The 127546-nt window shown below is 36.9% G+C and overlaps 6 protein-coding genes and 3 long non-coding RNA genes across 11 annotated transcripts; 1 reads left to right on the top strand and 8 right to left on the bottom strand.

Moving 5' to 3' along the window:
- Positions 1 to 1456: 1456 nt before the first annotated feature.
- LOC135779103 (galactose-specific lectin nattectin-like) lies at positions 1457 to 3135 on the bottom strand. Its single transcript, XM_065289760.2, has 5 exons — positions 3075 to 3135; positions 2771 to 2856; positions 2555 to 2677; positions 2258 to 2369; positions 1457 to 1664 (listed from the first exon to the last, which is right to left on the bottom strand). Exons 1-5 carry the CDS (start codon positions 3133 to 3135, stop codon positions 1597 to 1599), a joined length of 450 nt encoding a protein of 149 aa, XP_065145832.1. The 3' UTR covers positions 1457 to 1596.
- Positions 3136 to 9208: 6073 nt separating this feature from the next.
- Positions 9209 to 11085, bottom strand: LOC135779104 (ladderlectin-like). Its single transcript, XM_065289762.2, has 5 exons — positions 11025 to 11085; positions 10765 to 10850; positions 10539 to 10661; positions 10261 to 10375; positions 9209 to 9685 (listed from the first exon to the last, which is right to left on the bottom strand). The coding sequence occupies exons 1-5, from the start codon at positions 11083 to 11085 to the stop codon at positions 9627 to 9629; spliced, it is 444 nt and encodes a 147-aa protein (XP_065145834.1). The 3' UTR covers positions 9209 to 9626.
- A 16854-nt stretch (positions 11086 to 27939) lies between these two features.
- On the bottom strand, positions 27940 to 29442 carry LOC135779388 (ladderlectin-like). The gene is made up of 6 exons (XM_065290111.2): positions 29388 to 29442; positions 29248 to 29315; positions 28984 to 29069; positions 28760 to 28885; positions 28478 to 28583; positions 27940 to 28134 (listed from the first exon to the last, which is right to left on the bottom strand). The coding sequence occupies exons 2-6, from the start codon at positions 29306 to 29308 to the stop codon at positions 28061 to 28063; spliced, it is 453 nt and encodes a 150-aa protein (XP_065146183.1). The 5' UTR covers positions 29309 to 29315; positions 29388 to 29442; the 3' UTR covers positions 27940 to 28060.
- A 4941-nt stretch (positions 29443 to 34383) lies between these two features.
- LOC135779389 (ladderlectin-like) lies at positions 34384 to 70548 on the bottom strand. Of its 2 annotated transcripts, XM_065290112.2 has the most exons (6): positions 37345 to 37444; positions 37198 to 37265; positions 36902 to 36990; positions 36662 to 36784; positions 35012 to 35126; positions 34384 to 34606 (listed from the first exon to the last, which is right to left on the bottom strand). In XM_065290112.2, the coding sequence occupies exons 2-6, from the start codon at positions 37256 to 37258 to the stop codon at positions 34539 to 34541; spliced, it is 456 nt and encodes a 151-aa protein (XP_065146184.1). In that variant the 5' UTR covers positions 37259 to 37265; positions 37345 to 37444; the 3' UTR covers positions 34384 to 34538. The 2 variants fall into 2 exon arrangements, with proteins under 2 accessions (XP_065146184.1, XP_065146185.1); XM_065290113.1 differs by lacking the exons at positions 37198 to 37265; positions 37345 to 37444 and adding an exon at positions 70485 to 70548.
- On the bottom strand, positions 68321 to 70300 carry LOC135779374 (ladderlectin-like; the record flags this gene model as incomplete). The annotated part of the gene is made up of 4 exons (XM_065290101.2): positions 68321 to 68504; positions 69075 to 69186; positions 69969 to 70094; positions 70208 to 70300. Coding segments are annotated over 4 exons (405 nt in total), but the record flags the coding sequence as incomplete, so codon positions are not given.
- A 9552-nt stretch (positions 70549 to 80100) lies between the features above and the next one.
- Positions 80101 to 81969, top strand: LOC135779386 (uncharacterized). Its single transcript, XR_012337830.1, has 3 exons — positions 80101 to 80613; positions 81467 to 81603; positions 81830 to 81969. It is a non-coding gene; the product is annotated as an uncharacterized lncRNA (long non-coding RNA).
- Positions 81970 to 81985: 16 nt separating this feature from the next.
- Positions 81986 to 83470, bottom strand: LOC135779387 (uncharacterized). Of its 2 annotated transcripts, none has more exons than XR_012337831.1 (4): positions 83281 to 83470; positions 82418 to 82742; positions 82232 to 82335; positions 81986 to 82121 (listed from the first exon to the last, which is right to left on the bottom strand). It is a non-coding gene; the product is annotated as an uncharacterized lncRNA (long non-coding RNA). The 2 variants fall into 2 exon arrangements; XR_010544785.2 differs by lacking the exon at positions 83281 to 83470 and having other exon boundaries at positions 82418 to 82550; positions 82649 to 82836.
- A 7430-nt stretch (positions 83471 to 90900) lies between these two features.
- LOC135778970 (galactose-specific lectin nattectin-like) lies at positions 90901 to 94470 on the bottom strand. Its single transcript, XM_065289605.1, has 6 exons — positions 94418 to 94470; positions 92382 to 92449; positions 92105 to 92187; positions 91891 to 92016; positions 91594 to 91705; positions 90901 to 90968 (listed from the first exon to the last, which is right to left on the bottom strand). The coding sequence occupies exons 1-6, from the start codon at positions 94468 to 94470 to the stop codon at positions 90901 to 90903; spliced, it is 510 nt and encodes a 169-aa protein (XP_065145677.1).
- A 22542-nt stretch (positions 94471 to 117012) lies between these two features.
- On the bottom strand, positions 117013 to 117571 carry LOC135779089 (uncharacterized). Its single transcript, XR_010544686.2, has 3 exons — positions 117511 to 117571; positions 117242 to 117330; positions 117013 to 117136 (listed from the first exon to the last, which is right to left on the bottom strand). It is a non-coding gene; the product is annotated as an uncharacterized lncRNA (long non-coding RNA).
- Positions 117572 to 127546: the final 9975 nt, after the last annotated feature.

The raw sequence follows: 127546 nt of genomic DNA on the forward strand, positions 1-127546 counted from the left end.
ATTGAAGCTGTTTGCAAGAAGCCCCTGTAAAGCAGCGTTGTTAAAGAAAGGTATGTGCAGAATCACATCAACACATCAACTGGACCAAAGAAACATGACAGAATATTTTGTGTTCTGATGAGAGTAAAATAAATTTTTTGATGTCTAGTGGTTATCGACAGAACCTCGTTGACCCCCGGGTGCTGAAGTCAAGCCACAGTACACTGTAAAGACAGTTAAGCATGGTGGTGCAAAAATCATGTATTGGGATGTCTTCATACTACCGTGTTGGGCCCATTTATATGTATACAAGGAACATGGATCAGTTTGAATACATCAGAATATTGAAAAGATTATGTTGCCCTTTGCAGAAGAGGAAATGTGTCTAAAAGGGTGTTTCAACAAGACAACAACCCCAAACACACAAGTAAGAGGAAAATCTTGGTTCCAGACAAAAAGAATTGAGGTATGGAGTGTCCAGCTCAATCCTTTGATCTCTTCCCCAAATGCAGTTCTTGAAACAAAACCTAAAAATTAGCAGGAACTGTGGATCCTGGGCTGAAATACCTGTTAGGCGCCAGAAGTAGGTTGACTTGATTTGACACAGATGTGCAGCAGTTATCCACGGTTATAACAAGGCTTACTGAACTAAATTGGTAAATTAGTAATTTAATAGTTTAAAGTGAACTAAAATCTTAAGAAATTTCTTCAATTTATAAGTGTGAGTAAAATAGTTGACACTGCTATTTTTTTTTAACAGCTTAATATTCAATTATTCTTTTTAAAAGAACAAGATATTGTAAAGTTGGCTAATGCTTTGATTTGGAATTGAATGTGTAATGTTTTTAATACATTTTCATGAACTATTGGAAATACTTCTAAAGTCAAAAAAGTTTGCCCTCATAGTTTTTCTGCCGAGTGCCCTGCACTAGGTTTGCATTTCTCACAGTGTCTATGAATGTGTCTTTGTAATGTGTTAAGACCCAAGTTCAAAACCTGACCATGTGCAACACTGCTTGTTTGTAATGCCCTTAACTGTGAGCAGTTTCATATACTGTATGTAGATATAGTATATATATATATATATATATATATATATATATATATATATATATATATATATATATATATATATATATATATATATATATATATATATATAGTAATCAGTGTACTTTGGAAGCAGAATGATTTGACTCATGATCTCAAACTTCACACGTGCATCTTGTGGAATTTAACCAATTATAATTTTTGTTTTACAGTTTACTTAGCATATTTCTCTTTGTTTCTCTACTGTTGTTTTGTTTGTAAGCTGGCTAACAAGTATGATCAGATATTAGTGCCATAGGGTAAAATTTTTAAACATAGGTATGAATAAATAGTTTTTTGATATAGTTTAATTGTAAAAACAACCACTATTTTTTACATGACTAAATTGTAACTCCACAATGCTTTATAAATGCTTTTATTGATTTAAGAAGTTTTCAGAAAGGTGCAGTAATGTTTAAAGATAATTTCAGAGATATTTTAAAGATTTAAAAGATAAGATTAGAGAAAAAAAATGTATAGGCATGTAGTACAATCATAATATTTCTGAAACAGATAGATTTTTCCTGATCACAGAGGTTTGGCACAAATGTAGCCCATTGTGTATGTACAGGACTCATCATTCCAGCAATGGTTATCTGTCGGATAAGATGAAAATAAAATCAGTACTGATCATTAGGTGTACTTTAAATATAATCATAAAACAGTAATGAAAAATATACAGTGCATTCAGAAAGTTTTCAGACCCTTTTCACTTGATTTTTGCTCTGATATGCATTGTCAGGACTTTTATAAAGAGGTGTATGTATTCACAAATCATGTTCAATCAATTTAATTTACCACACTGGTGGATAAACGAGGCGTTTCATTTCAGTAATGATCAAGAGCAATGGGAGGCATCTGAGCAAAATTTCATGTGTTGTTGTTTCAAAGGGCCTAAATACTTAAATGTAAATGAGATATTTATAATTTATAATAATTATAATTATTATAATTTATAATAATTTATAAATTTACAGATATTTCTAAAATGTCTGTTTTCACTTTTTCATTATGGATACTGAGTGTAGATTAATGAGATAAAAATGGATTTAAACAATTGTCCTATCAGGCTGCAACATAACAACATTTTCAAAAACATTTTCTGATAACTAAACTAACCTATTTTGTACTAAATGCTATAAAATGTGTAGATTTAAATAAAAACAATAATTATAGAAGACATTCTTACTGGTATGGTTTATCTCCAGGCAGTTCTCAGGTCTACCAGCATTGTTAGGTTCTTTGGAGCACCAGTGGGTAAAGACAAATCGAGATCCATCAGTCCACAGCCATTGTCCATCCTTATGAGGAGAGTCAGTAGAAAGGGTTTACTAATATATTCACATGCCATTAATGATATAATTCTCTCATTTATATTGTAACAATAAAGCATGAGATATTGTATCTATAGAACCAAAAATCAGTTTTATATTAAAACCATTTCTTTTAGACTAAGGAGTATGCATTTTAGAGCAAAATGACTTACAATTTCACCATCATGGCCACCAATCCAAGTGCGTCTGTTAGCAGGCACAATACTCAGGAGAAAGTTGTTTTGCGCTGTATTGTGCACAGATGCAAGATTTCCACCAATAGAATGACAGTTTTTCTAAAGAGAGAAAGATTATTTTATTGCAAATATAAAATCTTATCTGTTTTAGCTTGGATCATGACAGGACACAAAATAACTCGATAACTGTACCTCAGCTCTGACCCAGTTAACTGACTCAGAGAAGAATTTGTAGCAATGCCTTCCAAAATGTTGCCATCCATGATGGCAGTGATGAGCTATACAGTGAATAAAATATTAGTAATATAATATTAAGTCACATTATCAGTTCCTGTGTATGAGTCCCTTAAATGTCGCTACCATTATCCTTTTATTTAAAGTTACAAATTTAATACTCCTTCAAAGTATTATGGGAACATTTAATAGGAATTTTATTAGAATTTAATCTGGAATATTGGTTACAGGGTTTGGTAAATCTGGTAAACGTCTTGGTTACCTGCTGCACTCTCAAAAGAAAAGACCAAGAAAAGAAGCACAAGAGCTCTCATGACTGCCATGATGAATCTGAAAATGAATTAACAGGAAAAGTGACACATCTGCACTCATATGTACACGGCTGAAGTTAATGTTACAAAAACTCACCTTTTGTCAAATCTTCACTTTTAGGACTTCGGTGTAGATTGTGTGATGGTCAATGAGGAGTCCTGTCTTTTATACTTTACTTTAGAGGGAGGGACTCAATAACGCAAGATGACTGAATATAAGAAAGGTATACATCTTAATATCATGAACTTACATGTACTTTAATAAAATGTGATGGTAATCAAAATAAACATGAACATTTTTCTGTTTGATCACCTATGCTACCATTTCTTTCAGTATATTTTAGATATTACAGTAATTAAGTAATTAGAGTAATGTTTTACGTATTTTGATTGTATAACAATGCATTTACTGTCAATATTATTGTTATTTTACATTGCATTTATTACAAATATTTTATACTTATATATTGCATATATTTATTTGTCTATTTAAAATTTTTCTGAATGTTTCTTATACAAATGTACACTAGGAAAAGTCCAAAAGTTGTCACTGGGACAGTACCCTTTCAAAAAGGCACATCTTTGTACCCAAAGAGTGCATAATAGTACTTTGAACTGCCAATATATACCTATTTTTATGTAAATGGTACATATTAGGACCTTTTTTAAAGGGTGCTGCCCCAGTGACAGCTTTGTACCTTTATTTTTGACAGTGTGTGTGATCATGTGAAAAGCTTACATGTAAGAATTTTATTGCAGTCTGCTTGATATAAACTGTAAAAAGAGATTAGTTGGCTCAACCTAAAAAGTAAGTTACCTGGTTGCCTAAAAAAATTATTCAAGTTAAATATTAGTTGACTCAAAAATAAAAATTGTGTAAAACGGTTAATGCTGACTATTATTTTTAAATAATTTTTAATTAATTGTAAGGCAACAAATAAACTTACTTTTTTAAGTTGAACCAACTTATTTACAGTGTACAGAAAAACAGACCTTTTGCCTAAAAAATATGTTTGCATGATATTTTTTCCAAAATAAATGCCACTTGGTTGGATGTGCACTCACATGAATATGTTAATGCAAGGACTTTTTTATTTATACTGAACACTGTAAAATTAAAAAGTAGGATCAAGTTAAAAAAATACTCAATTACATCTAATAAATGTTTTTTTTTCAATGTAAATTGTTTACATAAACATATGTTTAAAAAAATAAATTTTTTAAGTGTTACCAATTGAAGTATTTTTTACATTGATACAACTTTTCACTATGTACAGTGTGTGTGTTGATAACAAACCAATATATCTTTAAAATCGTCCAAATTATTAACTAAATACAAGTAAATACCTTAATAGGGCTCTTTCTCTAAAATTGTGTTGTGGGCTGAAAAGAAGAAAGTGATCAAATCATCATGAACGTGAGTATGTGGGCTACATTTCAAAGAGGTAAAAACTACACTTTTAAAAATATATTTTATTATTTATGTCATTTTATTTCAAGATTGGAAAAGGGACAACAGACTGTTTGGGGTTTTCTTAAAAAAGTATTCTATCTTATATTTTGATAATGATCGCTGTTTAGAAACATAGTTTGTCACTTCAAGAAGTTAGAAGTGCATCAAATTATTTCCAACATTATTTGTGACTGTACGGTAAAAAGAAGGAAGTGATCAAAATAAGCCCATATCCAGATAAGTAGTTACTTAGAAAACATGTGTTATCTTATGAAAAGTGAATTTTCACTGTGCTAGCCTGTAGACATTGATATACTTCTTGAGAAATTATCATCTAAGCATGTGGTCTACATACAGGGCCACTGCTGGTCAAATGGGTGCCCTAAGCAGACTTTTACAGTGGTGACCCCTTTAGTTAAAAAACAAAAACAAAATCAACTATAGTATGTGTGAGAATACAACTTTATTAAAAATGCTATTGTTATCATTTATAATTGTATTTTGACAGCAACACAAACTACAATTATACAAATATGCAATTATATATTATAGCCTATTATATGTAGCTAATGGACTTTAGCTTAATCTACTGTGACAAAGCTAATCTTACATGTCAGTATAAGTCCAAGCAATTTTGCAGAATTACTAAATGTCTTTCTTGTAAATTAAAAGTCAGATTTAAGAAAACAGCAGATGTCTATTAACAAAAGCTGCATACTCTGCTTATAGGGAGCTGCACTACTGTCTACATGCTTCTAGATTAATGTTTACAGATTAATCTTTTGTTAAAAAAGGTTTTAATTTAAGAAGACTTTTGTAGACCAGAATGTAGACTTTAAACATTTAAAACCAAAGAAAAGCTGTTTTAAGCTGCACCCTAAAGAGAAATAATTAGAAATATAGCTTTAATTAAAATGGACTTCACATGCTGACACTGTGCATAGAACGTCAATAACAGGCTGTTTTGAACAGATGCTGTATTGACATCTAGATAATTGCACTGATCCTGATATCTGTTGGTATTAATTCAAGAATAGTTAAACATGGTAAGTGTATTTATTTATAGTAAAAGTAAATATAACTTAGTTATATAAAGCTGTAATATAGCATGGGTCTTCAACGGGCATTGTGGGCCTCTTTGAGGTCTGAGGTGGTATTACCAAGGGTCCTCAAAATATTTTAATTCAAAATAATATTTTTGGAAAAATGCATTAATAGGGTAATAATAAAAATTACAATGTGATGTTAACATTTATTTAGTAAATGTAAAATATGTTGTTAACAGTGACTGTTTATACCTGTTATGGTACACAGAAGACTAGAACAACAACGTAAGACCAAATGGATGTTTATTAAAACATGTAACATAAAACCACCAGACAGGAAGGATATGGTTGGTAAGCAGATGGTATGGTGATGATAATAATGATGATCACAGATAGCAACTCCAACACAAACACTCTTGACAGTCACAAATAACAACAACAGACTTTACTTAACTTCCACAAAGATCAACAACGAATGAAGAGAACAGTCCAAAAGAGTATAGGGGAGAGTCAGGTAGTTTGGGACAGTGCATTCAAAGAGATGAGACCGGACAGTGACTGAGGCTGGGTCCAAAAACATAGGGTGCTGACTTGTTGCCTTGCTGCCTCATGAGGCAATGACTTCGGAGGCATGAAGGTTGCTCAGTGAAACGTTTTCGGACGCACTTCATAGGCAGCGTGTTTGAAATATGAACAGAGAGCGCCATTTTGATAACTAATTACATATTTAAAACTGCAATACTAATTTCCGTAAAAAGTGAAAATATGTATTTTTTACACTAAATTTGTGCTCCAGCCGCTTTCTTGACCAACATCTTATTTTATCGAACTCGACCAGGCTTGACCAATCTCATTCTCCATGCGCTGATTATTTTAATATCTTATTAACATAACCATCATAACAAAGCATCTAGTCTAAATTTGATACATGTCCTAGGGGTCCCTGCACATCCTTTCTATCTATTAAGGGGTCCTTGGCCTGAAAAAGGTTGAAGACTGTGATATTTGCACAAGCTGCTTTAGTGATGCAATGTTAAAACAACATATAGGCAGAGGTGTAAAGTACTTGAGTAAATGTACTTCGTTACTGTACTTAAGTATTTTTTGGGCTACTTTGTACTTGTACTGAGTATTAAAAATATAGGCTACTTTTACTCTCTACTCAATTACATTTTTGATTGGGTATTTGTACTCTTTACTCCACTACATTTGAAATGACACTTAACGTTACTCGCTACATTGTTTATTCGTCAAATAAAAACGAGACGAAAGTGTCAGAGGGTGATGATGGATAGAATCTGTGGTCGCGAGGTTACACGCACACACACAACTGATGGACTTCATTTGGCGCTGCGCAGAGCAATCGTATGAAATCAAAGTACTGCGAGAGCGAATCAAATGCATATGGAGAAGTCTGGAAGTCTCGCGGTACTTTGATGTCAAACGCTGAATGGCTTGCGTTAGCCACCGTAGCGGGACATCTGCGTGCTGCGTATGTCATAAACTGTAGAGAAAAGTTCGCGTCTGGTCTGAGAGAAGAGATAAAGAGCAAACATATGGATGCATATCACATTTGCTTCAGTCAAGGGACCCTTTGTTAAACATGTGATGCTACAATCAAAACAAAAGTGATGCGCGATTGCAGGATGGTCATCCCGCAACTCAAGTCAGGCACAGTCAGGTTGGAACCCAAACCCCAAACTGTTCCCACAAAGTAAATTGTCTAAAATGTCTTGGTATGATGAAGCATTAAGAGTTCCTTTCAATGAGAGTGATTGGAACACCTGAATTCAATGATTTGGAGGGGTGTCCCAAAACTTTTGGCAATATAATACTGTATATATAAAGTCATAACACATAAAGTGTGTTTGATATAAGGGGGTTTATGTTTCTCTGCAGAGACAGCAATGGCCTAATGCTTTGTGTGAGGCTGATATTTTAGTTTAATTCTGTAAATACTGTATAAAGACTTAATTGTTAATGTTTAATGTTCATTTATCTTTGAACAAACTGTTGCCAGTAAATCACATAAATTAAAATCTACAGTAAGTTACTGGCAAACAGCTGCTAGTAATACTGTCATTTCAAATGATTAACTTACAGATGTAGTAATAGAAAAACAATTGACCCATTTGTAATGATATCCACACTACTGTTCTGAGTTTTAGGCTAATTTATTGAAAGTGGCATGATCAAAATAATAGCACTGTGAAGTTTATTTAGAAAATGATTTCATTCTGTAAAAAAACTGCTCAATTTTGCCCTTTATTTAGAAAAACGGGAAGCAAATGTTTCACTCATTATGAAATATATCTGCTGATGAATTTCCAAGTAAAATGGACAATTTCATCATTGTTTAGACGAAGGACGCAATTTGATAAAAAAGTTGATTTAAGAAGGGGGAAAATAAATATATTAAAATGCACAATGCAGCAATGTTTAGGATGATACAATTATCTCAAATGTTAAAAAATTTCAACAAAAACCCAAAGCACATTCTTTGCTTTCTTTTAAAGGAAAAGACTTGTACATTTTGTTAATGTTTTGATTAGGAATTTAATTGTATGTTTTCAGTACATTTGAAATAAAGAAATAAGCTTTATTTTAAACTTTGTACTTTATTTACTTTTATTAGTACACTGCTATTATTTTGAACACAACTGCATACTATTAGCAAGTATTGACCTGTGTTTATGTGTTGCATTAGCAGTGCAATAGGTTGTGGGTTTGATCCCAGGGGGAACACACATACTAAATATATAGATTGTAATGCACTGTATTATTGAAAGATATAAACCTGACATGACATAACAAGAGCTGCATTTGTTCTTGGCTGTTTTTAGTTTAATTGCGCCCTCTAGTGTCTGTTATTTGTTAGTTTATTTCACAATGTACCATACCCGACCCCATGAGTATTAGGTTAAAGGGTATTTTTCTCATAAAGCCGTTTATATTCATTACTAATAGACATTCAAAGTTTTAGACATTCAGAAATTATTCGTCCATTACAGGCACATGGCAAAGTTACAGAAATGCTCAAACAGCTCAATGAAGCATTACAGAGATGATCTTGAGCTACAAAATCTCATTGACTATGGTAAAACAAAGGTAAGACGTGTAAATCCATGTGATTAAACACATGATTTTCCACATACATTTTTGTAGCTTCAGATTTCACTCTCTTCCTGAAACGCACGTATTTGAAAAGCTTTGTGTCCCTGATTGGCCACCTAATCTGTTTGATTGATGTGATTGGTCTGAATACCTCTGACATCAGCAGGAAATGTGATGCTCCTTACCATGTTTGAAAGATTCGGTTGCTAACAGGAATTAACTTACAGGCTGTGAGTCCGTAGCGGGAGGAATTAATGTCGGTCTTTTCTACATCACCAATCCCAGGAAGTAAACTGTTGCCTACAATTCGTGTTTGTTGTTGTCCGAGAAAAGAGATTTACTTTGGAGACGATAACTCGAGTCAATGTTTTCTTTGGGGTTTGTACCTTTTGCATATTGTTAGCATGTACTACTACACACTTACACACCAAAGAAAAACATGAATTGGACAATAGGTGCTCTTTAAATTATATTTAGTTTATTTCTCTATATTTCTCTTCTGTTGTTTTAATTTGATAATATTTTTTTCTGTTGAAATAATTATGTGGGGAAAAATCCTAATGAAAGCATGATAGCAAGTTTAAACTGTAAGACTAGGTGTCTAAGTATAATCAGATATTAGTGCCATAAGGTAACATTAACCAGATATGAAGAAATAGTTTTTTTATATATATACTTTGATGTATAACAACAACCATTACTTTTTACATGACTAAAGTTTGACTCCAAAATATACAAATTTTGCTTTATAAATGCTTTTATTGATTTGAGAAATCTTCAGATTTTTTTTTAAAGATAATTTCAGAGATATTTTAAACATTTTAAAGATCAGAAAATAATTATAGGTATGTAGTACGATCATTGAAACAGATTTTTCATGATCTCAGAGGTTAGGCACAAATGTAGCCCATTTTTGTTGAACAGGACTCATCATTCCAGCAACGCTTAGCTGTGGGATAAGATGAAAACAAAAATCAGTACTGATCATTACCGATGTAGTTTTTAAAAAATCAGTAAAATTAAATACAATGCATCCAAAAAGTATTCAGACCCCCTTCGAATTGGTTTTTGCTCTGATATGCATTGTCAGCTGTGAGGACTTTAATGACATGTGTGTGTTCACAAATTGCGTCCAATCAATTTATTTTACCACAGGTGGATAAATGAGGTGTAGAAACATTTCAGCAATGATCAAGAGAAGCATCTGAGCTAAATTTCAAGTGTTGTTGTAAAGGATCTAAACACTTACATTTTCTTTTTAAATCCCTGTAAAGTCAATCTTACAAATTTCTAAATTCAGGATTTTTAGGCAGCCTTTAAACAGTGGCTCAATTGATGGCACAGCCTTTAACAAATGCGCACACCCCCAGTGTTTGTGGGGTACTTAGTGTAGATTAATGAGATAAAATAATTTAAAACAATTCAACCATCAGGCGGCAAAATGACAAAATTAAATCGGATTTCTAAATGCTGTAAAATGTTAAGATTGTAAATTAAAACAATAATGATAGGATTCCTTCTTACTGGAATGGTTTATCTCCAGGCAGTTCTCAGGTTTACCCTGGTCATTGTTAGGTTCTTTAGGGCACCAGTTGTTAAAGTCAAATTGAGATCCATCAGCCCACAGCCATTGTCCATCCTAATGAGTGAGGAGAGTCAGTAGAAAGTATTACTAATAATGCATTCATACTCATTAATGATATAATTCAGTTTATTATATTGTAACAATACAATTGTATCTATAGAAACAAAAATCAGTTTTATATTAAAAGCATTTCAGCATTTTAGAGCAAAATATTTACCACTTCACCATCATGGCCACCAATCCAAGCACTTGTTTCAGCAGGCAACAGACTCAGGAGAAAGTCGTTTTCCACTGTACTGCGCACAGATACAAGATTTGCATCAACAGATTGACAGTTTTTCTAAGGAAAGAGAGATTATTTTAATGCAAAGAATTTTTTTTATCTGTTTGACAATGACTTGGATCATGACTTGAACAATTTCTGAATAACTGAATAAAAGTACCTCAGCTGTGATCCAGTCAACTGACTGAGAGAAGAACTTGTAGCAATGCATACCAAAAGGTGTCCATCCATGATGACATTCATGAGCTATACAGTGAATAAAATATTAGTAATATAATATTAATAAAGTCACATTATCAGTTGTATATCCTGTTATCATTTTACATAAAGCTACACTCCTTTAAAGTTTTATGAGAACATGGGAATTTAATCTTGAATATTAGTTGTAGGGTTTGGTAAATCTTGTAATGTCTTTGTTACCTGGTGCACTCTCAACAGAAAAGACCAAGAAAAGAAGCACAAGAGCTCTCATGACTGCCATGATGAATCTGAAAATGAATTAACAGGAAAAGTGACACATCTGCACTCATATGTACACTGCTGAAGTTAATGTTACAAAAACTCACCTTTTGTCAAATATTCACTTTCAGAACTTAGAGAGTCAATGAGGAGTCCTATCTTTTATACTTTACTTCACAGAGAGGGATTCAATAAAAACAAGGTATATTTGAATATAAGAAAGGTAAATTTGAATATCATGAACGTGTACTTGCATGTACTTTGATGAAATGTGATAGTTACCAAAACAAACAATCTGATCTGACACATTAACACTTTTCTGTTTAATCGCTTATGCAACCATTTTCTTTAGTACATTTAATACATTCATTTTTGTTTTTACATAATTTTTTACAACTCTGTCTTTAGATTAAAGTTATTTTACATTATAATATTTTACATTGCATTTATTGCAAATATGTTGTACTTATATATTGCATTTATTGATTTAGGTTTATATGAATATCTTTAGTGTGTTTCTTATGCACAGAACAAATGTATGTGATCATGTGAAGCTTGATATAAAGACAGACATTTTGCCCAAAAAGTGTGTTTGGATGATATTTTATCAAAATAAATGCAACTTAATTGGATACGTTATGTAATAATCATGTGAACGATTAACTAAAAATTACAACAAAACACCTTAGGGCTCTTCCAGGCTGAAAATAATGATAATGTGAGGCACTTCTAACTTCTTAACCCTTTGCATTCAATGTTGTTCTGTGTAACTGAAAACACATTTCCCAATTGTTGTTACAAATGAAATGACAAATTAAAAGGTTAAATGGCAATCATTATCATGTCACAAACTGAAGTTAAAATATAGGCTAGAATAGTAAGTAAACCCAAAAAGAAATCAAATTTTGTTATGAAAATAAAAGAAATAGTAAATATATCTTAAACTCAAAGTTTAAATTTAAAAGTGCAGTTTTTACTTCTTTAAAATTATTTGTATAACAGTTTATTTTGCTGGCCGTGTTTGCTTTTTTATACTAGTGAGGGAACATGGAACACCACCGGTTTCCACAGCCTTTACCAAGGCAGCTATTAAACACCAGGCATCCGAGCGACACCTCACAGCGGTTGTACATTTGAAGACTTTTGGTGAGTCCAGGGTGGATTTGCAACTGGATGAGCAGCGGAGACGAGAGACAAGCCTTCACAACGAGAGAGTGAGAAAAAAACGGGAAATACTGAAGCGCCTCGTTGATTGTGTCATCTTTTTAGGACAACAAGAATTGTCTTTCAGGGGACATGACGAGGGGAAACAGTCCCTGAATCGAGGTAATTATTTGGAGTTATTATCTCTGCTATGAGAATATGATGCTGACCTGCGACACCAACTTGCCACGGCCACTGTTTTTACGGGAACATCTGGGAAAATTACAAATGATCTCATAAATGCTGTTGCTGATGTGCTAAATGATGACATAAGAAAAGAGATTAACAACACCAAGTTTGTCGCAGTTATGGTGGATGAGACCACAGATTTCAGCAACACTGCACAGCTGTCATTTGTACTTCAGTACGTTACTGACACCGGAGTAAAAGAGAGATTTTTAACGTTTGAGGATGTCACAGAAAGAAAACGAGCTAATGATCTAGCAGCTTCAGTACTTGAAGTGTTGGGCAGTTATGATTGCAAAACAAAGTTAGTGGCACAGTGTTATGACGGAGCCGCTGTAATGGCATCGGGACTTAATGGCGTACAAGTGCACGTCAAAGAAGAAATCCCTCAGGCTCTGTTTGTGCACTGTTATGCACACACATTAAATCTGGTGATGTCTCAGGGAGCATCAAAAATAAAAGAATGCAAGATTTTTTTTGCGAATCTGGGAGGATTGTCTGCATTTTTTACACGTTCTCCTAAGCGAACAAAACTGCTGGATGATTTTTGCGAAAGGCGGCTGCCGCGGTTTTCTCAGGTGAGATGGAACTTTAACTCCAGATTGGTGGGCACGGTCCATGACAAAAGAGCTGAGCTGGTTGAGCTTTTCCAGCACATCCTCGATCATGTGGAGGATTTTGACATTGAAACGGTACATTGTGCATCGGGACACTTGTCACAGTTGAAAAGCTTTGAGTTCTGTTTTTTTCTCTTTGCTTTCATTGGCATTTTTGACTATGCTGATGTGCTCTTCGGAATACTGCAAAATACGAGTGTAGAAGTGCAGTTCCCTTTCAGTCAGTCACTACGACGTCACGTCGTGACCGACGAATTGGGAACTCGCTTAGAGAGACCAATCTGCTTCGTATACTACTAAAATGCCAAGAACTTGGCCTTGAGATATTTGCATAATGCTGGCGCCACCCCGCCAGGTGCCTATATAAGCAGCAGGTGCAAATATGGAAATTAGCTTTTTAGCTTCGAAAGCCGGCATTATCTGCTACTGAGAAGCTACTCTCTGCTCTTCTGGGAACGGTTGCTGAAGTTGATTGACAAGCAGTACTAACACAGCGGACGCTCGCAGTATTCCACTGCTCTGCATATTTTTTGTTTTGAGTTTTGTGTGTGCGTTGCCTCTCCCTGTGCGCATCATCAGCTGAGCACCTAAAGAGTGATTTCCCTAAAGAGTGATACGTGAGAGCTCTGTGTCTTTTTAAAGACAGCCACTCTCTCGTATATTTGGAGATCAGCGTCCTTTTCAGGATTGCTTTTCGTCCGTGCGATCTTGGATGCGAGAGGTATAAGGGTTCGAGTGACGGTCACGAGCGCTGTCCTCGTGCTTAGGCATCAAGCACTCCGAGGCTGCGTTCGTGGAGAGTTTTTGTTCTCTCTGTGAGAGCATAACCCTCTTGGATTGCGGAGACGACTGACGTTCTACGGGAATGCTGTCCGCGCCTTTGCAGTGCTGGCGCCGCCAGGGTGCAGCTGTCAAGCGCTCGCAGGATGCTCTTCGATCACTACGCTGAGTAGGACGGAGGATACGTCCTCCACCTACCGGCCTTCTCATCCTCAGCCGGTTGAGACTGCAGAGTCGTGTTCTACGATTTCTGCCGAATCCATTGGACCTCCTTCTGGTCCCGTCACTTCTGCAGCATCAGAGGGGTGTCCATCTTTTCCTCCGAGGCGGAGTCGTCCCGGAGATGGCTGCCGTGCCCGCTCGAGCGGCGGAAACGGTAGAGTTGGAGAGGTTAACCCCTCTCCGCCCGAACCGTACTGCCCACATGATTGGTACTCGGAGCTGTTCGGGCCTCTCGGTCCTCCCTCCTGTGCCTTTCTTCCCGACGGCACGAAGAGCTGACGTGATTTGCGGCCGTCTCGGCCGTTCAGCTTTCACCCCTCACCTCCCTCACCAACGGAGCCGCTAAGGGCGGGGACCCCTTCGTGGAGTGGTGGGTTGCGATGCAGCTGCGTTCCTGGAGGGACCACCCAACCCTTCCCTCCCGTGTTTATAGACAGTCGTCCGGTTACGGGCGCTGCCCATCAGGCATGCGGAGAGGCGGCTTCAGCCCTGCACGCAATAACGTTGCTACAGGTTCAAAGACAAGGATTTACGAGGGAGGCCGCGACCTTCAGTCGTGCGATGTCCACCACAGTGGTTCAAGATCGCCACCTTCGGCTGTGTCTGGCTGACATGACGGACGCAGACGAGAACAACTTCCTGAGTGCTCCTGTCTCACAGACCGGCCTCTTCGGCGAGCCCGAGGAGGCGATCTCCTAGGTCATGCCCCGGCGAAAGAGAGCTGCCCTTGGTCCACCACGCCGGCTCCTCAGTCTGCTGCTCGCCGTTGGCGTCCTGCGGCGGCCACCTCCGTTCCCCTCCTCGGACCCCATCTCGGCAGCGCAGGGGAACCGGTCGTCAGCAGCTCGCCCCGCCCGCTTAGCCGCTTCCCGTGAAGATCGGGAGTTTAAGTGGCCAGTGACGGGCGACCCGGATTGGCAGAGGATCACTCTTCAGGAGATGGAGCTCCTTCCCCCGATAGAGGGTCGGGTGGAAAATCCTTGGTTTGCATATGTTCCACCGGCTTTCGGCCGGTACCCACTTAACCACACATAAGAGTGCATTCCTCTTCCCTCTCTAGGTCTCCGGAGGATCGAGAGAGCCGTGAGCGGGTACACACCAGCTCCCCTACCTCTCCTCTATCGCCAGCGGATGACCTGAGGAGTCCGAGCTCTCCGCTGAGGAGACCGGACCACCAGCACCCTCATCGGAGTCTGCGCTCTCCGTAGAGGAGACCAGACGACCGTCACCCTCAGCGGGCTCAGGTCAGTGTCACACACACATACTGTAGATGTTTATGCTGTCACAGCAGACGCACCGGCAGTCCCACCTGTCTCGCTTCGCTGCCCCACCGCGGGTACTTCGGTAGTGTCGTTAATTCTCCTCGTACGGTGCCTGGGTGCTTGGCTTCAGTTCCCAGCCCGTTTCGTTGGGTTTTACGCACGATCCGCCTCAGTTACAAATCCGGCACACCCCAAAATTCTCGGGCTTTCGTTTCACTGTGGTGAAAGCGTCCGATGCACATGTACTGCGTGCAAAAGTCGATGTCCTGTTGGCGAAGGATGTTTCGAGCCGGTCCCTCTTACCGAGATGATGATGATAGGGTTTTCCAGCCTTTATCTCATAGTACCCAAAATACGCGGCGGGTTACGATCGATTTGATTTACGCACCGGCTCTACAAAGGTGTTCTTTTTGGATGATAACGCCGAGGCTCGTATTTCAATATTCAGATCGGTTTGCAGCCTTAGACCTGTAAGACGTGTACTTTATGTGTCCATCTCCCCTCGCTTTAGACCGTGTTTTCGCTCGGCGTCGTGGGGTGGGCATATTAATACTAAGTAAACCATTCGAGCTGTCTCTCTCTCTCCGTGTCTCCATGTGCTAGTCACGGCATTAAAGTATCAGAGAGAGAGCGTTGTTCGAATTCTGCTTATATTTACGTCGACTTGTAATAGCCCGTTCTTGGCAGACGTGCGCGAACACAGAGTTAATGCTTCGGCATCTCGCTCGCTTAAGTCATCAGGTCAACTGGGAAAGAGCAACTTTGCCCCGTGCAGAGGATCCTTTTTCTCAGTATGGAAATAGACTCGATCGACTAATTGGTGTGTTTTGCAAGAGCGCGCAACCAGCCAGTTCTGACTTGCCTCGGTTTAATTCGAGGGAAGGATGCGGTCCCTCTGAAACAATTTCAGAAGCTCCTGGACATATGACAGCATGCTGCGGCTGTGACACCGCCCGAGCTGCTTCATATGAGACCGCTTCAGCGTTGGCTTACGATCGAGTCTCGAGGAGAGCGTGGCGCACCGGCATACACCGTGTAAACATTACATCTGCGTGTCATTTCAACTTTTCCCCGTGGTAGACCCGGCATTTCCGATAGAAGATATGCCCCTGAGGGGTCTCCTGGCATTCTGTAGCATGCAATGCCCTTAGCACGGGATGATCGCCACGTATGACGGGCTTGCAGTCTCAGGGGTGTGCATAGCACCCCAACTGCCGCGAGCGGTGCGCTGTATAATTTGGAAGAAGTTCGGTCATGTGTAGATGGATCTGTTTGCGTCGCCGGACGATACCCACTGTCGCCTATTTTATTCACTAACCGAGGGCAGCCTCGGCGTGGATACGTTGGCACACAGCTGGCCGCGGGGGATGCGTAAATACGCATTCCTTTCAGTGAGCTTTATCGCACAGACACTGTGCGAAGTCAGGCAGGACGAGGAGAGCCTTTTTATTAATCGTCCGTACTGGACGACCAGGAATTGGTTTTCATAGTTAATGCTCCTCGCGACAGCCCTCCCTGGCGGATTCCCCTGAGGAAGGACTTTCTTTCTCTAGGAAGGGGCACATTTGGCACTCGCGCCCCGACCTGTGGGATCTCCATGTATGGTCGTTGAGCGCGTGCAAGGTTTAGGTGATTTACCACAAGCAGTATCCAACACAATCGACGCGGCACGAGCTCCGTCCACAAGACGGGCTTACGCGTTTAAATGGAACCTTTTCGTCACCTGGTGCTCTTCGCAACGCGAGGACCCCAGAGAATGCCCTATTAACATTGTGCTTATATCTTCTACATAGGTTAGATGGTAGGCTGTCCCTCTGCCATTAAAGTTGATATCGCCGCTATTTCTGCTCGTCACTCACTCACTTATCTAGGGCTGCACGATTAATCGTATTTTTATCATGATAACGATATGCGTGCCCCACGATTAATTAATGACAATCGTCGCAATTAATGAGCAAAGACCAAGCACAAAACACACGGTCTAGAATCAAGCAAAGTGTTTGTTATTGGCGGAGTCAGAGTAAACGGAGTGTTTCTTTGCAAGTGAAGTCTGTGTTAAGGTAGAAATACATTAGCATCACGAGATTTACAGTCATTCGAACATAATGGCAGAGCAACAAGAAGAAAGTGCAGAAATAGGTATGTTTAATTCCCAAAAAAGGTCATATAGGCCTACTCCATTGTTTGGATATTTTGGATTTGAGGAAAGTGATGTTGATCAGGTAAGTCACGAGTCTTGTGCAAACTGTGCTCCTGTTCCGTCCAAACGTGAAATATCAAGAGTTTCAAAAGCTGAAGACACAAGCCGCAACCAAAAAAAATCCCCGACCATCCACGACACAAACAACAATAACGGATCACGTATCATGTAAGTTAGCCAAGGATATGTGTCCAATAAGCACCGTGAGCAGCAAGGGGTTTAAAAAAATATTGCCACATAAAAGGAATATCTTTGTTTTTATTTTAGTTTAATTCTAATTTGAAATAAATATATATAAGAGCCCTGCATTTCAGCCTTTTTACGCCCATTGGGTCGGGTTTCGGACCAATTTTAACATCACAGTTGATATGCGGCCAGGCCTCTGGATTTTTTAGGCTTCTCCACCTTTATATATATAATAATTTAATTAAAAGAAACGTTGAGACATTGATAAATTGTAAAAGAAAGACGTTTAACAATCGCACGAGTCCACTACGCACATTCACAATGCACCTGTTGCAACGGTGTTTAGCGTCTCCACCAGCAGCAGGACCTTCAGTGCATCGGGGAATATGGAGAACTGAATAAAAACCTTAAATACTGTGCATAATCTATAAAAGACTTCTTTCGGTAGTCATGTAAAAATGCGGTATAAAGCCTTGAATTTTAATTGATGCATAGCGAATGTGTAAGGTAAAGCAACCTGCATGTTTATTTCGTTTCATGTTTATTTCTTTTGATTCATTATTTTTCTGCACCCCGCCGTCTGCGAGCAACAAAGCAGCCCCCCTCCGCTTTTAAAAAAATAGTGTGTTGATAATAAACATTTAAACTAACATTGTTATATGCTGAAAATATATATATTATATAGATGTTACTATAGGCAAGTGAATTGTTCATTTGAGAGGCTCATTTGATCAAACAAGTCGTCAACATGACGTTAGCTGTCGGCCGCTAACCGCTTGGTCAGTATCAAAAACCTTAATGTAACAAACAAAAAAGGTTCTAAAATAAATAAAAGATATTTTATAATTTTGCCAGTTAAAACTGAACTGCTTTAATTGCTGCAATAGTCGTACCGCTGTAAGGAATCTGTGTAAGGAGTTATTTTTGTTATTTCTGCGGATTTCTTTTGCAAAATCTATGTGGAATTTTGCGGAATTATTTTAAATGTTTTAAAAAGATCTAAGAGAATGGGAGCTGTGGATATTACAAAACAATAAAATATTTTATAATATTGGCCTATAAAATGTATATAATTTTATATACATGGCTGTAAAGTGTAATAAAATACTGAAGTAAACAGAAGTTCTTCACTAAAAGAATGATCGTATTTTTAATCGTGATCAAAAGTTTGAGCAAAACAATCGTGATCATCATTTTTCCTGTGATCGTGCAGCCCTACACTTATCAATGGCAGATCAGTTGGCCACCATGATTGGTTATTACATTTTGAGAGGCGCTTGCAGGCTAAACCCCTCGCGCCCTCCCTCTATTCCTCCTGAGACCTGTCCATGGTGCTGAAGCCCTTCAGGTCCCCCATTTCAGCCTTTGCAGTCTGCGAGTCTGAAGTTTCTTCAATGAAACTCTGACCCTGCTAGCATTGGCCTCCGTGAAGAGAGTAGGGAATTAACATGCATTCTCTGTTGACGATTTGTGCCTTTAGTTTGGTCCTGCTGTCTCACTGAGACCCAGACCAGGCTACGTGCCCAAAGTTCCCACCACTCCCTTCAGAGATCAGGTGGTGAGCTTGCAAGCGCTGCCCCCGGAGGAGGCAGACCCAACCGTGGCTTTGTTGTGCCCCGTACGCGTACTGCGACTCTACGTGGTTTGCACGCAAAGCCTCAGGACCTCAGACCAGCTCTTTGTTTGTTTTGGTGGCCAGCAGAAAGGGAAAGCTGTCACTAAGCAGAGGAAGTCTCTTTGGATAGTTGATACTATCGCCCTGGCTTATCTTCAGGGTATTCCTTGCCCCTTTAATTTGAGAGCGCACTCCACACAGAGTGTTGCCTCATCTTGGGCTCTCACTCGTGGTTCCTCGCTAACAGACATCTGCAGAGCTGCTGGTTGGGCGACACCTAATACGTTCATTAGATTCTACAGTGTTCGTATCGAGCCTGTATCCTCTCGTGTTCTTTCCTCATCAGGGGGAGCACGGAGAGCAGTCTCGCAGGTCGGCTTGCAGCCTCCAACTGATGCTTCATAACTGTGTCAGTATGGAAGGCCTTCAGAGCAAAAATGCGTAATGGTTTGATTTGTTCTTCCTCCGCTGCCTTGGCAGCCTTTGTTGCGGAGCATTGGCTGTCAGCCTTTCACTAGCTGTATCCTCGCGAACCTACGTGTCTGGCTCGGGCTCCACATTGTGTCCCACCGGGTTCCTTTGTGAGTATTTTTCCGTGGGGTTAATCCTACCAGCCCACGTTTCCCTTAGCAGAGCACTGCTTTGCTTACACAGCCACGGCTGTCTTTTTCCTCAACTACGGTTGACTTTCGCCCACCATTAGCCCTTAACAGGGTGGTGGCTTCCGCAGCGTTCCTATACCGCTCAGATAGGGCGCTTCCCAGTCGCTGGCACTACTGTGGGGTTAAGGAACATCTAGTGCCCGGCCTTCTGCCTTAAAACCTATTCTCCTTCTCCTTAAGTGGAACCGGAGGTCTTTACGCAGTCACTGGAAGAGGTCAGCCCTCAGTGGCGTTTTGGTAGGGATTCCCAATTCGTCGGTCACGACGTGACGTCGTAGTGACCAACTGAAAGGGAACGTCTCGGTTACGGATGTAACCCTCGTTCCCTGAAGGAGGGAACGGAGACGTCACGTCCCGTCGCCACAGGGCTGCCCCCTGCTGTTTATCGGCCGGTCTCTTTCTCCCGGCTTTCTCAGCGAAAAGAAGCTAATTTCCATATTTGCACCTGCTGCTTATAAAGGCACCTGGCGGGGCGGCGCCAGCATTATGCAAATATATCAAGGCCAAGTTCATTGGCGTTTTAGTAGGATACGAAGCAGATTGGTCTCTCTAAGCGAGTTCCCAATTCGTCGGTCCCGACGTGACGTCTCCGTTCCCTCCTTCAGGGAACGAGGGTTACATCCGTAACCGAGACGTTCAGTTTGGCCAGAATTGGGGATTTTTGCCAGAGTCTTGAAGGTGAGCGTGGAAAATTTGATGCTATCTATGATGGACCGGGGAGGTCGCGGGACAGCCGAGCGCAGCGAGAGGCCAAACAGACCCGCGCGCGCACTACAGACAGTTACACACAGCGCTAATCGACAGCATCATCACGGAAATCAGGAATCGATTGGAGGATCACAAGTGACTACTGTTTTATTCATTGCTGGACGCACAGCAGTTTACCAAGTTCAAGCAGACATTTCCAGAAACAGAGCTGAGGAGCCTGGATGAGAGCTACGGCGCAGATTTTGATTTGGGCAGACTCAGAGCAGAGCTCAAAGTGATGTACAGCATGACAAACTTTCAGGGAAAGAGTCCAAGTGACCTACTGACATTTCTGAGGAGCACGGGGCTTGCAGTCAGCATGTCACAGCTTTATGCCCTCACATGCTTGATCATGACAATACCAGTGTCCACCGCTTCAGTTGAGCGATCTTTCTCAGCTCTCAAGCGCATCAAAACGTATTCACGCAATGCAACAGGACAAACACGACTCTCTGAGTCGTGTAGAGAAGGAGCTGCTCATTCATCTTAAGCGGGACGCGCAACTGCATGAGGAGTTCATTGAACGTTTCATCAGAAAGGATCGGACGATGGATTTCATTTACAAGTAATGGGTAAGTGTTACTTCTCACTGTTTAGAGATGCAGTTATTGCCGTATTTTATTTATATACATTTGCATTGGGGGGGGGGGGGATTGGTCGTTACAGAAGGCCCTGACTGAAAGCCCACGGTACCCCACTGCATAAATATGTACTTGTAAAAGTTTGCATTATATAAAGAAAGTGTAGCTTCTCCTCATGTGCCCAGTGACATTTAAACTCTGTAATGTTTTTTTTGTTTAGCAGGAATATAAGAATACATGTTTATGTACAAGACACAGATACATTTGTTAAAATTTGTGTTGCAAATCATGAACAATCCGCCTTTTACTAAAAATGTATTTATGTTGTGTGCTTGGATCTTATTCCAGTAGGATTTATTGGTCCCCATCAGCAGGGGCGTCATGCACCAATTTTTTTTAAGGGGGCACAGTGTCAACAGCTCACAGAAATGTGTGCATACACAGACATCAAACGAAATATTATAGAGCTTTCAGTCTTTTCCATGGCACTTACATTTCTAACAATCTGAAAACCCCTGCTTCCATGCAAAAACATAAAAGTGATGACTAACATTAATATCAAATACTATTCAATCGGAATAATGACACATTTGCATCATATTTACATCTGAAACGGCATGTTTTATTTATTTAAATCTTAATGGCTTGTTTAATTGTGTCATTAATGCATTTTGCACAACAACTGCATTATCATATCAAATTAATGTAATTTTAAATCCATAAAGTTTATAAACAACGAAAATGACATAAGCTATAGCCACGTGATTTATTTTAATGTTCAATAATGATTTAAAAAAATATATGTTTAGATAAAATTATTAGAGGAACGGATTTTTGCATTAAATTTTACCTCATATGTGAGCATGTGAGATTCCGCGCCCGCGTGAACTTTGGCGTTGTGCCAAGAATATGAATCTCTACTAATATAACGTTGAGACGGTCACATTTAAAACCATACAATTTCTACACAGAGGAGGTTAACTGCACATTACCGTACTGGGGTTTGGAAATGTTGTGAGCGTTTCTAACACGTTTTAATTCCTCAGATAGCCAAATGCAGCAGCAAGCCAGCAACAGGAGAGAGCTCGTGAGCGCGCCCAGACACTGATGACGTCTGCGACTGCGCTGACTGCAGCTCCAGCTGCCGCCAGAATAAAAGTAATGTAACGTGATCAAAACACTATCAAAACGGCGAAAATCTCCGACAAGTGACAAGGATGCAGCACAGAATGTATAATAGTGTGCATATTAAATTGATTAAAAGTCAAATAACAGATTAATGGACGCTTATTTGATTTTGAGGTTGGATGCAAAATCCATTGGCTCAAAAAAACCAAGGGGGCACGTGCCCCCTTAGTTTGAATGGGCATGACGCCTCTGCCCATCAGCATGTTGATCCAGGATCACATCCTACTTGGTGAAATCACGTTCACCCTCAATACATCACCAGTACAGACCCACAGAGACCATTATAATTTCCTTTAAAACCAAAACGATAACCATTAAATTCTTAATGATGACTTCTATAATTTTTATAAAGTAGGTATCCAACAAGAACTCAAAAGCCGCCTGACCTACTTTTATTCTAAAATGTGTCTCAACATATTCCTTAACCACAGGGTAGATTCTTAGCAATGCCATGCATAACATTTCTTCCTACAAAGTGCAACATCTGAACCTGTCTGATCTTGACATAAACTCCCATTACACTCATTATTATAATAACCTTTTGTAATGTTTTGCACATTGCTGTAGGACTCTGTTGATAACATTAGGTTGGTTTTGGAAATGCACTTTTTTGTTTGATAATATGCACATATAGCCTGGGGTTCCCCATGCTGCCTTGCGTGCAAATTTATTCACGCTGCAAGTCTAGCATGGAAACTTTGCCTTTTGCCCCCTGAAATAGGGAACCAATCACAGAACGGGAAGTGGGCAGCAAGACGATGAAGACGTCTATGCGACACACCGAAGCAGTTTATCCAACATGGCAGCAGACGCGAAGTTTCTTTTTGATGCAGCTTTGGATAGTGTTCTAGTTTTGAATGCAAGTTTATTTAAAAAAGAGCAACTTTTGGCGTTTAACAAATTTATATCCAAGAAGGATGTTTGGATATTGCAAGACATGATAGCCAACCTGCTAGGCATCTTTGTAGATGAAGTACAATTAACTTATAAATGGTAAGTGGTATTTATTAATATCATATTGTTATTCCTGTACCTAGTGTGGTTGTCACAGTGCCACTAAATTGTGTTGCTTTTCAATATCAATATACAGCTACCAGTTTAGTTGCATGTGTGCACTTGTACCGATAAAAGCTGTTTACTTTTGAATTTATGTCGCTCTACATAGGTCATCTGGTATAATTGAAACAATTGGCTATGAGCTATGTACAAACACATTTGATAGACATTCATAGCGCCCAATAAACAGCTCTGGGCCTTTGTAAACCACGCCTCAAATACGAGAAAATGAGCTTATGGTTCCCAGACCACATCTCATTCTCTGAGACTGCTATGGTGTGATACCTCTCAATTATGCTGTGATTTTAGCAAGGTGTATGATATAATTGCTGTAAAATTATATAAATGCTGCGGTGATCCCCTTGCGCAATGCTGCATGATTGTAATGCTGGAGGATTACCACAATGGCTTGCACTTGATGTTTTATTAACAAGGTTCGGGAGGAGCATGTTCAGATAATTAAACACAGGTGAAGTACTCAGCGATCAACGTTAAGAGGGTACAAATAGACTCAGCAGTCTTACCTCATTATGTTGTCAGTTCGCAGCATCCCCCCACCACCCCTTCTCCACACATTTTTAGTCCTAAAACACACTTACATACGGGGGAGTACTCTGGGTTCGGCCGAACTCCGAGCTCGGAGCCCTGGACAGCACGCCAAATACTCATTAAACTTTACCCCCCCCCCAAATTATATGTAAGTGTGAACTCGTGAATTGGAGGGCGCATCTTGCTAGGCTCATTTAGTGCTCGAATTGAATAAGGTCTTATAGGGGGTCCCCACCATGCAACATGACATAGCAGCAAACCCAAAATGGCAACTTATTACTACCTTAAAACACAAATCAAATATTGATTTATAAACCAAAATATTTTTGTATAAAGGCTAGAAACTAATTTATTAATCGTTTCAAAATAAAGTTTGACTAGATAGGACTTAACACTCTGGGGTCGACCGTCGACGGCGGCGCGGGCGCCGCAAACTCTTTATTTTTCAATCACTCCGCAAAGAGACTAAAATTACTCTGCTGATTTTTGACATACAGATATGATTTATACATCATTTAAAACGTTAAAGTGTCTATTTTTTTTCTGTCCACTCCCAATAAAAACAGAATGTTGTGCTTTTCGCAAAATTAAGAAAATAAACATGATGCACGTTCTGTTCTCTCTCCCTCAATGAAGTCCTTTCAGAAACGCGTCAGAAAAATAACCTGAAACTTATCGAATACTTGTCGTAGAAACAAAAGATAAATGTCTACATAATGCTTGGAATGTCTCCTTTTAAATGATGTAAGTGATATTGAAAACAGATATTGTCATTCGGTGTAAACTGTATGAGAAGGAGGAAAAGTACCGTATTTCTCCAGTTACCTCATTATCTGTAATGAGATCGGATCGCCACACCCCCGCGCCATTGAAGTGAATGAGCAGAAACATCCATATGCATGACTCGTGATCCTGCAGTCAATGGATATGCAATCCTCAATCCAGTCTCTCCATTCCTTGTATTTCCATCCGATTGCACCAAACATGACATCTAAATCCTTATTTCCTTGCGTATGTGTGTCAGTATCTCCAGACGCGAGTGTTTTCTTTGTTCTTCCGTCAAACAGTTCACGCGATTGGAACGCACATACACAAACAAGCGAGTCAGGAAACTCGACGCGCTCTTTGGTATTCTTATAAAATACGCGATTGCAAACAGTACAATCCTTATTTAGTTGCGTCTAAGCGCATATCTCCGCACAGCAAGTTTATTAAACACAGTATCACTCGCGTGTGCACAAATTCACTGCTTTCATAATCAACACGTGAGGTAATGGCGGCGCCTGTAAACAAACATTGATAAGTTTATAACGCGTGTCCCTTGTTGTGTTTCTACTATAATGATTACAAAAACACAAATAAGAGTCCAGACAACGATAGGCAGTTGTTTTTTTGAGCTTTTTACTGCACAAAAGTAAACCTCTCGCTGGCCAACCAAACACTAACCCTGTGTTGAAGTGTGTTCATTTTACGATGGCCAAACAGTATGTTTACCATGATTAGGCTACTATGGATTTTAAAAGGTGTGAAATGAATAGAAAATATTTCAATAGAAATATATATATATAATGTGTGTGTGTGTATTTACATTATATTGAAAAGTAAACCTTATCATGGTTTTACTACAGAGGAAGTTACATTCCTGTTGAACATCCCCACAAGGCTCATTATGTGGCTCATTATTCAACTCTTTTGTCTCTCAGCTGTCAATCACTGATTATTCAGGAGCTTTCCCGCCTCCACGCATACAGCCTTTCCCAAGCAAAAGTGTCATGGGCTTGTCAGACATTTTGTATAAGGTCTGAGTACATTTGACAAGTCCATGACAGTACTATGTTCTGTGTGGGGACATGTGGAGTCATATGGTATGTGTGGCTTCCACGTGTTCCCAGTGTCTTGTGGCTGTCATGGTCTTGCCTGACCTTAGTGTATGATTCAGGTCTGATATTAGAGGGCAAGGCTATGACAGCATTGTGTTCTGTGTGGGAACACGTGTTTTCACATTATGTTTTTGTGTCACGTGTTCCCAGTGTCTTGTCACTTTTACCCTACTCCCTTATGTCCTCGTGTCTTACGTAATTAATTATGTTCACCTGTTCCCCATTGATGTGGTGTCTTTATAATGCCCTTTCGTTCTCTGTTGTGTGCGCGTGCGTTGTCGAAATTGTTGAAGACCTGTGTTCATGTATTCCGTGTTTAAGGTCTGTTCCCGTTGTTCCTGTTTAAGTTTGTGTCCCATCACAGTGTTTAATTTATCTTCTGTTTTACCCCCACGTGGGTGTTTCTGTTCTGTGTTAATAAATATATAGTTTATTTTTGTACACCTTGTCTGCGTTTGGGTTCATCTTTAGTTTTCCTTTTTCGGTGTTAAACATACCGTGACAAAAAGTGTCTTAGAAATTGTAAATCAATATCTTGCTTTATGTGATTGAGTAGGCCATATGATTTTCACATCATTTTGAAGAAAAAACTCTAGACTACTAGATCCTGTTTGGAAAGTCTTGGGAAAACATGTTTAGAATGAGTTTTGTGGAGTTATATCAGTGACTTAAAAATTTTGCTTTTTTAAAAACCACGCATAAACATTTTTTCCCTCAAAAATACAAACATGTATATACATGTTGATTATATGATATTGTAGCCCAGTTTGTGATGAACACAGTGTTATGAGACTTTTGCCATTAATGTGTTTTTAAGCAACTGAAAAAAGCACAAATGTCAGTGCATTTCAAAACTTCCCCAGGGCCCTAAAAACCCCTTAGACCCCAGAGGGTTAAATGGGTTAGGCCTATAAGTAGTGTTTAAGTTGAGTGCAGGATAGCCTACATTAGGCGGTGCACCCGTTTGCTTTGTTTATTAGTCACTTTAACCATTTTACTCAAAACATCTGCTTCATTCAGCAAAAAAGCTGTTCAAATTATTTGAAATGACATCAATTTATGAGGCAAGTGATAAGAAATGCATTACACAGATGCAGATGTCATCAATTAAATAAATTAAATAAATTCATATATGTTAAATATTATAAATTCAATAATAGTTAAATAATTCATTCACAAAATGTACTACTAACAGGTTTGTCATGATTATCTTTACTAAAATAAAAATAAAATCTCTGAGGGACCCCCCTAAGTATAATTTTGACATCTAGGGGGTCCCTAATGCCTTATGGGGGGTCCCGGATCCCCCCAGCCCCCCTCAATTCGAGCACTGGTCTCATTAATATTAGGATCAGCATTCAGTAGGTGATTTGCATTGCCTATTTATGGTTAAAAATGGGCCTGTATAGGGCGGGATACTAGGCAGATTCACGTATGCACACTTTCAGGTGATCTGTGATTTTTAAAAGGAACATTGCTCGCTATTTTTGGCTATTTTTGGCTTTTGTGTGTACGTCCCCTCCCCATTCACTTAATTGGTATTCATTACGCACCATTTTTCAACACTTACATTAACTTTGAATATGTACATACATGTGCTATGGCTGATAATGTCGGTCCTTATTATGTCACTGTTGTCAATGTCTTTGCCATTACCATGCATCTGCACTTATGAAATTGCACTGCTCTAATGTAATTTTGTTGTTCTACAGCAATGACATAAATTATTATTATTATTATCTCTTAACCCCCTGGTAAAGTATGAACAGAGTTAAACGTGAAACAGATAACCTAGGATTCCATTAACCTGGGATATAGTATAACCTGGGTTAACTTTTTCAATTAAGAAAAGCACTTTTTGTAATTTTAGATGTGTCTCTGTTGTTGTTTTGTTTTATACTGCATTTAATTTAATGATGACTTTTTACCACAATGCACACAATTTGCTTTATAAATGTTTTTATTGATTTGAGAAGTTTTCAAAAAGGTTCAGTAAGATACTGGGTTTTAAGGATAATTTATAGGCATGCAGTACAATAGTACTTTTGAAACAGATTGATTTTTCATGAGCTCACAGGTTTGGCACAAATGTAGCTTAATGTGGTTGAACAGGGTGCATCATTCCAGCAATGGTTAGCTGTGGGATTAGACGAAAATAAATAAGTACTGATCATTACCGGTGTAGTTTGAATAAAAAAGCAAAAAACAGTAATGAAATATGAAATACAGTGCATTCAGACCCATTTTACTCATTTTCATGTCCAATCAGTTTAATTTACCAAAGGTGGATAAACAAGGTGTTGAAATATTTCAGCAATGATCAAGAGAAATAGGAGACATCTAGCTAAATTTCAAGTGTTGTGGCAATGGGTCTAAATACTTAAATGTAAATGTGACAACTAAATTAGCCTATGTCATACTAAATGTTATAAAATGTTAAGATTGTAAATAAAAACAATAATGATAGGAGACATTCTTACTGTTCATTTGCAGGCAGTACTCTTTACCACCATAATTGTTAGGTTCTCCAGTGCACCAGGTGGTAAAGTCAAATTGAGATCCATCAGTCCACAGCCATTGTCCAGCCTAATGAGTGAGGAGAGTCAGTAGAAAGAGTTTACCAATTCACACTCCATTAATGATATAATTAAATCATTTATATTTTAACAATAAAACATGAGCTATAAAAATCTGTTTATTATTAAAATCATTAATTTCAGACTAGACAGACAATATCAGCATTTCAGAGCAAAATGATTTACCACTTCAGCATCATGGCCACCAATCCAAGAAACTGAGATAGGAGACACAATCAAACTCAGGAGAAAGTTGTTTTCCACTGTATTGCGCACAGATGCAAGATTTGCATCAAGGGATTGACAGTTTTTCTAAAGAGAGAGAGAGAGAGAGAGAGAGATCATTTTATTGCAAATATAAAATCTAATCTGTTTAAGATTGAACAATTTTAATAACTGAATAACAGTACCTCAGCTGTGGTCCAGTCAACAGACGCAGGGAAGAATTTGTAGCATTGCACACCAAAAGGTGTCCATCCATGAGGGCAGTGCTGAGCTATACAGTAAATAAAATATTAGTAATATTAAGTCACAGCTTTAAATGTTGCTTTTGTTAATATCCTTTTACATTAAGTTACACTCTTTTAAAGCTTTAGAAACACACAATTCTATGGGAATTTATTCTGTAATATTGGTTTACAGGGTTTGGTAAATCTTGTAAACGTCTTGGTTACCTGGTGCACTCTCAACAGAAAAGACCAAGAAAAGAAGCACAAGAGCTCTCATGACGGCCATGATGAATCTGAAAATGAATTAGCAAAAAAAGTAAAACATCTGCACTCATATATTGCTAAAGTTAATGTTAAAACCTCACCTTTTTGTCAAATCTTCGCTTTCAGAACTTCAGTGTAGATTTTGTAAGAGTCAATGAAGAGTCCTATCTTTTATATTTTACTTCAGAGGGAGGGACTCAAGACAAGGTATATTTGAATATAAGAAAGGTAAATCTGAATATCATAAACATGTACTTGCATGTACTTGATGAAATGTGATAGTTACAAACACTCTGATCTGACACACAAACACTTTTCTGGTTGATCGCTTATAACAGTGGTTCTCAAACTGGGGGCCACGTGATTAGTTATATGACATTTTATAAAATACATTAATTTATCATAAATTCTGTGTAAAGAAACCTCAGACAAACAGGGCTTCTAACCAACAGCAATACGTTGTAACCCTTGATGTCACTGGGTGACTTCTGAGGGCGGAACTAAGATGATGAAGATTGGTTCCGCCCGGACCGAAAAATGCAAACACCGGCACTTCCGGGAACTCCGGGAGGGAAAATTAGGCTTTATCAGGCACAGGCATGTTAAGCTAGTGTGGCGATCATGGATTGGACAACGGAGAGAAGAGGAGAAAGAGCATCAGAGGTTGCAAACAGGGCAGTTTATTCCAGCTGATCAGGTGAGAGGAGTGGAGTGTTTCGGTGAGCACAGCATTGAGAAGGCGGAGGAATAACGTTGACGGGGCGAAGAAGGATCTAGGGGCACATGAGATTGGGCTGAGTATCAAACCATTTGAATGATGATTGGGAAACAACGCATGTAACCAAATGATACGTTCTGAGTGTTTGCAACAGGAATACTCACCGGAAGCGCCATCGAAGGAGGATTTCTGGCGTTGGGCAACCGAAGGAAAGAGGATTTAGCCGACGACTATCTATGCCGCAATAGGTGGAGAACATCTCTATCTATATGCCCTTCATGACCCCCTTGTATGGATATCCGGTAACGGCGGCTTGCATCAACATTCTGTATTGACATCCTGGGTTGACATTGTGGAATTTCCTGGCCTTAAAGAGGCGGTGGTGAACTAACAAGGCAAGTAAGACTTCTGTGAGTAAAGTGGAAAATATCTGTAAGGAGAAAATTTGACTGCTGAAGGAGGAAATTAGCTGTGTGAATTTCGTCTGTTGTGGAGCCCTTCAAGGTTCCCCCCTGTCTAGATCTCTGGCCCTGTCAGTCGGAAGAGAGGAGAGGGAAGCGTTCGGCTCACCGCAGCAGCCTCCAGCTTAGCAGCCTTCTATTGGAGTCTCAGAGCAGGCCAATGCCAAGATACCAACCACCGCTTAAGGTCTGAGAATTCCTTTTATTCACTGTTCCGCAGTCTTACCCATCACAAGTCCACCAGCCAGGATTAAATTATTCTACGTGAGCCCCCACCTGTTACCGAAAAGCAAAGCCCCCGTCACCTGTGAAGTACTTACCTTTGCCCGCATAGCTCAGAGCTACCAGATTGTGTTGTGTGCCACCCAAGTGAAAGCAAAGCCCCAGTCACCTGTGAAGAACTTACCTGGTGTGAACAGCGAAGAGCCAGGGTATTGTGTTAAGTGCCGCCTGAAGTCAAAGCACCGTTCCAGCTAAATTGTATAGTGTCTGCCATTCGGGTACCACTCAGAGCCAGTATACTGCGTTGCACATCTCCTTGCAGGCCAAAGAGCACTCTGTGCCTGTCTCTCATACCCATCTTGTTTACTTACCTGTGTTTCCCACCGCAGCTCGAGTGCCCTCCCTGCCGCAGTACTGTACTTACCTGCGCCTCCATCTAGGGAACCGGTGGTGCGCGCACGAACCCAGGTATTGACACTCCACCATTCCAACTACTCACCCTCTGTTCTCTTTACGCCCAGGAAAAGGTGGGAGCCCCGGGATCGGTACCCTGCAAACAGAACACACCAGAAACCAGGAATAAACTGTTAAAGTGTGTGCCACTTAACTGACCACAGCCATGACTTCCATCTTCAACCTGTCCCTTTACAGACCAACGTTTAAGAATGACTAATGACCAGTAGCACTCACTCCAATCATAATAAAATGTTTTGATAGAGTGGTTCAAATTATGCATTTGAATAAGCATATGACATTATTGATGAAAAACAGACTGGATTTATTTCAGGAAAACATATTAGAAATAATTTTTGATTTATATTAGATATGGTAGATTATAATGAGTATAATAGTCTTATGCTATTTGTTGATTTTCACAAAGGCAGTTTTTCAGATTCAGGATTATTTTTAAAAGCTGTTACAACATTGTATAAAGGATGCAATAGTTATGTAAAATTGGCACAAGGAGCATCTACAATGGGTTTATTTTTAGATATTGGACAGAACACATGCTGAGTTAAAATGACACAATGTTGGGTTGTTGTTATGCAACCATGGAGTAATAATAACCCAGCAGTTGGGTTAAAACAACCCAGCATTGGGTCAATTTTAACGCAGCGGTGTGGTCTGTCCTATATTTTTTCCATTATAGGTCAAAAATAACCCAGCCATTTTAAGAGGGTGATTTGAAATTGGCAGAGGGATAAGACAGGGCTGTCTATTTTCCCCATTTTTATTTGTGTTAGCAACCCAAATAATGGCTTTTTCATCTTAAGAAGGGATATTTTCAAAATATTACAACTATGGGGAGGGAATTTAAGTTATGTAAATTTATGGATGATACAAAGATACACTTGAAGTTCATAAAGGTATTAATCAGTTATTTATCAGCATTGCGAGCTATGATGAAAATATGCGTACTAGTGAATTAAACTTTGACCAAGTAAAAACTAACAATAGATTCAACATGTGGTTACAAATGGATTTATCATTACAGAGAAGAATCCTTTTGTTTAAGGCTGAAGGAATCTCCAGATGGCAGATCAGTTTATGTTTCCTTATCACTTGATGTGCCCTCTAAAGTAAATAAGACATTACTTTATGATTTTATTTGGAAAAGGAAACCACATTATAAAGATAATGTGCAATTTCAAGGATAAAAGCAATAGATTCCAAAGATGCAATAACTGCCGAGATGCTAAGGTCAGGCGGTGAAAGCATCGTCAAGTGGCTTACCCACATATTCAATGAGGTGTGAGAGACAGAGAGGCTTCCCAGCAACTGGACCAGAGCAGTCTGGCAACAACTGGTTCATCTGTGCATAATAACTTAAAGAGGGTTTGGTGCCTTTCCCTCCAGTACTTGCAAAAAAACATTCTAATATTATCAACCTGTAGTCCTGCGGCAAATAAGCATTACAGTAAATCAGGTCTTTCCCTTGTTCTCAAGGACCCCTTCCCAGAAAGTTTTAGGTGTCTTCCTATTTAAAACACCTGATTCAACTCGCCAGCCTCCTTCCAAAATGGTAAACATGTCTCCCTAACAAGCAGATAAGTTAATTCAATAAAAATCAATAAAACAACCTGATCTGACACATGAACACTTTTTGATTGCTTATGCACAATTCTTTTTGTATATTTCAGACATTAATTATATATATATATAATTTATGTTTTGTAGGCCTACATATGCTTAAAATTTTAGTTCATTAAAACTTTTAAGCTCACAAAATTCATTAAACTAAAACATTTAAGTAAACTGAACTTAAAATTATCAGTACATGTTGGGGGGGGGGTATAGAGCGAATTTCTCTCAAATCTTTTTTTACTTGCAAAGCGTTTTCTGTTTGTTTGCGAATCGAGTTTTCCCTTTGCAAAGCAGATTGAGTTTGTTTGCAAAATGCTGGATTTGTTTGTATAATTATGGCACAAAATTCCCTCTACACAACCGGTGCTAAATAGCACTAAAAGTGGTTAACTGGCTCGTAATCATATGGGAACCATTAGCCATATTAAAAATGGTTTATCAGCTCGAAACAAAGTACTGACCTGTGTTTCTGTAGCTTAGTGGTTGAGCATCGGATTAGCAGCACACAAGGTTGTGGATTGCATCCCAGGGAACACACATACCAAATGTATACATTGTATGCACTGTCACTTTGGGTAAAAGTATCTGTCAAATGTATAAATAAATGTAAATGTACAGAAACATCTATTTTGTCATGGTTCAAAGTTTGAAGTATAACATTTTACTGTACTATGAAACAGTAAACCTGACATTCTGAACCTGACATGACAACAAGAGCTGCATTTGTTCCTTGCTGTTTTTAGTATTATTGTGCCCTCTGCTGTCTGTTACTTTATATCCTGATTATGTTTTTTGATGTAAAGTTAAATTGCTCTTTCATGGATTGGTCGTAAAACATGAACCATTGTCCGCCTTTTAAGGAACATGATATTAACTTAATATTTTAATGATTTTTGACATAAAATAAAAATCTATCATTTTGACAGAGCAATGTTTGTTGTAATCGTGGTATAAGCGGAATAATTGACTCCAGAGCCACCAGGCCACAGGGAACTTAGTAAGACACGCAGAAAGTGTTTAAAAATTAAATATTAACTGAACTTCTTGGAAATACCTCTAAAATCAAAAAAGTTTCTTTTTCTAAACTAAATTAAATGGATCATGTTACAGCATTCGTTCGCACCACACTGTCCATATAGTTTCTCTGCTGACTGCTCTGCTGACTGTATACATATAGTATATTTATAGTAATCAGTGTACTTCGGAAGCAGAATTACTTGACTCATGATCTCATTATGATCTCAAACTTCACATGTGCACCTTGTGACATCTCATAACATGAGAGGGAGACTTTTAATCCATCATAATTTTTGTTTTACAGTTTATTTTTTATTTTTTGCATGTTTTCCTTTGTTCTCTAATGTTATTTTGTTTTATACTATTTTTATTTAATAATTACATTTTCTCTTGAAATGATTGATGATGACATGATGATGAAAGCAGCAAGTTAGGACTAGCCATCTAACAAGTATGATCAGATATTAGTTCCATTAGGTAACATTTACTTAAATATATAACCCAGATATGAAGAAACTGTTTTCTGATATAGTTTAAATGTAAAACAACCTGTACTTTTTACATGACTAAAGTATGACTCCACAATGCACAAGATTTGCTTAATAAATGCTTTTATTGATTTAAGAAGTTTTCAGAAAGGTTTAGTAATTTATAAAGATAATCTCAGAGATTTTAAAGATAAGATCATAGAAAATGTATAGGCATGTAGTACAATCAAAGTACTTTTGATACAGATTGATTTCTCGTGATCACAGAGGTTTGGCACAAATGTAGCTCATTGTGGTCAAACAGGACTCATCATTCCAGCAACGGTTACCTGTGGGATAGGATGATTATAAAATCAGTTCTGATCACGACTGATGAAATATATACAGTGCATTCAAAAAGTATTCAGACCCATTACAGTTGATTTTTGCTCTGATATGCATTGTCAGCTGTTAGGACTTTTATAAAGAGGTGTGTGTTGACACATCATGTCCAATCAATTTAATTTACCACAGGTGGATAAATGAGATTTAGAAACATTACAGCAATGATCAAGAGAAATAGGAGACATTTGAGCAAAATTTTGAGTGTTGTTGTAAAGGGTCTAAATACTTAAATGTAAATGTGATATTTCCGTATTTCCTTTTTAATAAATTTTAGTATATAAAAAATATTGAGTGTAAACTAATGAGATAAAAATGAACTGTATCAGATATAATGATAGGAGGCATTTTACTGGTAAAGTTGATCTCCATGCAGTCCTCAGGTTTACCACCATTATTGTTAGGTTCTGTAGGGCACCAGTTGATAAAGTCAAATTGAGATCCATCAGCCCACAGCCATTGTCCATCCTATTGAGTGAGGAGAGTCAGTAGAAAGAGTTTACTAATAATGCATTCACACTTATTAAAGGGCCCATGACATGAAAATCTGACTTTTTCCATGTTTAAGTGCTATGATTGGGTCCCTAGTGCTGCTATCAACCTAGAAAATTTGAAAAAGATCAACCCAGTAACTTAGTTTTGGTAAACCATTCTCTACAAGCACATGAAAAAATAGGTCGTTGAAATTTGGCTCTCCTTATGACGTCATAAGGAGCTCTTATTATAATAATCCAACCACAGCACTGCCATTTAGTGCAGAGAGAAAATAATTCACAGAACAATTGAGTTTCAATTTCAACAAACCACCATCATTGTGATCAGTGTTTGCACTTGATCTGCACATGTGCATTTTAGAGGACACACCCAAAACGGCACATTTTTGCACACACCTACAAAGTGGCAATTTTAACATGCTATAATAAATTATTTATATGGTATTTTGAGCTAAAACTTCACACATGTGCTCTGGGGACACCAAAGATGTATTTGACATCTTAAAAAAGTCCTGTGACATGGGCCCTTTAATGATATAATTCAATCATTTATATTGTAACAATAACATTTTTAGGGGTTCAAGCCCGTAAGTCTTTAACCCTATTGTATTTGTATGGATTTTTATTATTATTATTATTCTGCCGTAAAACGGATCGTGCAGACCAAACCGTAAGGCCTAGAGACTTGAAACTTAGCCAAAGGTCTCTTTTTGATAAAAGAGGTTGACAGAGTATGACCCCAATCGGCCTATGGGGGCGCTACAGATCAAGACGAACAAAGCGTATGTCTCTTTCATTTCTTGAATAAAAAAGTAACTATTTAGTCCTATCGAGCAAGCCCAATGGTCATACAACTGTTTCTTCACAAAACTAAAGTGTATAGCCATGATACTAGCTAGATGTAACACAGTAATGACCTGAGGTTTCGCGCACGAGTTTGTAATAGCACCACGTAGTGGTTATTTTCACAAATACTGCAACCTTATAAAATCATGAATCATCATGGCTTATTCCTTTCATGGCTTTGAGTATAATCATTGGTGGATTGCAATTTACTCCCTAGCAACCAACGAGAATACCCTAGCAACCGTTTTGCAAGAGCTAGATCTTTATCAGAACATCGTAGAGACATGGGGTTCGGCTCTTTTGACTCATTAACACTATTCTAACATTTTGTGACCCGAGCTTTGCCACTGCAAGCACCACTCACATTTCCATCAGTGTTCTATTTGTCAATGCTTTTTGAGAAGAGAGGCAGAGATTTCACTGAATGAGAGGAGCTTTTTTGCTGATAACTTTGAAAGCGTGTGTGTCTGGTAGCTTATTTTTCGTCATTTATTTTGTACAATGCAGAATATCTGTACGGGCATGCCCTTAAAGGTCTTGTGGTTCAAATTTCTTGAACCCTGGTAATTGCTGCTTGCAGCTATATTTTATATTGTATCCATAGAAACAAAAATCTGTTTTATAGTAAAAGCATTAACTTTCTTTCAGAGCAAAATGACTTACAATTTCACCGTCATGGCCACCAATCCAAGTACGTGTGGAACCAGGCACAAGACTCAGGATAAAGTTGTGTTCCGCTGTACTGCGCACAGGTGCAAGATTTGCATCAACAGATTGACAGTTTTTCTAAAGAGAGAGAGAGAGATTATTTTATTGCAAATATAAAATCTAATCTCTTTAGTTTAAATCATGACAGGACATTGAGTATCCTTGAACAATAACTGAATAACTGAATAACAGTACCTCAGCTGTGACCCAGTTAACTGATTGAGGGAAGAATTTGTAGCATTTCACACCAAAAGGTGTCCATCCAAATGGGCAGTCTTCATCAGCTATACAGTGAATAAAATATCAGTAATATAAAGTCACTACCAGTTTTATGTTTTTGTGTACTGTACGTGCTTTAAATTTTGCTACTGTTAACCTTTTAAAGTTACACTTCTTCAAAGTTTTATGGGAACATTTAATGTTAGTTTATGGGAATTTTATCTGGAATATGGGTTGTAGAGCTTGGTAAATCTTGTAAATGTCTTGGTTACCTGGTGCACTTTCAACAGAAAAGACCAGGAAAATAAGCACAAGAGCTCTCATGATTGCCATTATGAATCTGAAAATGAATTAACAAAAAAAGTGACACATCTGCACTCATATAAATATTGCTTGAAGTTAATTTTATAAAAACTCACCTTTTTGTCAAGTCTTCACTTTCAGAACTTCAGTGTAGATTGTGTGATGGTCAATGAGGAGTCCTATCTTTTATACTTTACTTCACAGGGAGTGACTCAATAACAAGGTGTTTGAGAAAAGAAAAGTAAATCTCAATATTATGAACATGTACTTGTTTGTACTTTGATGAAATGTGATGGTTATCAAAATAAACATCCTGGTCTGACGCATGAACACTTTTCTATTTGATCGTTTATGAAATTTTTTATTTGAATTGTGTAACGCTGTCTTTACATTAGAGATTACATTACATTAGCATTCAAGTAAGAATTGCAGTCTGCTTAATCTACACTGTAAAAAGAGAATTGTTGGTTAAACTCAAAGTTAGTAACTTGGGTGCCTTAAAATTTTGAGTTCATTCATCCTAAAAAAAAATTTAGTTGACTCAAAAAGAGAAATTGTGTAAAAGTATATCAACTAATATTTTCAAGTTTAATTCTAATAAAACATATGAGCAGAGGTGTAAAGTACTTGATTAATTTTACTTGATTACTGTACTTAAGTATTATTTTTGGGGATTTTTACTTTACTTGAGTACAATTTAAAATCAGTACTTTTACTTTTACTTTATTACATTTTTTAAGAAAAAAAAGTACTTTTTACTCCTTACAATTGTATTTACAGTCAAAAAGTACTTATTTTTTAGAGATCACTTTATTCTATTTTCCCTTACTCTTACCAAACCAATTGAATTGTGCTGATGGCCAGTTTAATTTAAATGTTATTTATTTTCCTTGGCCAAGATACAGCGTGCCACTTCCTGAAATTCATACCGTCGTAGCTCAGGCACCTTAAGTCCGGGGTATTCGCCCTTCGGGTCCCTTATCCTACCCGAGAGGGCCTTTTCAACGAGCCAACCCCCGACTCTCTAACCCTTTCTGTGGCCGACGGTCTCCTGAATTTCAAACGTCCGTGGCTCGGTCGCTTTAAAGGACAAGTTCGGTATTTTAGACTTAAAGCCCTGTTTTCAGATTGTTAATGGTGAAATAGAATGGTTTTGACTGAAATTTCGACATTTTCGGCTGCCCTGAGAATTTTCGCGTGTTTGTGTTTCAGCTCAGACCTCTACAATGGGTTTAATGGTGCACTGGAACAATCCTTCCTAAAATGCATTAAACTTTCGTTTACAAAGACGTGAAACTCACCGAGTGGTCAGGGGTGTTCACTGGTATGCTCACACAAAAATAGCTCCAAAAGACGCATTCCAACAGGTTTTATCGTAGTTTTACCAACTCCATTGACATGTATTAGATGTGCTGTGAGGTACGGTATTACTCCGCGCCGGGAACTTTGTTTCTATTCTTGCAATTGGCAAAGGCGGATTAGCGCCACCACCTGGGCTGGAGTGTTTATTATTCAAGCTCTAAGCGGAAGAATGTACGGGTGTGAGGGGTTTGGGAAAATAGGTCCACAAGTTAACAACGAATGCTAAAACAGCTGTTGGAAAGCATCTTTTGCGGCGATTTTTGTGTGAGCATATCAGTGAACACCCCTGACCACTCGGTGAGTTTCACGTCTTTGTAAACGAAAGTTTAATGCATTTTAGGAAGGATTGTTCCAGTGCACCATTAAACCCATTGTAGAGGTCTGAGCTGAAACACAAACATGCGAAAATTCTCAGGGCAGCCGAAAATGTCGAAATTTCAGTCAAAACCATTCTATTTCACCATAAACAATCTGAAAACAGGGCTTTAAGTCTAAAATCCCGAACTTGTCCTTTAAGTCCTAGGCATTCGCCCTTGGCGTCCCTTATCCTACCTGGGAGGGCCTTTCCAACGAGCCAACCCTGACGCTCTAATCCTTTCCCCGGCTGAGATACAGCGGTCATTCCCCTGATTTTCCCATGACCGTAGCTTGGATGCCTTTGGGTCGCTTATACCCGAGGGGACTAAAGGTGCCCGAGCTACAGCCGTGGAAAAAATCGGGGAAAGGACCACCGTATCTTGGCCGGGGAAAGGGCTAGAGACTCGTGGGTGGCTTGTTGGAAAGGCCCTCTTGAGTAGGATGAGGGACCCGAAGGGCGAACGCCATGGACTTAAGGTGCCTGAGCTAAGGCCAAGGAAAAATCCGGGAAGGGTTGACCATATCTCGGCCCGAGAAAGGGCTAGAGACTCGCGAGTGGGCTCGTCGGATAAAGATTTTTTTGCTTCTTTGAAACCGACAACACATTAGGCCAGCAAAGAGTTGGATGGATATCTGGCCTGAGTTTCAGACACCAGGAAGTCTCTGCTCACGTTCCCTGCTATTTGCAGCCTCTCTATCAAGACTAAGACCTTGTTTACGCTGTCAGTCCAAATCTGATTTTGTTGCATGTCTGACTGGACAGACTCACTGTCCACATTGTGTATCACAACTGTTTAGATCCGATCTGTGCGTCCTGTAGGGTTTTGCCATTTTCTGGATTATCTGCCCTGTTTCTATGGCAATGACGTCACACTGGCACAACAATCGTGTTTACATTTTACGTGACGCAACAGCATGACGTAACCGAAAAGCTAAAAAAATACGATCAGAGCGGTCAGACTTAAATGTATTTCTGGAAATGTGATTTTAAAAGTATTTCAAACCACCTCTGGATATAGCTTTGAACAGAAAAGAAAAAAACAGATTTCATGTGGTTTTTAGCTGTTCACACGTTCTAAATGTGATTGGGTTCCAATCGAATATGCACCAAAATCAGATTTGGACTGGCAGTGTGAAGAAGGTCTAATACAACTCTTTCTGCACTGGCTGTCTGTGAGAGGCTTGATACTCAATTTTGAAAATCAGCTTCTGCTTTAGTTAAATTCGAGGTTTCACAACTTTGAGTAGCATGTTGCATACTGAAATTAGGTCGTTTTATAGTTTGATAGTGAAATACAATTAAATACAAACAATTGTAAAGCAGGATAAAACCCTGTATGTGGTGCATTCACTTCATGTTTTTAGAGATTAAAAGTTTAAAGGCGTTCTAAGCGAATCTGCAAGACGTTAGTTTTTGTTGACGTTTTAATTGTTTTCAAACAGACGGAGCGTAGCTAACTCCTCCCCCTCCCTTCCGTGCTTACATGAACGCGCCCAACCCCCACACCCAAATCCTTTTTGTCGTTTATTGGCTGGAACCCTTTGTTTTGTTTTGTGGTGCTAGGTTTGGCCACTATGTTGATATTGCCGTTTGTGAAGCCTGGGCTGTCTACAGAGATCGCTATTTTTACAGTTTGATCAGCGGACAGGCAGCAAGCAGATAGTGAGGAGATGTTTGCTGTATGTAACAAAAAAATGTTTTATGGTCTAAAACGCGTGAATTCGCTTAGAGCACCTTTAAACAAGAATCTCTAGTTTAAATTTTTCCTGTTACTTTTACTTTTTTAATACTCAAGCACAATTTTAATGTGGTACTTTTTACTTTTACCCAAGTATGATTCTGGCCAGATACTTTTACTTTTAATTGAGTAAAATTTACACTCAGTACTTGTACTTTCACTTGAGTAACATTTTTGAGTACTTTTTACACCTCCGCATATGAGCTTACTTTTTTAAGTTGAACCAACTTTTGTATAGTGTACAGACAGACAGACCTTTTTCCTAAAAAGTGTTTGCATGTTGTTGTTTTTTTTTCTTTTTTCTTTCAAAAAACGAAATACCACTTGGTTGGATGTGTTATTTAATGCAATAACATTTATAATTTCTTAATGTATGTGTTGCCAGTGTGTAACCAGTGAACCTTCTGTAGAAATTACAGCAACTAGCTGCCAGTAACTTACTGTAGATTTTACATTTATGTTATTTACTGGCAACAGTTTGTTCAAAGTTAAATGAACATGAAACATTTTCAGTCTTTATCTTCTACAGTAAGTTACTGGCAACCAACTGCACTCTTAAAACGGATGTGTTAAAAACAACACATTTCTGGGACAACACAGTAAATGCGTTGTCCCGGAATGCACCCATCTCTGTGTTATTTTTGAAACCTTTAACTAAAAATCAACACAAAATTACACATAATGTGTTAAAATTAAAAAAAGCTTAAAACAAAAAGATGTGTAAAAATGAACACATCCTTTTTAAGAGTGTGCATAATGCATAATTACAGCAAATTTTTTACAGTGTATTAAAAAAAAACTCAGATAGTCAATGTTTAGAAGTGATTAAATCAATAGGATCATGTGAGCATGTGGTCTATTTGCTAGTGTAAAGGATGTATGTTTTAGGTAAGAACATATCTACATAAATCAGTTAATGTGTACTTTTATGAAAAGTAAACTTTCACTGTGCTAGCCTGTAGATATTGATATTCTGCATGCAGGGACGGACTGGGGCTAAAAACAGCCCTGGACTTTCTCCCAAATAGGCCCATCATCCAGCCATTTGCCCCTAGCCGTGCGCAACAGACACAAGGATATCCTGATACTATGCCACAATACTATCAGTTATTTAATATTTTGTCAATGTCATATTACACTTTGATGTATAAGAAGGCTGTGAAATAATGAAAATGGCTTGGCCCTTTTTATTTAGTCTGTAAATAGGGTGGCCATTCGTGCCAGTTCCGCCGGATACGTCCCGAACATGTTTTCGGGTTCGTTCTCCAGAAGTCGCCCGTATACGTCATCAAGGTTCTCACATTTCAGTTTTAATACATTAGAAAATTAAGATTTATTTCTTACAATCATTGTAGTTTAATTCTTACCTTGAAATGTAACGGTTGCTTTTCTGAAATTAAACCTGAAATATTAAACCTTGATGACGTATGCGGTCGACCAACGCGACTTCCGGAGAACGAACCCGAAAACATGTTCGGGATGTGTCTGGCGGAACTGGCACGAATCGAGGATGCATCAGAGGAGAGCCATTTCTCAATACCAAGTACGCCAAACTCGGACTTGTGTCCTTCGTAGTTCAAACTTGCAAGTTCAGACTCGGAAGATGGAACTCCTGACGCGAAACGCATTCTGGGAAACTTCGCTGTCATAAGTCCACACAAGTCTCCTCTGATGCATCCTCGATAAAATGGGAGGATCAAGAACACATCTGGGGATTTTATGTGAACTTGGGCTTGATGCGCACTTTGATTTGGAACAGTACTTGGTCTGCGACTGATGACATTTCACAAGTCCACAAGAACACAAGTACAGACAAGAACGCATTTTGAGAAACGGCCGAGACTTGTGTGGACTTATGACAGCGAAGTTTCCCAGAATGCATTTCGCGTCAAGAGTTCGTTCTTCCGAGTCTGAACTTGCAAGTTCGAACTACGAAGGACACAAGTCCAAGTTTGGCGTACTTGGTATTGAGAAACGGCTTCTGTCTGTCCTTCATCATGACGGGCTGTGGATGCTCAGGCTCGCGAATTCCGGGAATCCATGGACCAATCACGGCTAGTAGCTAGTAGGCCGACTCTTCTTCCTTGTTTTTTTTTACATGTAGCAGCATATAAGTGATCGTATTAGTGCCCCTGCTGTTGGCTGTTCATATTGCATTATTAGACTTTTTTTGCCGACGGCCGGGCGACGGCCCTCCTTTGAACGGCCGTTCTGGACTTTCCAGAACGCACAGATTGCCAATCCTTCTCTGTCTGCATGAGAAATTATCATCTGAGCATGTGGTCTACATTGTACAGGGGTTTTCAAACCTGTCCTGGAGGACCACTAGTTCTGCACATTTTGCATGTTTCCCTTCTGTGACACACATCATTCAGTTACCTTACACACCCGGCCCAGGTCTTGCAGTCTCTACTAATTGAGACAATCATTATCATGTACAGTAGAATATTCCTTTGCATTGATTAAAATATTTTTGTTTTAAGAAGGTCTAATCTGGCAAAATAATTTCTGTTTACTTAAATGTAGAAGAAATTGGTCATTTTTAAAATGTATACAAATTAAGCAGCGAATGCACCCTTGATAAAAAAAAAAACTTTTCTAGAGAAATATTTAGAAATACAGCTGAGAATGAAATTGACTTCACACGCTGTAATACAGATCGTCAATAACATTCTGTTTTGCACAGATGCTGTATTGACGTCTACCTCATGTGTCTGATCCTGACCTCACAGATCTTGATATCTGTTGGGATTAATTCCAGAACAGTAAATCATGATAAGTGTATTTATTTATAGTTAAGAGTAAATATAACTTCTAATTACACTCATGGCCAAAGGTGTTGGCACTCTTGGTAAATATGAGCAAAGAAAGCTATAAAAAAATAATCTATGATGTTTCTTCTTTAAAGCTTTAATTCAAAAAATACAAAAATATGATGTTTCTTTGAAGTAAAACAATTGAAAGTGTAGGTGTGTGTGTGTGTGTGGGGGGGGGGGGGTACATTATGAAATAAAAGTTTTTTTTCAAATAGACACTGACACATTTATCGGCACCCCTTTATTTAATCCCTGTTCCACCTTCATTTGCAAAGATAACAGCTCAGAAAATTCAAGGAAGGAGATCTCAGATTATACCACCATACAGAGTTTATCCAGACCCTTCATAAACTCTTAAGAAAAATGGTTCTATATAGTACCAAATAATGGTTCTTCAGCTTGTAACAATAGCAGCACCCTTTTTGGTGATATAGAACCCTTTTATTTTGATGGTTTTATATAGAACCCAGTTCTACATAGAACCACAGTGGTGCTATAAAGAACCTTTAATTTATCAGCTATTAGGAGGATTGTTTTTGTTAATTATTTTTATTTTCAGCACTTTTTAACAGGTTTAACAGTTTAAAAACAGAACTGCATGACATCAAAAAAATACTTTTATTTCACTTTTTCATCACATGAGCTGTCATACAAAAAATACTGTAAATATGGGCAGAGGTGTAAAGTACTTGATTAATTTTACTTGATTACTGTACTTAAGTATTATTTTTGGGGATTTTTACTTTACTTGAGGACAATTTAAAATCAGTACTTTTACTTTTACTTAATTACATTTTTTAAGAAAAAAAGTACTTTTTACTCCTTACAATTTTATTTACAGTCAAAAAGTACTTATTTTTTAGAGATCACTTTATTCTATTTTCCCTTACTCTTACCAAACCAATTGAATTGTGCTGATGGCCAGTTTAATTTAAATGTTATTTATTTTCCTTGGCCAAGATACAGCGTGCCACTTCCTGAAATTCATACCGTCGTAGCTCAGGCACCTTAAGTCCGGGGTATTCGCCCTTCGGGTCCCTTATCCTACCCGAGAGGGCCTTTTCAACGAGCCAACCCCCGACTCTCTAACCCTTTCTGTGGCCGACGGTCTCCTGAATTTCAAACGTCCGTGGCTCGGTCGCTTAAACGGACAAGTTCGGTATTTTAGACTTAAAGCCCTGTTTTCAGATTGTTTATGGTGAAATAGAATGGTTTTGACTGAAATTTCGACATTTTCGGCTGCCCTGAGAATTTTCGCATGTTTGTGTTTCAGCTCAGACCTCTACAATGGGTTTAATGGTGCACTGGAACAATCCTTCCTAAAATGCATTAAACTTTCGTTTACAAAGACGTGAAACTCACCGAGTGGTCAGGGGTGTTCACTGGTATGCTCACACAAAAATCGCTCCAAAAGACGCATTCCAACAGGTTTTATCGTAGTTTTTACCAACTCCATTGACATGTATTAGATGTGCTGGGAGGTACGGTATTACTCCGCGCCGGGAACTTTGTTTCTATTCTTGCAATTGGCAAAGGCGGATTAGCGCCACCACCTGGGCTGGAGTGTTTATTATTCAAGCTCTAAGCGGAAGAATGTACGGGTGTGAGGCGTTTGGGAAAATAGGTCCACAAGTTAACAACGAATGCTAAAACAGCTGTTGGAAAGCATCTTTTGCAGCGATTTTTGTGTGAGCATATCAGTGAACACCCCTGACCACTCGGTGAGTTTCACGTCTTTGTAAACGAAAGTTTAATGCATTTTAGGAAGGATTGTTCCAGTGCACCATTAAACCCATTGTAGAGGTCTGAGCTGAAACACAAACACGCGAAAATTCTCAGGGCAGCCGAAAATGTCGAAATTTCAGTCAAAACCATTCTATTTCACCATAAACAATCTGAAAACAGGGCTTTAAGTCTAAAATACCGAACTTGTCCTTTAAGTCCTAGGCATTCGCCCTTGGCGTCCCTTATCCTACCTGAGAGGGCCTTTCCAACGAGCCAACCCTGACGCTCTAACCCTTTCCCCGGCTGAGATACAGCGGTCATTCCCCTGATTTTCCCATGACCGTAGCTTGGATGCATTTGGGTCGCTTATACCCGAGGGGACTAAAGGTGCCCGAGCTACAGCCGTGGAAAAAATCGGGGAAAGGACCACCGTATCTTGGCCGGGGAAAGGGCTAGAGACTCGTGGGTGGCTTGTTGGAAAGGCCCTCTTGAGTAGGATGAGGGACCCGAAGGGCGAACGCCATGGACTTAAGGTGCCTGAGCTAAGGCCAAGGAAAAATCCGGGAAGGGTTGACCATATCTCGGCCCGAGAAAGGGCTAGAGACTCGCGAGTGGGCTCGTCGGATGAAGATTTTTTTGCTTCTTTGAAACCGACAACACATTAAGCCAGCAAAGAGTTGGATGGATATCTGGCCTGAGTTTCAGACACCAGGAAGTCTCTGCTCACGTTCCCTGCTATTTGCAGCCTCTCTATCAAGACTAAGACCTTGTTCACGCTGTCAGTCCAAATCTGATTTTGTTGCATGTCTGACTGGACAGACTCACTGTCCACATTGTGTATCACAACTGTTTAGATCCGATCTGTGCGTCCTGTAGGGTTTTGCCATTTTCTGGATTATCTGCACTGTTTCTATGGCAATGGCGTCACACTGGCACAACAATCGTGTTTACATTTTACGTGACGCAACAGCATGACGTAACCGAAAAGCTAAAAAAATACAATCAGAGCGGTCAGACTTAAATGTATTTCTGGAAATGTGATTTTAAAAGTATTTCAAACCACCTCTGGATATAGCTTGAAACAGAAAATAAAAAAACAGATTTCATGTGGTTTTTAGCCGTTCACACGTTCTAAATGTGATTGGGTTCCAATCGAATATGCACCAAAATCAGATTTGGACTGGCAGTGTGAAGAAGGTCTAATACAACTCTTTCTGCACTGGCTGTCTGTGAGAGGCTTGATACTCAATTTTGAAAATCAGCTTCTGCTTTAGTTAAATTCGAGGTTTCACAACTTTGAGTAGCATGTTGCATACTGAAATTAGGTCGTTTTATAGTTTGATAGTGAAATACAATTAAATACAAACAATTGTAAAGCAGGATAAAACCCTGTATGTGGTGCATTCACTTCATGTTTTTAGAGATTAAAAGTTTAAAGGCGTTCTAAACGAATCTGCAAGACGTTAGTTTTTGTTGACGTTTGAATTGTTTTCAAACAGACGGAGCGTAGCTAACTCCTCCCCCTCCCTTCCGTGCTTACATGAACGCACCCAACCCCCACACCCAAATCCTTTTTGTCGTTTATTGGCTGGAACCCTTTGTTTTGTTTTGTGGTGCTACTGTAGGTTTGGCCACTATGTTGATATTGCCGTTTGTGAAGCCTGGGCTGTCTACAGAGATCGCATTTTTTTACAGTTTGATCAGCGGACAGGCAGCAAGCAGATAGTGAGGAGATGTTTGCTGTATGTAACAAAAATGTTTTATGGTCTAAAACGCGGGAATTCGCTTAGAGCGCCTTTAAACAAGAATCTCTAGTTTTAATTTTTCCTGTTATTTTTACTTTTTTAATACTCAAGTACAATTTTAATGTGGTACTTTTTACTTTTACTCAAGTATGATTCTGGCCAGATACTTTTACTTTTAACCCTTAAGAGATCCTAGGGACATTTTCTGCCATTTTGATTTTTACTTTTAAACCATCTTGGCTGTGTTGATTGAATATTGCCCAAACTTGCCAGAGGTTAATCATTTTTGATGAATTTAAGAATTTTGGTTTCAGTTTTTTAAATTAGCTTAAAATGGCTAAGCTACGCAAAAACCGACACATGTGATCCTAGCGGCAAAAATTGTCCCATTGAAACCCATTATAACTACCATTTTTGACCCCCCATTTATCTTAACATAAACTACTTCATACCTTTATGTCAATATATCATTTTGAACTACTGGCTTTGAAGTTTCGATTTTTATACTTGTCCACCAGGTGGCGCTACTTTTTACCATTTCATGCATTCATCAAAATGTCACAATTTTTGCTGTTTTCTGCGGACCGCATAGCTGCTGAAAAGATAAACCTTTAATGTTGAAAATTGGTGTGTGTGTAAAAAAAGTGTGTCTGAGTGGTAAGGGGGTGGTGGTGATGTCGGGGTGGAGTCGATGTTGAGTGGGGCAGGGGGGCATATTCAACATATCCAAATTCTTCTCTCTTTGAAGGGCACATTCTGCATTATAAACTAATTCAGTAATAAAAACGATGAGAGGTCAGAACCGAAACAAAATCAATGTTCATTTTGGTTCTCGCTCATGTTGTTTATGCAAGTACACTGCTATAAGTATGAACAGTATAGCAGAAGTAGTAAAAATGGCAAGGCATTACAGCACACACAAGGCTCCTGAAATAATCATGCATTTCAAGAGCGAGGATGGCTCCTCATCTTCCTCCGAGGATTCTGAGGTCGACACGGAGGCCTCAGAGGTGGAAGTAGACCAGCTGGAGTCTAATTCATTAGAGGGATCTTCAGAAGACTTGTCAGAAGGTGAGAGATTGATGAAGTGGCGGCAGGATGGACATCAAAAATTGAAAAATCTTTTGGTCTCCCACAAACATGGAGACGCTCTGCTACTTCCCAGAAGCCAGAGATTTGATCCCAGGGCTCACACACTATGCCACTGCCCAAATCAGTGCCCTGACTTCAAGCTTTTCATTGATGCATGAAATCCTGCAGCATATTGGGGCCATGACAAACCTACATGGGAGACAGTCACAGACTGGAGAGATCTTGAGACAGAGAAACGGCAGGCTTATGTGGGGCTTCTCATTCTGGCCGGTGTTTACAGATAAAAAATGAATCAGCCCTCAGTCTCTGGAGTGAGAAATCAGGACAGGTCACTATCTAGGCTACGATGTCACACAAAAGTTTTCACGACATCAGCCGAACACTGTGGTTCGATTAATGTTAACATATTGGCATTTAAAGGGTTAAAATTTCCACAAATTTAATTAATATTTGACATGTATGTTTCAGGAAGAAGTAGTGTTAAAAGATTTAATAGTTTAAAGTGGAAAAAATGATTGATGTATGATATTTTTAGAGCAGTTTTTGGGAAGGTGTCATTTTGGCCTTAGGATCATTTTGGCCTTAGGAAGTGTGAGTTTTGTATAAAATCTGACCCTGTTCAAAAAATAACAATGCATCAAAATCAATGTTACTACCAATCTTTGACCCATCCTAGGGTCTAATAATAATTATAATCAAATGGTAGTTCAAATGTTTTTTTTGGGGAAAATATTTAGATTTTTGTTTTTTTTCTGTTAAAAAACATGGGTTAATGTAAACAAACTGGCATGTAAAGGGTTAAAATTTCCACAAATTTAATTAATATTTCATATGTATGTTTCAGGCAGAAGTAGTTTTAAAAGACTGAATCGTTTAAAGTGGAAAAAAATATTGATGTATGCAGTGCCGGGTTAAGCCTTTGTGAGGCCCTGGGCTAACGCTGGTTTGAGCCCCCCCCCCCCAATATACACTGAAAAAAATAAAGGCTGGATTTACTAAGTGCCCCATTGCGAAAATTTTTTTAGTAAAACTTACTAAAAAAGGGGGATGCAAAAACGATGCACTGTCTATATTTTTTAGTAAATCCAGTGTTTTTTACAGCGTATGTGCAACATTAAATGGCTAAAATTATTTAAATAAATTAAACAATATTATCAAATAATTTTACAATCAGAAATAGCCCAGAAAATAACATTTATTTAATAAAACTTACAACAAAAAGTGCTTCTTTCTGCTCTTCTTTAAAGAGAATTCTTCAATTAAATCATTAAAATCAAGTTGACGCAAAAGTAGGCTGAAATTATTTAAATAAATTAAACAATATTACCAAGTATTAATTTTACAATCAGAAACAGCCCAGAAAATAACTTTTATTAAATGCAACTCAACTAAAAGTGCTTCTGTCTGTTCTTCTTTAAATATAATTCCTCAATTAAATTATTAAAATCAAGTTGACGCAAAAGTAGGCTGAAATTATTTAAATAAATTAAACAATATTATCAAGTAATAATTTTACAATCAGAAACAGCCCAGACAATAACATTTATTAAATGCAACTCACAACTAAAAGTGCTTCTGTCTGTTCTTCTTTAAATATAATTCCTCATTTAAATGATTAAAATCAAGTTGACGCAAAAGTAGTAGAGCCCAGAATTCTCACCCCGAGTCCGACCCGAGTCCGAACTTTTTAATTCTCCCCATTAGGAATCTGTTTCTGCAGATAGGCCTATAGTTACTGCATCGCGTATGTTTGTGAGTAGAAGTCTGTGCTGTCTGCAGTGAGGTTTTTATGAGAGCAGCACAAACTTTTTAATAGTCTATTTAATATGTAAAACTTAAATTTAAAAATAAAACTTACTGCGGAGAAGTTAATGAGATCTCTATCGTCTCTCTTGCTACGTGACGCGACAATTATTTATTATTTCAAATCCGTTAACTGATGAAATTATCTTGCTATATACGCTATATTTATTATGAGAAGCCTTTTCTTTTTACTGTTACACTGTAGACAGTAATATATGTATATTATATAAAACTCTATGGACGTGAAATCACATTATCCATTATCTGTTGGTTCATGTTGGTCTAGTTTAATTCAGCGTAATCCTTTAATAAAATGTATAACATGTTATAAAATATTTTATTTTTTGTAAAATTCACAGCACACATTCTCTCGGATCGTTTTAAAACATTTTAAATCATTCTGCAAAATTCCGCATAGATTTTGCAAAAGAAATCCGCAGAAATAGCAAAAAATAACTGCTTACACAGCTTGTACAGCTGTACTCTTGCAGCAATTAAAGCAGTTCAGTTTTGTTTTAAATTGCAAAATAGTTATATTTCTTTTTTTATTTACATTTTAGAGCAGTTTTTGTTTGTTAAAGTTTTTATGATAACTAGTGGTTAGCGGCCGCCAGCAAGTTGACGACATGTATCTCTCAAATCAACACTTGCCTATAATAACAACTATTTAAATAAATATTTTCAGCATATCACAATGTTAGTTTAAACGTTTATTATCAACACATACTATTTTTAAAAAGCGAAGGCAGGTTGCTCTGCTGCTTGCAGTTGCAACGGGTGCAGAAATAAAAAAATGAAAAGGGCTATACAAAACGAAACGAAATAAACATGAAACAGAATAAACATGCATGTTGCCTTATCTTACAACTTCGCTTTTGCATATACATTTTTTTAATGTAAGGACTTACCACAGAAGATGGCTATTCATGCATCCATCCAACAGTTAAACTAAGAAAAAAGTCGATCCATACACAAACAAGAAATAAAGACACAGCCTTCTTACACGAAATTAATACAAGGAGAAGTCTTTAATAGATTATGTCTTGGATGCTGTCTGCATAGATTATGTACAGTATCCAAGGTTTTAATCTAGTACTCCATTTATAATTTTTCCTGGTGGGCTGAAGGTCCCAGAGAGACCGCGGCCTTGTACAAGAGTGGAAATGATCGATGTTATTTGTCGGCTCTTAAAGGACAAAATATCCCATAAGCTATTACGTAGCTATTATACAATTTTTTTCAGAACATTCTTGCGACCCGTTGGGGGCCTCTGCTCTAGGTAGCACTTACGCATAATTACGTCAATCAAAATGTTTAAAAAACTCAAAATAGAATTGTCTCGGAGGCCCCCTAGTGTTCGGGGCCCTGGGCTGCAGCCCATGTTGCCCATTAGGATAACGCGGCCTTGGATGTATGATATTTTTAGAGCAGTGACATTTTGTGGCCTTAGGATCACAAGTGTGAGTTTTTTATAAAATCTGACTCTGTTCAAAAAATAACAATGCATTAAAATCAATGTTGCTACCAATCTTTGACCCATCCCAGGGTCTAATAATTAAAATAATCAAATGGTAGTTCAAAAGGTTTTTTTTTGGAAAATATTTAGTTTTTTTGTTTTTTCCTGTTAAAAAAACAGGGGTTAATATAAACAAAATGGCATATAAAGGGTTAAAATTTTCACAAATCTAATTAATATTTGATATGTATGTTTCAAGCAGAAGTAGTTTTACAAGACTGAATCGTTTAAAGTGGGAAAAAATATTGATGTATGATATTTTAGAGAGGTTTTTGGGAAGGTGACATTTTCTGTCCTTAGGATCACAAGTGTGAGTTTTTTACAAAATTTGACCCTGTTCAAAAAATAACAATGCATCAAAATAAATTTTGCCACCAATCTTTGACCCATCCCAGGGTCTAATAATTAAAATAATCAAATGGTAGTTCAAAATTTTTTTTTGGAAAATATTTAGTTTTTTTGTTTTTTCCTGTTAAAAAAACAGGGGTTAATGTAAACAAAATGGCATATAAAGGGTTAAATGAACAATAACATTTGGCAAAGACAATCATTCTAAACAGACAACAATTAAATAAAATCATTAAAATCATGACATATGCCACATCAAAACATGCAAATGATAATAAATACTGAATATTAACATATTATGACATTATATTCAGATGTAAACACTTTAGCACAAACAGATAGACGACACAGAATACAAATGAATGGGATGTTAATTACTAACTGTAAAAATAAAAGTCAATAGTATTGTGTCAATGTTTATAGAAGCTAGCAAAAAAAGTCAATATTATGAATCATTTTACAATACATACACTCACTTAAAGGATTATTAGGAACACCACTAATACTGTGTTTGACCCCATTTCGCCTTCAGAAATGCCTTAATTCTATGTGGCATTGATTCAACAAGGTGCTGAAAGCATTCTTTAGAAATGTTGGCCCATATTGATAGGATAGCATCTTGCAGATGATGGAGATTTGTGGGATGCACATCCATGGCATGAAGCTCCCGTTCCACCACATCCCAAAGAAACTCTATTGTGTTGAGATCTGGTGACTATGGGGGCCATTTTAGTACAGTGAACTCATTGTTATGTTCAAGAAACCAATTTGAAATGATTTGATCTTTGTGACATGGTGCATTATATTGCTGGAAGTAGCCATCAGATGATGTGTACATGGTGGTCATAAAGGAAAGGACACAATGCTCAGGTAGGCCGTGGCATTTAAACGATACCCAATAAGGGAACACATCCCCCACACCATTACACCACCACCAGCAGCCTGCACAGTGGTAACAAGGCATGATGGATCCATGTTCTCATTCCGTTTACGCCAAATTCTGACTCTACCATCTGAATGTCTCAACAGAAATCGAGACTCATCAGACCAGGCAACATTTTTCCAGTCTTAAACCGTCCAATTTTGGTGAGCTCGTGCAAATTGTAGCCTTTAATATGATTCTGGTCAAGCTACCTCTTTTGTCAGTAAATTAGATGAATGCTTGGTGAAAGATTTATTCATAAATTTCCATGAGGTCTCTCTTATCCATTAATGTATCACTGAATTCACATAAACCACTGTTATCAAGCCAAAGGCCAACCTGCAGCTATCAACTTTTCAAAGCTTCACTCATGATCCACCTACAAGAGATAATAATAAGTAATTCTGCGTTTATGTGTAAATGTGCCACAAGAACAGTCTCAAAAAGTTTAAACAGTAAATAATTATTTACATATCAAGCGGTCATACGCACTGCCTTCACTCCCAGCATAAGTAAGATTAACTCACATACGAAAACTCTGAAATATCTTAAAAAAAAACTTAAACACATCTACAATAAAGTAGAATGAGAACACACAAAACTTTAATTTTCAAAATGTTTTTAATAGTAAATGATGATTATTTTATTTTTTACCTGTTTGTGTTGATAGTCTGCAGGCGATTCCGCAGAACTGATGATTCCGACCCAGTCTCACAAAATTATGTACCAATTCACGTATTTTTTTAATTCTTTTTTCGTGACACTCTCACGAATTTCAGCGTTTTTTTTGTGATCATATCACAAATTTCTGTTTATGTGTGCACATGTTGGTTACTCAACTGCTTTTTCCTATTTTCAAACCATTGTCGCTTCGGTTTAGGGTTAGATTTGGTGTTTGCATTAGGATGTCACTTTAAGTATTGGTTTATACAAAAAAAAAATTCAGATATACTATATTTTAAAACATTGTCACCTGGCCTTAGGGTAAGAGTTGGGTTTGGGTAAGAATGTCATTTTATGTAAATCTAACCCTAAACCGAAGCACATCTGAAAGCTGATAGGCTGCCCATCTGAAGTGGAAGCCTGTGGATGGTCAGTGGGATTAAAAACAATCACCTCTTTTTTAACTTCATTTAAAGTTAAAATGTTTTGAGCGAGCCAGATTTTCATCTCGTCCAGACACTTTAGTAGCGTTTTAAGAGCTGACGAGTCATTTTTCTTACTTGGGAGATAAATCTGGGTATCATCGGCATAAAGGTGAAAGCGCACCCCATGCCTTCTCAAAATTGAGCCCAGAGGGATCATGTACAAGGAAAAAGTATTGGCGCTAAAATCGACCCTTGAGGGAAACTACATGAAAGAGGGGCAACAGATGAGGAAAAGTTATCTAATTTAATAAAGAATTTTCTATCGGTTAAAAATGACTGAAACCATTTAAGGACCACACCTTTAAGACCCACGTCGGACTCTAAAAGTAACAAAGTAGAGTGGTCCACGGTGTCAAAAGCTGCAGAGAGGTCTAAGAGAACCAGGACCACAGAATCACCAGAGTCGGAAGCTAAAAAATTGTCATTTAAACCTCTAAGGTGGTGGCTTAATGGGGCCAGCGATAGAGCAAATAGTCTCAAATTAGAAATTTTATCAGTAAAATGTTTTAAGGAGCTTTAATATAGAGCATCAGGGGCAGCATGAGCATTGCTCATTGGAGGGTTAACAACAGAGTTTATAACATTAAAAGAATTGTTTTTTTTTGTCTTACTGCCCCCCAAGCATTTTATAATTGCCCATTTATGAGTTGTGTATGTTTGTAATGCAGTGATTGTGAAGCCCAAGACAAATTTCCCCTTTGGGGACAACAATAAAGTATATATATATATATATATATATATATATATATATATATATATATATATATATATATATATATACACTCTGATTGGCTGATACATGTGGTGTACTGATAATACAACACAGCAAGTCTCATTATGTACTCTATACCATTAGCAAGTATTGAACTGTGTTCCTGTAGCTTAGTGGTTGAGCATTAGGTTAGCAGTGCAAAAGGTTGTGGGATTGATCCCAGGGAACACACATACAAAATGTATATTTTAATGCACTGTCAAATGTATAATTGTTACTGTACATGAAAGTCCATTTTGTCATGATGTAAATTTTACATGTATTACGAAGTTTGGGACTAAAGGTAAACATTTTACTGTACTATTAAATGAATGTGTTTTGTGAAAGGTTTGTAGAAACAGACATAATTATAATATTTAAAGAGTCTGAACCTGACATGACATAACAAGAGCTGCATTTGTTCCTCGTTGTTTTTAGTTTAAATGCGCCCTCTACTGTCTGTTACTTGTTAGTGTATTTCACAATGCACCATACCTGACCCAACATTTATTTTAAAAAGTCTGTTACGTTTAAAAAGTTTATTACATTTTCTTGATATCTTAGAGATCTTAATTTTTAATTATTGTTAGAGTATAAAACCAACAGTCTTCTCTGTCTGACTTCTCCTTTGTCCAGACATTCCAACCATTCCCAACGCTGACGAAGACCATAAGTAGGGTTGTTGAGTTACTGATGCAATCAGATGTCAACATGGCGGATGATGTCCATAGCCAGATATTCCCCACAAACTCACCAACATACTGCTATCAATTGACTGCATCCCACACTTTGTGACTTGTTCCTAGACTTTCTGACTGGCCGGCCTCAGAAAATAGCCAGCCAGTACCATATTGGTACTCCACAGGGTTAGCCCAATACTCTACACACTTTTTACACAAGACTTTGTCACCTTCAACATAAATAACATCATCCTGAAGTCAGCAGATGACACCACAGTGATAGGTCGAATCACTGACTGGGATGAAATGGTTTACAGAAGGAAGGTAGCCAGTCTGTTGACATGGTGTGAGAACAATAACCTAACCATTAACATGGACAAAACAAGGAAATTATAGTGGAAATGAGGAAGAAGAGGGGAACTCATCGGCCACGGTTAATTCAGGAACTTGAAAGGGAGAGGGTGAGCAGCTTTAAATATCTGGCCGTCCACATCAGCAAGGACCTCACCTAGACACTTAACACCACCCAGCTGATTAAAAAAGTGCAACCGCAGCTTTATACAGTATGCCTCATCATTACTTGTTTATGAAAAATCAATGCTTTTAAAGAGACATTCCACTTTTTTTGAAAATATGATTCGTACCGTTTTGGAATCCATTCAGCTGATCTCCAGGTCTGGCGCTAGCACTTTTAGCATAGCTTAGCACAATCCATTTAATCTGATTAGACCATTAGCATTGGGCTAAAAAATATCCAAAGAGTTTTAATATTTTTATACATTTATGAACATGATCTTAGTATTTTAATGATTTGGGGCATAAAAGAAAAATAGATCATTTTGACTCAAACAAAAACTATGTATTGTTGGTTTACAATAAACACCAGAGCAATGTGTAACTGTACAAGCAGAATAATAGACTTAAAAATATTCATCATAGTTTCTCTGCCGACTGCTCTGCACTAGGTTTGCATTTCCTACAGTGTCTATGATTGTGTCTCTGTAATGTGTTAAGGCTCAAGTTCACTTCCAGTAAAAAACCTGACCTTTTGCAACAATGCTTGTTTTTAATGCCCTTAAAGGAATAGTCTACTCATTTTCAATATTAAAATATGTTATTACCTTAACTAAGAAGAGTTGATACATCCCTCTATCATCTTAGTGCGTGCACGTAAGCGCACTTTTGGGAATAGCACTTTTGGGAGTACTTCAACTCGCCTGAAAAATCCGCTCCCCTTCTCCCTCTCATAATGGGAGAGGGAGGGTGTTACTGCGCCGAGTCGAAGTACTCCCAAAAGTGCTGTTCCGCCATACAATATAGTTCCTCTTTTAAATCCGCTTAGAAAAGCGCTACGTTTTATTTTGTACCACCAAACTTGCTCGTATAACTACTCGTCTTAAATAGGAAAAACGTTGATGTGTTTGGTACTATTGAATGAATGGGGCTAAGCTAAATGCTATCGAAGTGTAGCAGCGCGCTCCAGCGCTTACGTGCACGCACTAAGATGATAGAGGGATGTATCAACTCTTCTTAGTTAAGGTAATAACATATTTTAATATTGAAAATGAGTAGACTTCCTTTAACTTTCATATACTGTATGTACATATAGATACACACATATATATATATATACATATATATATATATATATATATATATATATATATATATATATATATATATATATATATATATATATATACATATATACACACACACACACACACATATATATGAGTAATCAGTGTAATTTGGAAGCAGAATGACTTCATTCATAAGTTCATCATGATCTCAACACGTGCATCTTGTGCCATCTCATAACAGGAGGCTTCTAATCCATCATAATTTTTGTTTTACAGTTTATTTAGCATGATTCTCTTTTTTTCCTATTGTTGATTTGTTTTATAGTATATTTAATTTGATGATTTTTTTCTATTGAAATTATTTTGTGAAAAAACCCAAATAATAGCATGATAACAAGTTTAAACTATAGGACTGTCTAACAAGAATGATCAGATATTAGTGCCATAACATTTAATTAATACGGATATGAAGAAATTGTTTTAGTGTAAAAACAACCTGTACTTTTTACATGACTAAATTGTGACTCCACAATGCACAACATTTGCTTTATAAATGCTTTTATTGATTTGAAAAGTTTTCAGAAAGGTTCAGTAATTTTTAATGATAATTTCAGAGATATTTTAACGATTTAGGATAAGATTAAAAAATCTAAGCATGTAGTACAATCATTTTTAAAACATATACATTTGTTTATGATCTCAGAGGTTTGGCACAAATGTAGCTCACTGTGGTTGAACAGGACTCATCATTCCAGCAACGGTTATCTGTGGGAAAGGATAAATATAAAAGCAGTAGCCTCCTGATCATTACAGGGGTAGTTAAAAAAATCGGTCACACTTTATTTTACGGTATCACTGTTACAGTGTAATTATACATGTAAGTACTAAGTAATAATCATTAACAACATGTACTTACTATAGGGTTGGGGTTAGGATTAGGGTTTGGTTTAGGATTAGTTGCATGTAATTATGCATAATTAACTGTTATTACTATAATAATTACATGTAACATGTGTAACAAAGACACCGTAAAATAAAGTGTTACCAAAAAATCTTTAGTGAAATATATACAGCGCATTCAGAAAGTATTTAGACGCCTTTCACTCAGTGAAACACAAATCATGTTCAATCAATTTAATTTACCACAGGTGAATAAACAAGATGTAGAAACATTACAGCAATGATCAAGAGAAATGAGAGACATCTGAGCAAAATTTCAAATGTTGTTGTTGCAAAGGGACAAATACTTAAATGTAAATGTGATATTTCTCTATTTCTGTTTTTTTCTATTTAATACATTTAAAGACATTTCTAAAATTCTGTTCTAATTTTGTCATTTTGTCATTTGAAAAAAGAAAACTAGAATAAAACAACGGAGTGATTTTTAAAGCCTCTTTGTTGGGGAACTTCTTTCTTCCGCCACAGATTTGAAGGCCAGAATGAGAGGTAACGCTTTGTTTGTTTTGAATGTCATAATAACTCAATAGACTGAATAGTCGTTTCATAATATTACAGTTTCTTGGTCACAAAGTGCAGTTTTAAGATTAGTTAAGGTGAGATTGAAATATGTATAATATTCAAATCTGCAGTCGATTACAAAAATCTGTGTCACATTTTATTTGTTTTAGGTTGATCAAACCAGCAGCATTTGATCTCATTAATCTATTACTTGTTTCTTGTATTCATATTTAGTGTATTTTTTGCTGTTATTGTTTTGGCGTGAGGTAAAAGTTAATAAAACTAATAAGTCATAATTTGTCCCAATGTACAGTGAGCCAGTGTTCTTACCTGCACTTCCAAACTGCGTTTTTGCATTTGTAAGAGAGAAAATAATTGTTTTCACCAAGTGTATTTTAATCGTCCGTGTTTGCATGGTAGTTTTTCCAAAATAAATGCAGCTTGGTTAAATATGTTATGTAATGCAATGAAATTGATAATTTCTTACTGTATGTTGATAATCACCCAACATGCACATGAACACAAGTAGTTGTATCATAGACTGTCTGTCAAATATGATTTATGGTACCCTGTCAAGCAAAATTGTAAATTTCAGACATTTTTGTGCACCATTTTTCCGTCATTTTTATGAGGTGTCAATCAGGATTGGCATTCCTTTTTTTTAATCTTTTTTTGCTGTCACTCTGGTTGACTGTCATTTTTTTTTGTTTTGTTTATAATAGTGTCAATCAAGTTGTTTGGTATTTTTTGGTGTTTATGACAGTGTAAGTCAAAGTTGTCATTTTATGGTCTGTCTCTGCATGTGTGAGAGCTCCCCACAGCCCCCAAATTCCTCACTTTTCAGAATGAGGTCTTTGTAGATGAGTATGTGTGAGATAGTAGTGTTTAAAAGTGAATCGCTTTCTATGGGTGACAATCATGTGGGATTCTAAGAGTGTGGCAATGCTGTACAGTATATGGATCTTGGGAAGAAACAGGCATACGGAGATCCATATCTGTTTTTCCCTGCTAAAAACTGGTCTTTGTTCTACAAGAATAACTGGAATGATGTGCAAGGATGTCGTCATGAGCCATTGGACATTAGAGAGTGGAATGGTGTGACACCTGGTATGAGATATCATGTGGTTGTAGAGTATTGTGAAAAGAATCCTGATGAAGATTTGTCAGTACACATGGCCTATACCGGAGGATGAGCAAAAACTTTGAAATAAAAATGTGTGTTTCAGTGAAGAGATGTGCGTGTGCTTGATGGCATTTTTTCAAACATTGACAAGATGTTTAGATGGTGCAAGACGCGCAGTCATTACAATTCAGTAAAGCTTAAATTGCTTGACACGCAACAGGCTTTGGGGACGGTTGATAGACTAGTGACCCCACTCATGTACTACAGCCATTAACCCTCTGGGGTCTAAGGGGTTTTTAGGGCCCTTGGGAAGTTTTGACATGCACTGACATTTGTGCTTTTTTCAGTTGCTTAAAAACATATTAATGGCAAAAGTCTCATAACACTGTGTTCATCACAAACTGGGCTACAATATCATATAATCAACATGTATGTACATGTTTGTATTTTTGAGAGAAAAATGTTTATGCGTGGTTTTTGAAAAAGCAAAATGTTTAAGTCACTGATATAACTCCACAAAACTCATTCTAAACATGTTTTCCCAAGACTTTCCAAACTGGATCTAGTAGTCTAGAGTTTTTTCTTCAAAATGATGTGAAAATCATATGGCCTACTCAATCACATAAAGCAAGATATTGATTTACAATTTCTAAGACACTTTTGCTTGGGAAAGGCTGTATGCATGGAGGCGGGAAAGCTCCTGAATAATCAGTGATTGACAGCTGAGAGACAAAAGAGTTGAATAATGAGCCACTAATGAGCCTTGTGTGGATGTTCAACAGGAATAACTTTCTCTGTAGTAAAACCATGATAAGGTTTACTTTTCAATATAATGTAAATACACACACACACACACACACACACACACACACATTATATATATTTATATATATTTCTATTGAAATATTTTCTATTAATTTCACAAGTATAAGTTACCTTTTAAAAACCATAGTAGCTTAATCATGGTAAAGATACTGTTTGGCCATCTTAACATGAACACACTTCAACACAGGGTTAGTGTTTGGTTGGCCAGCGAGAGGTTTACTTTTGTGCAGTAAAAAGCTCAAAAGAACAACTGCCTATCGTTGTCTGGACTCTTATTTGTGTATTTGTAATCATTATAGTAGTAACACAACAAGGGACACGCGTGGTAAACGTATCAATGTTTGTTTACAACCGCCGCCATTACCTCACGTGTTGATCATGAAAGCAGTGAATGTGTGCACACGCGAGTGATCCTGTGTTTAATAAACTTGCTGTGCGGAGATATGCGCTTAGACGCAACTAAATAAGGATTGTACTGTTTGGAATCGCGCATTATATAAGAATACCAAAAAGCGCGTCGAGTTTCCTGACTCGCGTGTTTGTGTATGTGTGTTCCAATCGCGTGAACTGTTTGACGGAAGAACAAAGAAAACACTCGCGTCTGGAGATACTGACACACATACGCAAGGAAATAAGGATTTATGTCATGTTTGGTGCAATCGGATGGAACAACAAGGAATGGAGAGACTGGATTGTGGATTGCATATCCATTGACTGCAGGAGGCACGGGTCATGCATATGGATGTTTCTGCTCATTCACTTCAATGGCGCGGGGGTGTGGCGATCCGATCTCATTACAGATAATGAGGTAACTGGCAAAATACGGTACTTCTCCTCCTTCTCATACAGTTTACACCGAATGACAATATCTGTTTTCAATTTCACTTATATCATTTAAAAGGAGACATTCCAAGCATTATGTAGACATTTATCTTTTGTTTCTACACCAAGTATTCGTTAAGTTACAGTTTATTTTTCTGACGCGTTTCTGAAAGGACTTCACTGAGGGAGAGAGAACAGAACGTGCATCATGTTAATTTTTTTAATTTTGCGAAAAGCACAACATTCTGTTTTTATTGGGAGTGGACAGAAAAAAACTAGACACTTTAACGTTTGAAATGATGTATAAATCATATCTGTATGTCAAAAATCAGCAGAGTAATTTAAGTCTCTTTGCGGAGTGATTGAAAAATAAAGAGTTTGCGGCGCCCGCGCCACCGTCGACCCCAGAGTGTTAAAGACCAGCAGTCCGGACCCCTAGCCACTCCTTGCCACACCTTCGAATACACACCCACTCCTATGGAGGTTGACCCCCTTAAGCACAGAAGACACCCCTGCTATTTGACAACAGTTGGTTGGAAAAATTTTGTAGAGAGCTGGGTTATCACAACTTGACTTTCCCGCTTATAACAAATACATTGCTGGAGCTGCATGGAACATGCTTGAGGACACAGTGGATGGGTGTATTGGTGCAGCAGGCTGTAAAATAATAAAGGCCATAGTTGCAACGGTTCTGTCGAACATTGTTGGAGCAAAGTTAAAACTTGATTGCTTTAATTGTGAAGTGGATCATTCTAATCAAATACAACACTCCTGTTTTTTTAGCCCACCTTGAGAATTTACCAGAACATTGTGTACACCCGAGTTTAAACACATCATAGTTCAAGTGGAAGTGAGCATTTTATAGTGGCACAACTGAACAAACTAAGACAAACTTGTGGACGAAGATTGTGAAAAATTTGTCAACCACGTTGTGGATTCTTGGAGGCAATATGTTAATTTCAATTGATTTTTTACATTGACGGACAGATTGGAAATGTGTTATGTACTAGAAAGATTAAAAACATGTTTAAAAATCATCAAATGTGAACTGGTTAATCTTTTGTGTGGTGTAATATCTGTTGTTACTGATCTGTGTTTGAGGTCAAATGATTGTGAAAGTATTACGAAACGTGTAACCAACCTCAAAAAATAAAAAAAAATAAATAAAACATATTTTTTTATGTAAGAAATATTGCAATGTCATGGAATAACATGGTACAGTTGTGTGTTAATGTCAAAGAGACATCCTGTGTGTTTCTTAGAAAAACTCTAGATGTGATGTATAAAAGCATTGATCATTTTTACATTTTTATGTGTTTATGATAGAGGGTTTTGCCTGTCATAAAAGATATACATATAGGAGTTGTTATGCATACTCCTGAAATTTCTGACCCCAGCAAAGATGTTGTGACATGAGCCCCCAGGGCCGGATTAACATAAGGGCTAGGTGGGGCTGAAGCCCCAGGGCCCGCGGGATTTGGGGGCCCGTGATTGGCTGGAGGAAATGAGATTGTCAAATCATAGGTGGTTGATTTGTGTATAATAAAATAACAAGACGTTATTGGAAAATGTGACTTGAATGATATAATTCACTGCCCAATCAAATTAACTCCACAATTTGCGCCATGACGTTGGGAAACGCCTCTTTTCGTTATGCTTTCATGAACATTGTAGCGCAATAAAACGCTCGCTGGAGCAATAGTTACGCCCCTTTCTTGCAGACAGACCCATCTCCGCTGCAGTTCAAAAATGATGAAAAAAGTGATAGTGGTTCACAAAAAAAGGAAAAACAAGCTTCACCCCCCTGCCTCGTCCCCGATCTGTGTGTTTTATATGTCGAAAAGGGTAAGCAAGCAGCTGAAGTTAATGAGTTAAGCACTATTTGGATGATAATCGCAGTGTTTCCCATACATTATTTGTGGCGCGCCGCCACAGAATCAACACTGGGAGCCACGAATAGATTTTTCATGATCACCATTTACATTTTTATTTTAATATTTAAAACGGCTTCATTTAATATTTAAAACGGCTTCATTTAGTCTGCTAAATGACTAAATGTAAATGTAAATGTAAAACGGCTTCATTCACTATTGCTAGGGCTCAGCGGCGCCTCTCTCGTGCGCACGCGCTCTCTCTGTCTCAAGCCGAAATTATACTAGGGACGTCCGCGTATGCGCGCCGTCCGCATGACGTAATTTTCGTCATCAAGAGGGTCCGCGGCCGGCCGCGCGGACCGTCCGCATGCAGCCCAAAATTTGAGACCGCGCGGACAGTGCGCGTACAGTCCGCGTACAACAGCGCATGCGCGTGAAAATATTTACACAGTGCACTCCACTATAAACAATTATACAAAGGAAATAGACAGCATTTGCACACACACTATCGTTTTTCTTCTTTAACTTTTACTTCTTCCAAGAACAGAAAGCTCTTGAGCATGTTTGTTTGATTCCTGTTCTTTGTTGTCTTGTTGTTTGTTCTAAACTGTGGTTGCAATGGTGGATGAGTTACTTCTCTTCTCCTATCCTAATGTTTTAATGTACTGTAAATGTTGCCAAATCAGTGCTGCCCTGACAGCCTGTTAGACTAATAATTTGAATAAGAACTCATTTGTATTGCGTATAGTGTCGAACGCGGCCATCCGCGTGTAGCCGCGGGGAGTATACTCGAAAAGCTGCGCGGACGCGTGCGCGCGCGAGCCGGACGCGGACGCGGAAAAAAAGTATACCCGGGCCTTCATGCTGTGTGCGGCACCTTGACAGTGCATCTCTCACATGACACTGAGTGAAAGAATTAAAAGTTGGCGGTGTTTTCATGTCATTTTTCAATGTACTTGTATTTTCACGTAAACGTCAACAGATGTTACTGACAGAGAAGACGGCTGACAGACTTTATCATAACTTAACGAAAGGTTAGTAGTGTTTTCCCACACACACATCGGTTCTCTGTGTGCGAGTTCTCTCCTTCCCTGTGGTGCGGTGCGTTATGTGCGCGTGTTCTGTAGTTCTGTGTAACAGTGTATTCTCTCATATTTTTGAATTTGCGCTGAATTGTCTTCGCCATACGCGATCTACAATCCAACTATCACTTGCATTTAAAATTAAAAGCTCATAAACACAACAAGATGAGAAGAGCATCAGTAGCCTAAAGCTCTGCAATGCTTGAGAGGTAGTGTAGCCAAAATCACTTTGTATATCAGCTCTTCAAAAAACTCTTCTAAAATAACAATCATAGCATTTATGTAATTGTAAATGCAGTGTAAATATAGGCTATTAATAACCCTCATGCTATCAACATGAGGGTGATGTTTTTGAACTATCCCTAAATTATTCATGGTTAAGTACTTATTGAGGAAGTATGACTGAAGTAGGAGTAATGTTTTTGCTGATTTTTGGCAACCTTTATGTTTTTGAGTTCATATCTGGAGTAAATGCACTACATAGGGTACAAATGTTTTATCAATAAAATGTTCCCAAAATCTGTGCAGTTGAGGGTTACTGTGTTAAATAGCCTGAACTCTTAAGTGTGCAAAAATAATAATAAATAATGTTAAAGAAAAACACTAATTAAATACATTGATTAATAACAATAAAAAATATGTAGGCTATTGCGGTAGAAGACTGGCTTGGCAATCAGATGAAGGGGGGCCTTTGGTGTTTGCTATAGCCCCAGGGCCCAAAGTCCTCTTAATCCGGGCCTGTGAGCCCCGTATCAAGCAGACATACACAGTGGCTTCTACACGATGTATATCTATACAGATATTATCGAATACCAGTCAGTAGGTGATGAATATGTGCCACTTCTAGGTTGTGTAAATATAACAGGTGAAACCAATAACAGTGTCAGATACAGCAAACCACACTACGTATCTACTAACAAGTCCATCATCAGAGAGGTTGCTATTGGAGTAAGGACGATCAAAACAACTACACTTTGGATCCGTGAAGCAATCAACCTTTTAATATTCAACAATGTCTTATTTTAATCATTATAACCCATAAAAGCCCCAAGCGCTCCATGATATATTATGCAAATGGCTTTCCTGGTGATGGAGTTATGTATGGCAATGGGTTGGGAGGGATTTTTAGAGGCCTCTTTAGAATGGCTGTACCACTGTTGAAGCGTGGGTTTTAACATAGCCAAACCACACCTTAAATCAGCTTTGAAAAACATACTTAGTGATGTTGTTAGCAATACGATAACTAGTTATTTTACTGATAACCGTGGTCAAGATCGTTCTGGGTTGATGGTCATCAGTAGCGTAACGAGCCAACACCGGGCCCCTAAGCAGGATTATCAAGGCGGGCCCTTTACTTCAGCACGTGATGACGCAATGTCCACAAGCAGGCTACAATGAATGGGACAGGGCAGGATCATAGAGACATGAGATGACTGACAAAATCAGAAATAGCCTACGCGCACCACAACAAAAACATAACATCTGTGACAGCGCACCATAACATATGAAAAAACACTGCTGGTGACAGCAAACTATAACATTTTGTTACTCATTGATATGACTAAACAAACATACACCTAGGTCTAAATACATTTAAAAGATGCTCACTTACATTATAGGCTATAGCGTTACATTATAACCACATTATAATTTATAGAGGCATTTTCCTGGGCTTCAGTTCTGGATGGGATGATGCACACAGCAGCTCTAAACTTCATACAAAACACAGCTCAATCATTACATACGCAGGATCGATCCATACCGTTCAAAATCATTTGTTTACTTACTGCTGCACTTTGTGCTTTGCCTTAGGGGTCTGGTGTAGTGTTTGGGTATTTAAAGCGCTATCGTTTCTTGTTTGTGCTAAGAAACAAAAAGATACAAACCAGCCGAATTTCAAACGTGCACAGAAACTCTGGCCTGTGATTGGTTGGGCTCTATCGCTAGCGGTGATTTCATTGGGCGATGGCTTGTTCGACTTTATGCGCTGCAAGAATTGATAGCCGGGTTACGTCAAACTACCGCGAGAGTGATTCGCGAAACCATACAGAGGAGTTTGCTTTTAAATCGCACTCGCGGAACTTTGACGTCATCCAGCTGCCTATTGAAAACCTGTGAGAAAGCCCGCCGGGCCCGCCGACTGTCAATCAAATTCTTCCAGTCGGGCGGGCCCCTGATTGGTCCGGGCCCGTAAGCAACGCTTACCCTGCTTACCGATAGTTACGCCCCTGATGGTCATGTCACGCAAGCAAAAGTTTAGGCCTCAAGGAAGCAAGAGGAGTGGTCAAAAAAGCAATAAACAAATCATACCACTAAGAAGTCATCAGTTGTAAAATGTAAGTGCAAGAGATCATCAAAAAGATCCACTGCAAAGAGAGTTAAAACTATTTTCTAGACCATGACTTTGCTACACAAAATGTCAGTTGTATTATGTCAATGTATTAAATCTAAGCTGGATTTATTCACGGTACCGCTGACCCAAACGTCCATTGAAAAAATACTTATGTAGAAATACCCCCTTTATCGGCCGTTTCAGACGCTGCTCCTTTAATAAGACATATAATGACAACATTAAAAAAACTTTAAAATAAAAACATTAAAAGATTTGACAAGGAAAAATTTGATGATCTGCATTGTTGCCAAAACTGTCATAAAACAACCCACACCATATTTGTTTATGTAAACAGCTAGCCAATGCTCACGAGGGAACCCTGAAGGGTGTATTAATTATAACCATGGCCTGCAAGGTCCATGGCCTGCATCAGTTTTGGAGTGTATATCCGTGCATTCTTACTTTTGGAGCCAGCTTCTAGTGGCCAGTTGATGAATTGCAGTTTAAATCACTTCCGTATTGGCTTCATCAGAGAGACTGGAAGGTTGCCGCTCGACCAAGACCTTAGGATCGAACCTGGGGAAGCGGATCACTATCTACGTCGTCACAATGAAGTCAATTTTTTTTGTACATGAGCTTTTAGGCTTATCATTTTCAATAACTATAGGCTATTCGTGTCTTGTTAATACATTGAATAGAGATAAATACCAAAAAAATAATAAGAGATATCAGATAAGAGATATCAAGCCACAATATGCCACATTGCTTATATATAAAGATTTTTATTCAGAAATATAAATTGTTCTGCTGTTGAAGGACTACTTTTTACAATTTCTACAGCCTTTGAAAAAATTCACACTTAAGGGACATTTGTTGCTGACATGCAAAGATATTTTTTAAGCAACTGTAACATACCAATGAGGAAAAATGTTATTTTTTAGCAATTTAGAGGATTGTTTAATGTGGGCAAAAACGCATCAGTGAGGTATTGTCAGATTTTTTCCTACCCTGTCAGTCAAACGCAGATTACGCCACCTTTCAAAACACTTGTGAAATGCGCCGCTTCATTTAGCCATAGTCATGTGACTTTGGTGTTTCGAATTACTCCGTCACATGACATAGGTGTTTCGAATCACATTTCGGAGCAGTGTTTCGAAACATCTACGCTTCGGGATCTCAAGGAAACGTCAGATTCGCGATAGCCATCCCCAGTGAGCTGTTGGCTGTATGCGTTTTGTTTGTTTACGTAGTATGCATGCCGAGCAGTGTCTATCAACCATTGTTTGATTTGTCAGCAGTGCTTCAATTCCCTGCATCGCCATTTCGAGCTTCTGAACTGTTGCTCAATATCAGACAAAGCCGGTAAAACTAAAGCTATCAATGGTATACTTGCAGTCATACCCTTGATAGCTGTTCCATTTCTTTTTCTGACACTGGTTTAGGCACAAGTTCACTACCAATTAAAAACACCTGACCGTGTGCAACACTGCTTGTTTGTAATGCCATTCACATATAAGCAGTTTCATATACTGTATGTACAAATACATTTAGTATATATATATTAATTTGTGTATTTTGGAAGCAGAATGACTTGACCTATGATCTCATTATGATCACACATACATCTTGTGAGATCTCATAACATGAGAGGGAGGCATTTAATCCATTAGAATGTTTGTTTATTTAGCATGTTTCTTTATGTTTCTCTATTGTTGTTTTGTTTTTACTGAATTTTTATTTGATGGCGATTTTTTTCTCTTAAAATTATTATGTGGAAAAAACCCAAATGAAAGCCTGACAGCAAGTTTAAACTGCATAACAAGTATGATAAGATACTATATAAGTGCCATAATATCAATTTTTTAAACATTTCCAGATATGAAGAAATTGTTTTCTGATACAGTATTTAAATGTAAAATCAACCTGTATTTTTAACATGACCAAATTGTGACTCCACAATGCACAACATTTTCTTTATAAATGCTTTTATTGATTTGAGAAGTTGTAATTTTTTCATATTTTAAAGATTTTAAACATAAGATCACAAAAAATGTATAGGCATGTAGTACATTCATAGTACTTTTGAAACAGATTGATTTTCAAGATCTCAGAGGTTTGGCACAAATGTAGCCCATTTTGATTAAACAGGGTATATCATTCCAGCAATGGTCAGCTGTGAAAATAAAATCAGTACTGATCGTTACTGTTCAAATTTAAATATAAAAAATCATAAAACAGTAATGAAATATATGAATGAAATAAATTAAATGTATTAATGCATTCAGAAAGTTATCAGACCCATTCCACTTGGTTTTTGCTCTGATATGCATTGTCAGCTGTGAGAACTTTTATAGGTGTGTGTGTGTTCACAAATCATGTCCTATCAGTTAAATTTACCACAGGCGGATAAACAAGATGTAGAAACATTACAGAAATTATCAAGAGAAAGGGAGGAGCCTCCAAAGGGCCTAAATACTTAAATGTAAATTATATATTTCTGTTTTTTTTTTCTTTTTAATACATTTACAGACATTTCTAAAATGTCTCTTTTTACTTTTTCATGTTGGGGTATAAAGTGTAGATTAATGAGATAAAAATTTATTCAAACAATTGTACTATCAGGCTGCAACATAACAACATTTTCAAAAATATTTTCTGACAACTAAACTAGCTTATTTTGTACTAAATGCTATAAAATGTCTAGATTGTAAATATAAACAATAATGATAGAAGACATTCTTACTGGTACGGTTTATTTCCAGGCAGTGCTCGTTACCACCATCATTGTCAGGTTGTGAATAGCACCAGTTGGTGAAGTCAAATTGAGATCCATCAGTCAACAGCCATTGTCCTTCCTAATGAGTGAGGAGAGTCAGTAGAAAGAGTTATTAATAATCTATTATATATATTATAATGATATAATTCAAGATTTTATATTGTAACAATAAAATGAGATATTGTATCTTTGTAGCAGAAGTCCCCAAAGTTGGCCCATAACGACCTTTAATTTGGCCCGTAATGCCACGTGAGATAAGAAAAAAGGATAAACGTCATTGACGCAGATGTTCATATTTTTAATTACAGATTTTCTAAAATTAAAAAAAAAAAAAAAAATATTTGTACATTACAAAAATGTACATTGAAATGAAATGCAAGGAATTAAAGTGAATATATATTTATATATATATATATATATATATTTTTTTTTTTAAAAATGTACATGCATACTTGAAGGTGTATAGCATACATCACAAAACTTAATGAACTCGGGGTCTATAGGCTAATAATATAGAGGTCGAGGCAGATGCACACAGACAAAAGCAAATTTAAAAATGATTGGCAAAATTATTTCTTTTTTTTACAACAGTTACCTTTGAAAATAAAGCTGCAATAATTATGCATAAACAGAGTAATGTTTGCTTATTTATTTTTTAAATATTAGAAAATTATAAATTAGGAGAATCAGGGCAACTTTAATTTTAATATAACACAGCAACATTTACTTTCGGCCCACGGCCCTCAGTCAGGTTTGATTTTTAGCCCTTGGTAGGAAAAAGTTTGGGAACCCCTGATCTATAGAAACAAATATCGGTTTTATATTAAAAGCATTTCAGCAGTTCAGAGCAAAATAATTTACAATTTCACCATCATGGCCACCAATCCAAGCACGTGTGTCAGCAGGCACAATCAGACTCAGGAGAAAGTCGTTTTCCACTATATTATGCACAGATGCAAGATTTGCACCAACAGATTGACAGTTTTTCTAAAGATAGAAAGATAATTTTATTGACAATAAAAAATTGAATCTGTTTAGTTTGGATCATGACAGGACATTGAGTATCCTTGAACAGTTTCTGAATAACCGAATAACAGTACCTCAGCTGTGGCCCAGTTAACTGGCCGAGAGAAGAATTTGTAGCATTTCACATCAAAAGGTGTCCATCCATTTGGGCAGTCTTCTTTAGCTATACAGTGAATAAAATATTAGTAATATTAAGTCACATTATCAGTTTTATGTTTCAGTGTATCAGCGTTTTAAATGTTGCTCCTGATCCTTTTACATAAAGTTACACTCCTTCAGAGTTTTCTATGGGAAATTTAATCTGGAATATTATTTTCATGGTTTGTTAAATCTTGTAAACGTCTTGGTTACCTGGTGCACTCTCAACAGAAAAGACCAAGAAAAGAAGCACAAGAGCTCTCATGACTGCCATGATGAATCTGAAAATGAATTAAGAGGAAAAGTGACACATCTGTACTCATATGGACACTGCTGAAGTTAATGTTATAAAAACTCACCTTTATGTCAAAATCTTCACTTTCAGAACTTCAGTGTAGATTGTGAGATGGTCAATGAAGAGTCCTATCTTTTATACTTTAATTCAGAGGGAGGGACTCAATAACAAGATGAGATGAATATAAGAAAGGAAATCTGATGATCATGACCTTATATGTACATTGATGAAATGTGATGGTTTTATGTTTTTGATTGTACAACTCTGTCTTTATATTATATTATTGTTTTACATTGCATTTATTGCAAGTATTTTATTTAAGCAATATCGCTCAGCTCTATATCACACAACTCCGAGAGCGATATTGCAACAGTTCGACATACGTTTGAAAAAACTAGAATAAAACAACGGAGTGATTTTTTAAGCCTCTTTGTTGGGGAACTTCTTTCTTCCGCCATGGATTTGAAGGCTAGAATGAAAGGTAACGCTTTCAGCTGTTTGTTTTGAATGTCATAATAACTCAATAGACTGAATAGTCGTTTCATAATATTACAGTTTCTTGGTCAGTTTCAAGTGCAGTTTTAAGATTAGTTAAGGTGAGATTGTATAATATTCAAATCTGCAGTCGATTACAAAAATCTGTGTCAAAAATGAAATTTTATTTGTTTTAGGTTGATCAAACCAGCAGGATTTGGTCTCATGAATCTATTACTTGTTTCTTGTATTCATATTTAGTGTATTTTTTTCTGTTTTTGTTTTGGCGTGAGGTAAAAGTTTATAAAACTAATAAGTCATCATTTGTAGCCAGTGTTCTTACCTGCACTTCCAAACTGCGTTTTTGCATCTGTAAGAGAACTTTGAGGAGGAAAGACACGTAAACAGATGCTCCAGAGAAAATAATTGTTTTCACCAAGTGTATTTTAATCGTCCGTGTTTGCATGGTAGTTTTTCCAAAATAAATGCAGCTTGGTTAAATATGTTATGTAATGCAATGAAATTGATAATTTCTTACTGTATGTTGATAATCACCCAACATGCACATGAACACAAATAGTTGTATCATAGACTGTCTGTCAAATATGATTTATGGTACCCTGTCAAGCAAAATTGTAAATTTCAGACAGTTTTGTGCACCATTTTTGCGTCATTTTTATGAGGTGTCAATCAGGATTGGCATTCTTTTTTATGGCTTTTAGTTGTCACTCAGGTTGACTGTCATTTTTATTTGTTTATAATAGTGTCAATCAAGTTGTTTGGTATTTTTTTGGTGTTTATGACAGTGTAAGTTAAAGTTGTACAAAACAGAGGGTGTTGCCTGTCATTCTCTGCGTGTGTGAGATTTCCCCACAGCCCCCACATTCCTCAATATTCAGAATGAGGTCTTTGTAGATGAGTATGTGTGAGATAGTAGTGTTTAAAAGTGAATCGTTTTCTATGGGTGACAATCATGTGGGATTCTAAGAGTGTGGCAATGCTGTACAGTATATGGATCTTGGGGAGAAACATGCATACAGAGATCTGTTTTTCCCTGCTAAAGACTGGTCTTTGTTCTACAAGTATATCTGGAATGATGTGCAGAGATGTTTTCATGAGCCATTGTACATTAGAGAGTGGAATGGTGTGACACCTGGTATGAGATATCATGTGGTTGCAGAGTATTGTAAAAAGAATCCTGATGAAGATTTGTCAGTACACATGGCCTATACCAGAGGATGAGCAAAAACTTGTAAATAAAAATTTGTGTTTCAGTGAAGAGATGTGCGTGTGCTTGATGACATTTTTTCAAACATTGACAAGTCATTAAAATTCAGTAAAGCTTAAAATGCTTGACACCCAACAGGCTTTGGGGACGGTTGATAGACTAGTGACCCCACTCATGTACTACAGCCATTAAAGACCAGCAGTCCGGACCCCTAGCCACATTCAAGCATCATGTCTCAAGACTCTGTAACTCCTTGCCACACCTTGGAAGAAACACCCACTCTTATGGAGGTTGACCCCCTTAAGCACAGAAGACACCCCTGTTATTTACAACAGCTGGTTGGAAAAAAATTGTAGAGAGCTGGGTTATCACAACTTGACTTTCCTTACCGCTCATAACAAAAACATAGCTGGGGCTGCATGCAGCAAGCTTGAAGACACCATGGACAGGTGTATTGGTGCAGCAAGCCATAGTTGCAACGGTACTGTCGAACATTGTCGGAGCAAAGTTAAAACTTGATTGCTATGATTGTGAAGTGGATCATCCTAGTCAAATACAACACTCCTGCTTGTATGAGCCCACAGCCTATTTCTTTGAATTCCACTTTGAGGATTTCACCAGAACATTGTTTAAACCTGAGTTTAACTCAGATAAACTTCTGGACAAAGACTGTGAAAAAGTTGTCAACAATGTTGTGGATTTTTGGAGGTAGTGTGTTAATAATGACAAAGATTTTTGATATCGGCGGATAGATAGGGAATGTGTATGTGCTGTGGTCAACGGGGTCGTAACATGACTGATTAAAAACATGTTTCAAAATCTTTAACCATGAACTGATTAATCTTTGTGTGGCGTAATATTTGTTGATACTGATCTGTGTTTGAGATCAAATGATTGTGAAAGTATTATCAAACTCATTGAGAGAGGCAGGGTCGATGGTGCAACCCAATCTGCAGAGATCCACAGTGGCATCTGTAATGCGAATTTTCCATCATACAAACAGGTGACAGTTAAATCCTTACAGTAAATGAAAACAACCTCAATTTATTTTGTATTGCAATCATAGAATATTTACACAGATATATATTACAGTAAGTTATATATACAACCCCAAAACAGAAAAAGTTGGGACACAGTAGAAATTGTGAGTAAAAAAGGAATGGACTAATTTACAAATCTCATAAACTTATATTTTATTCACAGTAGTATATCAAATGTTGAAAGTGAGATATTTTGAAATGTCATGCCAAATATTGGCTCATTTATTATTTGATGAGAGCTACACATTCCAAAAAAAGTTGGGACAGGTAGCAATAAGAAGCCATAAAAGTTAAATGTACATACAAGGAACAGCTGGAGGAGGACCAATGTTTAGGAATAGGAACGTTGTCCCATTCTTGTCTAAAACAGGCTTCTAGTTGCTCAACTGTCTTAGGTCTTCTTTGTCGCATCTTCCTCTTTGTGATGCACCAAATGTTTTCTGTGGGTGACAGATCTGGACTGCAGGCTGGCCATTTCAGTACTCAGATCCTTCTTCTACGCAGTCTTGATGTTGTAATTGATGCAGTATGTGGTCTGGCATTTGTCATGTTGGAAAATGCAAGGTCTTCCCTGAAAGAGACGACGTCTGAATGGGATCATATGTATCTAGAACTTGGATAAACCTTTCAGCATTGATGGTGCCTTTCCAGATGTGTAAGCTGCCCATGCCACACGTACTCATGCAACCCCAAACCATCAGAGATGCAGGTTTCTGAAATGAGCGCTAATAACAACTTGGGTTGTCATTCTCCTCTTTAGTCCGGATGAAATGGCATCCCAGTTTTTCAAAAAGAACTTCAAATTTTGATTCGTTGGACCACAGAACAGTTTTCCACTTTGCCAAAGTCCATTTTAAATGAGCCTCGCCCAGGGAAAACGCCTGCGCTTCTGGATCATGTTTAGATATGGCTTCTTTTTTGACCTACAGAGTTTTAGCTGGCAACAGCGAATGACACGGTGGATTGTGTTCACTGACAATGTTTTCTGGAAGTATTCCTGAGCCCATGTTATGATTTCCATTACAGTAGCATTCCTATATGTGATGCAGTGCCGTCTAAGAGCCCGAAGATCACGGGCATCCAGTATGGTTTTCCGGTCTTGACCCTTACGCACAGAGATTGTTCCAGATTCTCTGAATCTTTGGATGATATTATGCACTGTAGATGATGATAACTTCAATCTCATTGCAATTTTTCTCTGAGAAACTCAGAAAACTATTTTTCGCTGCAGCATTTGGGGAATTGGTGATTCTCTGCCCATCTTGACCTCTGAGAGACACTGCCACTCTGAGAGGCTCTTTTTATACCCAATCATGTTGCCAATTGACCTAATAAGTTGCAAATTGGTCTTTCAACTGTTCCTTATATGTACATTTAAATTTTCTGGCCTCTTATTGCTACCTGTTCCAACTTTTTTTGGAATGTGTAGCTCTCATGAAATCCAAAATGAGCCAATATTTGGCATGACTTTTCAAAATTTCTTACTTTCAACATTTGATATGTTATCTATATTCTACTGTGAATAAAATATAAGCTTATGAGATTGTAAATTAGTCCATTCCTTTTTTACTCACAATATCTACTGTGTCCCAACTTTTTCTGTTTTGGGGTTGTATAAGGACCCAAAGGCTGCCCCCAACAGAAGGAATAGGAAAAATATTTCTGATGCGCAGGAAAATGCTATTGTTGACATGGTTGTTGTCAACAATGCAGGAGATTAAAGATAGAGTGCTGGCTGATAATGATATATTTGAAAATGTTCATTCAGTTAGCATAACAACTATTGCTTATATACAGTCATACACCATACCGTTCGAGAGAAACAGTGAACAGGAGCAAAGATACTAATATTTCCAGGTAAGACATCTGAGGTTACAAACAAAGCTATATAAAAATATGTACAGTAAAAAACACTAAAATTACTACAGTAAAACTTACTGTGCACTTACTGTTTTACAGAGAGTAATGGAGGTGGAAGCACTGGAAATACCCATTTATTTGTATTTATCGATGAAGCTGGATTTACAGTTGGCCACATCCAGTGAAATGAATGGGTCTCTATGGGCCTCTGCTGGTCGAAATGATTTTTTCCCTAAACTATAATCCTTTTATGTGTTTTTTTTTCTAAATACCAGATGGCTGAATTCAACACATAACGTCTAGATCCATATCTAAAAACAATTTAGATCAAATTTAGATCATTGAGGAATGATGAGGAATTTAGTGGTAAAAATAAAGACATTCCAATAAAAAAACAGACATTGGTGAGGGTGGATTTTATTTCACATTACCCTGCAACGCTTTGTCCGCTGTACCCACTGCGCAAAGTGACGTTGGAATGACGTCTTTTTCATGTAATTTTTGGACGTCCGAATTCGGTCCATAAAAGGGGTTGTTTTGTAACGCCAGACGACGTCTTTTTTTCGACGTCTTCTGCACGTCTAAAGGTTGACATCCGTAGGACCTCCGTGTAAGGAACATAGACATGAAAAAAGCGAAAAGAGATGATTGTCTCTGCAGTTCACCCATCCATTGCAACACCGAAACACTTTAGTCATTTCGTGCCAGCCACGGGATTCGAACTACCGATCTCCGGGTTACAAGCAAGTCTCACTAACGACTCGGCCATATCTTCACATTGTATATAAGGCATACTTATTGCATTCATACCATGAACTCAACATTATGAGAATATGTGACAATATTTTCATGTTAAATTGTTAGTATGATCATATACTTTTAATATAACGAACCTCACATTTAATTACAGATTTTTAATCATACATTTAGATGAATTTGTATATAATTCAAGAAAGCAGAAAAAACTGTACTGTATAAATAATATAGACTATTTGCAAGTATTAATAGACCTTTTACGCACTTCCGCATTTTTCGACTGGAAATACGTCAACAAAGTGTATGGCAACTTCCTGTTATCGTAGCGGCAGATACGAAAAATAGCAGAGTCAACGAGTCGCCGTTTCTGTAGTGTTCAAGGCTGTTCGTCTTCCAACCAGAAACAGCCGTACCTTTATAATAGTTTATAATAGTATATAATAGTAACAGTAAGTGAAAAAAAGTGCCGCAGCAAGAAGAGTGAACACGCAAGAACGGGAAACTTTTGCCAACCGGCATTCTGTCTATATTAAAACCTCCAGTTTGTGAGGCTCCTCACTCTCTCTCATTGACCTGAAGCATCTACCTCTCACTACTACCTGTCCCTGTAGTATATTTGTTACTTAAACCGCATGTAGCAAGGAAACATTGCATGTTATCTCATATAGAAATACACAACTTTGCAGCAGACTGCTAGTAACATTTACCTAGTACAGCAGCTACACCAAATTACTGGTTGTTATGTTAACCTCATGTCATCTCACTTAAACATAACTTACACACGACATATTCACTGCGATGTGTTAAATCTTATATTACAAATTCACAACCCCTAGATTTACAATTAACGTAAACGGAGTTATAGCCGGTTTTGTAGCTAAAGCTTACCTTGATAATTGTGGATAAACTCCGCGCGGAAGAATTTATATCCCTTATCCAGTTTGTTCCCTTTAGTGGACGAATGTATACCCACACTCTTCACCACATCGGCGCTGGTGAACTTCGGTAGACAAGTTAGGAAAGTCGGAAACACTCTAGCTGCCATTTCTCCACCAACTACAAAGCTTATACCGGAATTGCGTTTACCCGTTGTTTACGTATTTCCGGTTTTTGCGTAAATGGTCTATCATGTTGGTACAACAATCCTGATATTTGTAAATAAACACATTTTTATAGGCCTAATCATGTAATATAGACATAGGCCTGTCATAAACGTCCAAATGACGTCCAAAAAAATTACCCAGTTCAAACGTCAAATGTTGCCCGTAAATATGACGTCTAAGTAGGGTCATGGTTGGACGTCCAAATAGTGGACCTAGTTTGGACGTCAAATAGATGTCCAGAATTGGTCATGGACCGACAGACCCAATATAGACATGATCTGCACGTCTATCCGATGTCCTGTGTTTAGTGGGTATACTCCAACAATAGTATTTCGGATTACAGGACAATCCTTTAAACCTGAAAGGCAAATGAGAGGTGGGAATTGTTGAAATTTCTTTTGATTTTAAAGGTGCTGTACATAACATATAGGCATCTTAAGAGGAAGGCCAATCTGAAACTTCCTTATCACTCTGACAAACACCATCACCTTTTAAAACAGCCTGTTTTAAGCGAGTTTTTACCTCTTAAAGATCCCAGGTTAGAGGATGTATAATAAACCTTCTTCATGAGAACAGACATGCTATCACTTCATCAGACCACAAATAATTTATGCATAAGAATTAAGTGAATAGTCTTTTTTATTTTCAAACAACAACAATAAAGAATATGACATTACAGAGGGTCTAGATTCCATAAAAAAAATGTATACATGAAACAATGTTTTTATCAATCATATAGTCAACAGCAATTTCAACAATTTCACACACATTAAATTGATGTTTCTTTACAAGCTTAGCAATGTAGACATGGTGATTACATTACCTATGTAAAAATGATCATTGCTTTTATACATCACATGTAGAGTTTATCTAATAAGCACACAGGGTGACCCTTTGACATTAACACACAACTGTACCATACTCCATGACATTGCAATATTTCTTACATCAAACATTTTCTTGAGGTTAGTTACATGTTTGGTAATACTTTCACAATAATTTAATCTCAAACACACATCAGTTTCAACTAATATTACGCCACACAAACAATTAACCAGTTCATGTTCAACGATTTTGAAACATGTTTCTAATCAGTCCAGTACAGCCTGGGCCAGATTAACACTTTGTTATACCCTGGGCAACAATATTCAAGGGCCCCATCATCACGACCCCAGGATCACCATAATATGGTAATATGCAGAATATATTAGTGTAATATACAGTAAATATACTCAATACTTCAAATTCTAACTGTCATCAGGTGTATTTTGATTTACAAATATTTAAATGCTCATACAAATGCACTACTATGTCCCCTTTCAAAGACATTCACTCATATATGATGCAATGAAAACAAAACACATCAGCATCTGTATAATCTCCGGGCTGTAAAAGTAAGCTGGCGTTGTAGAAAAGTCCTGGCTAGCTGAGTTGTCCTCGTCGTTGACGGAAGCTGATTTAACAGAACTGTCTGCAACATTAACAGGAGTGAAGAAATTACCTATTTTCAGTGGTGTAGTCTAGATTTTTGTAGTGAGTATACTGTGAATTTTCCCCTTTCACCCTTATGCTCACTTGTCCAAGAGCGACACCCCATAAGCACCACCACACTCACAGATGCATACAGTATGGATCTTCATGTAACTGAGAGCATTCTAAAAGTGTACTCATAAACACATACACTGAATGTGTTATCAACATGTCAGTTTATTATAAGACAAAAAAGACAGCCAATGGGTTTACAGCTGGGGAAACTGGATTGATTTTTAGACTGGTTCAGTGTTCATCAACATCCAACTCAGGGCCAAAAGTTACTCAACTGTTAATTAAAATCAAATAAACTGTTTACAATCTTCAATCCTCACAGAAGTTTAAGATCATATACATCTTGAACGTAGATATAAATGAACACAGAGAAAGGAAGTTTAACACTGTGAAGCACAAGCAAACATGCTGGAAGGCAGCTCAAAACCATCAGGACATAAACTTATTAGCTTATTTTATTTTATTGGAGCCTTACCTCCAGATAAAGTAATAAACTGCACTGATGATTTAAATGTTGTTTACTCCAAGTGCGTTGTTAACTCTCCGGATTTTATGTTGCAGCACTCGTTCACTTCTCCACATGGACTGTTTGTTTACAGTGTCGCGTGAGCATCTACACTGCAGGTTCGACTTCATTTGGCGCTAAGCAGACCTCTTGGTGAGGTCAAAGTACCGCGAGAGCGATTCAAAGCAGATTTCTCCATGTGATAACTGGAATCGCTCTTGCTGTACTTTTCTGTCACTCGCCTGTGGGTTCTCCGCTCCCCAGTCACTTTCGCGCCGCTATAGTAATTTGATTTCATACCCCGATCGGATCGCGCAGATACATGTGAATCACGTATACTACACCACTGTTTATACTTTACATTTTCTGAGTTTCTGATGTCCTTTTCCTTTTATAATTTTCGCCTCGCGCTCCCACTTAGGGTCTCTTTTTTTCAGTTGTAGCAACGCCTTGCGTCCGTAACGCTCAGCGAACCTTTGACAGACCTCATGCGGACTGACCAATGAGGAGAGGGTCTTAACTTGAGGCCCTCTCTTCATTGGTCAGTCCGCATGAGACTGACTCCGCTCACTCAACTCACGTTCAAAGTCATAGGCAGCACAGCGTCTCTCTCTGTGCAGGGCAAAAGCCAGTGTTGACAGTTTTTTTAATACTGTATAAAGCTGGGAGACCGGCAAAAAGCAGCTCATCAGCTTTTGCTGGTTTTTCAGTAGGGACATTCCCCGTCAGTCCGTCATTGTCAAAAATCTATTGACGTTAACACACTGCCTCCAAGAAAACAAAACGTCGTTGAAAACTTTTTCACAGCCTTCGTCCACAAGTTTGTCTGTGAGTTTGTTCAGTTTCAACACAATAAAAGGCTCACTTGTGCTTGAACTATGATGAGTTTAAACTCAGGTTTAAACAATGTTCTGGTGAAATCCTCAAAGTGGAAATCAAAGTAATAGGCTGTGGGCTCATACAAGCAGGAGTGTTGTATTTGATCAGGATGATCCACTTTACAATAATAGCAATCAAGTTTAAAGAGCACCAATTATGCTAATAAATTAGCACGTTAGCACGTTATTGTAATATCCCATAGTACATACATGTTATTAAAACTTGAACTAATGCACTGTGAGTCTTATAAATTGCTTACATACCTCACCGATTTCTGCATGTCTGGAAAACGCTCGGTTTAGTTCCTGTCTCCGCCTCCCAAAATGTCTAGTGTATTCGGATTGGTCAGATGACTACTCAACTGTTATTGGTCAACTGGGTTCGGCGTGTGTTTGAAAGGTTACGCCCCTGACTACGCGTGGATTTTCCGGTTCTGACTGAGAGTCACAGGCAACGTAAACAAGCGCTATATTTCTCTATAAACGATGGTGTCTGTACTGCCTTACCACTTCAAGCTCGATCCAGAGAGTTCAGACGGCCGTTACGATGTAAACGATCTCCGTCAATGAACGCGATTGGATTTAACTTTTTTAGGTGTCCTTAGCTCTGCCAGAATGCTAAACGAAGACGAAAATGTGTTGCAAAGACATCCAAAAGGTAATTATAACGTACTACATTACTTTGCAAACTATATGGAAACACCAAATGTAGCACATAGAAGGTTTTATTTGAAATGATTATAAAACTATTTCACTTATTAACATTATTTTACTATAGTAAACTTTATTATAAAAGACCGCTTACATACTATATTACTGTGCAAACTATATGGAAACACCAAATGTAGCACATAGAAAGTATTTGTTGAAATGATTATAAAACTATTTCACTTATTAACATTATTTTACTATTGTAAACTTTATTATAAAAGACTGTTACATACTGTCAGGGTTGCTGGTAAAGAACCCAAGTGCAGACAGCTCTCAACTCAAAAGACTTTTATTTTATAACAAAAACACCCTCGAGGGGGTAAACAAGGCAAGAATAAAATAATAACAAACAGGGCAAACCGAGACAGACTCCTGACCATGACACACATACATACAATGATACCACAAAGACAAGAGACACAATGGCATTTAAATAGGGGAACTAATTAGGGGACAATAACCAACAGGTGAGGAAACTAATCATACATAATCAGGATACAGGAAGGTAAGGTTAAGACTAAAGACATGAGAGCACGTGCCACACATAACAAATAGGTCACGTGATTCTCCACACAAAAACTTATGAGGGTGTCAGGATCCTGGTACTAGAAACAAGACAAAACACATATAATGACATTCAGGATCCTGACACATACTATATTACTGTGCAAACTATATGGAAACACCAAATGTAGCACAAAGAAAGTATTAATTGAAATGAATGTTCTACATTATTTCACTATGGTAAAGTTTATTATGAAAAACTGCTTACTTATAAGTGCTATGTTTTTACTTATTAGGTTTTAAGGAGAATGCAACATGTTCCAGGGCCTCTTACCTGCGTGATTCATCATCCAGGTTTTGCACAAATTGTCTAAATCCCTACACACAGAACATTTATTGTACCGACTATAAGCCTTTGAGGTGCAGGACTAGAGTAAGTTTTATTACATTTTTAAACCAATAACACTAAAGTATCATTATAGTAACAAAGTACCCAAAAGAACAAAAGATGCAACTTTAAAGAAAATATAATAGTCAGTCAAAAGTTTTTTTTATTTATTACAAATATATATTTAAATGTTAAACAATATACAAATAAACATACTTTAGTAACCATATTGTGCTCTTCTTTCAAAAATTTTTCAATTCATTTCTTACAGCTATCTATTCAGATAAATGGCATATCAAAGCTTTGTCAGCTGGTGCTATCTAAGACGACACTATAAGGTTATCATCCTGTCGTGTGTTGTTCTCCAGATACGCTTGGAGCTTCCTGATCAGATCGGTCACAATTTTGGCTTTCGACGACCCCTGCACTGAAGATGGCATGCAATCACGTCCTCCTTTGAAGGTCTCTCAAACTGTGATGCCAGGTCCATTGGAATCGGGGTTTCCTTCAGCTTATCTTCAAATACCTCATCAAACACAAGCCTGATCACATCATCCACATAACTGTAGAAATATTGCAGTCAATAAATCTTTTGTTTTGATCATTTATTTCCCTGCTTCATACATTAAGTTTTTAATTATGAATGTATTTGAAATAAATCATTACTGCTTACGGTATGTCACTTGTGTGTTTTGGGAACATAGCCTTGTACTTTCCCTCTCCTGCTTTTGTTACGGCTTGGTGACATTGTAATGGATGGCTGCAAGGTACAAATACCTGTAAAATATAAACAAGCAATTAATTTATTGTAAAAGTAAATACTACTTTATTTAACACAGTTACTAAAATACTTAAATACCTGCACAGCATTCCAATAAATGAGAAAATCATTTTTTTTTGCTGCAAATCTGAAATCTCAGGCTACGAACGGCAAAGGCATCCACTGATGATGATGATGGAAACATTGTGAAACGATGCTACTGCCTGGGTTCCTATTATTATGCAGAGAAAAAAAACTTTGTCATCATCAGTTATACATTTAAGACTGGTAGTGGTTTCACTAGGTAAATACATAATATGTGTTAAACACCTTTGCTCCTCATATGCCAGTCTGACTCCTTGTACTGTGTGTAATGATGTTGCATGTTTGCATACAGTGTAGAAGGATGTGTCCAGCTGCGAATCTAGGATATAGACAAATAAAACAAACATGTATTCAGTCAAAAATACATATTATAACAATAGAGTACAACGACTATAAATCGTTAGACTATTCATTAAAACGTAAATGTATTATATTACATGGCCCAACATTAGCAACATACATTACGTGTTTACTTCGTTTCAAAATCTAAGAAAGCTTCAAGTAAATACAACAGTAAAATACATATAACTTTAAACAAATCATCTGTACTTAGAGTTTCTTGAGTTTGATCATGAGAACAAATTTTACCGGTAACAGTTTAGCTGGCATTTGTATTTGTATTTATCTTAGCAACTTAGCAAGTTTGTAAACATGTCTAAACCAACATCGATAAAAAAACGAAAGCCTGCATAATTCAACATACACGTGTGTAAATATGGTACGTTGTTTATGAAATACAGTATTACAACACAAAACAATTAGCTTGCAAGCTTAGCTCTACACGCACATTATGTTAATCTCCGGTTACCGGTTACGTAACGTACAGTAAAAGGCAAATAATAAACATGAATACTTACAGCCTGTGATCCAGAAGTGCACAGTAATCCAACTTTCAAGAGGAGACGTCGCGCAAATCCAGCTTCGGTTCATGAGAAGCAGTTATTGTGAAAACTCCGTGAACAACTTCTGACTGGATTTTTCCGGAACCGTATTAAACATGATGTCCTCTGTGGAAGTCCATAAAGTGCTATTTTGCCCTCGCATCTAAAGAGAAAGCGTCTACTCGAGAGATTTAATCGCTGAAACAATGAAACAAGAGTTTGCAAACACAGTCAAAGCAGGGACTCCCAACCTCCGCCATTTTAGCTCTCTTCTGACTCGGCGCTCCCCACCCCACCCTCGTCTTATCTACGTCACTAATCCCAGGAAGTAAACTGTTGCCTACAATCCGAGTGTTTTTTGTAGTCCTCGAACGTTAGAGACGATAACTCGCGTCATCGTTTTCTTTGAGGTATGTACTTTTTGAATATCGTTAGCATGTACTAATGCACACTTACACACAAAAGGATGTTTAAAAACGTGTATCCCATAATAGGTGCTCTTTAAACTTTGCTACGACAATGTTCGACAGCACCGTTTTTGGCCTTTTTATGGCCTTTATGATTTACAGCCTGCTGCACCAATACACCCGTCCACGCACGTACTATTAAAGACAAACACTCAGCAAGTCAATGTTTTTTTTTTTTTTTTTTTTAATAAAAGCCACTTAAATATGTTTTGTAATGTAATGACATTTTTTATTTATACTTACACTGTAAAAAAAATGAAAAGTTGGATCAACCAATACAATTGGTAACACCCAATCAATAATGTTTTTTTTTCCTCAAATGAAATTGTTCAATTAAAGTATTTTTCTCTTAAACACAATTTTTTTAGGTGTTACCAATTGAAGTAATTTTTTAAGTTGGTCCAATTTTTCACTATTTACATACCTGTATATAATCCTGTAAATTATTAACTAAATACCTTAATAGTCCTCTGTCTCAAAGTTATGTTGGGCTCAATTAAAACTGCACATTTAAATTTAAACTTTTAGTTAAAGATAGCCTGGGTTTACCCATGCTGCCTTGCACGCAAATTTATTCACGTTGCAAGTCTAGCATGGAAACCATGGACCAATTTTTCACCTCAAATTTGATAAGTTGGTTGACTTGATTTGAGTCAAAAAAATAATGGTTATTCATGGTATTCTATTATACAATAGAATACCATGAATAATGACTGAATACATAAGCTTAAGCAACTAAATATTGTTTATTTTTGTTCAACCAAGTCGTTTTACTCGAAGTTGGGCTAATGTCCACGCTAGCTGCTATATGTTTTGCATTGAGATGATACTTGAAGCTCGATGTGCTGCGGTGATATGCAAATTCCTTGTTGCATAGCTTACACACAACCATGCTCTTATTAACGCTTCCATCCGTTCGTTTTTTATAAAATAATTTTCCGTCCACGGGGCCAGGGGCGGAGTGGGACCCAAAAATCTACCGGGAAATTTCATAGACCACCAGCCCTCTGTGGTCAAAAAAAAAAAAGAAAAGAAAATGGTTCGCTGTAAATAAGCAAATGCTGAAATCTAAAATTACAATAAAATGACTGCAAAACAACATGAAATACCTAGTGTAATAATTATTATTTAAAAGATCTTAAAGTCAACAGTTCCCTAGTTTTAGGTAAGCTAAAGCTTACTTTGGTTGCAAAGCAGTTGCTTATAAAATTATTAAGCCTGTTTGGAGAGAGATATTTTATGTGACAAAATGTCAGTCATCGTGTGATAACGAAAATTTTACGAGGCTTAAACTAACTTACGTGTTCTGAGCAGGTGTTGTCAGTGAACAGGCTGTAAACTGTTGGCTAAGTTACAGACACTCGTGAAAAACTGATGCTAATTATCTGGGAAACATTCTCTAACAGCAGTCAAGTTGTCATTGTTTGTGTCAAAGTTGTGCATTTGTTGTAACAAACAGGAGATCAAACTTACTCTGTGCTGCTCAAAGTGATGCTCGGAGCTCCATTCCTCTGTGGGTGTGCGAGGCTATGCTTTTTTTATTGGCTGTTGCGTTAAATCTTACCCAGATACAACAGTCCTATTTTCTGATTGGCTATTGTGTAGTCTCTTTCTTTATTTTTTGATTGGCTGATAGAACTCCAGGGGAGACGGTAGAGAGAGTGGTGAGCCCAGATACATTTTGAGCGCTGAAGCATATTAAATATATGATAAATAGGTTTTAGTGTGGCCGGAGTGCATGACTAAAGACCGAAAGCACGGCTATTATGAACATAGATATGTATATAAAGGCTAGATGGCTCAAGGCGGAGTCAGCTGTGTCGTCACTTGGCGGCCATCTTAGGTCAGTGCTGCCATAGTGCTGCTCCCTGCTGCTGTGGACGGAAGGTGAGTGACATACGCCAACTAAAATGCTCGTAACTTGCTGAATTCTTGACGGATTTACAAACGGTTTGGGTTTTTACAAACGTTATTAACGTGGCTATAATTATGGATGCTTTAACATGTTTCATGAATTTTTTATTTATTTTTAGTATACGTATTCAGTGTCATAGGTACATCTTTGACGTTTATAACAAACCAATCCGTTTGAAAATCGGTAAAAAATTAAGCAAGTTATGGTCATTTAAAAGTACCTGCATCATTAAAACTCAATGCTACGAGTGAGCGAGCGCCCTGTCCTAAGATGGCCGCCAAAATGCGGACGTTCAACTCAATTGGCCATCAGCGCGGACGAGCCATCTAGCCTTTATATACATATCTATGATTATGAACCCTAGTTGGTGCGCCAGTATAATCGGTCCGCCGAAACTCATCCAATGAGAAATGTTCCGCGGTGCAAAAATAAGTGCGATTAAAATGCTTTAAAAATGTTTAATTAACGCGTTAAAGTCCCGGCCCTAATATATATATATATATATATATATATATATATATATATATATATATATATATATATATATATATATATATATATATATATATAAATATATACAGTGGATATAAAAAGTCTACACACCCCTGTTAAAATTGCAGGTTTTTGTGATTTAAAAAATGAAAACAAGATGAATCATTTTGGAACCTGTTCCAACTTAATTCCGTACTGCCAACCTATATATTAAAGCTAATAACAATAAGAAAACTTTTGTGGTGAACAAATGGCAAGTAAAGTTGTACAATAACCAGGTTGCATAAGTGTGCACACCCTTAAACTAAAACTTAGTTTAAGCACCTTTAGATTTTATCACAGCATTCAATCTTAATGGGAATGTGTCAATCAATTTCACACTTTTGAATTTGCTATATTTTGCCATTTCTCCTTTCAAAAGCATTTTAAATCTGTCAAATTGGTTGGGTGTCTCCTGTGCACAGCCCTCTTCAGATCACCCCATAGATTTTGGATGGGATTTAGATCCGGACTCTTGCTGGGCCATTCCAAAACCTTGATATTGATTTGGTGAAGTAATTCCTTTGTTGATTAGATGTGTGCTTTCTGTCATTGTCATGCTGTGAGGTGAAATTTCTCTTCATTTTAAGTGTTTTGGCAGAAGCCTTTAGGTTTTGGGCCAAAATTGACGGGTATTTGGAGCTACTCATTATTCTATCCACCCTGATTAAAACCCCAGTTCCAGCTGAAGAAAAGCAGCCACAAAGTATGATGCTGTCACCAGAGGCGTCATGCCCATTGAAACTGAGGGGGCACGTGCCCCCTCGGATTTTTGAGCCAAATGGATTTTGCAAGCAACCTCAAAAATAAAAAAAGCGTCCATTAATCTTTTAATCTGTTTAAAATGCCCAAATTATCAATTTTCTGCTGCATCCGTGTCACTTTTCAGAGTTTTGATAGTGTTTTGATCGTGTACATTACTTTATTCTGGCGGCAGTCGGCGCAGCCGCAGACGTCAGCGTCTGAGCACGCTCGAGCTTAGCTGTTGCTGCTCGACCTTATTAGCAGGCAAGGGCGTAGGTTTGATTCTGGCATTGGTGGGGACATAAATAAAATGGTTGCATTGCAAAAACTGTTTATCACCGTTTACTTGACACAAACAACAGACAACTCAGTATGCACTTTACTCAGTAACATCTGACTCGCCACCCCCGGCCATCCCAAATTTATAATAAACAATTCGTTATGTCCTAGAGCCTAATAAACAGTAACTGTTTAAGTCTTTGTCAAAAAAAAAAAAAGAAAATCACATTGTAAGATATAACCATATTTACTTTATAACATTGAAGAATATGCAATTAATATTTAATTCTTAATTTAAATTAAATTAATTTAAATTTGGTATGTATATCATGCTGTTTCCTGAACAAAGTTTATTAACGTTTCTGTAGTTCACATTAAATCTTCTTTTCATTAACAGACAGTTAATCAGTGTGAAAAAAAATAATTTTAAGTTAAAAATGCAACCTTACATTATGTCTACATCTGTGCAAGTAATGACCACAGTGCAGTAATGTAAAGTATTCAGCAATCATGACATGAATTCATGTTTTTACCATGTTGGGGATGTTTCAGGGATTAGGGACCCCCTAAATAACCTTGCTACCCCATTTATAAAAGGTTGACAAAAGTTTGCAACTCCTCAGGTTAACATGGGATTGTCGTGTATTGGTGAAAATACTTTCCTTGAATCATTATGTGACACAACTTCCGTATTTTGTGAATGAAACAGTTACAGTGGGTATAATAATACTTTCTTCCTCACTTACCTGTAGCCCGAATAATCACGCGCGTCTTGAGTGAACTTTGGCGCGTTGTACAAAGTGAAACCATCCTATCACACGTAGCGAGTAAAGACAAGCCCATAAACTGATGTGAATTAGAGAGGCGGGACTCAAGAAATGCAAAGCCAATCATATTAGCGATGTGAGTTACGGAGGCGGGCATTGCAGAGAACGAAAGTTGTTAACCGTTTGTGTACCACATAGAGCGTCATTTTTACAGAACAGGATTGCAAAAGATTTCTAGTCTCATTTAAATGATTCCTGAAAAAAAATATAATAAGTAAAAAATAGAAAACACAAGAATAAGAAGGACATTAGTGGTTATATATAAATACAGATTAATTGTTTGGTCGAAATTATTGCTAGGGACAATTCAGTCTTCCCTGAATATTGCTAGGGACATGTCCCTAGCGTCCCACCCTAAATCTACGCCCATGTTAGCAGGGGCGGCGTTTGCGTATGGCAGTTGCCATACTCTAGCATTCAGACAAAACACCAGAAATCAACAGGCTATAATGATGCTCATTAAAGATAATTTAAAATATTTTCAGTAGAACATATCTAAACATTGGTACATCACTAATAAGTATCATTTACACGTGTGTTCGACTTCATGCTATGACACTGGAACCGACAAGCGGATGACATCAACGTGCCGCGACAGCGGTTTGAAATCAAACTCTTCCGATGATTCCTCGAGTCACCCTCGCGGTACTTTGACGTCATCAGCCTGTCGTTCTTACAACGCAGCTTGAAGTCGAACACAATCTATAGTGGGGTTCGCGCTGCAGGAGGTCTCATGATGACCGCTGCTTTTATAATCTTTATTTTCGCAAGTAAAATCCTTTTTGTTTTAACATTTAAACAGACCCATGGTTCTCCCCCACACTCGCGCTTTGCATATTGCATACATTATTCCAGAAGTAAAATGATTTGCTCTGTGGATAAATAAATATGTTCTCTTCCACTGGGGATTGTAACGCAGCCGAAGTGAATTGTATTAATTATTTGCGCGCATTTTTGAATATGGCCACTTGTGGAATAAAAACTGCACGACGACAAAAGGTAAGACTTGTTTTTGCATTTAGCTCTGTTTTACTAAGAATTTTATTTAGTGTTGGATAACTATGTGTGCTCTATCACATCATTTAAAAGTCTTTATTGTGTGTTTATAAGTGGTTTTGGCGGTTGTCGTGACAAGATTTGTGAAAGGATGTCACAGTATGTTTTGTTTTGATATTATCTTGTTTTAGTTTATCTGTTGCTGGAGTTGTGCTTAGTTAAGAATTATTTGAAAAGCATTTTAAATAATCATGATTTCTATTGTTCTATTGTTGTTGTTTCATTTGTATTGCTTCCGTATTGTTGTCAGTAGTGTACATCCGTGCAGTCGTAGGATGCTTTTGTACAGGTTGGTGGAATATGTACACATATGTGGTTTTATAGATTAGTTATTTGAGAATGGCCTTCTTGTACGAAGAATTTTTGCCATACCATAGCCTAGGTTTTCGTGAAACGCCGCCACTGATTAGTAGAGATTTTTAGATTCATCTTCTTGGCACAACGCCAAAGTTCGCCAGAGTTCACGGGGGCGCGGAATCACACATGTTCACATATAAGGTAAAATTTAATGCAAAAATCCGTTCCTCTAATAATTGTATCTAAACATATTTTTTAAAATCATTATTGAACATTAAAATCAATCACGTGGCTATAGCTTATGGCATTTTCGTTGTTTATATACTTTATGGATGTAAATTACATTAATTTCATAGGATAATGCAGTTGTTGTGCAAAATGCATTAATGACAGAATTAAACAAGTCGTTAAACAAAACGTAAATAGAACACATGCCGTTTTAGATGTAAATATGATGCCAATATGTCATTAATCCGATTGAATAGTATTTGAAATGAAAGTTAGTCAACACTTTTATTTTGGAGGTTTTTGCACTATGGCAGGGGCGTTTAGAATGTTAGAAATGTAAGTGCCATGGAAAAGACTGAAAGCTCTATAATATAATTCGTTTGATGTATGTGTATGCGCAAATTTCTGTGAGCTTTGCACACTGTGCCCCCTTAAAAAAAATTGGTGCATGACGCCCCTGGCTGTCACCTTCATGCTTTACTCTGGGCATGGTGTTCATTTGGTGATGTGATGTGGGTTTTATGGCACCAAATATATATTTTGGTATAACAGCCCAAGTTCAACTTTGGTCTCAATGGACTATAATACATTATTCCACATAGATTTGGGATATAGAAATATTTCTCTGTTGATTGATATTTTTCAACAATGGGATCATGTACCTGCTGAGTAAGCTCTACACAGACAATGGCTTTTTCAGTGGGATGATACACAAAAAAAATCCTTTATGACCAGGCACACTTCATTGATAGTTAAAAAGTAATTTTAATTGATGACAGGTATGTACTACTTTATATTTAACTTAAGTCTAAATGTGATTGGTTGCTTTTGAACACTGCCACAATCACTATTGTAAAAGGGTGTATTTATATACATACATACATACATACATACATACATACACACACACACACACACACACACACACACACACACACACACATATATATATATATATATATATATATATATATATATATAGTAATCAGTGCACTTTGCATGCAGAAAGACTCATGAATGATCTCATCATGATCTCAAACTTCACATGTGCATCTTATGACCTGCAACCTGTACTTTTTGCATGAATAAATTTACTCCACAATGCACTACATTTGCTTTATAATTGCTTTTATTAATTTGAGAAGGTTTGGTCGTTTTTAAAGATAATTTCAGAGATATTTTATAGATTTTAAAGATCAGAAAAAAATGTAGTACAAACATAGTACTTTTGAAACAGATTGATTTTTCATGATCACAGAGGTTTGGCACAAATGTAGCTTAATGTGGTATAACAGGACACATCGTACCAGCAACGGTTATCTGTGGGATAAGATGAAAATAAAATCTGATAATTACCAGTGTAGTTTGGAGAAAAAAAATATATATACTGTTCATTCAGAAAATATTCAATATTCAGACCACTTTCACTTTTGCTCTTCACATTGTCAGCTGTGAGAACTTTAAAGAGGTGTGTGTGTGTGCGTGCGTGCGTGCGTGCATGCGTGTGTGCGCGCGTGCGTGTGTGTGTGTGTGTGTGTTTGTGTGTTCTCAAATCATGCCTAATCAATTTTATTTACCACAGGCATATAAATGAGGTATAGAAACATTTCAGCAACAATCAAGAGAAATGGGAGGCATCTGAGCTAAATTTCAAGTGCTGTTGGAAAAGGTCTAAATACTTAAATGTAAATAAATTCAGTTTGAAAATTTGTTTTTTTATGAATCCATAGAAATTGGGTGTAGATTTATGAGATAAAAATAAATTCAAACAATTCTACTATCAAGCTGCAACATAACAAAATTGAAAAATAAAATGAAAGAGATCTGAACGTGAATGAACTGCATGTAACATTTTCTGACACTTAAACTATAGCCTATTTCATACAAAATTCTATAAAATGTTAAGATTGTAAATAAAAACAATAATGATATGAGACTTTCTTACTTCTATAGTTTATTTCCAGGCAGTGCTCTTTACCACCAACATTGTTAGGTTCTCCAGGGCACCAGTTGGTAAAGTGAAATAAAGATCCATCAGACCACAGCCATTGTCCTTCCTAATGAGCGAGGAGAGTCAAAGACTTTACTAATAATATATTCACACACCATTAATGATATAATTTAGTCATTCATATTGTAACAATAAAATACAAGAAATTGTATCTATAGAAACAAAAATTATTAAAAGCATTAATTTCAGACTAGCCAGACAATATCAGCATTTCAGAGCAAAATGACTTACAATTTCACCATCATGGCCACCAATCCAAACACGTGTGTTAGCAGACACAAGCAGAGTCAGGAGAAAGTTGTTTTGCTCTGTATTGTGCAAAGATGCAAGATATGCACCAATGGATCGACAGTTTTTCTAAAGAGAGAGAGAAATTATTTTAATACATATATAAAATCAGGTCATTGAGTATCCTATAACAATTTGAATAACTGAATAACAGTACCTGAGCTGTGACCCAGTCAACTGACTCATAGAAGAATTTGTAGCATTGCCCATCAAAACGTGTCCATCCACGTTGGCATTTCTCTTGAGCTATACAGTGAATAAAATATTAATAATATAATGCCACATTATTAGTTCTATTTTTCTAGAAGTGCTTTAAATTGATATCCTTCTACATAATGTTACACTCCTTTAAAGTTTTATGAAACAACTCTATGGGAATTTAATCTGTAATATTGGTTACAGGGTTTGGTAAATCTTGTAAATGTCTTGGTTACCTGGTGCACTCTCAACAGAAAAGACCAAGAAAAGAAGCACAAGAGCTCTCATGACTGCCATGATGAATCTGAAAATGAATTAAGAGGAAAAGTGACACATATGGACTCATATGTACACTGCTGAAGTTAATGTTACAAAAACTCACCTTTATGTCAAATCTTCACTTTCTGAACTTCAGTGTAGATTGTGTGATGGTCAATGAGGAGTCTTATCTTTTATACTTTACTTCACTGGGAGGGATTCAATATCACAAGGTGTTTAAAGATAAGAAAGGTAAATCTGAATATCATGAATGTGTACATTAACATTTAAGTCAACAGAACTTTATATAATCATATGAATGAATAACTAAACATTACAACTTAATTCCTTGGCAGGTCTCTTTCAACAGGTAAAGAGAGATAGGCCTATGATTAGCATTAGAAAAGTAATTATTAGGCTAATACTGTTGTCAACCTATTCACAAGCAAAATATACAATTTAATTAAAAGCCTTTTGTGTATCACCCAATATATGGGTATGCAAAATTCATAGACTTTGCAAATATTATGTAATTTAATATTGATAACAAAACTTGTGCTTGATCTGTATATGCAGTAAAATTATTTTTTATTATTATTTAATTTTTATTACTATTTATTTTGTAGTGAATAAGAATTATTATTTAATTTTTATTTAACCTTTAACTTAACCTTTAGCAGTTGGGTTGTTTTACCCCAACTGCTGGGTTATTGTCAATCAACCACATTGAAAAAACCCAGCAGTTGGGACATTTTAATGTGGTGTTCTGTCCAGTAGTGACCCAGCCCTGAGTTAAAAACAACCCAGCATTTTTTTAGTAAGAGCTGAACTGTTGCTTCATTTATCCAATTTGGAAAAAGTGCTAATTTGGAATCACACCATGGAAAAAGTAGGCCGGTCTTGTGCCTGAAAATCCCGGGCCGAAAAGTGGCCCCACTCCTGGCCTGATTTAACATGTTAATATTTACAAATCACAATACATTAGAAAGACTTGTTAGTGTTTAATGTTCATTTATCTTTTTAGTTTTGTATTTATTATTGTTCAGAAGAGTTTGTGTTTAGCCTGTAAGTGACATAATGAAAATCATGATGTGTGTTAATTCACTAATAAGGGGCGATTTTCCCGACCGGACAGGGATAAGACTAGTCCTAGACTAAAAAAATTAAGAGCTGCCAAACTGAAAACAACTAGTACCCTTTGTTTTGCCTTAAAATGCACACAAGTAATGTTTAAGTAAGGCATGCTTGTTGAAACTAGTTATATTTCCTAATTAAACTATGGCCTAGTCCTGGCCTAGCAAAATTCAGAGAAAGCTCTAACATATACAATTACAAAACACTGTGCAGAATGTTTACTTGCTAAACAAAAATTGGACTCCGACATATTATTAGTTTGCATCCATATTAATTAATATAACTTAATTAAGTTATAATATTAATTAAGTTATAACTCATAATTACTCCCGCTCGCGTTTGAATGACAGCAGAGAGACTCTTCTTCTTTTTCTTGTGTGATTTGCGGCAGTTTCGACACTACAATGGTGTATCACTGCCCTCCACATTTCATCTGAAGAACTTTGCCTCATAGACTATATCCTCGAGTAAAGACCAGTGTGGAGTAAAAACTATTTTTAAGTCTTTGTTGTTACATAATCCATATTAACAAGAATCGTTTTTAAAGATAAAGATGATATTCCGGAATCCATCAGCTCAGAAAACATGCGAGTTCTTGCATCACGAAGAATTTCACACTCCATTACTACATGTTTCACAGTTTCTAATTCTCCACACTCACATCTACCGTCGGGATGTTTGCCTACCCTTGCCAGCCCACAATTCAGTGCACAATGTCCCAGTCTTAATCTAGTGATTACCACACAATCCCTCCTCTCTAATCTTGTGCCTTTATTTCCTATTTCCCATTCTTTCTGCCATAATTGCTTTATTTTTTTCTGTATAATAGTTTTACACTCAATTCTTCCATACATTACTTTCAAATCAACTTCACTCTTACATGTAGCTTTTTTGCCATCTCATCAGCTTCTTCATTCTCCTGAATCCCCACATGTCCAGGTATCCACATAAAACCCACTGTATTTCCCCGTTTTATCACCCGATTTATTGCTATCAGAATTTCAACGACTAAATGTGGTCTGGCCTCACTTTTCCTGCTCTTAATAGAATCTGAACATAACACATGTCTTTGGTCTCCCAGGTCTTTGTCCTTCCTTCCATTCAAGGGCCCACAAAATTGCTACTAATTCTGTAGTTAAAACCAACATGTTATCTGGTAATCAAAGACCTTGTTTAATACATAATTGGGGAATACTTATTCCTATTGCTTTTTCCATCAATTGGGTTCATAGAGCCATCAGTATATATTTGCACACATTGTGCCCAGTTTCTTTTAAAGTGTTCACAAACCTTAGCTACAATATCACCACTGTCTTCTCTCTTACCTGATCCAGCATGGTAAAATCAAATACAGGCTCAGGCAAGAGCCATAATGGGACTGGAGACCAACATACTGCTGGTCATATCATGTAGTTTTTCAAACCCATTTCATGAGCTTTCTTATCAACAAAATTAATCATGTTCTCCTTCCTATCTCCCCCCCCCCCCACTCTGAAACTCCCAGTGTTCCTCTAGTAGACTTTTGGCCGGATTCTCCCGAGCTTAGTCCAATAGTTCAGACGAGATAATTAAATTCTCCTTAACTGTAAATTAGTCTCTTCCATTTCAACTAGAAATGCATTAATTGGCGTTGTTCTCATTGTCCCACTACAAATTCTTAAAGCCTTAGCTTGGACCAACTCCAATTTCTTTAAAACAGATGGCGTTGCTGCCCAGTATATCATGTTTCCATAGTCAATATTTGACCTGATTATTCCCTGTTAAATCATCATTAATGTATCTCTATCCTCACCCCAATCTATTCCTACTAAGCAGAGAGACTCGCCCACCGTCTCACAGACCACCCCCTCACAGTATTCAGGACAGAAGCGGTCGAAAGTGAAAAGAGACAGGTGTAAACGTAATATGTCTCTCTCGTCCACTTGTGATCCGATCGATGAACACACATCTTAATACGAAGTGTAAACAGCCCCCAGCATGTGGTTACAAATGGATTTATCATTACAGGGAAGAATCCTTTTTTTTTTAAGGCTAAAGGAATCTCCAGATGGCAGATCAGTTTATGTTTCCTTATCACTTGATATGCACTCTAATGTTAATAAAGCATTAGACAAATTACTTTATGGTTTTATTTGGAAAAGGAAACCACATTACTTAAGAAAAGAGATATTGTGCAATTCCAAAGATAATGCCCTGACAGAAGGTCGACAGCTCTGGTCTGGATCCGTTGTGGATCCACCCCCGAGTTTATTGCTTTAGGGGGCCTAGAGGGATTGAATTATGATACACTAAACAATATATTTAAAATTAATTGGATTGCACAGTACTTCTGTATCTGAAAATAGAAAAATATTCTTTAATGGTTAAGAACTGAAACTAAAACCAGAATTTGAGATTTACTGGCTTGATCATGGCTTGATTAAGTGAAATTATAAAATTTTCTTTAACAAAAACCTTTGCAATTATTTTATAAAAATGTACAATGTTTGGACTGAGACCTTGTTTCTTTGGATATCCTCTTGATGAAACTCAGTCAAAAACACAAGTGATAGACCAATGGCTGTCTGCAAAATTACAATGATTACACAGCAATAAAATACAGTGTGGGCAGAATTATTAGATAGGTACATCAAACTTTTGATCACAGTTTTTATCAAACATATTTTACTAATTCCAAAGCAAATTAATCTTAATAACTACCATCAATTTTGTAAATAAAGCATTTATAAGTAATACATTATTGTTAATGATGGCTGGCTGGTGAAAAAACACCTTATTCAGGTGTGCAGAATTATTAGGCACATTTTCTTTTACAGGTAAAATGGGCCAAAAAATGTTTAACACACACACACACACTGGAAATTCATTATTTGATGTCCATAAGAAAGATGCCCTGCATGGAAATTGCAAAATTGAAGTGTCACCATTAGACAAAAAATCCTGATTCAGGCAGCAAGGTCATAGAAATAGGATGAAAGGAAAAGATATACTGTATACAAAAATGAATGTTAGTTATTAAAACTATTGTGGTTTGGAATTGGTAAAAGGTGTTCAGAAAAAAGTGATCAAAATATTCTGTAAACACTGTAATGGGATTTGTGGCTCTGCCGCAAGACTGTGACATTATTGTAACATTTATCAGGTCTCAGTGTTATCATAAGGTGTTCAGAATGGTTAGTTTAAACATTGTGCACTCACTGGCTAGCTAATACTATTATTTTTAAAACCTGCAAAGCATTTTATAGTGCTTGCATTTATTGTAATGTCACGTGTCAGCTCTTATACTTTTCTGCTTAATCATTATATGGAGTTGGTTGTCAAGATTGCACAAAGATGGGTGGTATTTGTGATCCCTGGTAGTGGGCGAGTCTGGGCCAAAATGCCATGGCCGATTTTTTGTCCCAGTCCAGCCCTGATTGAATACATTTAAATACATTCTTATAACAAACATTTTTATAACACAATCAATGGCCATATGATAACAGGAAGAAAAACAATGCTGTCCACAGGTGTCTGATGAGAAATCCTGGACTTGTTTGGTGGAGTATTGTACAGTGACAGAGTTGAGGTTTATTTGACGTGGAAAACGGGTTGAAGATCCGGGTTGTTGCCAAAACTGTCAGAAAATCTTTTGTAAGATGGCAAAATTAGTTATAATCATTATTACTTTCATCTTTTTGCATACACATGGCAATTTTCTCATGCTTTCCATTTAGTAGAAAACATTACAGATACTGAGAGTAATCAGTTGGACAAAATATATAACACTGGCCTAGTGGTTTTCGGAAAATATCTTACAAATTGCACCTTTAACATGAAATGTAAAAACTGTCTTCCCCAAACAAAAGCCTTTATTACGTGTGACCTCTCTTGACAATAAACACATCTTTAACTCTTTTGAAGAAACTGGAGGTTTTAATTTCATTTAGGTTTAAGAGCCTGCAGGTTCCTGTTATTGCTCAAGAAGAGCTCACACTAAATACTTGACACTTTTATTCAGTTTTATTTTGTATTTTAATACTGCATACAAAATGACTGTATTAATTGCATGCACTCTAATAAAGAAACTGACAAATGGTTATGATTAATATACCATTACAAACAAGAAATCTAATGGAGACTTTTGCACATTACTCAATATTGACATTTTAGATCAAATCTATTTTGCTATTGCATTATTATTTGCTCATGATTATGTTTTTGTCTTTTGATGTAAAGTTTAACTGCTGTGCTCTTACATGGATTGGTTTCAAAACATCTACTTCAAGTGCTCACCTTTTAAGTTGACCAAAGTTTTGATACATTTACAGTAGGAAATGTATAAAATATGTCCATGAACATGATCTTTACTTAAAGGTGACATAGAATGATTGAATGGGGTATTTATCCTTGTTCTGTGATGTAACATGCAGACAAAAATATTTTTGTTTGGGTCTGTAATGCCTTAGAAGCTTCCTAAAAACCTCTCTCAGATAGTTCTATTAGGGTGGGGGATTTTAAACAAGTGGTTTTGCACCTATTTGGCTCCCCCTACTGGCTTAACTTGCAATCTCATTACTGATTGGCTGACTTTGCTGCCACTCAAAAAATGTAGCCAATTATTTTAAAGTGGACGGGCAGTGAGATACCTGTGATGTCATAAGCATCAGTTTTTCAGATTGGGGTGTTTTCTGGCTGACATTTCTAAAAGAGAAATTTCTATGAGACTGAGATGTTTAGCATGTCTAGCACTTTTTGTGTGTTCATGAATGCGGGTAGACTATCATTATTCAACAAAGACAAGGTAAAAATGGTTTTTCATTCTCTGTCCCCTTTAATGTTTAATGATTTTGAGCATATAAGAAAAATCAAAAATTTTGACTCAAACAATGTATTGTTTGTTTAAAAGAACCACCAGAGCAATGTTTTTGGTAATCGTGGTATAAGCCGAATATCGGACTCTGTTCCTTTAAATTTGAAAATAATCATCATAGTTTCTCTGCCGACTGCCCTGCACCAGGTTTGCATTTTCTACAGTGTCTATGAATGTGTCTTTGTAATGTGTTAAGACCCAAGTTCACTACCAGTAAAAACCCTGACCATGTGCAACACTGCTTGTTTGTAATGCCCTTAACTGTGAGCAGTTTCATTTACTGTATGTACATATACGTACATTATATTTATAGTAATCAATGTACTTTGAAGCAGAATGACTTGACTCATTATCTCATCATGATCTTAAACTTCACATGTGCATCTTGTAACATCTCATGAGAGGGAGGCTTTTAATCCATCATTATTTTGTGTTTTACAGGTTTGCATGTTTTCCTTTGTTTCTCTAATGTTGTTTTGTTTTATACTGTATTTAATTTGATGGTGATATTTTATCTTGAAATGATTGATGATGAAATGATTATGAAAACAGCAAGTTTAAACTGTAGGACTAGCTGTCTAACAGATATGATGAGATATTCGTGCCGTTAGGTAACGTACTTAATCCAGATATGAATAGTTTTTTTATATAGTTTAATTATAAAAACAACCTGTCCTTTTTACTAAAATTGACTCCACAGTGTACAAAATTATAGATGCTTTTATTGATTTGAGAAGTTTTCAAAAAGATTAAGTAATTTTTAAAGATGATTTCAGAGATATTTTAAAGATTTTAAGATAAGATAAAAAAAATTATAGGCATGTAGTACAATCATTTTTGAAACATATGGATTTTTTTATGATCTCAGAGGTTTGGCACAAATGTAGCTCATTGGGAACGAACAGGGTACATCATTCCAGCAGCCATTATCTGTGGGATAAGATGAAAATAAAATCATACTGATCATTACCGGTGTAGTTAAAGAAATCAGTAATGAAATATACAGCTCATTTAGAAAGTATTCAGATCCATTTCACTCTGCACTGATATTCATTGTCAGCTGTGAGGACTTTAAAAGAGGTGTTTGTGTTCACAAATCATATCCAATCAATTTAATTTACCACAGGTGGATAAATGAGATGTGGAAACATTACAGCAATGATCAAGAGAAATGGGAGGTATCTGAGCTAAAATTCAAGTGTTGTTGTTGTTGCAGAGGGTCAAATGTGATATTTCTGTTTTTTTTCTTTTTAATAAATGAACAGATATTTCTAAAATTCTGTTCTATTTTTTTATTATGGGTTACTAAGTGTAGATTAATGAGATAAAAATGAATTCACACAATTATACTATCAGGCTGCAACATAACAACACTGAAAAAAAATAAAATGAAAGAGATCTGACAATAGTGAATGCACTGCACATAATATTTTTCTGACAACTAAACTAGCTTATTTCATACTTAATACTATAAAATGTTAAGATGTGAATAAACTAAATAATAGTAGACATTCTTACTGCCTTTGTTCATCTCCAAGCAGTTCTCAGGTTTACCAATATAATTATTAGGTTCTCCAGAGCACCAGTTGGTAAAGTCAAACTGAGATCCATCAGACCACAGCCATTGTCCATCCTAATGAGAGTCAGTAGAAAGAGTTTAGTGATAATAATTTATCCACACTCATGATGATATGATATTGCAACCCAGTATCACGCTAAAGCGTGTAATAGACACGCTGGTCCACTAGAGGATGCGTGTCAATGTCACGCTTTGCCTCCTCTAGGCGTGAAAATGACACGCATTTATGAGGATGATAACCAATAGGGGGCGATAATTTCTTATTGCCAGCAACTTCAACAAGAGAAGCGACGCAGTGATATTGCGTTCTCTGGAGTTCCATGGGTAAGGCTTTCTTGGAAATTTGGTGATTAATGTTACTAAAATTGAGTAAATCCTGTGTTTATGTTAAGTCTTTGTTGCAACGTTAGCAATATAATATCACCGCTAAGGCAACAGACAGGTCAGTGCACGCGTTTGGTCAGAATCCAATTGGCTCATATTTAGGACATAATTGTTGTTCAGGTGCGGTCATTTAAGAAATCCTAAAGTTGGTGCAGCATAACATTTAATTTGCGTGTGTGGACTATGGAGTTATCTATAGTGGTTTTTACGTTACTAAGGTCAGAAACATTATTGGATGACTGTTTGATAATCAGCTAATGTATTAATCACAGAAAGCTGGAGTGACTGCATTATATTATGTTGCTAAACAGTTGTTCTAGCGTTTTTAAACCAGTAGTTTTATTAATTTCGCGCGGAATGCAGTTCGTGAAATAAGCTCTAAATGAAAAAATAACCGATTTAAGTAAATAATTGTGTTCATTGTAAATCTGCTCATCTAAACATACAAGGCGGAACCAATCGATCACAGAGATCGATCGCTGCTGACACCGTGAGCAGCACTTACATTCAGATTACAATAACATTTCACATTATAAGTGTTTTTATATCAAATAAATGCAGCCTTGGTGAGCAGAATAGATTTATTTAATTATTCAATATTATTTATATAATATAATTAGGCTAGTTTGTGCAGTTAAATTTATGTCAATTGATCGTTAGAAGGGATTAAAATTGATTGTTATGTTCTGTAATTGTTGCTAATAAATCTGTCAAAAGAAAGTGTGTAAAAGTTTGACTACAGTAACCATATCTAACCAAGCTTCAAGTACCAAGATAATTATTTCATTTATTTCTCTGAATTCAGAATTCAGAACTTTTCATTTATGCAGTTTATGCTTTATTTATAGGTAGCATAACTGTTACCTTTTTTTTTACAGTTCTGCATATATAATATGACAAACCTAGGAGACTTTGCTGTAAGAGAATTAATCATGTTTTTGTTTTCTTTTCTCAGGTCCGGTCAGTACCCACCACCCTTCCCTGTTAACATCACCCACAGTTTATACTTTTTCTTAGAAAACCAACGGCTCTTTTAAGAGCCACTTCAATAATCAACTCGCTCACTCTCCTCAAGTAAGTATTGCTTTTTAATTTTATAATCTTGCCCTGCTTTGTACTTCTCAAAGTCTCTTTCACTCTCTCCCGTTTACTCTTATTTTTATTAGAAATGCCAGGCCAGGGGTCAACAACTAGAAAGTGTGTGGTCTGCCATACACAACTAAATGTAGCTTGCAAAACCTGCAACACATGCAAGGTAGAGCAGCCACATAAGCTCAGGGTAAAAAAGAACTGAAGAAATTTGATCAGAAGTGGGAGAGCTGGGTGCATGATGAAGATATGGAAGATATGCTGGTATGAAATTGCGATTATTGTTTTATATACATACATACATACAACATATATATGTTATTACATTATATGTGTTTGTTATGTTTTGTATTTGTCAAGGCCTGGAAGAAAACCAAATGCTTGGGGGTCTGAGGTTCTGACACCCCGTTGTCACTTGACTGAGACATCCATTACATGCTTGGAAAGATTAAAGAACCTATTCAAGGTAAGATTATTTTTTTATGTATTAAAAATTACAGGTAAATATGTGGTGCCTTCTCTCAACTAATGTAGTACTCAGATTGTGATTGATGTTTTTAGTTTACAACTGACTTTTGACAAATGTGTCGCACACACACACCACGTGTTGAATGCATGCTCGAAAGTGACCCATGCAATTTAAAGGGATAGTTCACCCAAATAATTAACATTGTCATTATTTTCTCATTCTGACATTGTTCTAAACCAGCATGAATTCCCTTTGTCTATTGAATACAAAAGATATTTTGATAATGTATGATGATGTTGCTCATTGACTTCCATAGTATTTAAAACAAATACTATGAAAGTCACTGAGTACTGTCAACTGCATCCTTGCCATCCTTGCTCATCAAATTATCATCTTTATCATCAAAGGACTAAAGATACTCATATAGGTTTAAAATAATGAGTGAGTAAATGATGACAGTGTGAACTATTCTTTTAACCCATCTTAGTGAGTAGTAAACACACACACACAGAACAGTGGGCAGCTATCACTGCAGCTACAACTGCTCTCAAGTGTTGGGAGAGGTTAAAAGCTAGGTAGCTTTATGTAGCTGATCATGTTTAAGTATCAATAAAATAACATTAATAACTCCATCTGCTTGGTTGTCAGTTTAATCTAAAATAAAATTAAATGCACACACCAGATGATCCAGTCCAGACACAGGACGACAGACGATATTAAACTAAGCTTGAACTAAGCTTGAACTCTAATGTGGATTAAAGGGTTGACATTTTATTCTACAAATGCTTGCAAATAGGGCTGCAGGATAAATTGCATGAAATTGTCCTGCACATCTCATCAGTGAAGTCAGTTTTTTGATTAGTAGTAAATCACCATCACCTGTTTTCAGATGGAGCAGCATTTACTACACAAAGCTGTGTTTCTCTGAAAAGCTAGGCAATATCCAGTTCATTGTCACAGGCAATTTGTCAACGATGATAAATGTAATATTGTGTAGCTTGTCAGTGTACTTCGCTTTGTGTGGTAAATGTTGCTCCATCTGAAAGCAGGTGATGGTGATTTACTACTAATCAAGGAACCAGTGTCTGCATCTAGAGACCAAACATTGGCACTGATGTATGGTAAGATATGTCAGTACAAGGTGTTTTTCTAATTAAAACGCTCAAACATGCATTTTACTTTGGGACTAGTATCAACTCTGACCAGGAAACCACCCCTAAAAGTGATAACACTGGTCCTATCAGAGTAACTTTACAATTGCATATATTTTATCATTTGTTTATAACATTAACTATCACATTGAATTGGTAGACACTGTAAATAGTAAATATTGTAGTTATACAATTTCAGTATACCAGTAGAACAAGTGGCACAATTGGTCAACATCCAGACTATCAAACATCCATCACATTTCTATTTTAAATTATTACTGTTTGGTAGAACAATAAGCACTTTTTACATTTGTAAGGTCTACATCTCTTGTTACTACTGTGGCTGCAATTTATTATGATTATTTTTATTGTCGTTTTTCTCTTAAAATAATTGTTTAGGTGTTTGGTCTATAAAATTGTTAAAACGGTTGATCAGTGTTTTCTAAATAATTCTGTATTTCGAAAATGTAGGCGGGACCCCACAAGGTGTTGCAGAACAAGTCAATAAAACCTCATCAGCCCGAGTTGAATCCCCAACTGGACCACAAATGGCCCAACCTGATCTCCAGGTACCAGTGGCCCTGCCTCATACCAAAGCAGCTCCAACTGGACCACCAGCAGCCCTTATTGGACCACCAAAGTCCCCAATTTGACAGCCAGTATCCCTTTTAGGACCCTCAGGACACCATGCAACCCCACTGCAGCAATCTGGGAAAAGAAACCCATTACCCAGATGGACCCCCAAGAGCCTCCCCAGTTTCTCTTGGAAAAGGTAAGCAAAAAAGGAGCTTTATGAAGTGCATTGAAAATAAATTCTAAGCTTTATAAAGAAACATACTCTTACTTTGTGTAATGTGAAACTGTAATAAAAATTAAGAGTCCTGGGATCCCTGTATTCAAAGCATTTGGAATAGGAGTTGCAGAAATTTATATTTATATACCAGTGGTGGTCAAAATTATTCGAACACCTGACAGATCTGAAATATTGATTGTTTTGTTGTTTCCAAAACATGATTACTTTTCATAACAATGGTTGCTTTGAGCCAACAAATATCAGATGAGGTGAGTCGTACTGTTTTTATCCACTTTTAACTTTATTATTTGGTATGTTCACCTTTTGCAGCAATTACAGCAGCACATCTCTCTGGCATAGTGTCAATATATTTACTCAGAACTTTATCGGTAATGTTATCTCATAGCCCATGTGGGTTTAATAATCTGTCAGGTGTTCTAATCATTTTGGCCACCACTTTAAGTAATGAAAACAGCATTTCATGAATTTTGACGAGAGGTACCATCAATCAAATAACAGTTTTGTGTGTGTTTGGCAAATTCCATGAAATGCTGTTGTCATAACTTAAATCATGCCTGTGTTTGCCTACATCTAAGACATCGTTTTGGTGGGCTCCAATTAGGGGTGCAATATATATTGACTCTGTACCTTTATCACAATATTTCATTGCATAATATCATAAAGAAAAACTGCATACTTTCTGTTGACTGTGTGGCTTAGTTGCGTTAGATTTAGAGCCCACTTGGAACTGCTAATGATCATGTTTCATTGGCCAGTTGCCCAGTCACGTGCAAGTGTCCATGCAAGTATAAACTGTCTATTTGAAATTATAATGCTGTGGAATAATAGGCTATTTTTTGTTGTGATTACTTTACTGTGATGGCGTTATTTCTTACTGACTGTACAAGACCTTTTGCGTCCAGTGCTCACCGTGTGCAGCCTTTATGAAAATAAGTTTTTATTATAAACTGGACTAATTTTCATAATAATTTCTACATTTTAAATGTTTCTCTGTTGTTAACAGATGGTGTGAAAGAAGGCTTTCCAGCTCTGACTACAGTGCGGCCAGATCAAAGTAAAGGTGTGTTGACAACGGACATCTTAATGACTTTTAAGCTAAATTTAAATTGGTTGATGGGGAAAAAGATCACAATCTAACTAAATGAATCAGCAATGGCCTTTAAATTCAGGAGGGGATATTTATGTAGTAGGATGAATCGCGTGCGATTATTAATGCAATATTTCCCCTCTTGTCAGTGAACTACGGCTCTGTGTAGTAAATGCGCTCCATCTGAAAGCAGCTGATGGCCATTTACTACTAAACAAGGACGAGATTTACGGACGAGATGCGCATTACAATCACATGCGATTAATTGTGCAGCACTAGTATGTAGTGTATTACAGTCTGTTGTGAATTAATGAACAGTACTTATCTGCAGTGTGGAAACTGTTGTACATGGTGGTTCTTGCACTCTATGGGAAAGTACGGATTTGATTTAAGGAGTGTATATAAAAAAATGTCAGACTATTACTCCCATTCCATTTTCTAAAATGTATTATTCAGAAATTCTGAATGCCCACACAATGTGACAGGGAGACAGGATTTTTACCCTGTGAAGAGGGTTGCCAAATCCAGAGTTATTAAGGTTAAATGTAATACAACTCAAACAATACACAGGTTATATAATGTTCCAGTTGAAAAGGGATGATATAGTTTTTTTTGGTTTTGTTATTGATGTAATGGTCTTAAACTTATTGGTAAACACAGTAAATATTTGAAACTAAAAAAGTCCCACTATTTTTTAGGGCCAGAAATGGAAGCAGGTGGAGTGGGAGCCGTGCAAACTTTGGTATGTACAACGTCTCAGTCATGCCAATGAGAAGTGGCATGTTCACTGTTAATTTTAATCTGTTGTCAGTATATCTAATTGCCACTAACACCTACTGTCCACAATTAACTTACAAAAAAATTTAGGCAAATAATGAAATTAAGGTAGTATGCCCAAACTAAATGGCCTGCGTGAAGTCATAGTTCTGAGGATTTGTCAACCCATTAAACTCCTTGTAGAAGATAAGGTCGAGACAAAATTTAAGATTTTGGCATCATTGCAAAATGAGCTTTCCTTGTCTCTAGGTATTTATATAGATTTACCTTGCTCATGTGCTTTTCTTTAAAGTCTCATTCTAGTCAAGAATTGTATCAGTTAAAATGCATCTTTGAACATCATAATAAAAAAAATAATATAATATAATAATATAAAAAAAGTTTTGCTTGTCACATTGTATGCGCAGATCTATGATTATGCTAATCTACTCAGTTGCACAGCTAAAACATCTGTATGTAGCATCTACTTACATGTATATGATCTAAGACCAGTGGTCACCAATCCTGGTCCTGAAGGGACGGTGTCTCTGCAGATTTTAGCTCCAACCCTAATCAAACACACCTGAAGGACCAGGATTGGTGACCACTGTCTAGACGCATAACTGCTGAGCTTAGACTATATACACACATACATACATACATACATACATGCATACATACTACTGATGCACGCGTTCAACTGTGTTGATGTGATTGGTTATATTATGTTTGTGACGTTGGAAACGCAGGTGATTTTAAACTACGGGAATTAGACTGCGGAATATTTTCTCCATATAATTAAAGACAAAGTTGTTGAATAATGATTTTGCACATGGCTTGTCTTTAATTGTTAAAAACCCCAAATTGAGACATAAACAATGTTAACATTGTGATTCATTTATCACATATGTTGTCTTAAAGTTAAATGTGAACTTCACATTCCTCTCTTTGGAGTTACCAGAACAAAATGCAATAAGTCAAGTGATGCTTTAACACAAAATTGATGTAAAAGAACAATGAAGGCTTTCTTTTGCATTTGTTGACTTGCATATCCTACTGTGATTTAATAAAACCCCACCAAAACACAGCTTTAGGAAAACAGCTGAAGTTTTAATGTGTGTCTTAAAGGAAAACACCACCATTTTCAATATTTACTATGTAATTTAGACAAATGAATACATATCTTTTTTTCAATGCGTGCACTTAATCTTTGTACAGTGCTTCTTGAATGCTTTAGCATTTAGCCTAGCGCAATTCATTCCTTAGGATCCAAACAGGGATGAATTTAGAAGCCACCAAACACTTCCATGTTTTCCATATTTAAAGACTCTTACATGAGTAGTTACACGAGTAAGTATGGTGGCACAAAACAAAACATGGAAAGTGTGGAAACCATGGAAGTGTTTGGTGGCTCCTAAATTGAACCCTGTTTGGATCCTAAGGAATGAATGGGGCTAGGTAAATGCTAACACATTCAAGAAGCATTGTACAAAGATTAAGTGCACGCGTTGAAAAAAGATATGTATGTATTCATCTAAGTTGAGGTAAGAACATAGTAAATATTGAAAAACTGTGGTGTTCTCCTTTAATGTGTCTACAGTTTATTTGCCCAACCAAACATGTAATTGCATTTTTTTCTTTTTGTGTTACAGATAAAAGAAGTGGCCATTGGAGTGGGTGGCGGATGGGGACACTTGTTAGTGCTTCGGCATCTTCTTGGGGACCTGATACAATAAGAAGCACTATTATTTTCTCTGTGTAACTTGTTTTTCTTTTATGTTTTAAACAAACCATTGTTTCCTGGACCCTTTTATTGCTCCTCCTTTCACTTGCTTTTTTGCTCTTTTTTGGATATTAATTCTGAATACTGTTAAAACTGTTTTGCAACCAAATTATTGTCAATTTAACTGTTTTAATCGATGTTATATCCTACTGTGATGTAATGATGTTAAGTGCAGTGAGTCTATTTACTTTACTTTTTTCAATAAACATTGAGGAATTCATTGGTTTCTTTATTTTCACACACACACTATTTATTAAAAAGTCTACTTGGTGAACATTCAAGACAACATAAAATGTATTTGCTCAGAGAATAAAAAACATCCATAGCTGCTGATCCTTGTATTATTTATAGTAAAACTGTTTAGTTTCTAGAAACAAGATATTTTGTTCTGCCTGTCTTGTGTTGTTAAAAACAAATCAATCATCCATTCTAATTGATCACATATTTTACCTACACATTTTATCTATCAAGCAATGGAAATGCTGTGGTTTAGAGCACCTTAATTTTTAATGTTGATAGACAACTCTATACAAAGCTTTTTTTACTTGAAGATTGATGGTGGGAAATAAGTAATTGTTTAGGTATACATTTAATAATTTTGCAGATGCTTTTGTCCAAAGCGACTTACAAATGAGGTAGCATTAAGAGCAACACAAGAACAACAATACATAAGTGCACCAGAAATAGTCTCAGTATATAAACCAACAATACATAAGGTGTTGAGTAATCACACCATCATTTAAATGTTGCCAAATGCATTGTGAACTTCTGAGCAATAGAAAAGTTTTAAAACATCAGTGTGTCATATAATAACTCTTTAAATTAGATGATGATTCTGAAAATAACCACTTACCCATATGTGCACAGCCCAAACAGACAGACATAAAATTAAGAGGATGGACACTGGAGTTCTGCAGTACATTACTTGAAGCTAATTGGGATGTGATCAGCCCCCCTCAACTGTTGCTGCTTTAAGGGCCATCTATAATGATACTGTTATGAGGCCCACAGTAGTGTTTGATTCAAATAAGAAAAAAATTCATTAAGGAATTGAATACTATGTCTGACAAATGCACTGGACCATTTCATGTCTTTGAAATGTGTGATACAAGGGCTGAGTGGGCAGAGTGAAATTGTCATAAGACTAAACCAAATATACAGTTGCTTTGCTTTGATATATTGACATCTGAACTATAAAAATGATGCATATATGTGAGTCTCATCATTCAGAAAAGGAAAGGGACTACAATGATGAGACCAACTGTTTTACAAAGCCCTTGAACTCTTCCATCATGAGGAGTACTGTTTGGTGTGATCACTAATAGATAGCATCACAAAACGTGATACAAATTCAATTTCACTTTGCTGTCATGTATATTTTTAATTCTGACAACACTACTGTGCTTCACTTCTGCATAACCCTAAATGCATACTCATGCTGGTATGCTGTTTTTTCCAGCAGGGAAATTATGTGTTTTGGTGCTGGTTTGCTGATGACCAGCATAATTCCCATGCTGGGTTGGTGCTGGTGGTCATCGGCATACCACCACCAATCCCATGCAGGTCATACCAGCAAGACCAGCATGCTACATGTTGTGTTTTGGTGCTGGTATGCTGGTGACCAGCTAAACAAGCACCAAACCAGCATGGGAATTATGCTGGTCTATGCTGTTTTTTTCCATTAGGGTTTAATATTCCAGACATGAAAAACACTAGGCCTACAAATAATTTCCCTGTTGCAGTGTATTATAGACAGCCTGTTAAATATGTAGTTCTTAGGTTTGCAAATAGACCATTTCAAAAAATGTAAACAACACGTGGTCCAGATCACTTCCTGTTTCAGTTTTTTAACACTAGATAATGGTTGGGATAAATTACAACCAACAGAACATATAGAACCGAGTCAAAAAGTTAAACAAACATCTTAAAGATAATGATATAGCCTATGTGTGAAATAAAAAAAAAAACAGTCACAAACTGAAACAGGAAGTGCCTCTGGACCAGTATTGTTTACACCTTTTCAAAAGAACTATAGTATAAAGTGACTTTCTAACAGACCAAACAATAAAACATATTGTAAGAATTAAAACGAGTTCATGCTAGTTGCTAAGCTAACCGTGTAGCCTGACCACAGACACATATAGGCCTAAGTAAGGTTGAGGGAAAAAGATACTGATATTGCTAAGAAATAATTTAAAATGTCATTATTTATAATTGTGTTTCAGATTGAAATGTAGGCACTAAATGTTAGGGGCTGGCTATTTATTTCTATCCATCCATTGCTTATCCGTTTGGCTGGGCTAGGCGGTGTATGCTACACCCTCAAGTCGGACTGGTCACCATCACTGATTTACTAATAGAAACAACAAATAATAAAAATAACTTTATTTACAAAGCACTTTCCCATGCTGACAAGCATTTAATCAAAGACCAAAAGCATTCACACATACTATATGTAAATATATGTATTGATAGTATACATAACTTAAAAGTTAATCATCTTTGAACTGTCTAGTGTTAATACCCTACTATTATCTAGAGCAAGTTATGCAGCAGTGTAATGAAAAACTTGTATTAATTATAACAACTATTGCCATAAATAATACAACACAACTGTATATTAACTATTAACAAGTTTTATTATTTAACCTGTATTAAACTATCATTTATTTTTAAGGCATAAATAAAAAAAGTAGTTTTACATCTCATTTTCAAAACAGGGAAAAGTAAACAACGCTTTAGCAAACAAATTTGCAGGTACATATATGAAACGGTTTAATAATTACCTCAAGAACATGGCATTGTAAAACATTTCCTTTCATTGAAAAGGTAACAACAGTATTAACTCATGCATCAAATATGGGTATGCTATTGATCAGTCATTTATGGAAAGTATTTCATCCAATGACATAGGCTACAGTTAGTTCAATCCAAAAGTATCCACAAATCACTATGAAAAAACTTTGTACAGTATAAAACTATATAACAATAATAGTAACATGTGCAAATCTATTTTGCCTGTGTTACATATTTTTCTACAGTAAATGTCATTATGTTGACAAGATGATATGGGCACAGTTTGGTGAAGTAACCACTGCAAGAGGATTGTGGCATTTGCAAGTTGTAGCAACACAGTTGACTGTAGGAGTAGTCTGTGAAACATCGGAGGTGGAGGGGAAACCTAATAGCTAACCTGCTGCATGTAAACGGAGATATGTATTATCATACAAAAACGTATTTAACAGTAGTTTCCCATCAATCTATGAGGCTAATGTTGCTTACACACTGCAGGAAACGGTTGTCTAAAATAAAAGCACTGTATCAGACATCCATGACATTTCCAAATAGTTTTATGTTTTCCATGAAACACACCTGCAGTTCAGTGTGACACACAGTCTAAATGCATACACCAGTTCAGAGTTCCAAATCCAAAATGTCATCTGAACTCTCATAATCCAGCTCTTCGTGGTCCTCCAGTATCTCCTCGGGCTCATCCTCCAGCAGAGAAACAGCATTAGGTCCTAAAGCAGTGTTCTTCACTCCCAATCCTGGAGAGCCGGTGTCCTGCAGAGCTTAGCTCCAACCTTAATCAAACACACGTACCTGTGATTTTCTAGAGATCATGAAGACATTGATTAGCTTTCAGGTGTGTTTGATTAAGGTTGGAGCTAAAGTCTGCAGGACACCGGCTCTCCAGGGTTGGGAGTGAAGAACATCGTCCTAAAGCCTGGCTGTAACTTGAGCAAACTTAGAACTTCTTCTCTACATCTGCAAGCCTTTTCTGAAGACGACACAGTAGCCAGCGATGACACTCTTCACTTAAACTGCCTAAAAGGAAAAATTGAAGGGATGCATGAAAATACTTAGAGGTTTAACTTGAGGTTTATTTTGTACATTATGTTAATACTGCTTTCATTATTAAGGTCCAATTATATTCCTAAAGATTTCACATTAGTATTTCTAATTACATTATACTATTAGGAAATACATTTAAATACCTCCATGTACTCCTTTCTAAACTATATACAACAATTGCCATGCTTTCATTGTCTCTTGATTTTCTTTGTTTCTATTCTATGTAAAGAACTACAGATCATTAAGATCCAACCACAAGAAAACTATAACGTAACACTTCAGGATCTAAATATGAGTGGGGTTTTATTGTCGTATTTGCTATTCAGTGTGTCTAATCATCTAGATTATCTGTGATTTTTATCACCAAATGACAAAGGAACTTGATTTCAGAATGTGAAACTAACATGTGTCTTGAGACTTTTGTAACCCTTATTTATAGAAACCAAATGGCATGCATCATTGCAAGATGGTAATAAAAGTTAGCCTCTTACCACTGTTTTTGCCTGAAGACATTTCTGATATCATTTTCCTGATGTTCCTAGCCAGGCTTCTGAGATAGGTGCGGCGCAGTGGTGTCTCATCTCCCTCATCACAATGATCTTTGTTTCTTGAAGGCGCACTTTTGACATGTATACATCAAAAAATCTTCTTGGTGAGGGTGTTGCTGGATTCTGAAGTCACACAAATAACATCATCTTAAACACAATTTCGACTGGTATATTCTGAAAAGCAGGCAAAACAAAAGCAGTGCATGTACAGCCCATAATCTGGTGCAGGGTGCAAAATATTTGATTCAGAAAGTCAGCTATGAGAGGTTAAAAAGAAACACTCACACAGTAAAGATTGTCTCCCTTTATCTTTATATCTATATAAGAACAACTTATTTGCTGCTTATGAGCCTTTAAATAATTCTCCTTATAGACCCCTTCATGGTTCACGTCACAGGCGGTTCCCACTGCGCATGTCGGGGTCAGAAAAGTAATTACAGCAGATTGAGTTGCATGTTATTCGGTATCGTAAAAAAGCCTACTTACGTCGTGGGCTCTGAAAATCGCGCCAGGTCTTCCGTTAAGTTTTCGCAATTCATGCAGAATCTCAAAAACAAAAAATACAACATCTGCGGCTGCAAGCTATTAACGTGCAGACTGGAACAATACAAATATCAAAGAGGCTTGTGATTGTAGTGCTCACTTCATTTGAGGCAAGTCATCATTTTTCAGCCCTGTTAGATTAAATTTTAAAGCCTCGATTGTATGAACAGTTTGACCCCATGCTGCGCGCGCACCCGATAGTCATTCAATGTTTACAAACCTTGAAGGGGTCTATATCACATGTGGTGTAAGCCAACTGAAGACCTAGTTTCAACATCACCCTAATGAAAAATAATGGACTAAATCTTCAGAGTAGCAGTCAGTACATTGTAAAATTAAAATGAACATTGTAATTGTGTCATTCAATAATTTAAAAGTACAGACAAAAAATATTATGTTTGTTCTATATCTGTTGTTTCTCTCAAAAGCACTTTTGGTGCAAAAGCACATTTGGTGCAATGAGGCACGACGCAAACTTGATGCTCCGCGGGTGTGCATTATTTTCAAATAATTTAAAGGACTGGAGTCAATTATTCCTCTTATACCACAGTTACCACAAACATTGCTCTGGTGCCTATTTTTAAGACATTTGACAAGTTAGGTGTGCAGTTATCAGAAATTAATGCATACCCACAGAACATTTCTCAGCCAATCAGAATACAGCATTCAACATACCCCTGGTATAACTGCAATCAACAAAAATGACTAAATGTTTTAGATGAGTTATCAACATACCAGTGTGATTACAAAGGCTGGCTTTTCGATGAAGACTAAGAAACATTTGTTCAATTCATTTCTGAAGGTTATGTAGGTCATCACATCTGGTACCTACCAAATCCTAAAGCAAAAAAAAAATAATACAAGTAAAGGATTATGATGTCTTTTAGGCTGTACATGTCCCAAATCAAATTAATGTCTCAAAGGAGTTTACAAGGACACAAGTTTATTGCGATTAAAACAGGACATACCTTTACTTAAATACTTATACATGGCAAAGATTCTCAGTTACAAAATTGATTATCACACTGCAATATTGTAAACTAATTTCAATAATGTCCATAAAATACATTACCATCAGTAGCCTTTTGTCTGACATCTTGTACCCACTGATTCACAATGTTCTCAGGACACCCCAGTTCACTGCTCAAATCTTCCCGTCTCTGAGACTCAGCCTTTCTGAAAGAATGCCATAAAAATATGTTTGTCCTTGCAATCTTTAAAAGTGAGAAAAATCTTTGTGTCTATATAACTCAGTCATAATATAAGACCTTGATGTATCTGCTGGATAATGCTGAAGGCCTTCTTGCTTCCGTTGGTTCCACCCAATAGCATGGACAGTTAGCATGTCATTCCTGGCTATTAACAAGACATGTATGTGATGAAGGAAGAAAGGTCCCATTAATGCTTGTGCTATTTCAATTAATCCAGAAACTGACAATTGAGTTTAAAATTTAAGAGAGAACTACATGCCAATTTTTTATGTACTTTGAACAGTTACAGCTTACTCTTATGCAATCTCAAAGTACTAGACAGAAAGAATAAAAAAGTGAAAAAATAAAGACAGGTTTCCTAAAATATTATAAATAGGCATCAATTAGATACTTGGTTGTGAGGCCACAACGAGACAGGTAGCTGTTGACCATTTCGACCTCCTCAACTGCAGTTGTACCAGCACCTTCCTGATTTTTGCCAGATTATCTAACAAATGTGTGACACCTATATTACAACCATAAACAGTTACAGTGTATTAATAAGTAATACAAATACAGTTTCAAATGGTACGATAAAGAATATGCATTACCTGACACTTGGTTGAATGAGCCTTGGCATGCATGACAGAAAGGAAAGGTCTCATCTGCAGTAAAGGTCTGAGGTTTTTCTGTTGCCATCTGCACAAAGAGCGAGCATTGTTGGGTGTACATGCCGGGCAGGTGAAGTGCTCTACACTGGATGTTTGCATGATCACAAGTGCAGAAATGTGCAGGTCTCACTGTAGGCAATAAACAGACTGAAAACAGAAGTTCAATAATTTGTGAGAAAGCATTAACAATGGGCACAGTAATATAGCTTAGAAAAAATGAGGCTGACAAATCACAAATAATCTGGTAGAACATGGATACCTGTAGCTGAAGCTTTGTAGCTCTTCACTTCTGCTTCTTTTTAGTAGTGGACCATCTTCAGCATTTTCTCCACCTATCTGACATTAAATGTACTCCCTTTAATGGCTGTTGCTTTGCCCTTGGGTTCCTCTGCCTTGCATAAAAGAAAGTGTGCCTTGTATGGTAATACTGAAATACAGCGAACTCTTGAGCAGTTCACACAATTATTGCCCTCTAAATCACACACTTTAAAATTATCACAATACTGCAAGAACACAATCTCAACAAATATACTCACCTTGATTTGAGCAAGAAGCATGTTTGCTATGAAGATAACATCCTCTGCTCTCCCTCTGTCTTGCTCAGCAGCCATTTCAACAATACTACATTGGTCAGACAAAGAGGCATAGGCTAATTGTTTTGGACAGTGAGAGAGAGAGTAAAATGAAAGAAAAACAAAAGAATAAAATTACAATACTTACTTGAAAACAGAGAAGCTTGCGAAAGAGTGAGTGAGTGAGTGAGTGACCCTTTTACTGTTTGTACACAATGATGACGTGGCAACGTATGTGCACGCAGTTTGGCAACGGAAGCACGGCAAGAATCAGCAGTGAAGCAACACAGACAGAGAAAGTTAGTTTAAAAAGTTGACTTATCTTCTACACAGTTACCAAATTCAATTCAATTCAATTCAATTCAATTTTATTTATATAGCGCTTTTCACAAGGGTTAATTGTTGCAAAGCAGCTTTACATGAGAAGATGTAGAGGAGAACACAGAAAATCAATAGATAATATAAGAAGTAGAGAAAGCGGTTAAACCGTGTACCGTGAACTATAGTGGAGTGGATAGAATACGTTAGCAGATGGCCAAATACATATACGTATATTATATTAGTGCAACCAAATGCTACAACCAGACGTTTTGATGTGGGGAAATCGTTTTAATAAACTTTCTGAGTTGCTTACACGTTAGAACCACTGGGAAATAACATCACTTCCGTTGCCAAAATGCACACGCAGGCTATTTGATCACGTGGGCTGTAAAAGGGTCTATTGAAGTGGCTCTTAAAAGAGCCGTTGGTTTTCTAAGAAAAAGTATAAACTGTGGGTGATGTTAACAGGGAAGGGTGGTGGGTACTGACCGGACCTGAGAAAAGAAAACCAAAACATGATTAATTCTCTTACAGCAAAGTCTCCTAGGTTTGTCATATTATATATGCAGAACTGTAAAAAAAAAGGTAACAGTTATGCTACCTATAAATAAAGCATAAACTGCATAAATGAACAGTTCTGAATTCTGAATTCAGAGAAATAAATGAAATAATTATCTTGGTACTTGAAGCTTGGTTAGATATGGTTACTGTAGTCAAACTTTTACACACTTTCTTTTGACAGATTTATTAACAACAATTACAGAACATAATCAATTTTAATCCCTTCTAACGATCAATTGACATGTAACTGCACAAACTAGCCTAATTATATTATATAAATAATATTAAATAATTAAATAAATCTATTCTGCTCACCGAGGCTGCATTTATTTGATATAAAAACACTTATAATGTGAAATATTATTGTAATCTGAATGTAAGTGCTGCTGACGGTGTCAGCAGCGATCGATCTCTGTGATCGATTGGTTCCGCTTGTATGTTTAGATGAGCAGATTTACAATGAACACAATTATTTACTTAAATCGGTTATTTTTTCATTTAGAGCTTATTTCACGAACTGCATTCCGCGCGAAATTAATAAAACTACTGGTTTAAAAACGCTAGAACAACTGTTTAGCAACATAATATAATGCAGTCACTGCAGCTTTCTGTGATTAATACATTAGCTGATTATCAAACAGTCATCCAATAATGTTTCTGACCTTAGTAACGTAAAAACCACTATAGATAACTCCATAGTCCACACACGCAAATTAAATGTTATGCTGCACCAACTTTAGGATTTCTTAAATGACCGCACCTGAACAACAATTATGTCCTATATGAGCCAATTGGATTCTGACCAAACGCGTGCGACCTGTCTGTTGCCTTAGCGGTGATATTATATTGCTAACGTTGCAACAAAGACTTAACATAAACACAGGATTTACTCAATTTTAGTAACATTAATCACCAAATTTCCAAGTAAGCCTTACCCATGGAACTCCGGAGAACGCAATATCACTGCATCGCTTCTCTTGTTGAAGTTGTTGGCATTGAGAGAATTATCGCCCCCTATTGGTTATCATCCTCATAAATGCGTGTCATTTTCACGCCTAGAGGAGGCAAAGCGTGACATTGACACGCATCCTCTAGTGGACCAGCGTGTCTATTACACGCTTTAGCGTGATACTGGGTTGGATATTGTAACAATAAAACATGAGCTATTGTATATATAGAAACAAAAATCTGTTTTTTATTAAAGTCAATAACTTCAGACTTGAGTATGCATTTCAGAGCAAAATTATTTACCACTTCACCATCATGGCCACCAATCCAAGCACGTGTGCCAGAAGGTGCAAGACTTAGGAGAAAGTTGTATTCCACTTTATTGCGCACAGATGCAAGATTTGCATCAACAGATTGACAGTTTTTCTAAAGAGAGAGAGATTATTTTATTGAAAATATAAAATCTAATCTGTTTAGTTTGAATCATTACAGGACATCGAGTATCCTTGAACAATAACTGAATAACAGTACCTCAGCTGTGATCCAGTCAACTGACTTAGAGAAGAATTTGTAGCATTGAACACCAAAAGGTGTCCATCCATAAGAGCATTTCTCTTCAGCTATACAGTGAATAAAATATAAGTAATATAAAGTCACTACCAGTTTTATGTTTTTGTGATACATGCTTTAAATGTTGCCCCTGTGATCCTTTTAAAGTTACACTCCTTCAAAGTTTTACGGGAATTTAATCTGGATTATGGGTAGTTGGGTTTGGTAAATCTTGTAAAGGTCTAGGTTACCTGGTGCACTCTCAACAGAAAAGACCAAGAAAAGAAGCACAAGAGCTCTCATGATGAATCTGAAAATGAATTAAGAGGAAAAGTAAAACATCTGCACTCATATGTACACTGCTGAAGTTAATGTAACAAAAACTCACCTTTTTGTCAAGTGTAGATTATGTGAGAGTCAATGAGGAGTCCTATCTTTTATACTTTTATACTTTACTTCAGAGGGAGGGACTCAATAACAAGATGATTGAAGATAAGTTAAGTCTGACCATACATGTACTTTGATGAAATGCAATGGTTATCTGTAAGAAGACAATTTAAGGTTTTCACTGTTGTTTCTGGAGGTGAAAATATTTAACAGAAATTTGTTTATAGCAGTTTACATTTATTGTAATAATTAAAAATAATGCAATAACATATTAATTTGATAAATAAAATTATAAAATGAAAATGTTTAACAACAGTAATAATGTAAACATGTGGCCATAGGCCCCCTGGTGCAAGTATATAGGTCTCAAGTAGTTGGTATCCAAATATAAGTTAAAATCACAAAAAATTATATTTGTGTCACAATTTTTGTAGTTTTACCAACAACGGCCACTAGGTGTCAACGGTTTGCTTCATTCTCTTGTGACAAATTAATAAATTACTGTCACTGCATTATTATAACTAATAAAACGTGTGAAATGAAAACTACATTCTTAGAGCTTTCCAGTGATATATAGTATATCCCCCCATGCATTCCTATGGGGGGAGGGGGGTCATATAACAAAAAACTGTTACTACATCATTTCTATCAACAGATGACCTTGAAATATGAAAACAACATTCTGAGAGCTTTCCAGTGATATACAGTTTATCAAGATTCTGGGGGTTTAGAGTAGGGGTTTAGTGTTAGAAATATGTAAAAACAAATTGGGCCTACATGTTGGCCTGTAACCTTTTAGAAATTGATTCTCACTACGTCATTTCTTTCCCAAAATTGTGATGAAATATGAAAACTACATTTTAAGAACTTTCCAAAGATATAAAGTTTGACAAGATTTTTTAGGTTTAGAACAGTGTATTAGTGCTATACATATATAAAAACAAATTGGGTCCACCTTTGGCCCCGTGACGTTTTAGAAACTGACTCTGACAACGTCATAATTTTCCAAAAATTGTGATGAAATATGAAAACTACACTCTTAGAGCTTTCCAAAGATATATAGTTTGTCAAGATTTTTAGGTTTAGGATAGGGTATTAGTGTTATAAATATGTAAAAACAATGTGTGCCCGCTTGAGGGCCCATGACCTTTTAGAAAATGACTCGCACTATGTCAATCATTTCCCAAAATGATGATGACAAATGAAAACTACACTCTTAGAGCTTTCCATTGATATACAGTTTGTCATGATTGGATAATATTCATTTGCCAAACACTGAAGTAACTGTAGGCATCCCACTGGTGGGACAGCGACATTAAGCAGGATGTAATGTTTTGAAGCACACTCTCTTCATAAATGAATTAATTACTCTCCCTACATAATGTATTTTATAAAACACTGCTGAAATATGTATTCTAGAGGCTTAGACCTTTCCAACAATATGTATAATATTCAAATCTGCAGCCAATAACAAAAATCTGTGTCAAAATGAAATTTTATTTGTTTTAGGTTGATCAAACCAGCAGCGTTTGGTCTCATGAATCTATTACTTGTTTCTTGTATTCATATTTAGTGTATTTTGTACTGTTATTTTTGCTGGTCACTAAAAATGTTATTTACTATGTGACAATTTCTTATCTTTTGTTATTATTATATTAGTTGCATGGTGATTTAAGCAATTTTTCTTATTTTACAGGCTGTGGCTTAACCCCCTGGGGTCCAAAAACGCGGCGCCGCGTTTTGACGTGTTTTCTCCTTTTCATAGCAGAATCAACTTAAAATACTCCATCATCAATAATCATACACTTACGTGTTTGACATAATTTAAAACTGTGAAGGGTATTCTTTAATATGTGTACATTCACAATAACAACAGATCTTTGTGTTTTTGTCAAATAAAGAAAATAAACAGGGTGCGCATTCAGACATTTCTGTCTCCGCCAGCTGTCTCTCAAAACATGTTACAAGAATTAACTGAAACTCTGCAAATACTCATCACACAAACTGATACACATGATGATACACATATCCAAAGAAAGCCTTGAAATGTCTACTTTTAAACAAGCAAATTATAATAGAAAACAAATAATGCCTGTTTATATAATCTGCATTAAAGTAAAGAGAGTACAGTTTTTCCTGGCTGAGCTCATTTTCTCTAATGCGGTCAGATTTAAAGACTTTACCGCATATTTGGAAGATAAACTTTATACACACACGTGAGGAATATATTCATTTATGTCTGGACATTGAGGAAGAGAACGTTACCTAAGAAGAAGAACAATGGAAGACGCACTGGAGGAGGATATATTTCTGAAGTAACGTATTTATCCTCATTTATATTTGCTATCATGTAATATGCTCATGGCTTGTGCAGTTCAGCCTACACAAGCGATCTCAGCAGACTGCACGCTTCGGATTGAAGAACTTTCGCATTGTTTACAAATGAGGACGCATGAAGTCACGTAATTGCGGATAACTGTTACATGCTGTGCACTGATAAACACAGTAATTCACATTTGTATCCTTCATAGAAACTTTCAGTAAGGCTGCACTGCAGGATCTTTTAAGTGTGTGCTGTAATATGATTCCATATATTGTTTACATGCAACGCAATTCCATACATTGCGCTTTACACACGACACCATTTTTACGAGCTCCGCGAGACGCAGGTACTCGCGCACAAGGTCGCCATATGCGATGTGTTTTTAAAGTTCATACGCGCTTACAGAAACGCGTTAAAACAGTAACTAGACGATCAGGCAGTGAGCATCTGAAAAAACAGTCATCTGGAAACAGCTTTTTATATAACTAATCACTGCAGATGTTTATCTGAGATGTTCTGAATTTAGTTTATGTACTAGATAGTTTATCTGAATGTAGTGCTATCCGTGATATTTACCCATCAGTTATGGATGTAGGGTATTTCTGAGGACAATTTATGCTAACAGCTGTTCATAACTCTCTTACAGGTCAGCATCCCTCTCGTCAGTACAAAACTATGTAGTGGAAAAACATATTCACACTTTTTGGACATAAAGTTATATGGTAACATGAGCCACATGAGCAGCTTGTTGTGTATCAGTTTCTTAGTTTATACAAGTTAAGTTTTTGAATAGGGTTTGTTTCCAATTAAACTGAAAATGTCCTACTGACCTGAATTTCTATTTTGATTATATTGTTAACTTCTTAATAAACCTCAAACAAACATGTATACATTTGTCCTCACATTCTTTACTGTAGTTTCCTCTCACATTCCTTCCTAAAGGCTCATTATGCGAGTCTTTGTTTGTTCAGCTGTCAATCAATCCTTCTTGCATACGGCCCCTCTAAACAAAAAGTGTCTAACAATTTCTAAATCAAAATATTGTTTAATGTGAGTGAGTAGGCAGAATGATTTTCACATCATTTTAAAGAAAAAACTCTGGACTACTAGATTCTGTTCAGAAAAGTCTTGTTAAAAATGTTAAGTATGGGTTTTGTGGACTTATATCAGTGACTTAAAAATGTAGCTTTATCAAAAACCACGCATAAACATTTTTCTCTCAAAAATACAAACATGTACATACATGTAGCTCATATAATATTGTAGCCCAGTTTGTGCTGAATGCAGTGTTATGAGACACTTGCCATTATTATGTTTTAAAGCAACTGAAAAAAAGACCAAATGTAAGAGCATGTCAGATCCTCTGCCAGTGTTCTAAAATCGTAGGACCCAGAGGTCCGACTGTTTTTATGTAATATTTATATAAATATTTTGCCTACATGCTCATTTCTTATACAGTATATAATATGGGTTGAGGATGTTTGGGGGGACACATACATTTTTTTTAGGGGGCCCACAATTCACTAGCTATGGCCCTGCAACAACATATATACATAAGATTATATATATATTCAGCAGATACCCAATGATGTGAGCCTGCAGGCTTGGGGGAAGGGTTACACTTTATTTTGATAGTCCACTTTAGACATTCTACTAACTATAAATAATGTTTAAACAACTACATGTCAACTAACTGTTAATAATTTGCAACTATACATCAACTAACTGTCCTTAGAGTATTAGTAGACTGTAAGGTTTGGGGTTAGGGAAGAGGTTTGGGTTAGTCGAATAAGTTGACATGCACCTGCAAAGATACTTATAGAATGTTGAATGTCTGTTGAGATATCACTACAATAAAGTGTTAGTAGATATTAAGCAGACAGTCTACTAATTCTCTAAAGATTGGTAGTTGATAAGTAGTTGCAAAGTTACTTATAATTAGTAAAATGTTTAAAGTGGACTATCGAAATAAAGTGTTACCGGGGGAAGATTTAGGCTAAAAGAATTTGAGTTGAAAAGTATCAAATGGGTCGAATGCATGGCAACAGCCCCGCCTGAGGGTCAAATGCAGATGAATGGCACCAACCGAGGTTTGATTGTTTTACAATGTCTCTCCATAAACAAACTCAAAGTTAACTGTTTAACCTTCTGTCTTACACTTCTTACATCACACTTTTGTTTCTTGAGGTTGGTTACACGTTTGGTAATACTTTCACAATCGTTTGATCTCAAACACAGATTACGCCACACAAAGATTAACAAGTTCACGTTTAACGTTCATGTTTTTAATCAGTCTTGTTACGACCCCATTGACTACAGCACACACACATTCCCAATCTGTCCGTTGATGTCAAAAATCAATTGACATTAACACACTGCCTCCAAGAATCCACAACATTGTTGACAACTTTTTCACAGTCTTTGTCCACAAGTTTATCTGTGAGTTTGTTCAGTTTGTTCAGTTTCGCCACAATGAAAGGCTTATGCGCTTGAACTATGATGAGTTTAAACTCCGGTTTAAACAATGTTCTGGTGAAATCCTCGAAGTGGAATTCAAAGAAATAAGCTGTGGGCTCATACAAGCAGGAGTGTTGTATTTGATTAGCATGATCCACTTCACAACCACAGCAATCAAGTTTTAAATTTGCTCCGACAATATTTGACAGCACCGTTGCAACTATGGCCTTTATGATTTAAAAGCCTGCTGCACCAATACACTCGTCCATACACGCAGCTCCAGCAATGTTTCTGCTATGAGCGGTAAGGAAAGTCAAGTTGTGATAACCCAGCTTTCTACAAAATTTGTCCAACCAACTGTTGTCACTAGCGGGGGGTCTTCTGTGCTTAAGAGGGTTAATCTCCATAAGAGTGGGTGTGTCTTCGACGGTGTGGCAAGGAGTTACAGAGTCTTTAAGTCCTTTAAAACTGCAGTTGTTAAGCCCCTCCTGAAAAAGAGCAACCTAGATAACACTGTGTTGAGCAATTACAGACCAATCTCAAATCTTACTTTCATAAGCAAGATCATTAAAAAGTTGTTTTCAATCAGCTGAACAAATTCTTATTTTCTAATGGTTACTTTGACATTTTTCAATCTGGTTTCCGACCACAGTACTGAGACAGCGCTCATAAAGATAATAAATGATATTTGCCTCAATACAGACACAGGGAAACTAACAGTGCTGGTGCTACTCGACCTCAGTGCTGCTTTTGACACTGTCGATCACAACATACTTCTTGACAGGCTGGAAAGCTGGATCGGGCTTTTTGGGGTGTCATACTTAGAAGGGAGAGGTTATTATGTATTAAGTATAGGTGGCCATAAATCTGAGTGGACATCCATGACATGCGGAGTCCCACAAGGCTCAATTCTTGCGCCACTCCTGTTCAACCTGTATATGCTCCCACAAAGCCAAATAATGAGAGAGAACCAAATTGCCTATCACAGTTACGCAGACGACACTCAGATCTACTTAGCTCTATCCCCTTACAACTACAGCCCCATTGACTCCCTGTGCAAGTGTATTGATGAAGTTAACATTTGGATGTGCCAAAACTTTCTTCAGTTATGGAAGAAAAATAATGACAAAAGTTTTTGAATTAAAATAGCCTGTTGAATTGTACTACCTGAAAAAAAATGCTTTGTATTAACCGTACTTGAATTTTAAAGCATTGTATTTTTGTGTTTTTGAATTAAAACAGCCTGTTGAATTGTACTTCCTGAAAAAAAATGGATTGTATTAACCGTGCTTGAATTTTAATGCATTGTATTTTTAGGTTTTGCATTTTTAAGGGCTGAAATTCAACATTCGTGTATATTTTCTGTATTAAAAATTCAATAGTCCACATTCACCTTTTAGATTTCACTTTAAAATATTCGGTCTGTTTAAAAATACAACGTAAAATATTCAGCAGGCAATTTTCAGTCCATTTAAATTCGCGTCCAAAAATTCAAGTCCAAAAATTCAGTCGTACAGATTTCAACATTTAACATCCGGGAACTGCAGGAAAAGCAGTAGAGTATCGAGTATAATCTCATCTGCTGTTAATCGATCTGAACAGCAGGTGGTGCACGTGTTCGCCAAAACTTATCCACTGCAGTGATGAATGTTGGCTTTTATGTTCAGTTTTAGTAAAACAACTGTAATTGTAACACTCATACAGAGAGTGTATTGTTTGGTTATGTTATTGACAGGATACTAAACGGTTTTTAAATGCCATATAAATTAAATAGGGCCTTTCTGCCTGCTATTGGCTTCGTTTCTCAAAAGCTAAGTTGATATTGGTGGCAATCTACCATCTCCTTATGCCTACGAGAAACGAACACGGTTTTATAATTCGTCACCTTAGTATATAAACCATACTCAGATTATTAATTCATTTACAAATCGTGCGCGCGAGGTCCCCAACCACGGGGTCGTGGACAAGTTGCCACCGGTCGCAAGAACATCCTGAAAAAATGTGTATAATAGCTACGTTATAGTTTAATCAGGTGTTTTGTCCTTTACGAGCCGACTTCAAATAACATATCAAGGTTGGGGACCCCTGCACTGAACCGTAGTCCCACCCTCATTTTAGAAATCGCTTCCATGCTTTTATTCATGCTTTCAGGAATTAATGAAGTTTATACCAAGCTTGTACTTTCCTAACTGGAAAGTGATTTACATTGTGTGTAATGTTTACGTAATATTTATTTTTATATGTAGGCTATTTATTATATTTTAATAATATAATAATTTAAATCCGATGCAACTTTCCATCGTGCATTTAAACATTGCATGCAATTTTTAAAGACTTATTTGGTTAATATGTTATTATTAAATAACTACGTAAAATTGCATTCAGCCAAAGACAAAATCAAAGAATATGTCTCCTCTCAAGTTGACACAGTAACATCATTTAACTCTATAATGTTTTATTAAATTTTGCCTTTGCGAAATGTGTAACAAAGTAAAGAACAAACAACAATGCATTAGGAACATTAATAATTGCTTTATTTATAGTATATTTTCTATAGATGTGTAAAACCATATTTTGGCGGATTGTGTTTCTTTACCTTCATTTTTTCACGAGTTTGCCTGCCCATTTAGTCTTAATAAATAACGGTAAACGAACTTGGCTTGCTGTTCTCGAAGGCAGCTCAAATCTTGGTCTGGCTCGAGCCCCAAGTTCAAGTAACAGAACAGAAGGAAAACAATGTGCAGTGGAGGAGAGGAGAGATGCCAGAAGAATTGCGGTTGGGCGCGGAGTCACGGGACTCGCGTTTATGCTTTTTGATGATTGACACATGACTGTTTAGTTTCCTTTCAAACCTACATTAAAAGTGTATCCGTTAAAATATTATTACTGCAGTAAAAGAGTTTAAGTATAATTAATTAAGAGTTTAAGGGTAATTTTTAAGTTTTTCAGAAGCCTGCAATTAGTTTCATTTGCGATATCAAATGAACGTCTTTTTATAAAGTCATACCTTTGCAATTCTTTGATTGTGTTTTAGAAGTACTGTGCGCTTGAACTCTAATGACAGCATTGTGATCGCCGAAGCGCTGGTAGAGAGAGAGAGAGAGAGAGAGAGAGAGAGAGAGAGAGCGAGAGAGCGGCCCTGTATAGAAGTGGATTGATATGTTATTTGAAGTCGGCTCGTAAAGGACAAAACACCTGATTAAACTATAACGTAGCTATTATACACATTTTTTCAGGATGTTCTTGCGACCGGTGGCAACTTGTCCACGACCCCGTGGTTGGGGACCTCGCGCGCACGATTTGTAAATGAATTAATAATCTGAGTATGGTTTATATACTAAGGTGGCGAATTATAAAACCGTGTTCGTTTCTCGTAGGCATAAGGAGATGGTAGATTGCCACCAATATCAACTTAGCTTTTGAGAAACGAAGCCAATAGCAGGCAGAAAGGCCCTATTTAATTTATATGGCATTTAAAAACCGTTTAGTATCCTGTCAATAACATATCCAAACAATACACTCTCTGTATGAGTGTTACAATTACAGTTGTTTTACTAAAACTGAACATAAAAGCAAACATTCATCACTGCAGTGGATAAATCATCTTACATGTACAAAGTTTTGGCGAACACGTGCACCACCTGCTGTTCAGATCGATTAACAGCAGATGAAATTATACTCGATACTCTACTGCTTTTCCTGCATTTCCCGGATGTTAAATGTTGAAATCTGTACGACTGAATTTTTGGACTTGAATTTTTGGACGCGAATTTAAATGGACTGAAAATTGCCTGCTGAATATTTTACGTTGTATTTTTAAACAGACCGAATATTTTAAAGTGAAATCTAAAAGGTGAATGTGGACTATTGAATTTTTAATACAGAAAATATACACGAATGTTGAATTTCAGCCCTTAAAAATGCAAAACCTAAAAATACAATGCATTAAAATTCAAGCACGGTTAATACAATGCATTTTTTTTCAGGAAGTACAATTCAACAGGCTGTTTTAATTCAAAAACACAAAAATACAATGCTTTAAAATTCAAGTACGGTTAATACAAAGCATTTTTTTTTCAGGTAGTACAATTCAACAGGCTATTTTAATTCAAAAACTTTTGTCATTATTTTTCTTCCATATTCAGTTAAACAAAGAGAAAACTGAAGTCATTGCGTTTGGAAACAAAGATGAAGTTCTCAAGGTGAATGCATACCTTGATGCAGGCCCGGGGTGGGTAATCGGGAGAACCGGGAGAATTCCCGGTGGGCCGCTTCACTTTTGGGCCGGTCAAGTTTTTTTTTTTTACATTTGTCACGTTAGGGAGTCTATCTTCTCTTAAATGACACTTCACACGTTTCGCATTGACACTGCAGCGCGCAGCCTCTGCATGGGTTGTACCATGTGAGGGAGTTTTCCCCTCCCCTCCCATAGAGTTGGTTCGGTCCATAGCACGTCCAAGAAAACTTTTCTCCGGTAGGCTGGGCCGGCCCTACCGTAACAATACGCGTCTGAGAGGAGGAGGGCGTAAAAAACAGGTTGAAGAAAAAAATCCATTGGAGGAGGATGCTGCCAATGTGTCAAACTTACAGATTTATTTTCAAGAGGACAAACAAAAGTGGCAACAGGTAACTTAAAGAGAAATAAGCCTAGTAATGATTAGCATTAGCAACGTAATTATTCGGCTAATACCGTTGTCAAACTATTTACAAGCAAAACATTTTTTTTTTGTTAAAATATTACCCTTTTGTGTATACATGGCGATTCATAGCCTTTGCAAATATTATGCAAGCAGCTTCTGAGCAGTCCCCCGCTGAAAATGAGGAGGCCATGAATAAACAACATGAATTAAAGTTATTTAACCCTCAGGTTGTGTTCAGAACCCTATAACACCTTTTGTAAAAATGACCAGCCTAAAAAAGCTTATAAATCACTTGTTATGCTATTTAACCAATATTGTATTCAATATTTTTTGTCAAATTGTTTTCTTTTTTGATTAGGACTTTTATATTTCTATTTGCATTAATCATCGGCCTCATAGCATTAGCAATGCTAATAATTTATCAACCTTTCCTTGTGGAATACCCTCTAAAAAGGGCTGGGTTATTTATATATTTTATAT

The sequence above is a fragment of the Paramisgurnus dabryanus genome, chromosome 1, assembly GCF_030506205.2.
Source record: "Paramisgurnus dabryanus chromosome 1, PD_genome_1.1, whole genome shotgun sequence".
Taxonomy (NCBI): domain Eukaryota; kingdom Metazoa; phylum Chordata; class Actinopteri; order Cypriniformes; family Cobitidae; genus Paramisgurnus; species Paramisgurnus dabryanus.

Coding starts and splice junctions, on each gene's coding strand:
- LOC135779103 (XM_065289760.2), bottom strand. CDS start 3,135: ATGGCAGTCATGAGAGCTCTTGTGCTTCTTTTCTTGGTCTTTTCTTTT. Junction 2,857..3,074: donor TTCTTTTGAGAGTGCAGCAG/GTAACCAAGACG, acceptor TTCACTGTATAG/CTCATCACTGCCATCATGGA. Junction 2,370..2,554: donor GTGGCCATGATGGTGAAATT/GTAAGTCATTTT, acceptor TCTCCTCATAAG/GATGGACAATGGCTGTGGAC.
- LOC135779104 (XM_065289762.2), bottom strand. CDS start 11,085: ATGGCAGTCATGAGAGCTCTTGTGCTTCTTTTCTTGGTCTTTTCTGTT. Junction 10,662..10,764: donor TTGACTGGATCACAGCTGAG/GTACTTTTATTC, acceptor CTCTTTCCTTAG/AAAAACTGTCAATCTGTTGA. Junction 10,376..10,538: donor GTGGCCATGATGGTGAAGTG/GTAAATATTTTG, acceptor CTCACTCATTAG/GATGGACAATGGCTGTGGGC.
- LOC135779388 (XM_065290111.2), bottom strand. CDS start 29,308: ATGGCCGTCATGAGAGCTCTTGTGCTTCTTTTCTTGGTCTTTTCTGTT. Junction 28,584..28,759: donor GTGGCCATGATGCTGAAGTG/GTAAATCATTTT, acceptor CTCACTCATTAG/GCTGGACAATGGCTGTGGAC. Junction 28,135..28,477: donor GTACTGCCTGCAAATGAACA/GTAAGAATGTCT, acceptor CTAATCCCACAG/CTAACCATTGCTGGAATGAT.
- LOC135779389 (XM_065290113.1), bottom strand. CDS start 70,545: ATGGCAGTCATGAGAGCTCTTGTGCTTCTTTTCTTGGTCTTTTCTGTT. Junction 36,785..36,901: donor TTAACTGGGTCACAGCTGAG/GTACTGTTATTC, acceptor CTCTCTCTTTAG/AAAAACTGTCAATCTGTTGA. Junction 34,607..35,011: donor CATGGAGATCAACTTTACCA/GTAAAATGCCTC, acceptor CCTATCCCACAG/GTAACCGTTGCTGGAATGAT.
- LOC135778970 (XM_065289605.1), bottom strand. CDS start 94,470: ATGTGGGGATTCAGGAGAATGAAGAAGCTGATGAGATGGCAAAAAAGC. Junction 92,017..92,104: donor TTGACTGGGTCACAGCTCAG/GTACTGTTATTC, acceptor CTCTCTCTTTAG/AAAAACTGTCGATCCATTGG. Junction 90,969..91,593: donor CCTGGAAATAAACTATAGAA/GTAAGAAAGTCT, acceptor CTTATCCCACAG/ATAACCGTTGCTGGTACGAT.